Source organism: Drosophila tropicalis, unplaced genomic scaffold, assembly GCF_018151085.1.
Source record: "Drosophila tropicalis isolate 14030-0801.00 unplaced genomic scaffold, ASM1815108v1 contig_859, whole genome shotgun sequence".
Taxonomy (NCBI): Eukaryota; Metazoa; Arthropoda; class Insecta; order Diptera; family Drosophilidae; genus Drosophila; species Drosophila tropicalis.
In genome coordinates this window covers 7676608-7778539 of record NW_027173353.1, presented here as the reverse complement: position 1 = coordinate 7778539, position 101932 = coordinate 7676608, and the positions used below count along the sequence as shown (strand labels likewise).

The 101932-nt window shown below is 35.7% G+C and overlaps 8 protein-coding genes across 34 annotated transcripts; 2 read left to right on the top strand and 6 right to left on the bottom strand.

The window, feature by feature from the left end:
* Nucleotides 1-12394: 12394 nt before the first annotated feature.
* Nucleotides 12395-31500, bottom strand: myd (mayday). Of its 2 annotated transcripts, none has more exons than XM_068297237.1 (4): nucleotides 31337-31500; nucleotides 19317-20599; nucleotides 12684-13368; nucleotides 12395-12612 (listed from the first exon to the last, which is right to left on the bottom strand). In XM_068297237.1, the coding sequence occupies exons 2-4, from the start codon at nucleotides 19835-19837 to the stop codon at nucleotides 12538-12540; spliced, it is 1281 nt and encodes a 426-aa protein (XP_068153338.1). In that variant the 5' UTR covers nucleotides 19838-20599; nucleotides 31337-31500; the 3' UTR covers nucleotides 12395-12537. The 2 variants fall into 2 exon arrangements, with proteins under 2 accessions (XP_068153338.1, XP_068153339.1); XM_068297238.1 differs by lacking the exon at nucleotides 31337-31500 and adding an exon at nucleotides 22193-22228.
* A 687-nt stretch (nucleotides 31501-32187) lies between these two features.
* Nucleotides 32188-34622, top strand: LOC137581920 (BRCA1-associated protein). Its single transcript, XM_068296323.1, has 5 exons — nucleotides 32188-32496; nucleotides 32606-32942; nucleotides 33003-33173; nucleotides 33231-34022; nucleotides 34087-34622. The coding sequence occupies exons 1-5, from the start codon at nucleotides 32436-32438 to the stop codon at nucleotides 34388-34390; spliced, it is 1665 nt and encodes a 554-aa protein (XP_068152424.1). The 5' UTR covers nucleotides 32188-32435; the 3' UTR covers nucleotides 34391-34622.
* LOC137581921 (uncharacterized) lies at nucleotides 34502-35705 on the bottom strand. Its single transcript, XM_068296324.1, has one exon. It carries the CDS (start codon nucleotides 35611-35613, stop codon nucleotides 34723-34725), a length of 891 nt encoding a protein of 296 aa, XP_068152425.1. The 5' UTR covers nucleotides 35614-35705; the 3' UTR covers nucleotides 34502-34722.
* Nucleotides 35706-48596: 12891 nt separating this feature from the next.
* Nucleotides 48597-56569, bottom strand: sqz (squeeze). 4 transcript variants are annotated; one of them, XM_068297803.1, is made up of 4 exons: nucleotides 56443-56569; nucleotides 55200-55444; nucleotides 50866-51537; nucleotides 48597-50644 (listed from the first exon to the last, which is right to left on the bottom strand). In XM_068297803.1, the coding sequence occupies exons 3-4, from the start codon at nucleotides 51238-51240 to the stop codon at nucleotides 49313-49315; spliced, it is 1707 nt and encodes a 568-aa protein (XP_068153904.1). In that variant the 5' UTR covers nucleotides 51241-51537; nucleotides 55200-55444; nucleotides 56443-56569; the 3' UTR covers nucleotides 48597-49312. The 4 variants fall into 4 exon arrangements, with proteins under 4 accessions (XP_068153904.1, XP_068153903.1, XP_068153902.1 ...); XM_068297802.1 differs by having other exon boundaries at nucleotides 56260-56551; XM_068297801.1 differs by lacking the exon at nucleotides 56443-56569 and having other exon boundaries at nucleotides 55200-56198.
* A 223-nt stretch (nucleotides 56570-56792) lies between these two features.
* Nucleotides 56793-58543, top strand: LOC137582973 (uncharacterized). Its single transcript, XM_068297810.1, has one exon. The coding sequence runs from the start codon at nucleotides 56916-56918 to the stop codon at nucleotides 58338-58340; it is 1425 nt and encodes a 474-aa protein (XP_068153911.1). The 5' UTR covers nucleotides 56793-56915; the 3' UTR covers nucleotides 58341-58543.
* Nucleotides 58544-58625: 82 nt separating this feature from the next.
* On the bottom strand, nucleotides 58626-60098 carry LOC137582976 (uncharacterized). The gene is made up of 3 exons (XM_068297812.1): nucleotides 60009-60098; nucleotides 59432-59943; nucleotides 58626-59275 (listed from the first exon to the last, which is right to left on the bottom strand). The coding sequence occupies exons 2-3, from the start codon at nucleotides 59901-59903 to the stop codon at nucleotides 58626-58628; spliced, it is 1122 nt and encodes a 373-aa protein (XP_068153913.1). The 5' UTR covers nucleotides 59904-59943; nucleotides 60009-60098.
* Nucleotides 60099-62332: 2234 nt separating this feature from the next.
* Nucleotides 62333-68702, bottom strand: Tm2 (tropomyosin 2). Of its 2 annotated transcripts, none has more exons than XM_068297819.1 (4): nucleotides 68624-68702; nucleotides 65804-66450; nucleotides 65549-65726; nucleotides 62333-62726 (listed from the first exon to the last, which is right to left on the bottom strand). In XM_068297819.1, exons 2-4 carry the CDS (start codon nucleotides 66395-66397, stop codon nucleotides 62644-62646), a joined length of 855 nt encoding a protein of 284 aa, XP_068153920.1. In that variant the 5' UTR covers nucleotides 66398-66450; nucleotides 68624-68702; the 3' UTR covers nucleotides 62333-62643. The 2 variants fall into 2 exon arrangements, with proteins under 2 accessions (XP_068153920.1, XP_068153921.1); XM_068297820.1 differs by lacking the exon at nucleotides 62333-62726 and adding an exon at nucleotides 65119-65348.
* Nucleotides 68703-72013: 3311 nt separating this feature from the next.
* On the bottom strand, nucleotides 72014-101568 carry Tm1 (tropomyosin 1). Of its 22 annotated transcripts, none has more exons than XM_068297787.1 (10): nucleotides 101444-101565; nucleotides 98308-98465; nucleotides 97970-98095; nucleotides 87227-87360; nucleotides 86939-87056; nucleotides 81186-81256; nucleotides 80703-80778; nucleotides 78762-78824; nucleotides 77331-77400; nucleotides 72014-72268 (listed from the first exon to the last, which is right to left on the bottom strand). In XM_068297787.1, exons 2-10 carry the CDS (start codon nucleotides 98419-98421, stop codon nucleotides 72192-72194), a joined length of 849 nt encoding a protein of 282 aa, XP_068153888.1. In that variant the 5' UTR covers nucleotides 98422-98465; nucleotides 101444-101565; the 3' UTR covers nucleotides 72014-72191. The 22 variants fall into 22 exon arrangements, with proteins under 22 accessions (XP_068153888.1, XP_068153882.1, XP_068153881.1 ...); XM_068297785.1 differs by lacking the exons at nucleotides 72014-72268; nucleotides 78762-78824 and adding exons at nucleotides 72314-72799; nucleotides 80504-80566 and having other exon boundaries at nucleotides 101444-101562; XM_068297783.1 differs by lacking the exons at nucleotides 72014-72268; nucleotides 78762-78824; nucleotides 81186-81256; nucleotides 86939-87056 and adding exons at nucleotides 72314-72799; nucleotides 80504-80566; nucleotides 81816-81886; nucleotides 85546-85663 and having other exon boundaries at nucleotides 101444-101562.
* Nucleotides 101569-101932: the final 364 nt, after the last annotated feature.

Genomic DNA, 101932 nt, shown 5'->3' with positions numbered 1-101932 from the left:
TTTTTATAATGGTGTCTTCCTGGTGTCGGCTATAGCTATAACAGGTCGATGAAGGCGTGGTTAGACCCATTTGCTTAAAGAACTGTCAAAAATTATTAAAATAATTAAGGTCAAATAAAGACAGTAACGAGTTATTTTAAATTTGTAGTTCTTTCTCTTCAGAACTCATTTGTTTTAGTAGTAGTAGTAGGTATAAGTAATTAGTTTCGTGTTATAAAAATTGTTTGGAATTTGTAATTAATTTGTTTATATTTTTTATTTAAATCATTTAAACTTGTATTTCGCCACAATCACATTGGGCTGGTATTTAATTCATATTTTAAAACAAACTAACTTTAAACTAGTTAAAATTTATGGTTTGTTGATGGCAAACCAAATGCTAAAGGAGCCATACTCTAATGTGTCTATGTCATTGATGTTAGGGTACTTTTTTGTGATAGTCTAAATTGCTATATTGTGTTGGTTTTTATCGTGACTGGCAACTGAACTAGCCATTGGCATGGTAACCCAAAGCCGAGGATAAACTGTCGCCCAGCTTTGAATAAGCCTGGCCACATAATTTTCCCTCGTCCAGTTTGAAAGCGTGTGCATCAAAAACTGCAGCTTTGTGTAGTATGCTGTTGTCCAGGTAACAGAACAACAGGAGGCAACAAAACTATGCAACGTGCGTAACACAACGTCAACTGCAGAGTTCTGATCCCCACGTGTCCACACAAAGCCTGGCAGGATGCCATTGCCATTGCTTGATGATGATGACAAGCTGTGTGTGTGTTTGTGTGTGTGTATGTGGTTTACAACAACAAAAGGTCGAAGGACATACATACCTACGATAGTCGATGTGAATGAAATTTGTTGACAATGGAGTAGCAACAGTAGGAATAGCTGTAGGAAGCGGAAGTGGACGCGGAGAATGGCAGGCTAAAGCCGACATCATCACTCTCATGCTTATCCCTATTGACAGGGCAAAAGATTGTGACAAAAGAATCTCTTTGACTAGCTTTTATGTAACTAATTTATGCATGAAGATATTTAGTTGACAATAGCAAGCAAAATTACAAAATGTGGTTCGTTTCGCATTGATTAGCTTTATGACAGGTGACAAAGACTCCGATGCTTCCTAATTGGACATGTATCCTATATAAGAATTGACAGTGTGACAAAAAGATTGAAGATAAGAGGTTAAGCAGGTGTACATTGGGCCTCAAGGTCTCTCAACAGAAACATTTCCCTCAATATTTATGATAATTCCATCAAAATGGAGACTGTCTTCTATTATATTGCATATCTTGCATATCCATTAAATAGTTCATTATTTTAGACTTAAAGATTTATGATTCTGCATTGATTAGCCTTTAATATGTACTTGCTAAAGACTGTTCACATTAACTATGCAAAATAAACTATTCAAATCTTTGCAAAATTCCTACACTCTTAAGCAATGCAAAGGTATTTCCCAGATAAATCTGAGAATGATTTTCTTTAAAGTTCTCCTTGAGGATTTCTCACACAGGATGCCTCTTACACACCTATATCATTCCACTGTTTTATTGTTGGCTTACTCACTCAATGGCAGCTCAGGTGCAAGGAGTCTTTTGGGCTCAACTCTAGTCTAACTGCCAAGCTGTTGGCATCGTTTCCTTTTGGTTTTTTTTCGCATTCTTTTGCTCAACACGTCACCAAGGACTTGACGGGCATCCTTTGTGCAATCAGGACATACACACACAGCCCTTACTCGTGTTTCTTTCTTCCTCTCTATATGCTCTCTTTCTATTTGTGTGGGTGCTTCGTTACATTACATCATTGTAAATTGCAGCTTGTTAGAGAAGATTGTAAAAGAAAATTTGCTCCTTTTATTTTATATAATTTCACTTTTGTGTATTGTTTATGCTGATGTTGTAAGGTTTAGTTATTGCCTGTCCCATCCGTCAGTGAATGAAATATGTATGTAAGCTATTCTGTTCGCTGTCAAGTCAAATTTGTAAGTTTATTTACTTATGCATACATTAAAGTATGTACATACAGACAGAACGAGAAGAAGAAGATGCCCCATAAGTCAGACAATATAAGCAGACGATCAATCAAAATCAGTGAGATAGAACTTTGAACAATGTCTTGCCACATTAGAATATGGGACTAAGTGACTTGGAAATTAAATGTAGGGTACTGCAAATTGTTTAATGGATAAAAACAAAACAACATTTAACTGAATTGTTATTATTTTTACTAGAATTACACTTATGGGCATTTAGTATGTCAGGCACAGCAGGAGCATTGTCAATCTGTGTGTGTGTGTGTCTGTCTCAGGACTCGATCTCTGTCGTCGTCCTGGGCTGACTTTGCTAATACAAGTTAAACAAACCAATATGTCAATCATACGCACCATTGGCTCTTTTGTATTTGTGTGTGTGTGTGTGTGCTACATGGTAAACCACTAACACAATTGCAAAATGAAAAGGGATACATGCACACACTTATACATATTGTATGTGTATGCTTAGCCATATTTAATGTTATTGTTCTTTCGTTATTACTTTTATACCCTTTCAAATAAAAGGGTTACAACTACAAACAATTCAATTTACATACCTTAAAGTCTGCTCGTTGTGTATGTTTGTTTATGAATATATATCAACTTTATAATTGATGCAAATTAATGCTGAAACTTGAACTATCGATTTTAATGAAACATTTAGTCGATTTTTTGGAAGAAGAACTTCCATAAGGATATCGATGAGGATAAAAACTATAAAAACAACAACAAGAGGACAGTATTTCCATTAAAGTTAACTTCTTGCTAAGAATACGCCTTGTGATTAAATGTTAATTACAAACATATCCACTAAATGGTGTATAAGATTAAGGATAAAATTGGCCATCAAGTTCACTTCTCTCACAACAAGATCATAAGGTGGAAATGGAAAGTTAAGAAGTTGATTCCAGGGAAATCACTCGAAAACGTAATCGGGGATGTTATCAATTCCCTTTGCCATCCTTGGCTTAACTCAGTTTCAGGCTTAACTAACAATTTGAGTCCTTAAAACGTTTGAAGGCTAATATTAAATAATTTCAAAGAATTAAGGGGGAAAATTTTTCTTGGGCAACGGAGAGTTAAAATTGTTAAATGGTTTTTTGTATAATTTTTAGACAAGTTTTATAAGTGATATGAGAGTTTTCAAGTGAAGTTAAATAGCTAAAGTACTATTTGCTTATTTTTATGACCCCATATATGTACATATACATATATATATTATATATATGTATACATAGGTATGGTCTATGTGTCGGTGTGTGTGTTTGTTAGTTGCTGTTATTGCTTTTTCTTTTGACTATTGTTTATTTTTAGTCAAAATGCCAGAAGCACGCACTCATATGGCGAAGTGACGGGTTGCGTGTCTCTGTGTGTGATGGCGTGTGGCTGTCAACGGCAGGCGCCTGTGAACAACCAACAACAACCGGCAAGCGGCAAGCGGCAAACGGCAACAAGGACCAGCAGCAGCAACATCAGCGTCGAGGTCCATGTTTATCCACCTGCGGGTTATCACACACAGGACAAGTAGGAGGAAGCATTCAAGCAGACATGCTACTACTACCCTTTCCGATAGGTATACTTTTTTTGGGTACAGTGAAGTCTGCCTTATAAGCAACCAACTGACATCAATTTGCTTGAATTGAGCCAATCGAATTAATTCGTTACATACCTTTTTGCGAATTGTAAATATTGTTTCGTGTCTGATTGATAGCTTTGGCCCTATGGCATACAAGCATATACTATGTATGCTGTGTATATGCACATAGCTCTGTTTGTATAGCATGGGCATATATGCCGACAAATTAACTCGCATAAATATTTATGTAAAGCCCAAAGAACCCTAGTGAAAGTCACCAAGGAAATGAAAGGAGCTGTGAAAACCAACCGGCCCCACAGGAGCCACCAGGCCCCACCAGAAGCTTCCAACAGTCAGCCGCATCCTTGTTCCTTGCAAAGTAGGTCGTTGATTGAATGGTCAGCATACAGCAATAAGCAAAGAGAACAGGCAGATACAGGGTGGAGCGAGAGAGTGGAAAAAGGGAAGGCAGGAGCATTATCGGAGGAAAGGTGCAATAAAGTTGTTTTACTTCATTGAACTAAGAATGCATTCAGCGCAATGGCTAATTAATTGGAATGAGGGGGACTGTGGTAAGTGCAAATCTGAAATGCTTGATTAGCCCGAAATGGTTTTCTCTCCCTTTTCTCATTCGTTCTTCCTCTCCATCGGTAGTTTTTCCACTCCTAATTGAAAGCATAACTTTGGGGCTTTTCCATTCATAGACATTGACTTTAGTTCAAAAATGTCACAGCCGAGTCTTTTAAATGGTGAAATTTTGCATTAAATCTCCACAATTTAGTAAAATTCCAAAGAACTAACTTGTCGATGCTTAAACTAATATAATATTGGGATTTTTCTTTTAACAAACCTAAAGTTTAAGTACACTTAAAGACATAACGTTTTAAAGGACAGGTGGCAAAGGTCTCTGCAAGTTGAATTCCAGCCAAAACCACGAAAAGTGCTGTGAATTAATTTCCGGTTCCTTAAGTGGTTTTCCCAAGATAACGTTAACTAAGGTGATATTAAGGACGTCCTTTTTAGTTTGCGTAAGCATTGTTGTAAAACTTTTTGTTATGTTGGCCAAATACAAAGACTTGACTCTACATTTTGGTTTCATCTCTAAATTCATATTAAGTTGAAAGTTATTTTTCTTTAATATGCTTAACATAACACAGACAGACTCACACAGATGGACAAACACAGACTTTTACACACATACATACATACACAGGAAACTGGTGTAGCCTATAACAACTCCGTTTTCAGTCGTTTTTGGCCTGTCAAAGCCGCTTTATCCCTTCTCGTTTATGGCTGGCCATAACTTTTACCTCATTCTCGCAGTAGAATGAAAGCACAAGAACAAGTGAGCTACAGAGGATTGGATGGGTGGGCAGGGGTGGATGCTCAGAATTTAACCGCATTATATTTTATGCCTTGACAAAGTCATTTGTCCAAGCAGCTTAGTCCAAGATGACCGTAGAGCGACCAAAGTCTTGGCTTTCATTTGAGGATTTGTGTTTTGTGACCCCTTTTAAGGCTAATATCCTTTGATATCCTTGATATACATGCCGCATAAATCTTTCGCCGAGAATTGGCAAAAGGCTATTAATAATAATGCAAAAAGTGAAAGAACGAAAATCGTAAGTATTAATCATTTCAACTAGATGAGATAAACTTTCCTGATGCAGATTTCCCCTCTATCGGACTTTCTGCCTTTCTGTCTCTTCCTTTGCCTGTCATTGGGGACCGTTTTAATGAAAATGCGGCTGGCAACGGTTTTTCTCGGCAACAACAACAACAACAAAAAAACGAAAACAAAAGCGTAAACAAAAATTAATCACTCTTAATGAATTTTATGTCATACAACTTTTTAACGCTGACAGATATAGTTAAAGGAATTTTCCCTTCCCCTTCCGCCACCAGTCACTGGTTACCATATCAGAGGAAACGAGTGAGACGAGGGTAGAGGGGGGCAACATGCAACAAGGAGTAAGGAGTGAGGAGTCAGGAGTCAGTTGTTCCCTGGACATTCATAAAAGTAAATTATGTAAAAGAAACCGTTTTATACCATTTTTCCATTTCATTTTTCTACTATTTGCCAGGAATACGAGGAAAAAGTTTCATTCTCATCAAAGTCCAACATCGTATCCCATCGTCTCTGTCTCTCTGTCTCTTTCTACGTCTCTTATCCAAGCGAAAAGTTTAAATAATTGTTTTGACCTGAACTCAGTGGCGGATGGATCTAGAAAAAACAGATTGTAAGGGGCGAAATCGATAGAAGATAAAAGGAATTATTTCCCTATAAAATCTCTTTGCAATGACGTCGACAACTGAACGGACCAAGACGACCCCCAGCAACTGATTAGCTGAGAGAGGAAGTATCGCTTTCTAACTGTCATATTCTCTAAATTGGAATTACGGTAGGAAGTGTAAGCATTGCTTCATCGCTTAAATAGTGGCGCTCTTTGGCATTAGCTAACACATGAGAGAGTGAGTGGGAGTAAAACAGTTGTTCTGATCAGATGAGTGAATGGCAATTCAACCAGTATAGTAGAGGCTCGTGGAAAAGAGACAGGATCATGCTCTCCCTTTCTCTAAATTGGAATTACGGTAGGAAGTGTAAGCATTGCTTCATCGCTCTTTGACATATGAGAGCGTGTATGTGGGTAACAGAAAAACAGTTGTTCTGATCAGAGAGCAGGAATTGCATATATGTACATACATAGACAGATCAACCAGTTTAGTGGAAGCTCGTGGAAAAGAGACAGCATCTTTCAGCTAATTCTATTCCTGTGAATGAGTTGCGAGTAATGGGAAGAGTGAGAGTGAGGAAGTTACAGCGGCAGATGCGTTAATGATTTGTCTCTGACGGAACTTTCTTTTATATATGCACCCCTTACCGTCTTATTTCATCCGCCTCTGCCTGAAAACAGAAATGAACTAATTTCTGTTTGGCTCAACGAGAAAATTTAACTTTTTTTTTTGCCATGGCTTCTCATTCGTTTTCTGTTCTTTTCTTTACTATTGCACGAAGCATAGAGAAAATAATATAATAAACATAGAATGCAAACAAAGCAATAAGCAGTCTACCTCATTAACAAAAACAAAGAAATTAAATGCGAAAATAAGGAATTTAATAATTTCAAAGGGAGTTAAAGAAATTTTCACCCGATAAATGTTAAAGAAAATTGATACAAAATAATCTTAAAGATGTTATTGATTAGTTTTTAGTTAACATTCTTGGGTTTTACGGCAAATGACATTTTCGTTTGTGGCATAAAAAAACGAAAGAGGATTAGGAATATTCCACTTGAATGACTTGCATAAAGTTGCACTTCAAGTTGCATTCTCATTGCCTTTGGGTAACTTTAAACTGACTTTAAGAGCCAAAAGAAATAATATCCACCTACATGAGCACACACAGAAACACAGCGAAAGGAGAGGGGGGAGGAGGGGGAGATTGAGAAAGTGAAAGGCAAAGGCAAGTCTTTAGTCCCATTGTGCAAATTCTTTTTTAGCTTCCTTTTTTTTTTTTTTTTTTTTTTGGCCCCTGCTGGCCGACCTAAAGACAGCTTAATCTTTATGCTTAGATCGGGATTGAAAAATGTCGCTTGATGCGGCGTTAAAAAGATTTTGTCGCATTAAAAGCTGTCGTTTATCTCAGACCAAACAGAGGAAAGGGTGGGTAGGGTAACACACAGAAAATTGCGTGTGCCTGCGGCTGTCCTTGTGTGTGTGTTTTAATACTCTTCAACTTCTTTGCCCAAAAGCCAAAACGCAGACGTCGTGCACACAAACACAAACACACACACATAAAAGGAGATGGCCAGGGGCCAAGGGGAACACGGTGGAGGGAGGTCAACCAACATCGGCTTGTCAAAGGCACGTGCAATTCAACATAAACAATTTTACACACACGCAGACACACACTCACATCTGCAAGTGTTTTTATGCCTCTGTGTGTGTTCCCTATCCCCCTTCCACCCTCTCAATTTGATGCTACTGTTCCAGCCTTCATCTTGTACCATATATTCTCATTTTCCATGTTGTTGTTGGTTTGCTTTCCTTCCTCTTTTTCCCATTTTTTTGCACTGTATGCCGAAAGCCGCCGCAGGGGTGCGCCACTATACACAAACCGCTGTGCTAGGCTGCGAATACGTAATACCAAAACTATCGATGGCGAAATTTACGCCACGTTGTGAACATTTTAGCATTGTTGTTGCCACGTTAGTTGTTGCATTCAGACACACACACACACACACACCTATTCCTCACATATACTAAGGCTTATTTGTGTGAGGAGCTTTGCTTTGTGCCTCTTAGTTATGAGGCATATTAGACATAACTCTATAAAAATTAAGGTTTCTACTTACAGTAGACCATTTATTTGATCTTTTACTGACATTTGACATGCTTAAGAGGGTTGTCCATCTAGCTGGGACACAATTTTAACGAGAAATAAAAAATTGAGCGGCGTCAGCTTTCTCTGGCTAATTAAGGAGTATCCTTAACATCTAATTGGTTCAAGGCAGTCTTTATTTTACTCATCAAAACAAACAAGGCTATAACATAGTTTTTATTTAGAGTATATCTCTTTTTCTTGGTTTTCCTGCCAAAGAGCCAAATTCAATCATCTCTTACTGGACACTTCGTACAAATTTGTCCTTAGTAAACCAGGATATTTACCAAGTTCATCATTTAAAGTTAACGTTTTTTTTTTTGTACTTTTTCTACCTATAGCCCAGTGGGAAAGGTCGTAGTTTCTATCGCATATTTCAGTACATTTTCATTTTAGCGTGCTAACACACACACACACATACGCCCTATCCACACACACACACACACACTATATCGCACGCATACACAATGGTCGCACTTCCTGTTTCCGCTTGTAACAACGTCGCCATCAAGTTGCTTGTCGAGAGGACAGAGGGTAGATGAAGAGGTTGGTAGGTCAAGGGGAAATTTGCATAAATTTTACTATACGTACATTTCGCACAGAAGGCAAATTGCATTTTCAGCATAACACGTACTCCATTCTACTTTCACACACACACACACACATTCACACACACCCACATCCATAGAGACTGTAGTTTTTCCTTGTATCTAACTGAGAGGAAAAGGTAGGCCGTTGTGTCCTTGTCCTCCTACTGTCGGCTATCGTCTGCCTTCTGCCTCCTGTTCAGTGTTCTGTGCTCATGCTGGCTGGCTGCTTTTCCTTTTGTCTGTGTTAGTTTAAGGCATGCAAATGTTACGAAAATTGCTTTTTACTCTTCATGTATGTGAATGAGATGGCTCTCTTCTTGCCCTCTTACCCCCGCACACTCGATGGAGGATACCCATTTTATCACACACACACACCCACAAAGTTAGTTAAGTGTTTGCCTTCAAGTTGTTACTACAAAATTACCTTTTATTGTTATTTTTTTCTTGTTCTTCTTCATACAATGGGTGCAAAACCTTAAATATGTATTTAGTTTTTGCAGATCATGATTTATATGCATATTCATACATATTTCTTTGCTCCACTTTTAATGTGAATAAATTTCATAAAAACAACAATTTATGAAAATAAAATGTAGATTTTTATCCATTTTAGCATACTATATAAATAAAAATGTATACATTTTATTGAAATTTTCAACTGCAGACACATTTGCACATATTCAATCAGAAAGTGGATGAGTTTTTTGTTTTCTATCAAATAGAATTTAAAATGTGTAAATTAACAGAAACCCAACAAAAATCTTTAAAGGAAAATCTTGCTGACATATATAAAAAGGAAGTTGTTATACTTTAAGGAGAGTTTCCTTTCCAGTTTTGATCTAGAAATGTCTCTTCACCTCAACCAATTTGGAGAGTACTTAGCTAAGGATATTTGGCACACTATTTAAAATAGTTCGTAATGGTAACAAGAAACAAACTTTATGTTTGAACTATCAGAGCTATCTGTAATTAAATTTTTGGGTTTTATTTTTTAGAAATTATTAGTAAATATATCTTGAAAGAAAACAAATGGATTTATGTTTCTCTTGATCATATTTCTGATCTAGTGAAATTATACTTTGCTTTAATTTATCAGTTTGAAGCCAAACATTATTTAATTCTCATTTTTTGGCCTGAAAGAGAAACGAGTTTCTTTACAATTTTCCACTCAAAGAGTTACCAATGGCAACAAGACATTCTTTATAAACGTTCAACTTTTCTATTTTTGGCCACAACATTCCATTTTTAACCACAGTGCTTTGAAGTCCCCGCAGTGTCTCACCTTCGAGGAGCTCTTTCTCTCCCTCTCTCAGAGTGTGTGTGTCTGTTTGCATTATCCTGGCAGCCTGTTAAATGATGTGTTGTTGGCCAATTTAAGCAAAGCTCTGCTCTCGTATTACGTATTTTATTTGCACACGCACACAGAGACAGATTTCATTTAAAACAGATTTATGCATAAAATGTTTAAAAATGCTACAAAAAAAAAAAAAAAAGGAAGAGGAGACATTTAATTGCTTTGATGTAGTCCTGGCCACATAGCTGCCCTCTCTTTCTGTCTCTGCCAATGTCCCTTGAGTATTTAACCCTTGATGTTTGTTATGGCTTTAGCTTGTGGCTTTTGGTCTTATGTCGCATAAAATGTTAAATGCATTTGTCCCCCACCCACGTTGTGTCCCCTTCCACCTTTTCATTTTTGCCACCCAAACAAAACGTGCTCAAATAATATTCTGCATACAAAATAACTTGGTTTTCTCTAATGGCTGAAAATTTTAAAATGCATGAGTTCTTAGACCAAGCAACACGAAAACAAACCCCCCTAATCCTCACCTCAATTCACCACACCGCACTACAACACAATTCACCTCTCTCTCTCTCTCTCTTCCTATCTGTATCATCTTGTATTTTGTGTGTTTTTGTGAACTGTTGAAGTTTATTTTCCGAGATTTTAATATGTATGAGTTTAAAGATGAAGCATTTATGGCATACAGTTGCAGATATAGAATACTTGCTTTCTCCTATTTCTTTTACTTTCTCTTTACTTTCTGCATACCCCCACCCTCACCCTCCCTCTCTCTTGCCCTATCTTTGTGTGTATGTGTTTGGCATATTTATGACGGGTTTTGGTTTGGAAGGCCACACTTCTCTAATAGCATTTTCCCAGTCTAAAAAGTATTTGGCATGCTCAGCGTATTTTCTACTGGCAAGTGAGTGACTAATGTAACTTACGTGTACAATACAGGAACAAGAGCTACTTCCCTCCCCCTGCACCAATAATGCAAAACATTTGTACTAGATATGTACTGGGGGAATATCATGTAACATCTTTTTTGCGGCTCGTTAAATAAGGCCTGATGCCATTTGTTTTATGTTGTTAACTCAATTTATGAATCCCATACATGAATCATGTGTCTTTTTTGGGCTTTATTATATGACTTGGGTAAAAAAGAACTGGCTTTAAGGGACAACGGCTTAAAAGGATTCTGACCAATTCTACTTCACTTCACTGGTGGCTTAAACAAGCTGCGAATTACAATTCAATGAACTCTACCTCTGACCAACATCCTTGTTGCCATTCAAATTTATAAGTTAGTGTTATTTTGCTGTAGCCTTAAATTGTCACCTGTCATGAGACTGTTTGTATTATCCTCTCTTGTTAGTGCCTTCATTTTCTTTGGCTCGCATGTCCTTTAGTGGTAATAGCATCTTTCTCTCTGCTTTGTATCTTATTAACTCAATTGATGTGTTTGCTTATTTTCTTTATGGCTAAGCGTTTCAGTTTGTTGCTTCCGTTTGGTATACTCACAAACTCACACAGAAGTCCTTTGCGTTTTACGTGCTCATTATGTGAGCTTCCGAATAATTAGATTCAATTACCCGTCTTTGCGAGTTGGTCCTGTCCCTGTCCCTGGCCCTGGCCCGCATATTGTTCACCAGTCAGAGAACACTCCCAATCTCTCGCTCTGCATTTTTGCTTGGCTGATTCTGATATCATCAGCTGGCAACTAGAACCCTCCGGGCTCTTTTTACGATTAATATGCTCGTTACGTAATCCTTGGCAAGCAACACACACAAACACATACACACATACATAGATACACATACTTCAAATGGAATTTGATTATTTTGCTCACTAATCCATCAATATTTGCCATTCCGCGTTCATTTTTCCGTTTTCCCTTTTGAAATTCAGTCATGTGTAGTGGCCTCGATTGATAAGTATCCAATGGATTAAAGAAGTATTAACACCCATCAGAAAGTCAATTGTCTGTTAAATTTTTCTCAAGGATTTTCATCACCAGGGCAGAGAGGAAAGGCGATAAAAGAGGCAGAATAAAGTAAGAGGTAGACAGCAGACATGAGACAGGTTTTTCTCTTTTTATTCAGCCAAGTGACACTTATTTATCATTTCTCTCACTCCCACGTCCTTCGTCTTGGAATTTATCTTCTCAGGCAAAAGACGAAGAGAGAAAATGCTGTAGGAAAAAAACAAATTGAACATGGCCTTATGGTTAATGGCGACCGATTTGTCAGCAGAACTCGCAGGAAGTTGAACTTAAGAGGATTCAAAGAAAAACGTTTTAAATCTCCTGAGAAAAACAACGAAGCAAAGACACACAAAAACTCTTATAAATTTCTTACATAAAATTACATATACATCTTGTGTCTTTATTCATATGATTATTAATAATAATGCTAGATATTTGCTTTGCAGTTTCTTAAAAACAAATAAATTGTATTAGTGGGCAAAAATCACACATTAAAGGATGCACAAAAAAAATCAACAACAATTTTCGTGTATAAAGTTAAAAATTATGCCGTTCTATTAATTATTATGATTACGCATTTCTAGTTAAACTAATTCCACAAGTGCCATAACTTACAAATTAATATCACTATAAATGCACATCGATTATATTATATATAGTAATTCTCTCTGATTCCCTCTGATTGGGCTGAATGTCTAAAATTCTGTGTGAAAACTATTTGCCGTATCGATCATTTTGGATTGCAAAAATATCTCAGCATTGTCAGTCATCTGAAAAAATATTAAGGAAAATAAATAAATATTCAGAGAAAAAGTCCTGCCAAAAGTAGACTCTAACTAACCTCTTTCAATGTCAGCATTTCGTCCTTGTTCTCATCGCAGAGGCTGAACAATGTGGCCGCTTCTTGGAGAGCATATCTGGGCGTCTTTGGATTCACATAGTTCAGGAGCTCTCCACGATCCGCCTTGCCATCATGATTTTTATCGATTATCCTTTTGAACTCCTCACGCCGCTCCACCAAAGTTTTGCTTATCAATGATTTGCGCAACAAATCATCATCGTCATCGACATTCAGCTCAGAGAACTCCTCCATGGTCAATTGCTCATCGCCATCCTGATCGAACTGCCTCAGTAGATCATCGACCAGTTCCAATAGATTCGAGACACTCGATTCGGGATGTCTAAAACTTAAAAACTCATCGATTGTCAGGGTAAAAAGATCCGTGCGTGCCGCCTCCGACCATCTGGCCTTATCTCGCATCATATCTTCGCGTGCCTTGCGATTGAGGGCCGTATGTCTAATCTCATCATGCTCATCGATATCGGCATCCGACATTCCATGATCATGCAGAAAGAAGCGATGATATTCATCCCAAGTAATAAGACCATCAGCTGGACCAATATCCACACGACGAAATTCACGGGCATTGTTCATAATGGCCTCCTCAATGTGGTCCACAATGCGTCGATTGATATATTGGGCCAACTCTTGAATAGACAGACGACCATCACGATTTTGATCGGCCCTGCAGATGAGAGGAAAAACAATTTTAGGCATACCATGTCTAAATTTCCCTCATGTTAAATGCTTTTCCCTCATAACGAACATTCTGCATATGACAGCTGTCTAATGATTTCAAGCCCTCTGGCTTCCGCCACACGCCCCATGTCAATGAAGTGTGAATGGTCACCAAACCCCTGAAATAGGTGTCAGATGTTAAAGGTAGGTATATCACGTTTGGGACCTTTAAGCGACATCCCTGCCACCCACGCCCAATTCAAGTTATGGCAACCAAATGGAAAATACGTTACGCAGTTTCAGCTAAAACCAAAAGGGAAGCCTAATTTTTGGTCAAGCCGAAGTTGATGTACCCTTTGCTTATGCTCTACGACACCAGTGTCGTATCCAGATATAATTAATCTATTCTGATCTCATTTTTCTGGATCTGAGAATGAATTTTCAAATGATTTGACTTTTAGGAGGTATAAGAGTCAAGAATATATATATATCATGTCTGCAGTGTTTACTTAGAGGCTTCATAGAAGCCGTAATAGCTATGTGAATAAATTCACATGATTCTAGAAGGTCCAACGAAAAGACATAACTATATGAGCTCGTTTGTATGTCCATGAATTGTCCACTTTTATCAACAAATGAATATATTCCTATTTCCAGTAAGAGTATAAAAACGCAAAAGCTAACTTACCAGCAGTATAATCAGTGTATGGGGCTACTGGGATAAGGCTGGCATTTGTTTTAGGGATTCTCTGGGTGGGTGAACGGGCTGGCAGACAAAAGTCGCGGGCACATTGTTGTTATGTGCGCTTTGGCTTTGTGCAAAGGGAAACACAGGGGAAAGTGTTTCCCCTCATAACCACCGCCTGGCGGTTTCATTAGCATATAGTTGGAGCATTAGTAGCTAAATAAATAAACTTGCTACTTGCAACTTGCAACTAAAACGATTTTAAGTTTCGTTTCCTCTTTTAGCCAAAAACAAAATAAAAAAGGAAAAAACAACTTTTTCTCTCCCTCTTCTTGGTTTCTTTTCTTCTTCTTTTTTTTTTTTTTTTGCTGGTGGTCACGTTTCTGCTCCCCATTTTTTGTTGTACTTTTTGAACTTGTTTTTTGGTGTTGTTGTTTTTCTTTTTTTCCTTTTTTGCAGTTTTTTGAAATATATGCCAAACGTTTGCGGTCTTTGTGAAGTTGATTTTCTCTTTCCGGCTTTTTTTGTGTTTTTTTTTTTTGAAGAAAAATCCTTTATAACTTCTGCCATCTCCCAACTACGTGCAGTTTGGTGAAGTTTTTCATTTGTCGTTGGCATTTTGCATTTCATTCGAGGCAGAGTGACAGGGAAAGTGCCAGCTCAGCGAATCAAGGAGGGGGGTTGCGGTGTACAAGGGTTAGGGATGAGTTACAAAGCAAAAGTGCATTTTGCATAAGCCTGTATATCTGCCTCCCCTGCTCCCTGCTCCAATTCCTTACATGGAAAATTCAGATTTCTGCTTAAAAAGAAATGTCCCTTGACCAGGGAAAAATAGATTTCACTGTTTACTTTTGGGAGGCAAAATAGACAAATCTCTTGCTGACGAATCTCTGACTCTCTTGAAATAGATGAAATTGTGTTTTTGGAAATAAAAGACACTTCTCTTGTGTTTTCTCACGACTTTTTTTCATTACTTTGATAAGCAAAAACGATAACCTGTTCCAAAAGTTTTAAAATAAATCATTTTGAAATTTACTCGTGACAGAAAATGATTTTGCCATTGAACACATAAAAGTTTTTGGCGCTTCTTTAGACTCTAGATAGTTTATTTTTTTATTCCAAGTTGTTTCTAGCAAAGTTTTGTTCGCCCTCGTCGCTTGTGAATTGGCATTGGGAAAGTTTTTTTTGAGGGCAAGATTCCTTTCGCTTAACGTAGCATACTTTTATGGGCCAATATCGCGGCATAAGAGAGAGAGAGAGAGAGAGTGGAAACGGAAATTGGTGGCTCGCCATTTTTTGCGCAGTGCTAAATCAATGCGAGCCAAGGGACACCGAATAAAGGCAAAAGCAATACGAAAACGAAAACGAGTGCAACAAGGCCCTTGCAATTCGCAGGCCTAATTGGTGCCAAAAAGAAGTCTGAACTGGTTTGCAGGACATTAACGCGTCGTCTCTGTGTGTGTGTGTGTGCGTGTGAAACAGTTTGAATTGGATTTGGCCTGGATTGGGCGAGCGAAGCAAAGTACACAATTAAAATTTATAACAATGTCAACCCCCCCGTCGGCAACTGTTTTTCGACAGTTGCCATGACAGTTGCCAGATAAAATTTAATTGCTTCTAAAAATGGCAGAAACAACTGCCACAATGACGCTGACGCTGGCGATGGCCCTGCAACCGCATTATTAAAACGACATTTACATGCAAAGTGGAAGAAGGTGGGGTAGATGGAATCATGAAGGGAAACCACTAAATGATGGCTATTAATTTCAGGCTTTACAATTATCACAACATTTTCTGGTCACTTTTAATTGCAATTTAATGTCGATGCGACAAGTGTGGAAATCCCCCCCAAATACACAAACACACACAGAGATACACGCTCTCTTGCTCTCTTTCTCTTAGATAAAGAAATTTGCATAGACTAAAGTAAAGTTTATGCCAAAATTTTATTTCATTCCTTCTCGGTCTAATGCCTTTTGAAAAATTTATTGCCATCTAACAAAATACATTTATCTAACATTTGTCTATTTCATATCTAAATGCCGTTATCATCATCAATTTAAATTAATTTTATGCGAACAAATTTATTGGCGTAATTCAATAAGTTTACTTTCTACTTACACACACATACATCTACATACTTGGTACATATATTTTTGTCTCTTTGCCTTTTTTGTATGTAAAATATGCGTAGAATGTGAATACGAACTCCCTCGAGTGCTATGGTTTTAAATTTTATCCTTCATCAAATATTAATAAAGGCTTTGCAAATACTCACACACACGCACACACACACACTCTCTTACACACATACATTTGCATAGATTTACGCATACAAATGCAAATAAATGGAAACACAAATAGCAACTGTGTCCACGCTTAGTTACACATTGAAATTTCAAATGGAATTTGAATACCCTCCAAAATGAAAGGCAAAGTGTATGAAATTGGCCTGATTCTCTGCATAGATTACAATAGAGCAAATATAACTTCTTGGAATCGCTCAGCAATTCAAATATTATAATTTGAATTGTGAAAGAGCAATCGACAATAGAAAAAAGACTGAAATTTCAGCTGTTTTGCTTTGAAGATCATGGCCTAGATACAATAGATTAGATATGTAAACAAAAACAAATGAAAAAACTAACAAAAAAAAGCTAACTTATCTTTAATAAGTTTTGTGTTTTTTTAAGATTTTTCTACACTTTTAGAAATTTATCATTAACTAATAAGCCAAAACTCATTTTCCCATGTTTCTGGTGAGATGTTCTTCAATTAAGTAGCCTTTTTGATCGCTGGTTTCTAGTATGGCTATAAATTATAGTGGTTATTAGGGTTAAGGTGGTCCGATCCCATGAATTGTCAAAAAAAAGTTTAAATACCAAGTTAATTCTTACTCGACTCGGATTTTTGTGCTTATATAGAAAATAAATACTTTATAGAATCGGAAACGGCTCCTTTTCTGCGTAACGAACACCTCACTAGTTTTATACAAGGATATAAATAGAGGAAACCTGTCTTTAAAATATTAAAGGGTTAACTTTTTTTTTTAAATTTTTCAAACTCTAAATAGTAAATTGTCTCTCATCACATTTACCTAACTAAAAGGCTTTATATAGTTAGTTATAGAATTTAAAACTATAGAAAACTCCAACTGAAACTTATTCCAAATACAAGTTTACAATTTCATGTTATGATATTATCAGAAGAGTATATGCTTAGGCCTGCCCAAAGTAACCCCTAACCGGCTAGGTCCCGAAGTTTTCTTAGTTAAGGGTCCAAAATATTGTACGGTAATCAAATTATCATTATCATATCATCATTATTTTAAGAATAAGCCTTTAATTATCATTTTCATATCATATCATTATTTCACGGCTTTGCCTTCAATACAAATCTCTACTAAGTACTTTTAAAATATTTTGAGCAATACTCTACGACTTCCTTTGTACCTCCAAGTCTTAGCCATTTCGTTAAGTTAGATTGTAATACTCATTTAAGAGAGTATCCAGGAGTTTGTGATGCAATCTTTGAAACTATCAACTTTATTTAGCATAAAATCAAATTGAACTCGAACAATATTCTCATTAATCTGAAATGTCAATATCAAATTGCAACTAAATGTGATAAGATGCAAGAGATAAACAACTTTTGTCGTCTCTTAGTTGGTAATTTGCAATTGCTTCATCATTCTGTTGAGCAATCAGAATAGTTTCATCAGCATCTTTTGGTGGAGAACTGACTCAGTTCACAAACTATTTTATTATTTATTGAATAGAAATGAGATTTTCGGGCACAAAAGATATTTAAAGTTTTTTGCCTTTGCTTAAGTTTTTTTGCTTGGTTTTCTTTTTTGTAGGAGGTAAAAACTTTTCGTCTGTCAAATGGGGGAAAAAACAGAAATTCAAATAAATATGAAATTGCAATGACATTTTGATTTTGTTTCTTCGTCTCTCTCGGTCTCTCTCTCTCTTGTCTATCTGTTTCTGTGCCTCGCTGTCTCTTGCACAAATTCGTTTTCGCACTTAAAGTTTTCATTTTTATTTGCCCAAAGGAATTTCCAGGCATTTATTCAGTTGATTGCCCAACCAGCAGCATCAAATTGCAATTTTTCCTATGTAGTTTTCAATAGCCAGTTGGGGGTAGCTTGGGTGGAGGGGGGTTAAGTGTCATGGATGGTAGAATGACTGGAAACTTTTCAAGTTTATGTTTTTGCTGGTCAACAAAAAAGTAAAAAAAAAAAAAAAAGGAAAAATCTAAGAAGTTCTTCGTCTAGGGCCAGCCAAGTAATTGCCTAATCGCTTGGGCAAGTGATGAGACCATTTTGTGATTTAGTTGAAAGTAATTAGAAGAATTCTGCAAAGTCACAAGGATAGAAATTTGCCCCAAGAGATGTTCTTGTTGTTGTTGATGGTGATGATGATGATGAAAATAAGTTAAAGCCAATTATGAATAACTTTTTAAAGCAGAAACTCTGAATGGTGTGAAATGTGACATCAAAGTTGTTTATTTTCCTTTTGAACTATGTTATAGAAGTCCAAATGTAATCTAATTCTATTAAGACTTAGATCTAACCATCTTTGACTCTCTTTTCCTGTTAAATTCATGTTAAATTTGTCAATATCAACATCCATTCGCCTTCGTTTCCCTTGAATGGATATGCTTTAGTTCCATTATGTCTTATTAAATTAGAAAATTGCGAAATCCTTGAACTTTCTGCTCCAATCAATGTTTATTATCTTCGCTAACTTGTAATTCGATTATCCTGATTGCTATTGCTTGGAACAAATCAAAATCAGAGCAAATAACAAATCTCTCTGCAGGGCCTCCTTATTGTTGGCCCCTTCTGCCAATCCCCAATCTCGTTTGGGCTTACAGACATCTCATCCATCAATTGCGGTATCCTGCCCCTAACCTCTGTGTGCGTACCTCTCTCGCTCTGTCTCTCTATCTAAGCCCCAACCTTTGTCGCCGCTAATTTTACAATTTGTCGTGGTACACACAATTATGGCAGTCAGTGTTATGGCCTTGTTTTGTGCGGATGGATGAATCGGTTTCCTACTCCCATGCCTCGTTTTTCCGCTGTTAACAAAGCCGCAGGCAACATGGTTATGCGTAACAATAAAGCAGCCGCCAAACTAGCGCCAAATTATCAACCAGAACCCAAAAGGATGCCCCAAACAACCCACCAGGACCTATCCGAACATTACACCACCCACTGGGAGGAAGGGAGAGGTCGTGGGTGAGTAGAGCAGCAACAAAAAACTTACCGTTTGAAAGCTTTCGCAAGTATTTGATTCTCATTCACATTGCTCGCCGCTAGAATAACTGTTTCTGGCTGGTTTGGGGATTTGCTGGCATTTTTTGCCAATCCCAAGGCTAAGCCCGGCGCCTTCGGCTGCATTTTTTCGTGGAGTTGGAGATGAAGATGCTTCGCCACCTTCTCGTTAGCCTTCTCCGAATCCAAATCGTTTGTCGTTAGCAGCGACTTTAGTTTCGGTTGCTGGTGCTGTTGCTGCTGCTCCAATTCCTCCGGCGAGTGCTGTTGCTTTCGACTATTATGTGGCTCCACGTTGGGCGCCAATTTGGTTTGGTCGGCATGCTCTTGATTTGGTTGCTGTTGTTGTTGTTGCTGCTGCTGCTGTTGCTGTTGTTGTTGCTGCTGTTGCTGCAGCTTGTGGCTGGTACTGTGCAATATCAGGCCAATGAAAAACATATAAAACAAAATGGCGCACAATGTCGAGCAACGCAGCCAACGGAAGCTTTTGCTCAGCTTGTTAACGAAAGTCATTTTGTTGTAGACGCCTTCGCTGGACAATGGATGGTCTTGGTACTCTTCCTGTTTCTGATGACGAAGATAATGATGATGATGATGATGACGACGCTCTTGGTGATGGTTGAATGCCACTAGCACAACCGTATCTTCCTCTCCCTCGACCACGCCGCCAACCTCTCCGTCTCCTTCTTCCGGCTCGTCGTCCTCCACCGCCCACACAGTTTCCTGCTGCTCCAACTTGTAACGCAGCTTTCGTCTCCTCGTTGCGTGTAATTTGCTGTAATTTTGTGTTCCTCTTTTTCTGCTCTTCGTTTTGCGTGCTTTTATTTCACCCAGATGATGATGATGATGTTGTTGTTGTTGTTGTAATTGTACATTAATTGACTTTTATGTTGCAGCTGGGATGAACCTAAAGATCCAGACGAATCGTAGCTACCACGCCCATATGCCGACACCAAACGCCCATCAGTACGTTCTGCTTAGTTTCCTTTTCTCCTCTCTGAGTGTGTGTGTTTGTGTACAAGCTGCCCTTTTTCTGGGTAATTCTAATACCAATTTGATGTGTTATTGCCTGTAGCATGTTCCATTTCCTCTCGCTTTTGCCTTGGTATTTCTATTTTCCTTTTTTGCACTTCGTTTTTAACGCCAATTTTACATGATTGTTACAGGCGTTTCCATTATGCATTTGAAGTGCTACCACTGCGGCTGCTGTTCGTTCTGGTTCTACTTTTCGTTCTTCTGGTGAACATCATGATGATGACAATGTCGATAATGGGGCTGTTAAGGAGAGGAAATTTAAAAAGAGGAAATGATTTTGATTTAAGCATAAGTTATGGGTGGAATAGTCAATTCTAGCATAAGAAGGGAAAACTAATGGCAAAACGGAAAAGTGTGACTTGTGTAGGATTCGTTTTTCTTATCAAGTTGTGATTCCCAATCAGTTTGTGACACCCAAAGAGTCGAAATATTTCCCTTAAGTAACTTGTATCTAAGCTAAAGCTTTAAGTAATTTAATTGTTATCTAAACTGTACGTTTTATCTACTCTAGTTCAGGCCAGTTAAAGCAATATACTTTATGTCTAAGCTTTTAAAATAATTACATTCAGTATATGGCTATCGTTCCTCATTTTGATCTCTCTTATTGCATCACATTTTATCTGCTTAACGACTTCACTTTTAGTACTTTCTATTATGTAAGTCACTTCGAAAATTTAATGGTTATACTAGGTTCTCTTTGATTCCCATTTCCTAAGTAATGAAAAGCCAAAGGAATTGAATTTATGCCAGGGGTTAATGAGTGGCCCCATCCCGCTTGCTCTTGCTGCCACTCCTACGCCCATTTTATTTTGTATTTGTTCGCACTCCTTTTGTCTCTCCTCTCTGTCTTCTTTGCTATTCCTCTCTGGGGGGTCATTGAAGAGGGGTTAAGCAGCTAATGGACTAATTAATAAGTTTATGTAGTGGACAAGCGGGCTCAATAAATATTTTTGGCAAATGAGAGATGAGTTACAGTTGCCTGGGAAACCACAAGTGAAATTTAATGGCAATCATATTTTATATTTAAAACAATAGCAAATACTTAATTAACCACACAATTTTATGAGCTTCAAATTTGGAAGGCCAATCACAAAGAGGACCTGAGAGAATCAACCATATTAAAAGAAAAAGTCGTCGAATCTTACATAAGTTTAATCTATTATCTAATCAAAAATTGAGTTATCTTTATTAAATCTTGATGGAAAAATAATTGAATTCCCGACAGAGTAAATTGGAGCTTCGAGTTGTATGAAAAATTAAATTTATTTACTCACTACACTTAGTTTTAATTATAAAGCAGAAAATTATAATCTTTATTCATAAGAACTGTTTGCTTAATCTGTCATTTATGAAGTAGTTCCCCTTTAAAAATGTTTTCATGTTGAGTACTCGAAAGACAAATTTTTATTGACTTTATAGATTTGCCCCTATTGGTATGCAATCATTCATAAGACCATTAACACTGCTCTCGACACACACACACGACGTAACGCAATTTACACGAAACCAGAGGAGGAGAGAGAGAGAGAGAAATCTCATGAATTCGATTTGACTTACTGACTCAATTTGTATCTCCCCAATATGTTTTACCCTTTATTTTTTACCACTCTGGGTTAACTCTTTTTTTTCTTATTTTTGTAGCTCTTTTTAACGCTTTTGTTTCGCCTGGTTTACTTTTGTTTCAATTCGTTTCGTTTCGTTGTCTTTTATTAGCTCGTGAACAAGAAGAAGATTACGGGAGGGAGGTGTGGGTTGGGGTTGGGGCTGGGGTTAGGGTAAAGGGAAATGTCTTTGTGAATACATTCATTCAAGCTACGCATTGTAACTACTCACTTGCACTCAACTCATACTCGTTTTTGCTGTTAAGTCGCAGATGTTTCATTGTTTCGTTTGTTGGCCAACATTTTTCCATTTTGGCCATTTGTTGCTTTCGAGCGTTTTCTTTTGCTCTCTCTCCATGTCTCTCTCTGTTTTTATTAACTTGTTTTATTTTGCCGTTGTTTTGAACCTTTGTTGGTTATTAGTTTGTCCGCACTCTGCCAAACAGATGGCAAAAAGCACAGCAAAAACACACAAGAAGAACCAAACAACCAAAAAAAAAAAATATAACAAAAAAAAAGTTAGTAATAAATTTTTAATGAAATTTTCTGTGCAAGCTTAATGAAAAGTGAGCACAAAGCGTGACAGAGTGCAAAAGAGGCGGAATGGGGGGAGGGAGTGAAGGAGAGTGCTTGAGCACACACAAAAAAAAAGGAAAGGAAAATGATTATTTTTCTAATAAATTTTATGTTCATATCTGAAATATGAAATCCAATTAGCAACTTTTTACCGAGTACAAGTACTTTTCCGCTTTCCCCCTATCCCATCCACAGCTGCTCATTAAATGTGTCCCTCGAAATGAGATTATAATGCAAAGATATGCCACATCACGGTCTGCAACACCCCAACCCTCATCCCTTCTTGACATAATGTAGATAGTGTCAATTTCAATAAAAATCGATGATATTACGAAAATGCGTTAAACTTTATGGCAAAACTATTGCCAGACAAAGTCGGTAAGGAAGTATCTCCCCTCTTGATAAGCTGATAGCTTGAACAAGTTTAAAGATTTGATTTGCAAAGCTCTTGCCATTCAAAGATTGCTATTGCTTTTGCTCCTCCTTCTCCTCCTCCTCTCAATCACTTCATGAACGATAAAAATGTAGAGCAGAAAATAAACTAAAGAAAGAAATCCCTTATTCCCTCACAGAACCAATGATGATGATGATGATGAAATGTTTGCTCTGCCATTGATGGATCTCTCTGTGCGGATGTGGATAGCGGATGTGGATGGTGGATGGCAGGACGGAAAGCTTATTGGCCAGTTCAATGGTGAATAGATGTACGAATGATTGTTTTTTCAATGAGAAATACCAGTGAAATGCATCGGCGGACAGCTCAAGTATGTTTGTCCAAAAACGAGAAAAACTCTTCAAGTAGCAATTGCTAAGATGCACATCAAATACTATAACCATTAAGGATTGCAGAGTGCATGATTCAAGTGAATTAATCAAATTTCATTTCATTTTATGAAGCTTTAAAGGCAGAAAACTTATATCGATCTCATTGGGTATATATGCAAATTTGTTTGCCTTAATAATAATTATTGCTTGTATCTATTCTCTATGGCAAAACCTATTTAAGAAATGGGAAACAAGCAAGTTTTAAAGCTAAAAGAGACGAAAAAAAGGACTTTTTCCTTACTCTGCTCTCTTTCCAAGCATCAAGGTCACGCTGAGTAGATACTTTTGAAAAATTATGTAAATTGCGAAATATGCTATCCGTTTCCGCCACTTAATTTGTGATGTAAATTATTCTGATTATGCCGATTAGCCAATTGTTCTATGGGGCATATTAAACAGATGGAATTCGGCATTTAAAAATAAACAATGGTTAGCCTTAATCCCAGAAGGATTAAAGACTTGTTAGTCAATAAACAGTGTAAGCTAAATCCTTATTAAATTTATTTCTATCTGTTTTTAAGCTCGCATAAAAATATTGGCTATCAATCGTATTAAAGACACATATATACACACATACATACATGAATATGTACATGTATGTGTATATAAATCTAACCCAATTCTAAATTGAACATCAAACCAATCCACAACTAGGACTCACCCATAGTACAAACAAAAATTCCATTAAAAATTTATGCATATAAAAAGTCAAAATTTTAATTTTTTTTTTTTTTTTTTTTTGTCATGCCATCAAAAATTGTTCATATCGAAACTCTGGCATTTCAATTAAAACTCTAACAGACAAGCTCCGGATTATGATGTGAAATGACTATGATGAGGGGGTGGAGGGGGCGGGGAAGTTTGGGATAGGCAGCATAATTTCCCTGATAGATTTCATTTAACTTTTTAATGGACTTTGAGCCGAAGTGTAGCCTAAAAATTTAACCCGGCATTTATATCAATTATAAAATAATCAACAAAATATGAAAAAAAATTAGAAATTTATAAAACGCAAACAGCAAATTTAACCCCCTTTTTGTATTTGGCCAAAGAAAAAAAGGTTTACCCAATTTCATATTAAATATTTACATAATATTTTATATTGTTTTTAAACAAATTCTCAATGCATGCGAGATTTAAATGAATTTTAGGTTGGGGCCAAAAGGTTGTGTGGGCCAATCAAATCTGGGTAAACAACCAACAGCAACAAAAAACATTAGAAGGCCCCCCCCAACACCCACGGCCCCCTCCACATTCATCATTCACCACTTAAAACTAAAAAATTTATACTAAAAACAAAAGGAAACTAAAAACTGGCGAAACACAGACGAACAAATAAGTTGATTTGTTTGTTGTTTGTAAAGAATGAAAATGCCAAAAACTAAAAGAGCACTAAAAATGCAAATGACCAGCAGAAAGAGCGATAAATAGAGAGAGAGGCAGAGAGAGAGAGAGAGGGTGAGAGGAAAGTGAAAGAGTATATGAGAGACTAAACAAACAACGAAATACACTAACTCAAAACCGTTTTGAGTTTTTTAGGAGTTTTAAGGATGTTTGTAGGTCAATTTTAAGTTTCGTTTGAATCACTTTAACTAATACTTACTTTAACTAACATTCTTTAGCTTACGAAATCTTTAAAGTTTTTGTATCTACTATTTGAATTTAGACTTACATTCTAATTTCACACTCAAGACACTCTGTCTAAGTTTACTTAGCAGAAAGCAATAAAGTAGTTGCCGCAAGTTTGAAATGCTTAAAATAAACTCAATATTAGTTGAACAAACAATGTGAGATTTGTGCAAACTTTAAACAGTATTAAATGTTTCTTAATTTGTTTAAATTTAAAACTGGATTATCAAATATGAGTTTGAACATAAGAAAGTTTTATGTTAGATTCGGTTATTGTTATAAGTAAAAAAAATTGTTTGAATGTGTTACAAGATTTGAAAGTTACTCGAAGTCAATCAAACCATATTGTGGGACACATGGCAAAGGATTGATTTGGAACAAAGGTTAATGATAACTTAAAACCTAACTCTGTACTCTCGAAAACATTTTCTTACACTAATATGTAACTTAAAGTAATATTTGTTACAAATAAATGTAAAACTTAAAAAGAATTCAAAGTATCCTCCCATTTTGGATTCTGATTCCACGTCTTCTATGCCAAAATGTAACCTCATAATTGAGGTCATTAAATGCTGGTAACTCAAATTAATAAATCCAACATCATACAAATATGAGACACGATTGCAGCAGATTAAACTGTTTAGGAAATATAATAATTACTTTCGGAATACAACTATAGAAATCAACATCAACATTCCGAAAAGGAACAGATCCTTCACGTTACAACAAACAAAAAGGCAATTAAAGATCGAAAGTATTTGATGGGAAAAAAAAATCACTGAAAATTGTGAGAAATTGAAAATTTAGTTTTAAAGCAGCAAAATTAAAAGAGTTATGTTTAAAAACAATATTTAAAACAGAAAAAATAACCTAAAGGGGAACTTGCGAGTGAAAACGGCCTATGAAAGACCTCAAGTCAAAGCAAATTATCAGGCAAATGGATATAATAATAAAAGTCAAATCGAAAACTTAAAATTTTTCAAGTTTCATCTATTCGAAAACAATTTTATGTATTTCAGACTCAGTTAATTAATAAAAATAGTTTGCTTCAAAACAATTGTCTACAACTGAACAAATATGAGAAAATTTAATCGACTGCAAGGAAAGATTACCCAAATCCAGTTCACGATGGACTCGATCTACTTTTTGTTTTTTGCAATGGAGATATAGAAGATGGCGTTTAGTTGGTTATTTATAACGGCAGCGAGAAGTTTCATAGAACTTGGCATAAGTATCGTTTATAATGAAGTATTATTAAGAGGGGAAATTCCTATCATTTGATCAAAATAATGGTTTAAGGGAATTACATTATGCCAAAGATTTTAATCCCTCATGGTACACTGAAGACTGTGAAGACGATGCATCGGACAGTAAGCACTGGAATTTTAAGATCCAAATGCTAATCCGGCCATAAACGGATCCGAGACGGACTGATTCTTCCCTCAAGTTATATAAGCCTTTCTTATTATTTGCTTATTGTCCATTTAGAATAGTTTACAAACAAAAAATATATGTATAAAGGCAAATATATGAACTGAATCTAATTAAAATTGAGTACAATAATTAACTGTTTATTAATTAACTAATATAAATACCCGATTATTGTAAAGAGTAGAAATATCTCTTAATTTCACGCATCTCACTGTAATAAATGCACGAGCTGCATCTCGGCAAGAATGAAAATAAAACAGATAACGTATACGCAACGTTAACGTTTCAAGTGAAAATTTCCATGGTCATGCATTTGAAGTAACAGTTGTGTAGCAGCAGGTGGCAGTCCACAGAGCAACACTAGATTTGATAATATTTAACTTCGGATGCAAGGGCAGAATGCACCACAACAACAACAACAAGAAACTCTAGGAATGGTAATGCAAATGCGAAAGGGGATTCCTAGCCTGAATCAACCGACATCAACAACAGACTATTGCGTTGGTTTTGGAGAACATTTGCACTTGTCAAGCCGCCTTTGTTTGCATTATAGTTGGTGTTGCAATGCTCCTGCCCCTCCACCCTTTTTCAGCCACTATTCCTGCCCTGCTTGTGTGCTCCAGCAAATGGACAGATACTGTCAGCTGACAGTTACTTGTTGTACCTTTTCAAGCAGCTCACCCACAATTCTTTGGCCTGACATTTTTACATCATTTACACACTGGAAAATTCTCTATCCCCTCTCTCTCTCTCTCTCTCTGCCCCTTTTTCGCCATGTAAATAAGAATGCTGAAAGGGTGATGAAGGGAATACAAAAAGGAGACTGAGATATACATAAGAAATGATGCTGAACGTGAGAACATTTATGGACAAGTGGCCAGGATAATGCGAAAAGATGCAAAATGGAAAATGGAGTTTCGTACTAAAGAGGATTGGTTGAATATGAAAAGAGGAGAATGTAGAGAAAAGTGTTTGTGCGTGTGTGTGAGAAAGAGGAAGATATCTGTGCCAATATGTATAGTTATGGATTCAATACGGATTTCTCATCAATCAAATTGCTTGAAAACATAAAATTACATACTAAATCTTTATGTGATAACTTTACAAGTAACCCACAAGAAAATATATAAATCTCGTTATTAGCACACCTCAGAAAACATGGCATGTCTAACAATAAGTGTTACAAGGAAGGAAGTCTTAAAAACACAAAGTAATAAAGGTGAGCACTTAAAAAAGACATAAGAAAATGCATAAAAGAAAAAACGTATTTACCAACATAGACCTGAATTCATATACTTATCGTCTAATTGAGTTGAATCTCTACTTTAAATGTTGCCTACACTTTTTTAAGCTTATAAGTTCTTGATCACAAATTTCTCCAATCCCATATGGATGACACTGATAGATGAATTCTATCCATCAAGCAAAGCTTTTTGTGTTGAATTACTTCACATGGAATCGCAAGTTAGCCTAGAGAGTCAGACTCCAACAATTCACAAGGATTATCAATCATTCTTTTGGACACTTGTGCAAATGAAGTGAAATTCTCGTTAAAGGACTAGAAATGAGGACTAATTCATTAAGTTAATTATCTAAGTTTAGTTGAATGAAGTAAGGCAACTGACTAACCACAAAATTTTCAGCAAATTCAAGAGACTAGACTTTTTAGTTAGCCTGTAGCCTGTATGGGAATTTGTCGTATTAAAATTACTCATACGACACGTTGGCACAAAATTATATCAATTTATTCGACAAAAACGAAGTATTAACTAGAAATGTCCTTCTTGACATTAATTATATGGTGAAAGCTGAACATTTTATAGTCCTTCTTAGTTTGGAATACTAAAAATAATTCGTTTTTATCTTTCGATTCCAAAAATTCGACAGTTTTACCTTTTCTTTAATTGATCTGGCTTTTTGAAGAAGAAAAAACGTTATAAGAGCTACAACCAGTCCATATTTTTAGAGATTAGAAAGGAGAATAGGAAAGATAGAATACTTTTAATGGGCTGTTATTATAACTTATCTGATCACCCGCTTTTGTGGTACACTGTAGGCAATGAGAATTTTATTAGGTTTAGCATTGATTTTCTATTTGTGGCACACAAATTATTATTATCGATCGATCTGACTGCATATGGGATTATAATTGACTAAAGCCTGTAGGCACATACATGCGGATGTAATCCATGCTCTGTATAGATTGACTTTCATCCTATTCCTCATTCACTTTCCTGTATGTCTATCTGTTTGTCTCTTTCATTTTGTCAGACTGTAATTATGTTAGTTTGGTTGGAAATTGAACGAAATTGGGTAAAAGGTAAATTGCAACCGGTTGCAGGCCCCCTTAAGCCCCCCGCTCCCTCTCTCTGTTGCTCTTTCTCCCTTGGCCTGTTCCACATTTGGCAATTAAATAATTTTGTTAAGCCAGAGATAGAGTAAAGTAACAGATGGATAGTAAAAGAGAGGGCAAGAGAGAGAGAGAGAGAGGACGCAAGCGAGAGTATAAATGATGGAGAGTGAAAAGGAAAGAAATACATGCTGGCTCATGATTGTCGTTTTGCCAGTTTTTGTTTCTAGCAGCAACGGGACTTGATCGGGTCGGAGAAGGAGGAGAGCATAAAAAGTGAAAGTGCACACACACACACACACATGTTTACTCGTATACTTATGTGTGTGGAGGTAGGCACACATATATGTATACATATTTATATGTGTTGGAGCCAACATTTAAACGTAACAGACACTTCAGCTCTCTGCCAACAACATAGAAATGTCACTCCGACAGGCAAGTCCCCTTTGCAACGTAAGGGGAGAGGGGAGGAGAAAGGAAGAGCCCTTCATGAATGGTTGCATGTGGGTGAGTGAGTAAATGAATGAGTATATGTATTTGTGAGTGTGTGTGTGTATGCGTGTGTGTGTTAGTCTAACAATAAAGCGTAGAGAGAAGTGCAACAAATGCATGAATAAACAACAACTCAATTTGAATAAAGCAACAGCAGCTCAGCTCACTGCAGCGACGCCAGCAGCGACTGCGACGCTAACAGAGAGCTGTTGCTGTTCCTCCTGCACTTTTATATGTTCTTTTCCTTACGATTTTTTTCAGGGTTGTCCCTTAAAAGGCCAAAAAACTGATTTTTATTGTCAATTCAATTTAAACTGGAGAAAAAATTCACTTTTTACAACAATTTTTAGATGAAATATAAATGTAGTGAAATATTCAATGCAAAAATCAAAAATTTATTAAGACACATTGAGGTTAGGTTAGACTTGACTTGCATTCCTTCGATTTGGTAATAAGTAATGATCTAAGATCTTTAATGCTGTCCATATGAAATCTGAGATTAGAATCATTTTCTCAACAATCCATTGATAAATGTAAAAGACAATCGTGTAACTATAAAAATATTGAGCCCCATCCAAAAATCTTTCAATACTAATAACTGCTGACATCTTCAATTATTTAATATGATTAACTTAATTTTTACAGGAAAAACTACCAAAGAAAATCTACGAACACGGATATGGACAGACACTTCTTTTTGTATTCAATTTTCTTTTCAAACTTCTGAGAGAAATTTTTGGCATCATTTTCCATGTCAAAAATAGTTGCAACATCTATCATAACAAATGTTTCAAAACTAAATTTTCACACAATAAATTATTGTTGTTAACCATGAAATCCAGTTATTCGCTGGGGTTTTTTTTTTGGTTTTGGTTGGTTGCCAACAACAACAAAAAACAAAAAACAAAAACAACTTCCCCAAAAAAAAAATGTTTATACAGAATTCCATCATTCCATTTTGTATACATTATTGTTTTAGTTTAGTTTTTCCTTCGCGTTAGCTTTATTACATACAACACAATTGATTTTCGCTATGCAAATGTAAAATGCCAAAGTGCTCAGCTCCAGAGATAGTGGGAGCATTAGCGAGGGGAAGTGGGCAGACGAAGGTGAGGCGGTCTAACAATATAGTTTCAAACAAACTTCAAATTGGCAACATACGAAGAGCCAGTCACACGCACACACACACAAACACGGAGAAAAAGAAAGAGAGAGCTTGAGCAAACGAGACAGAGAAAACTGGGTGACTGGGTTGAAGATACGGCTGCAAGTTGGTGGGGGGCCAGACGGCACAGGGGCATGGGATTGCAACAAAAATGACAAACGTGCTTTTGATAGACTTGTTGACGACAAGCTCCTGGCACTTGGCAGCTGTCAGTTACAGAGAGACCCACCAATTCCTCTCCCTTGGCCACACACCCAAAACAAAAAAAAAAAAAGAAAAATAGAAAACGAAGCGGGGTGATGTGTGTGTGTGTTTGTGTGCTTATACCCTGTAGCCAAGTGGTTATATTGAATTCTCTGCGAAGTTAGTTAAAAAGATCTTTAGGGATTTCCAATGAGTTTAGCGACAATCTATGTAAAGGACCAGGCCCTCGGTCCTGTAAGTTGTAAGTTTTTATCTAAACAAAATTCATTACAGGGTATCCTAAAGGTTCAAATCACTTGCAAAGTCCACATTTTAAAGGAGTAAGAGAACGGTAGAAATAAAGGGTCATGCGAGACGATGAGGTTTTTGGCGGTTTGAGGCTGGGCAAACAGTTTTTGTAAGCAATTTTTGTTCGGTTTGTTGTTGTTGTTGCGTTTACATTAATATATAATGCCGAAAATCAATATCATGATTTCTGGCGATTGCCATTTTTACCGCAAAGCGATTCATATTCACATATGTATGTATGCTGCATATAAGCCATGCCATAAAAAATTGTATTTTGTGGTTCAATCTTGATAATTGCAATTACAATTCACACACACACACACACAACCTGTAACACACACATCCACAGATATATAGTAAATGTTGGCCAAGACAAGTTTCGGCTAATACAGCAACAAAACAAAAAAACTAACCTTTATTGCATTTACTTTGTTTTGGTTTTACTTCTTTTCTGCTTTTTTTTTTTTTTTGGTTAGCGCGCGCCCGAGATGACTACGTAATTTTTGGCCAGATTGAACGTGTTTTTGGGTTTCGACTGTAAATCTGCCCTCTAAGCGTGTCATGCAACCGTTTCGTAGCAGTTATGCCCACGTACTAACTGCTTTTAAGCGTGTTTTGGCCAAAAGAAAAACTTGCCAACGAACGTAGACCACGAAGTTGCTGTTAAGCCGCACGAATCGAAATATGTCGAAACGAAATAAGTTCGGCCGACTATTTAAAATTCAAAATGTAACGGACGGTTGGACAAATTTTTGAATATCGAGAATGTTACAAAGGTTTTTTGACAAAAAATACAGTTTTGAATAAATTTTCTAGAATATGTCAGACCAGAAAAACCGAATTCATATTCGGCTAGCTATAGAATATTTTATAGTTGTATAACTTTACAGTTAGAGCTGAGTGATATAGTCAAACTTTGTCACATAACTTTCAATTATATTTTTTAAGAAAAACAAATGGTAGGTAAATTTTAAATTTAAATTTTAAATCCTTGTCTTATACAAGACGACACCTTTTCTTATACAACCTGTCTTATACACATTTTACTCGCACCCTTAGCACTATTACTCGCACCCTTAGGAGTGTTACTCGCACCCTTAGCACTATTACTCGCACCCTTAGGACTATTACTCGCACCTTTAGAACTTTACTCTCACCCTTAGGACTGTTTACTCGCACCCTTAGGAGTGTTACTCGCACTCGTGAGTAAATGTAACAAAAGAGTCGAGCTCGAACATTAGAGTCGAACGAAAGAGCATGATCGAACATGTTCGAGTTCGAAAATAATGTTGTGTTTATGTCGTGGAAAATAAATTTTCTTCCAATTTATTTATAAAAAAAACACAAAAATACGGATAAACAATAACAATACACTGTTGAACCTCCAGTGAAACAATTCTAGCGACCTTTTTCAACAAGCACACAAAATATCATTGTCAATCTCAATTTCGTAAATTCTATTTGCACCTTAAAATAAATAAATAATTATTACTTAATATAAATTATGCTGTAATGCTAGAAAATATATCATTGTGTGTTATCAAAATCGAGATCGATTTGGAGAACCTTGGAGGTGAGTGCAAGAAACTTCTAGAACGAGTCAACTGGCAAAAGTGACTCCTTCTTTGTTTGGTTCTTAGTCATCAGTAATTTGGTTTACTTTTCTATTTATAATTTTACAGACGAGGGTGCCGTCTCAACAGAACATCCAACCAATCCGCGAGTCCAGAAGGAGCGGGAACGAGATCGTGGCCTGCGCCAACCCAAAGACATTACCATTGAGACATATACGAATCAACGTTGGACCAAAGAATTGGAGCAGGTGGAGAGCACTAAAATGAACTGGGCCGCTGTACTCCAGCAGCACACTAATAGCCCATCGGCGGGAAGCTCTAGGGAGACAACCCCACGAACTGGCGACGAGGCGCATGCTTCAAAGTTTCCACAGGAGATTCTTTACTTTTCGGGAAATCCCATAGTCGAGGTCACCAAGGGATTGATTCATCTCTACAAGAAGAAGTAAGTAGACGAAAAGAATCCATTCAGAAACCTTACTAATTTGGGCTCTTTTTTTTTCAGTGAACGAAAGGCCATCAAGGAGGCTCCTTCAAATAAACTTTGCCTTTTGGCTGTTCCAGCCACATTGAACTGCCATGATTTGCTGAATTTTATAGCTCCATGCCATGCCGAGATTAGGCATGTGCAAATTGTCAGAGACGGCAGTCCCAATCAGTTTATGGTGCTATTGGAGTAAGTGAAGCTTAGAATCACTCCGAAATGGATAACCACATTATATATTCTTTACAGATTCCGTTCGAACGATTCCGCTTTAGAGTTTTATAAGTCTTACAATGGCATTGCCTATAACTCTTTGGAGCCGGACTCTTTGTGCCATGCCGTTTGGGTATCTGCTGTGGAGCGGAGTGAGAACGGTTTGCCCCCCTTGGGACACACTGAACTGCCCACTTGTCCCGTTTGTTTGGAACGCATGGACGAGAGTGTCGATGGAGTGCTGACCATACTTTGCAATCATGCTTTCCATGCCAGTTGCCTGATGAAATGGGGCGATTCCACTTGCCCGGTGTGTCGACATGTTCAGACACCGGAGCTGGTCGAGGATTCGGTTTGCATGGAATGCGAGGGAACTGATTCTCTGTGGATTTGCTTGATTTGTGGTCATGTCGGTTGCGGTCGTTATCAGGGTGGACATGCAGCAGCTCACTTTCGGGCCACCAATCATACATTCGCCATGCAATTGGGCACCTCCAGTGTCTGGGACTATGCGGGCGATAATTTTGTGCATCGTCTCTTTCAAAATAAATCGGATGGCAAGCTAGTCGCTTCGCAGACCGAGAAGGATGAAAACGAAGACAAGATCGACTCTATGCAAATGGAGTTTACATATTTACTAACCTCCCAGCTGGACACCCAAAGGAAATTCTATGAGGATCGCATGGAGAGGCTTGAGCAAGAGTGGCAAAATTTCAAGGCCAGCGCCAATGAGGCAAAGACAGAGATCACCGAGTTGCAGCAACAGCAACAGGGCATGCAAAAGGAGAAGCAAAATCTGGAGAGAAAACTAACTCAGCATTCCGCCAAGTAATAATAATTTTCGATACCCCTTTAATTTTCAATCCCTTCAATATATTCTCTCCACTTCCAGACTGAAAGAGGTCCAAAAACAACTCGTCGAGGAGCGCGAACTCTCCAAGGCATTTCAGAACAATCAAATATCTTGGCATGGCAAATACAAAGCTTTGGAATTGCAGTATAATGAATTCAAATTAAATCACGACAAAGAAGTCACCGAACTCAAGGAGCAGGTCCGTGATGTTATGTTCTTTTTGGACAATCAAGAAAAGATGGCCAACTCTGAACTAGCTGGCGCCTCGATAACCGGAGTCAGTGAGAAGGAAAAGACCGAGACCAATGGACGTCGTGGTAATCGTCGCAAGAAGAAGGAATAGACTTGAATTATCCTTTCGAAAACTTACAAAATTGAGCTATGCAGCATTGATGGGATATCGGAATGAATCTGCAGCCTGCAACTCAAAAAATGTGATTTCCTTTTGTGAAAATTTAAAGCTTACACATAAATATATATTTATTCTGTCATTATAGTTAATTTTTAATTGGCCCAGTTTACTTATATTTCTTTTGAATTGGGAAAAAAGGCAAATTAAATTGAATTTGATTAAATGTTTCTTCTTTTTTTGTGATTTATGATTTAAGTATCCGTATAATTAAGTTGATTAACCAATTCATTTACAATTTAAACTCTCAATGATACACAACGATATCAAATATCCTCCTTGGCTGAAGCAGGACATGCATTCTCGCATTGGAATGTAGGATCAGCCATCTCTTTGCTCATTTCGCTGGCTTGGAATATATCCAATTTCTCCTTCATCTCCTGCTCATTGCGATCAACATTCATCAAATAGCCGGCAATGAAACTGCGTGGATCCTGCGGCATATGCATATGCAACTGGGCAAAGGCGCGTATGAGGACCTTGCCCATTTGATCTTTCATATCCGTAGCCGCAGCATTCACGCTCTCCAGATTCTTGCCCTGCGGCACCCAGTCATAGTCCTTTAAGGAGCATTCACATATCGTAGCCGCATCCGTTTGTTTGATCAACTGAAAGAAGGGCAAAAGCACCGATTCACTACGTTTAATGTTGGCCACCTCGGCAGTGAATCGTTTCTGCATTTGACAAATATCCTTCTCGCATCGAGCTATAACCTCGGGGTCATGGGACAAGGTGGCAGTTCTCTTAATGTAGTCAATGGTGTTCTCGTGGAAGCCCTTGAACTTGCACTTCTCCTCGTTGTAGGCACGAAGGCATTGCCTTGCATAGACTATGATGTTATGCCGACGCTTGCGCAGCTCCTCGCTCCGTTCACTGTAGTGGAACTTGACCTCATCCAAGCTGGCAATGCGCTTGGCGAATGTTTCCAGCTTCTCGTCACTCTCACAGAGTTTCGACGTTTGCGTCTTCTTCTTCTCGTGGCCACATTTCAAATTCGCCTTGTTCAGTTCGGATTTCAATTCAAGTTGCAAGTTCCTTAGCTCCGTATTCAGACGCTTCACATCGTTGTCATTGCAGATCAGAGTATTCAGCATATCCTTAATGCAATTCCTATAAGGATTGGGCAATTCATCGGGGCAACCAACCAATTTCATCATTTTGGTTATTAGTTATTTTTTCAAAATTTTTGTATATTTATGTAGAATGAAATATATTTATATTGGTTTTTGGAAACGAGACAAATTTATCTCAGCAATGACAAGGATTTAGTTATTTAAAAGTTAAACAAATTATAAAATGAAAATAAAATAAATGACTCAAAACAGAAAAGTTCCCTATGGCAGGACGAAATATCTTTAAGCCATTTTAAAGAACCATAAAAAAAATATACAAGTTAAAATAAAAGAGATAACTTAATCAGCAAAAATAAGTTTAACTTTAATTCAATTCTATTTAAAGGACAATCTTGTCGATCCTAGAATCAGAATGATGCAGCAACAAAAAAAGAATCTCAAGAATTTATTCGACTCCTAGAAAAACTCCAAGAAATAGAGATCTATTCTAATTCTATAAGGCTTATGATATTCCTCAAATATTTTCTGAAAGTATCCGGAAATCATTTCTAGAATCTATAGATCCAAAAACAAGGAAGGGCATATAAATAAGTCAAGGTTGAAGTTCACTCGACAAAACTCTATTTAAGGCTTAACAATAATTTTAAAAAAATTGATATAAAATTTAATATTCTCTACGCAAATTATCTTTATGTTTCCTTTATAAAGACTCTATAAATATATCTAGGAAAATAAACTAAGATCAGTGCCGGATTTGCCATATATCAGGAGCAGCATTTGCTATGGGCTCCTCGAGATAAATTAATTGACAAAAATTAAATTTTATAAATTTTTGAAAACTTCTAACTTTGCAGAACTTTTAAACAAATTAAAACTAAGTTTGCAAAGAGTTATCTTTTATTAAGACTTTTTAATACTAAATTTAGTCAGTCAGCTGGAATTAGTCAAGTTAATTATCAATGCAAGCGCTCTTAAAAGGCCCATGAACAGCAAATTAATTCTAATTAAACTTTATATTACGAATTTAGTCAATTCTTGGAGTAGTTGGAAAATAAATATCATAATTTTTTACGTCGAATGATTTCTGTGAATCTTAATCTTTTTTTCAATCAATAAAAGTTTAATGTTATTTAAAATAGGCGAAATTACGATTTAATAAAGTTATAGCTTCCTCAAATTGTTAAAAAATTGGATCTACAGTCTGTAAAATGGGAGATTGACCGATTTTTCAATCTTGAAATTGGTAGATTGACGGATTGACAGACTTATAATGTTTAAAATATACTGCAAAATCGTTATCTTTTATTCTATTACCCGGTTTACATTTTTGTCCTAACTTTCACACTGAAAGGATAACTTTAGCGCTGGCTTAGTGACAGCACTGGCCAGAGTCCTACTGCCCTACAAAAGACTAGTCCTTATGTAAAACATCTAACTATCAAAATCTATTTTGAAAATCTTCTACTAATACACATTCTCAGAAATTCCCAGGAAATCCATTCCAAACCATTCTAATCAGTCTTCTAAGTTCTGGATCAAATTTGAATAGAAACTCAATTCATTTGAAGATGAATTTCACATCAAAGTTCTGATCCTTTATATTAAAGAAACATTGCCTTTAAAGATTAAAATATCTACGACTTATACAAGATCTAATCTCTCAGACATCTGTAAGAGAAATGTCTGAGATCGTCCCAAACAAAATGTCGACCGGTTTAACTAGAAATCAAATCTTCAATCACAAACCATAAAAGAATCTAGATTCTGACAACAACAACAACAACAACTACAAAGACAAAACTATGGATATATGTATCTTGAAATAAGAATTTTGAAATGATTCACCCCACAACCCCTTGCCTTGCCCTTCGTCATCGCCAAACTGGAGTTCAATCAATCAATTGAGCGGGGCTCAAGTCAACCAGTTTTCTGTGATTTTTGGGTAGCTCCCATCTTGTACCTGTAATTAAGTAAATTAATTAATTTTAATCAAAAAAAAAAAAAAAAAAAGAAACGCCAAAAATTCGCATATTTCCTCCTACTTCTTTATCTTATGCAAAAATTGTTTTGCAAAATATTTTAGCAAACATTTTTGACTATCAAATGATTGCATAATTAATTTCATCTTTTATCTTAGTTTTTTTTTTTTATTTTCTTTCATTTTAATTGATTATATATCGCAATTTGATGGATTTGTGAAATTTAACGGATAAGAATTTGATAAATTTGAATCTTTCATGAGGTGGGAACCCATTCGTATGGGGTTTCTGATGTCTCCAAAATATTGACACTTTGTTTTTAAAGAATTTCTAACGGTTGTTAGAAACTGTGATAGACGACTTTTCGAAAGACTTGCATCACTTTATGTGGTTGAAAGGTTCATTAATGCCTTGCTGTTGACTTTAAGCCTTAAAAATTTGTGGATTTGGCAAAAAAAGGACTTTTGATACATATACCTAAAGAGCAACACAATCCAGTCGACTTGTCATGAGATTCAACAGCATGAATTGAAAAGTGGCAAGTGTCTTAGGATAGCATTTGGATAAATAATTTAGACCATGTTCTAATCTAGTTAATATTTTTGAGGGTGTTCGATCAATAAATTTACATTTTCGCCTTCGAAGAGACCTTCCAGTTATAGATTTATTGATTTTTTTATATTTTGCATTTACATTTATTGATATTAGAGAGACCCCTACACCTACTCCCTGTATCGGTATGGTTTAGACGTACATATGCTAAATTCTAAAAGGACAATAAGCAAATATTGTCAAAGGTTATTATGAGTATGGCGGTAGAATTACCAGTCCTTCTATGGTCTTAATGGCAGGTCAAGTGGGTGACTTCTTTTCAGACGTCTAATCTGAATGCTGTTGTCCAGCAATTTGAGTGCCAGTGCATTATCAATGGCTTCTAGCCTGGAGAGGTACCGAATGCCATACCTCAGGATCTCGCACTTAACTAATGAAATGTTAAGGTCTCTGTGGATTACTGAGTAAGGAGGCGCATTGACAATTCTGCGTTGAAGCTTGTTCTGGAATCGCTGCAGAAATCAACTTTTACCCCCTAAAAAGGTTTGAAAAACATGTTGTGGTGGTGTAAAATATCTCACTAGGATGCAGGTGTTATCCTGCCCTAGTGATTAAAATCATAGCTATAGTCAAATAAAACTTTAGTACATAAAACATATAATTAATAACTAGAATAAGCCAAAAAACAAACGTCTGATGTTTATTTTTCAACTTTGTCCCATTTATTTTGACCACGTTAGTTTTTGAAATGTGTGAGAAACCTAACGGTACAAAAAAACTTACATATATGTACATAAGTGTACCAGAAATGAATTTTCTTTTTATTAAAACCTATTTCGTACTATTTTTTAACTATTTCGTTCTAGATTATGTTCGTTATAGTACGTCCTTAAAAAGATTCAGCAAAGCAAAAAGGTTCAAGGTGTATAACCAAGTCAGTCCTTAGCTTTATTTGAGTGATTAGGCTAAGATAATAGATAATAGAATATAAATGTTCTCGAAAATCAAGAATATATATTGTTAATATTCACATTTAAGCTTTGTTTTTCAACTAAATACTTTATTACAATTATTTATTTTCGAAAAATTACTCCAAAAGTCTCAAAAACATTTCAAGAAGTTCATAAATATAGAATAAAGTTTTACATATAAACACTCCAAATCCCAAACACAATTGAATGTTATTCTTAAATATATAATATCAGAGGATTGACCCAATGTTTTCCTTTTTTTTCATTCCAGGTTTTTTTTTAAGTTTTCCATTTCCATTACGATTCTTTCATTAACTGCTTTCAATTTAAATCCTGTCACATGATTCCTTTTGCCCATTGCCCAGGGTCATGAGCTGTAAAAACTACCAAAAATCCAACTGCGTAATTGGAACAACATGAATATCAATTGTTATCCCCCTTACTACCATCCAAAAAAAAAAAAAAAATGACGCAATAACATAAATTTAATTAACATTTTCACGCCAAAAAAAAGTTCTTTAAAAAAGGCAACAAGACGACAAAAAAAAAAAAAACTACAGTAACAAAAATTACTAAAAAAAAAAATGGGTAAAAAAAACTTGCCTCACAGGATTTCAACATAAAAAAGAAAGGATAGAAAAAAATGCCCGCCAAAAAAAAAAACGACATGAAAACGAACCCAACTCGGCCCAATTATAAACGACTTTTTGCTGTAGTCAAGCATAAAAAATGCTGCATTAAAAAAAATGGGTTAAAAAAATTGATGTCGAACAAAAGGGTCAGGATGCGCTCGCATCCTCATGCAAAACATAAAAAACATCCCAAAAAAGTATGCAATGGGCGAGTTTTTTTTTCTTTCCTCGTCGAGCTCATTTGAATATTTCGAACTGGAAATTTTCTCACGATTTTTTTTTTTGTTTCTTTGGTGTCTCTCAGACTACCCACAGAGGCTGAGGGTGACGATCAAGGATAATGGAGAAGAAAGAGAAGACACACACACACACACACATTCGAGTAAGTTGAAGAAGTAAAGAAAAAAAAATCCGGATTTTTTTTGCCTCATTTCCATGCGGAAGCGTTTCCTTTCTTAGCAAAGGGTGAACACAATGGAAATGAAAGGATTCTCTCGTTCTTAATTTATGCACAACACGTTCGCGGATCGGACCATCTAAAGGGTTGATCCTGCTGCGGGATATCTTTTGGGCATTTGCATATTTGATCAAGTCCTGTATACACACACATATGTATGTACATAGATATATGGGTGTGTCAAGGGTGCCAAGCCAAAGCCCCGGCTTGGTTGAGGGTCAAACATCATTTTTCATTATATCTTAAGGAAGCAAACGGGGAAAAAAAATTATGCTCTTTCGAATAGAAAAATGCGCAAATTATTTAAATTCCATCTGATGTGAGTCCTCAATGGTCTTCGTCGTCATCTCTTGGCCTCAGACTCCTTCAGTGGGCCAGCCCGAGGGCTACCAAGCCACCACCCGGCCAGCCTGCTTAAGGAATGTATCTCAGCCATCTGTCCTCCATTTGTTTATCTATTTTATATTCAGGCTTTTGCCGTCCTCTATCTCTCGATGTCCCTGTGAAAAGTTTTAAATCAATATTTGCTCATTAGTCACGTTCAATAATTTTAATTATTCTAATTTATTTCCTGCTTTCAAAAGGACAAGCCTTAAGCAAGAGACAGCAGATGTCTGAAATTCTCTTAGATCTGACAGAATATTCGAAAGTAACAAAGTTTCTGATTCTCTTTTAATATTTACATTTTGAATAGTCTACTTTAGTTTTGTTGCTAATTTTAAGTAATTAGAAGTAAAACTTTGTCTAAATAACTGACTTAAATAAGACTGTGCCTTAAGCTCATTATATCTGCATTAAATTTGAGCTGACAAAGGTTCTGATACATCTTCTTGTTGATCTTGGATGTTTTTGTCACTTAACAATGTTGTCCTCGGAAGGACATATCGAAAGACTATTGGTAACAAGAGCAGTTTCTTACAATTCTTTTTTAGACCTCTTACCTAAGCCATTAGAGGAATGTCGAGAATGAGTTGCTGCTACTGATAAATGAATACATTTCTTCCTTCATTTTGCATTATTTTGCTTAATTTTCTTCCGAAATGTCGCAATATCCGGTTGAATTGTAAAAAATATAATCGCTATTAACGAAGACGTACTAAGAGGAGGCCCTTTCATACATATATTCAACCAAGTCATTGAATTTTCGTCACTATAACCGAACGGAGGCTATCAGAGGAGTCCTTATAGCTGGATTCTACTGTAAATAAAAAGTCGCAATGAATTAAGTGTATTAGTTGTGTAAACACTTTCTTGACAGTTGATTTTCGTAACTCTTTTTTAATATTTAATATTTTCTTTCTTTAACGAAACATTATTTATTTTTTCTACTTATTAACTTACCTATTTTCATAAATAAAAAAATTGTTGAGTAATCGTATTCTTAGTGTTTTTATTTGGCTATAAAGCAAAAAACTAAAATGCGTGTAAACACTTTCTTGACAAACTGTATATACATAAATATATTAAAGGAACTGCTCATCATCTAAGCATAAACATTAAAAAAGTTTTTCAAAAAAGTGTATGTTATTCTTTTGATAATTTAATTCAAAAATGATAATTACGGTTGCAAAGTACCATTAGATCTACTTACTTATTTAACCTTGTAATTCTTCGTTGTTTTTCAAAAAAAGATTAGAAAAAAGTTGCTGAATTTAAAACGAACAACTAAACAAAAGACCTTAGAATAGTCTAAACATGGTCTGAGTCTCCAGTTTAAGCCTAAGCCCAGTCAAATTGATTATCTACTAGAAGAAGATGATATGCTAATCTCCTTTACCTTTCTCCAACATCTGTCAAATTGAAAAGATAAATGTTATATGTGGTTGTATCAACCTAGGAACCTGTTTCTTGAAAGAATTAGTTAATTGACCTACTTAGAATGGTTTATAATAAATAAGTTTAGATTTGAAATCGATCTTGAGATAAGACCATAAAATATATCAATTCACATCTAAATATTTAATTAAGAAAACAAACCACAAAAATTCGCAATATGCCAATAAATCGTTAAGTATCAATTACATAACAATTTGAATGTGAAAGATCAATAGAATCTATTGAATGCGAAACCTCAACAAAGGATTCAAGAGTGTGCCCATTCTATATGTGTGTGTGTGTGCGTGCGCAAAAAATAGCACAGAAGGAAGAAGGATTCTGCTGCCTGTCGAAAGGGTGCAGAAAATCGCATCAAATTTCACAATATCGCACCTTATTAGAATCGCAGACAATGGGAAGACAAAGCGAATCAATATGCCGAAATTGCCAAAAAAGAGAGAAACGAAGAAGAAAAGAATCGGTTGAAAAAGGGAATGCAAATTTTGTTGGAAAACTCAATAGGAGAATAGGCCACAACAAAAAAGGCAAACAAGAAGTTATGGGAAAAACATACACACCTCTACATGCTCCTCTCCCATCCACACTCATGGCAGGGCTAATCGTGGCCCATTGTGTAATAATTTCATAAATAGTTTATCCAAAAGAATTGCCTGAATGGCGACTAAATGGTTTTTGCGAATACCAAACGGGTTACACACACACACACACACACACACACAAACGCACAAAAAGGATCCTCGAATCCTTTTCTTATGCTAAGTTAAATATATCGCCCTGGGTTCGATTCGCATCTGATTACGGCCTGAATCTAAGTGACGATGCCAAGCCAACCAACCCCCTGGCGGTTGATTGAGAGGGTCCCTGTCCCTGACCCTGTTCCTGTAATTTTGTGTGTTTTGATTTTGTCTAGAGTTTAGAAACCATAAATCTATTGATGGCATTGATGCCGCCTTTCTGCAGCATTCCAAATTACTTATCTATCTTCTGCCCCTCTCACTTCTTGGCATTCACAACAACAAAATGAAAAAAAAAGTTAGGGAAGAAAGGGAACACACAAAATAAACGACCCCTCAAATTCAAAATTGAAAGCAGTTTTGCATAATGCCACGACCTGAGGCTTGATTTTCTGCTAGAAAGGGTTAAGATGGAAAATCTTATGGAAATTACCAAATCAATATTAAAGTTTAAGTTTATAGTTTATTACTATTTTATTAAAATAATCTATAAATAACGTAATCTACTTATTATTTAAATGTTGGCAACTAAAAATCAAATTCCAAGTTCTGTTTTATTTTGTTTTTCAACAACTTTTTTTAGTTTATATATTTTCAAAAGGTTTTTAGTGTTAATTTGCTGTAATCTCACTGAAATTTGGCAACTATATTGCACTTTAGCCGGATCGAATCCCTATATCCCTTAAATTCCATATAAACTAGCATTTTTGATCATTAACTCTGTTATTTTTCCAGCGATTTATATAAAATTTATGATACATTAGGTAAATATACCACTTATTAATGACACCAACTTTTATAGTCGGATGACTATATCCCAACAGTTCGAATAGAATCTTGCAAGAGATTCTTTTAATATTTTACATTGGGTAGCTTGGTTAACACAGTTAAGGCTGTGGCCAAGTTTCATCAAGATCAGAAGACATATTTTTGATTGCAGTTGCATTCTATAACCGAAAATTCCGACTATAGATACATATATATTTCGCTTCAGTATGTAGAATCTTAATATCTATCTATCACTATGTCCTAAGGCTATTCCATTTTTTTGTCGAAAACTTTTCTCATCTAACTCTCAGCCGATGAGATGATTATCTGCCCTCAGGCCCTGCATTCTAATTATCATATCCATCAAAGGAAAAAAATCGTTCCCTAAAAACAAGAAAAAAAAACAGAAAGTTGACAGTCACCTCTGTACCTAGGCAGGACGACTCCAGGATCATTTTTTTTCTCATAGTTAGCATAACAATGCACTGATGATGCACAGGACAACGACAACAGCTTCGTGATGATGTCAGCACCCAGAAAAAGACAAGACAGAGCAGAAGACAAGACTGGGACAAGGAGCAGAGAATAGGGAGAGAAAGCCACCCCAAAAGGAACGAACAAAACAATCCCATGATCATTAGTTGAATCTATAATATGTATTCGGGTTATTGATATGCTAATCAATGACTAGGTAGACAACGACTCGAGTCTCTATCTATGTATAAGATGCTGCTGCTGCCTTTATGATCGATGCGAATTCTTCTTTCCAAAATCAAATCATTTATCAATTAAATTATTGGCAAACATTGCGTTGTGTTCCATGAGAAAGAGAGAGGGTTGAGGAAACTGCCAAAAGATCGATTATCGATTGTTATCCTTTATGGCTATTGTCATCCTTGTGGTAATGTTTGCCAATTCCTCTTCATTGTCAAGGGGTGTCGTTCCTTTCTTTCTTTCATTCTTTTTGCACAAAAAAAAGGATCATGCCAAACATTTTCGCACAATTCTTTTATATTCTATCGTCGCTGACAAAAGAGACAATTGTCTAAGCCCCTTTTCTTAATGTCTTTATATATACTTAGCAAGCTGATGTTTGTTTGCCACCGAATCGTTTTGTGGGCGTTGAGACTTTACTACATGAAAAGATACATTCACTTTGACTAGAAGTTGGTCATTCTGAGAGGGAAGTATTTCTGCTTAAAGAATTAAGTTCCTCTGTTCAATAGATGCCTCTACAGGAGCTGTAGAAAAGAAAAGGATGCAGATTATAAGTAACTAATCATCCATGGCAAACTCTTTTGTTGGACACCAATCCCAAATTCATAATTTCTGGAGGTATATTTTGGTTAAAGCCCATCTAGTATCTCCTCATAAACATAGTTGCCCCTGAAATCTAATTTACATTCTATTTCTATCTCTGAAACAATCGAATCTTGAATCCCTAAGCAATTTAGCTGGAACCCAAAATCTTACAAAATTCGTACATATTCTTACAATTTCTAACTTTTTGAAATCTGCAAACTAAAAATTAGTTGACTTAACCTTTAGTTGAAGTTCCCGCTTGGTCGCTGACTGGCTAAGAACAGGCACAGATTCAAGGAACTGATCGAGAGGGTCCAGAATCCTCCCAAAATTCACAAATTTAGTCCCGATCTTTTAGACTAAATCGTATATTAGACATAATTTCTTAGTTCCGTCTTAATTATAAAATACGTATCTATATTGCACTCGTTTTATGGCCAAAATCTTTATTGCAAGTTCTATCTTTCGATTAGATGCTTTTTTTGAAATATCTCGTACTTATCCTTTCCCAATATTTGCAATTTTTTTGGATTTTTTGAAAGTTTTGAAGGTTTTTTGTTGAAATACTTAAATCTCATAAATCTTAAACCTTGTAAATCTTATAATTTCTTTATCATATATACCTACATAAGGTTGACCTTAAAGCAAACTCAAAAAAAAGTTATAACTCTTGAGAAATTTCAAATACTGTGAAGTTGTTTATAAGCCTTTAAAAGAAAATGTTTTGAATTGCAGTTCAGGAAGTATCCAAAACCAAAAATTTAATAACTTTTAATAATTTGATTAGGAAAACCTTTTCTAAAATCAGTATTCAAATGATCATCAAATTGAATCTGATCAGTTAGAGTATAGAAACTTCACGATTAGATTTTTGTAAGCATTTAGCCAATTTTTATGAGCTCTTAACTACAATTTTATTTGCCTCATAAAAAAAAAAAAAAAGAGAAGCATAAAAAGTGTTTAACCATTTGTTTGTTCTTCTCATTGTGTTTTTGTTCATTTTAGTTTTTTTTTTTCTTTTTTTCTGTACATACATTTATAACACAATTTGCTGTTATTAATAATTCCATTCAAAATGCTTCAACGAGCAGAGACACAAAAAGAGTGCAAAAACCACAAAAAAAAAAAAAAAAAAACACCTGTTAAGAATTGAAACTGGTTTTTGAAGTGGAGGGAGTCCAAGAGGAGGGGAGAATCGCCGTTTTGCTTTTCGTATTTTTTTTTTTCTTTTTTTCTTCATTTATTAATTTAGCATGAAATTAATTTTATTAATTCTTTTTATTCTGATGAAAATGCTTATTTTTAGCCGTAATTGAGCAACCAAAAACCATCAAAAAACTTAGTTTTTAGTCTCCAAAGGCTTTTCAATCTCGATCTCAAGTGGAAAATCGTGTGCTACTGAGGACGAGAGAAGAATTTAACTTTAATTGTTGTGCAAATAGACTTTAAAAAAAATAATGCACATGGTCTTTAAATTAGAATGTAGTCGAAATTAAATTTGAATTTTCTTAAATTTTTGTAATCGAAACTTGAAAGGAAACGGACGGGAAACAGCCGGATCTTATAACTAAAACCAGTCGTCTATAAATACACTTTAATTAAGTGACGTGGCGCAAAAAATTGAGATTCGCTTAATTTGTTTTTTTTTTTTAGAAACTGGAGCAAAAGCTCTATGTTAAAATTAGCAATTAACATATAATTTAAAGGCTTACAAACACAAAAACTGCAATTCTAGTTAACAATTTCAAAAAATTAAAGTAAATAAAATGTTAGAGAAATCAGTTTTATTTACAAATTCTAATAAAAATATATAAAAAATATGTAGAACCGCCATAAAATAAAAGACTATGAAGTAAAAGTCTTCTATATCAGAAAATTGAAGTTATTCCTGGCATATACAGTGGGCGAAACAACATTAGTACAGGTTTGCAAGTCAATAGAGTAAAATGGTTTAGAAGACGAAGTTCCCTCTCAGCACAAGGATAATAAATTATATGCTAATGTATGTATGTCATTTAAAAATATATCAATTGTTGGACCTTCATTTACCTAGCCCCCAAAAGTATACCAGCTATTACAAACAAACGTCTTCCGACATTTAACACTCAAAAAAATGGGATATATCGACGAAAAACTCATAAACTATTAATGGTTAAAAAAACGATGATTTGGTCAAAACTGACAACGGTTTAACTGAAACATGTGCAACCATTTTCAAAGCCAAAGCCCTTTTCTTGTGGTTTTTAAGAATTTTCGGTCAAAATGTATGATTTTCCGATGGTTCATGCTAGTTAGGGTAGGTCTTTAAGGTTTCTGTCCTTAGCGAATTCAAATTTCTTTGGCACAAAGTCAAAGAAAATGGAAAATTTTACTAAAACCCATGAAATTGCTTGATTTGGGGCAACGGTGACTTACAACGTTAGATGTTCAATCAATTCTCTATCAACATTGTCTGAAATTATTACTCAAATTTGTCATCTTTGCCATCTCAAATCTGAATCTTTGTCGACGAAATGGAAAATAAAGGTCAATATATATTTTAAATATATTCACGTTTAATTATTTCAAATTGTAGTTATGGATGGTCTTTTTGAAGCCAGACAAGCGTTCTTAATGTTCATTCCATTTAAGTCAATTTTTAGTTAAGAAATTCTGTCCTATTGCATGTTTGGTTTAATCGAAATGAAAAAGCAATTGTTGACTGGATTGTTGGCAAAATGCATTCAATTAATGCTTGAACTAACTTTTAAGCTAAAATTTTAAAGAAAATATATTTTTATACAAATCAATTTTTAAAATATTTTAAAAGAGAAAAAATTGAGCTTGAATGAAGGCAAAATTTCATGGTTTTTAAGAATTTGGGATAAAATTGTGATTCGATTGCAAAAACAAAAAAAAAATCAAAATTATATATTAATAATAATTTGAAACCTCTAGCATTTGTAGTTATGTTCAATCTATGCTTATTTGTTCACATAAGTGTAAGAAGTATAAAGGAAAATATTGTTTCATTGGCTTTTGGAATTGAAACTTCTGCGTCATATCCAGTTAGAGACTTCTTAACATCTCATACTCACTTTTTCTCTCTAGTCTATAAAAGACGAGTCTATGAACTACACAAGGATGTTACAACGGCGGCCCCGTTGATTACATAAGATCTTTATACATGGGTACATCCCTATCGAGTTAAAATTGAATGCTCTTTAGCCACACAATCAATCATTCGAAAGAAACGACAGCTGAAGAGCGAGCGTATGTGATTATTGTCTTTTTCTTTTTGAAGATTATCTTACAGAATGGCGATGGTTTGGTTGGGATTTGCTAAGCGGATTAGTTACAGTTATTCCACTTGGATGGTTTTACTCTTAACTTCCAAAAATTTGTTGTATTAAATACATTTTGAATTATTTTTCATAAATATTTTCCAAATTTATTAATTTAATTTCACATTTGTTTGTTTTTGTTTGTTTGAATAGATTTTTCATTCCAGCTTGCCTTACAAGTGTTTGTTTGTTTGTGTTTGTAGAAAATATGTTTAAAATTCTAAATTCTAAATCATAATTATATATTTATATAGATTAATTATTGATACTTTCGACATATGTATATAAAGATATATATTATTTACATATATATAGTTAAATATTTATTACTAATATTTAATTATTAAAAGATTATCGCAGTACTTGGTACGGCACCTAAAGAGAAAATTACAACAAGGTGCAAAAACTGTAATTCACTTGAATTCGTGTTGAGTTTCACAGAAATCTTTACTCATTCAAGTTAATTAGAGTTTTTGTTTTCTTTATTTTACAATTATTTGTGTTGTTTGTTGGTTTTGTTTTTTTTTTTTTGTATAAATATTGCTTATCGTTTGTTACAGTTAGAGGCGGAGGATTGTTCTCTGCTCATTTGTTTGGAAAAGGGTGAAGCGAATTAGAAAGGACGGTTAGGATTTGGGATAGTTTTTGTGTGAGTTGAGTCAATTGTTTCATAAATAATATATATGTATATAAAACACATTCTAATGTGACATATCCTGAGTTGATCTATAACAAAAAATATTCAAAAATTTCATGCAAATCAATGGCAGAAGAAAGAAGAATAGAAAATGATAAACGATTTCTTGTTTGTTTGTTGTTTTTTGGCAGTGGTGAAATGGAAAGTAAGGAAGGAAAAGAAAACACTATCAAATTGATGATGAGAATTTCAAAAACGTTGATTGCGTTTTCTTTTGACAAAAGAGAGAACTGTTCGTCTATAGGCAGGAGGCGAAAAACGTCCATCATTTTCTTACTTAAAGCTTCTTACTTCCGCTTAGATTTCAGCCTAACTAAAACTATTGTTCTTACAATTAGAATGAAATATGGTAAAAGAAAGATTTAAATTCTTTACTTTTCTAATACATGCACACAACTCTTCGTTCTAGATTTTGTTCCGATTTGTTTTGTTATATTTTTACAATCTAATGTCATCGTTGCTGCCTCTTCTGGCCACCACTACCACCTCCTGCTGCTGCTCCTCCTCCTCCTCCTCCGACGTTTCGCCTGTACTATTGAGCTTTCTCTTTCACCGCCGAAACGGCGCTAAGACCCAACGAGGTTAGATGATCGAGACCAGCGGCCGCTGCTGCAACAGCTGATCCTGGCGGATGGGCATAATTTCGTATTTGATGCAGTGATATCAGTTGTGTGGGAAAACTAGAGGCAGCTGCAGCTGCTGCGGCAGCGGCATTCTGTTGATAAAGGTAGGCCGCTGTCGCTGCTGCTCCTGGCGGTGGGGCGGCCGAGCGATGCTGTTGCAGATGCGAGGTTGGAGGCGGGGGCTGGGCAGTCGTTAGAGGCGTAAAGGCCGATGCGCCACCCGTTGCTGGTGAGGATTGCTGCTGTTGTTGCTGCAGATGCGATGATTGACGCAAGACAAGATCTTCACCCACTGCATTGGCCGCATCCGCATCGTGCGGACTGTGCGAATGTCCTGGGGTATCGGCTAATCGGTGATGCTGCAGCAATTCCTGCTGTTGTTGCTGCTGATGTTGTTGCTGTTGTTGTTGCTGCTGCTGCTGCAATGAGGCAAAATTGGCATATGTTTGTCCATTGGCCTGAGGTAATTGCTGCTGTATAGCCTCCGCCAGGGAGGCAGCGGCACTATCTGCCCCCATTTTGGCCCAATACGCTGCATTCACATCATTCATTGCCGCTTGTCGCTGCAGATTCAAGCCAATTCCACCAGCTGGAACATGTTGATGCTGAAGGCCACCGATTCCGGAGCCACCAACCAATTGACTGGCTGCCGTATGACGCTGCTGTTGATGTTTCTCCGCCTTCTCCGCATGCTTCTGCAAATGCTTGGCCAGATAAGTCTCCTGTGTGTAAGACTTTCCACACAAATTACATATGTGCGTTTTCAGGTGTTTGGAGTCCTTGTGCTTGGGTATATGCTCCAGCAGCGTCATCTCATCGGCAAAGCATTTATAGCAAGAATTGCATTTGAATGGTTTGTCCGTCTGATGGCAGCGGGAGTGCGATTGCAGATTGGATAATTGAGAGAAGGCCTTGGGACAGCCGGCATGTCGACATTTATATGGCTTATCACCCGTATGCGTTCGTATGTGCTGTTGCAGGTGCGATAGTTGGGTAAATTTACGTTGACAGATCTCACAGCGATAGGGTTTGATGCCCAAATGGATTCGTGTATGCTGCGACAGATATGATGAGTTGGCAAACGATTTGGTGCACGAAGCGCATTTATATGGTTTTGTTTGATCGTCACCGCCGCCAGCACCACCAGATGCTCCACCTCCGCTTCCTCGTCGCTGATCTTCCGGTGATGATTCATTACTGCCACTGCCCAAATGTCGTGTTGGCGAACGGCTGGGATCATACTAAAAAGGAATAGAAGAAATATATGGAGAATAAATTTAGCAACAAAAACTAATGTAAGCGTAGAAGCATGGTTACATAGACTTTCGTCAATGAGCAATCCTCTAAATATTAAAGGACATAAATATTTCCAACTTGAGAGTGGAAGAAAGGATTTTGATTGAACCTCAGCTTTCATTCATGGTTTAGAGACAGCTAAAATTTTTGAATTTGGGTTTCTTACCTTCTGCTCTTCCTGTGTGGGCGTAGGCGGAGAACTTGGAGCACTATAACTTGAACCCTTCAGTTGCTGTTGCTGCTGTTGCTGATGAAGCAATTGTTGTTGCTGCTGCTGTTGTTGCTGCTGTTGCTGTTGCTGCTGATGCTGCTGTTCGACATGCTGTTGATGTTGCTGTTGAAGATGTTGCTGATCGACCATTAGACCATTTTTCAGCGAATAATCCAAACGTTCGACATTCTGACGAAATTCACTAATGTTGAATGGTTTGTAATCGTGAACCAATTGGGCTGTACGCAAATCCGCCGAAGTTAGATGACTTAGGGACCGCAGATAATCGCCCGTTGTGACGCCATTCGGCGTCGTTGGCAATTCGGCCATAAGAGGCGGCTGATGGCCGCCAAGATTTAGCGGTCGATACGGAATGGTGCGTGCGTCCAGTTTGGATTAGTAATGAAAATGGGTCTCGTCAGTGGGTTTTGTGACGCTCTCTCCCTCTCCTCTCTTTCTCAACCGGACAGGTCAATTGAAGCAAATGAAATAAATCAGCGGTCAGCGGAGAAGAAAATGTCGTCGTTGTCACTTATCAGTTGACCAAGTTATCGTCTTGTCTCTTCTCTTCTCTCCTATACCCCTCGCTCTCGCTTTATCTCTATCTGTGGCCAATGGAGTTTTATGCTGAAAATACAAAAATGCAATTTACCTTTCAGTTAGATTTCTGTTTACTATGCAGAACTACATTATATTTAAAGTTTTTTTTTCTCGATTTCAGTTGATTTTTGCTTTCTTTACGTTTTTTGCTGCAATTCCCCTCTTGTTGTGTGTGTGTTTATTAATTTTTCAGCACATTAACATAAAATGTGCATGAATTAATTAATTGTTTATGAATTAAACGTGCAATGCCAACACGAATATAACCATCAAGTAAAAAAAAATGAAGAAAACCAAAGCGGGCGCTTCTGGCAAACCCAAGCAAAAACAGAAAGTTCTAAACACTCTTTAAGTTGTCATATGTTTAATACCCTTGCCAAATTCATCCAAACGAAACTTATACTGTATAGTACACGCCTATGACAATCTCCTTGCCATAGTAAATATACCTTTTATGCCTTACTAAGAGTATTATTAAAAATTTTGGTAGGTAAATTAAAATAAAAATTATTCTTATTTTAAACTGGAGCGAAAAAGAGATGGATGAATGGGCATTTATGTATGTATGTATATATATGTTTTTATACATATATACACATTCAAAAGTCAGAGGCGCCAACTGGACAACGTGTCAATAACCTCGAGAAATGATTTTGGAATGCAATGCACAAATTTATAAATTATATTCTGTTTGGCAATCTTGCATAGGAAAGTTTAGACTGAAAGTATTAATAGCGGGGATTAAATGTGGGGATTAACATGGGTAAATTATATGAATTTTACTTAGAATGAACATTCATAACACTAAACACAGTAGTTGTCGGCTATAAGGATACTGTAAAGACTGACGATATTGCTTCGTTGTAACCGATATTGAAGAAAGAACAATTCTTTTATTTTATTTCATTTGCTTGGTAATCTGTAATTTTTGATTTCGTCCGAGATTGCGATTAACCAACTTATACATCATTGTGCTAAAATTATCAACTCACTTACAGTCTGTTTGATTCTGTGTCTATGTTATAAAAATGAAACTTTTGTTGTGAGTTAGATAATTTAAACATTTTTTCTGTGCCAATACTCGTTGGGCTCACTGTGAATAGGCCGATATCAATACGAAGTAAATTTGATAGCGTCTAAACCAAATTACTTTTTCACAAGTGTATTAACTTTTATTTCACTCTTATTGTTTCAAACGCTGCTCTATTTTTTGACTTTCTTCTTACTTTTTGTCTTTGTGAGCGATTTTTGTGTCTAAAACTTTTTTGTTATAAGCAGTTAATAGTTATAATCATATATGTAAGTTTATTTGAAGACCAACCAAACCTTTCTGAGTGTATTGTTACAAGTGGCGTCTACTAGAAAACGTTTAATTACACTTTAGGTTGAAACGAATCCAATCCAAAGAAACAAATAAAAAATAATTTGTTTACCTTTTACAAGAATATTAAATTACTCGTCGGTCATTTGTTAAGTGTCATGTATCTGTCATTATTGTATCTATGATCTAAATATTATTAATTGGAAAGAATACAGATGTATGTACATACATACATACATACATACATACATACATACATACATACATATTTGGAAACATTTTAATTATCAGTCCATAGAATAATTTAATGAATTTGGCTCAAATTACTATTACTATGGACCTACACAGTCCTGTATGTATAAAGATTTAATCCAAATGAATTAAGTAAGATTTTAACATTAAAGACTAACAAACTCTTAATTCCTTAACTCTAGTCCGACATGCACAAACCTCTGACCCGAACACACACACACACACATATGTATATATGTACATGTGCATATATGTATGAATTAAAGACAATTTGTAAACAAGAATTCCACTTTCCAAACACAATTCCCACAAACTCCTCCCACAACTCTCGCCTATTATTGTGCAAATCTTTTTTTATTATCAGAGGGAAAAACCTACACAAAAAAAAAAAAAAGAATCAATAAAATAAAGGAAAGAAAAAAAAACAATCAGAAATTGGCGCGCGTCGCACCAAAATTGAGTTATTTAAAACACACAAAAAAAAAAAGAAAGGAACAACAGAGACAGCACCAAAGGCAAAGTGAGGGAGTAAGGGGCAACACGAACATAATTACACACACACACACAAAGACCTGGAGAGACGCACCAAAACACTCAAACATTGCGTAGTTCTGTTGACGTCAGAGTCCAACTTTGTTTTCTCTTGATTTTATTTCGTCTTATACCCTTTACTTATAATATAGAAGGGCATACTAAAGTGTCTTTTACTTGTGGCCATAGAACTGCAAACTCAACGCAAATAACACTAAGGAAGTTCTTAGGAAACATATGGAATCGAACCGCAGAACCAACTCAAGGAGATTTAATTGCAAACAAATAATTATTTGCTATTATTTACAATTTCTTTTGTATATTTGTTTAATGTTACACTCTTATGTACGTCGGATAAAGAGTATTGTTAGGCCGGTTTGGCTTGTGAAAAATGTTTAAATTTGGTTCCTTCTTTTCGGTTGTTGTACTTGCTGACCAAAAGAACCGGTTACCGTTGTTGCCTTTGTTGTTGTTGTTGCTGACGTTGCGTACACCAAATTTTCGGCAGAAGTTGGTGGAGCGCGGTGGGGGATTTGAGAAATCAGCGGTTAAAGGACACGTTTTATCTGTGCTTGTTGCGCGTGACAAAATAGGGTCAACTGTCATTTGTGTTTTATTTGTCGTTTTTTTTACTTATTCGTCTTTTTTTCGTTTTTTTTGATAAAACTACAAATTGTCAAAAAAAAAAAAAAGAAAAAAAAAATGGTATACATAAAAAAAACCAACGCACACATACTTATGTACATGCTTACATACACACACACGAATCAACGATATTTAATTGAGCGCAAGAACAAAAGAGAGCCAAAGAGCGAGGGAGAGCGCAACATAAACAAACGAATACCGCAAAAAACGGACGAACAAAAAAGTCTCTCCTCTTCTTTCTCTCTCTCACACTATTTCTCACTCTCGTGCTCTCCGATGATTGGGGGTGGGGGTGGAGGCGAAATGCGAAAATTTGATGAATAAAAAAAAAAAAAGAAGAAACGAGATAATAAGAAAAAAACGACACGACGACACACACTCACACAAACACAAAACGCCACCGAATGAATGGGAGAAGAACAACGAGTATAAAAAAGTCAAACAAGCGACAAATGGACAAAACGGACAGCCGTAATAATGGCACAGTGGGACAACAATTCTGCTCGAGTGGTCAACATAGGAGTGGGAGTGATATATAAATATGAGTAATGCATTTCTGTATCACACAATGGAATCTTCATAAAATTGGGACTTATATTTAAGATATTTTAAAGTAAATGCTTATCTCTATAAAAATATAAACCATCAAATAGAAAATACTATTGGCAATGTATACATCATGTAATACCGCCGGAAACTGTTAAAACAAACATTGAAAAGGTAAATATTTTCATAGCTTAATTAAGAATTTTTAAGTCCAAACACAAATTTATGGTCAAATTATACATTATATTGTGACTTCTTACCACTGTGCCTTGGGCGCGGGAAAGAAAAACAGACACACACACATACAAAGGCAAAACAATAACATGTGTGTTTATCTAATACGGCCCAAAAAATAAAATAAAATGATTTATATGAAAACACAAAAAATACTTACCAATATCAGAATAAAAGTTGCAGATACTTTAAATAAATTGTGATATTTTTTCTATTCACTGTTTTAATGTGGAGCACGTGTTAAATGATCTTTTTATTTTTCTTTTCAATTCTTTTTTTTCCCGTATTTTTTTCACAACTTTGGCAATTTTTTTGTATTTCTGATTGGCATTTTTCTCTTCTTTTTTTTTCGTTTTGCTTTAATTGTGCAAATTTTCGTCTATTTGCGTTTTCTCTTTCATACACCTTTTAGATAGAATGAGATGGAAGATGCAATGGCCGCGCACGCCAAAAATATACACGCACACACACTGAACACACACACTCCCACAAGTTTTTTTATGACTTGCACTTGCTTTTTTGGCCCCCTTTTGCGTTTGGCGTTTCTTTTTTTCGCTTAATATTCGGCAATTAATTGCATTTGGCCGGGGGGCTCGTGTATGAGGAGTTGGTGGGTGGTTGTTTACTATGGGGAGCACAACAGAGCCAACACAAAAAACGGTACGAATCGCAAAGGCAAAGGCAAAACGACCAAAAAAAAGAACCGTTCTTCTCTCGTGCTTGTGTGCGCGCGTTCGTAGCAAAAACTGAACTGAAAAAAAATCACAACACAAGCAAGTTTTTTTTTGCGAGTCTCATCGCGGTCTCTCTCCCTCAGCGGCTCCCTCCCTCAACAGCTCATTCCATCCCTCTCGCACGCTCGCTCATGGTGAAAAAAGGCTTGTTTATGTTTTTTATATGTGTACTTTTTACAGCTTGTTGTCTCACTCTTTCTTGCTCTCCCTCTTTTTGTAAATTTCTCTTTGATTCTCTGGGACTGGGAGAGATTCCGGTTTTTTATAGGTTGAATTGCGGGAGGGTATGTACAGCGGGCAATGAAAGTTTCACTACACTTTGTGACGAAATCCCATCAAACATTTCTATATTATATATGCAATAAATTGAACTAAATTAATTAAATATTTTGTGTTATGCAAATCGTGGTGCACTTACGTACATATGTACATATGTACGTTTGCATAGTCAATTTCTAAAACCGTAAGTTGACTTATTTTGCTCACTGTGTATGTATGTTGTTTGCCAAGGGGAGCGGGGGAACACTTTAAATGGGCCACAAAAAGTTTGGAAAAGTTTAACAAAAAGTAAGAAAAAAAATTTGTTTGATTTTCCATTTTTGTTTTTATATCGTTGTCCGCAGTTTGAGCGATGCTTTCGGTTAGACATTCTTTGTTTGCACTATTTACTTGTAGAGGCTTGGTTTTGTGTCAAATTTTGATATTATTCACATTAAATTTATATTCTTTATATTCTCGCTCTTTATATGTTCGTTGCTTTTCCATTTTAGCGCCAAATTTAAGGGCTGAAAACTCAACGTAGGATCGGAAATAGTGTGACCAAACTATTACTGAATGTCTCAGTATTGCCATATTTCACAAATTGGTGTTTATCGATGGCAATGCCATCTCTAGAGAGAAGAACGCGTGAGTAAAACGCGCGAAGCGTTTTAAAACGCGTGAGTAAACCGCTCGAACACTCGATATTTTCTCGCGCTATGGAAAAAACCATCGATATTATCGATGGTGCCATCGATGGTTTTCCCAGCTCTAGCGAGTAATGTTGTTTTGCAAAAAATTAATTTGCAATTTGTGATTTTTATTTAAAAGATACAAATGTAACGCACAATTGTGGTCTAGCCCGCCCACACACATTGTGCATAATGTCGGGTGAATTCAGCGCTAGTCAGTTTGTATCGAGCAATGGCAATCTGAGTGCTAGTGCCAGTTGCTCATCCCGATGGCTAACCGAGGAGGTATTCAAGTTGATTGACATTGTCCAGCGAGATGAGGCCATCTACAATCCACGGCACAAATACTACTTCTGTCGCCCATATGTGGAGAATTTTTGGCGGGAGGTGGATATAAAGCTGGAAAAGAATCCCGGTGCAAGCCTGGCGAAGTGGACAAATTTGCGTATCTCATTTCGACGCGAGTACACCAACTATTTGGAAGAGAAGGTGCCACCATGTTGGTCTTATTTTGATCGTATGTTCTTTCTGCATCCGTATCTACGTAAGAAGCATCAGCAACCCAAATCACTGGATACTCAGGTGCAAGATGCCCTGGCCCATCTCTCCAGTCTATCCAACCGCATGCAGCGAGAGCGCACAGTGGCCATAAGCACCTCCTCGAACTCTAATCCCGGGCATCCAAATACAGCGACCCAACTATCGCCCCAGCCGCAGCAAATGGACAATTATTTGGACTATTTCGATGAAGCTGAACCCAATCAGTCTGAGCTCGATGAAATGATGGACGAAGAGCAGCGAGCACGCTTTCACAATCAGTTGGACAACAATGACATCAAATCAGAATGCGAAGAGCCCGTCGATGATTACGAACAGGATCACGTTCACGATCATGACGAGGATGAAGTGCCGGATCCCGATGATCATCATGACCAAATGCACAAGATGGCAGCCACATCCAGTTCTGCTGCCAGTTCATCAGTATCGGAAATGCAGCGGCGCTATCATCAGCACCAGCATACTCATTCCTCTAATCGCCAGTTGCATGTAAATCGCCTACAGGTCCGAGCATATCAAGAAGAAATGCGCATTCATGGCCGTCCACGGTCACAGGAGCAGCAGAGTAGCTCGGGAACGGTTCCAACGCCCGCACAGGCCCATTCGAACATCTCTTTTGTGCGTCCAACGTTTAGCAAACCCGTGGATATGGTCAGCACAACAACTCACAGTGCCGGAGTTTCTTTACTGGCAGCCTCCTCAGCCTCACACGACTTGGAATTGCCAACGCCATCGAGTGTTGCCGGGAGCATAGCGCCTCCAGCTGGCCTTCAACAACATCGTCATGCTGGACATCATCCAACGCCACAGCAGCAGCAGCAGCCGTTGCTGCGACTGGAGGCAAACAATTCAAGCGCATCAATGCCTAGTTCTGGTGGCAGTGGCGTTGGAGGTGGAGGCGTTGGCAATGTGGTGGAGTTGTGTGACTGCAAAACCGATTCCGATGCCATGTTCCTAATGAGCCTGCTGCCCGATATACAAAAACTAAACGGTCGTGATCGTGGCAAAATAAAAATTGCTTTCCAAAACATCTTGCAGGATTATCTATATCCCGACTAGGCCTGGCCAATAAGCTAACTGAGATCATGATCTCCACCAGCATTCAGATCTGTGTATACATTTTGAACTCATTGAATGAGTTCCAAACTGGATTCCTTTTTACTATTGTTTTGTGTTTTTATTTCACTCCATTTTTTAAAAATGTTTGGAACAATTATTATGTTTATTTATAAATATTGCAATAAATATTTAACAAGAATAAATTCACATGAAAATTTTCGTTATATGGCTAAAAGTTTATATATATTTATATAGAGTTTCTGCCGATCTATCACATGGCATACTCTAATCGAATAGCTTTAGCTCTCGAGTTATTTTCTTGATCTTATTGTCCAGTGTCTTGTCCTCATGCTCACATATATAATAGTGCCTCGAGGTACATTCCTGTCCATAGTAGGCATAGCTATGCTTGCCAGCATTGTAGGATAGGCGGAGGCAGCGACCCTTGCCCTCAATCTGTACTGTGTTGTTGAGTACGTCGCCCGTCTCTTCCTCCTTATGCTCCTCATCGTCACTGTCCACCAGATTGGTTGCTGTGGCATTGTCACCCTTCTCCTTCTGTGACATGGCTATCGATGTGAGATTTGTATTGGGATTCACTGGCTTAGCCGAATTCGACCATATCCACAGGAGACCAGGATTCAGGCCGCCCAACCAATAATCCCGTCCCCTGTGGGCCGGTTGATTTAGCAAATAGGCCATAATCTCCTCATTCTCCGATACCTTCTCGAACTCGGCCAAATGGGCATTGACTGCTTTGCAAGCCGTATTCGCTGTCTTCCAGTTCACCTGCTGATGACTGTTGATGTAATAGCAATTGTCACTTATCCTGGTGAAATTCGTAGGACATGGATCCTTGACTTCCTTCTGATTGTTGCCCGCCATCAAGTAATAGATCAATTGCTCCGTTCGACGTACACGACTTTCCAAATAATCTAAGAAAAGTAGAGAAAAATTGTTAAGCAAATACTTTATCTTGATCATTTGGCCAAAAAGAGTTCAAAAGGATTTATAAGATGGATCCAGACCCCTGGGGCTACTCTCTAGCAGTAATCCTTAGTACTTCATGTGAAGTTACATTCTTGACTCACCAACACGATAGACCAGCTTTTCGATGGCTCCTAGTAGGTATAAATCATTCTCGGAAACAGCTCGGAATGTGGTCGGTTGAGCACCTCCGCCTGGTGTATGCGGATGCGCTGGAGGCTGCAACTGTTGCTGCTGCTGCTGCTGCAGGGGGACAGGACGCAAATGGGATTGGGATTGTGGGGGATTACTAGAGCTAGAACTACCGCCACCAAAACCAAATAATTGCTGCAGGAAACCAGGTTGCTGACGTTGTTGCAACTGTTGTTGTTGTTGCTGCTGCTGCTGGTGCAACATTTGATTGGTCATGGGTCGAAATTGTGGATTCACAATTGGACTTTCTATTGGTTTACGTAAATGTGGCTCCAATTCAACAGCTTCACCTATGCGTCGTGTGATATAAATATTATTGCCAGGTCTCTTATAGGCAGATGAATGATAATTGAGGGGTCCTCCGCCCATCATATCATTGCCCATATAGGGCAAATCTTTAGAGGTCCGTTGACTGCTGCTTTGGCTGTGCGAAAAGGAATTAATTACACTTTACACGGACGATTGATCCCATTTTTGGTGTGCACCCACCTCAAGACATAATCTTCGAGAAATTGCGACCAAATCGGCGTTTCCGTTGATAATGATTCATTGACGTATGATGGCGATGATGACAATGGCTTTTGCATATTTTCACCATCGTTCGCATTGCATAATCCAACAAAAGCCTGGCCCAATAAAACAAAATAAACAATTTGTAGACTCAGGTTTAGCGTCATCGTCGTTGTAGTTGTTGATTTTTTGGCCGGCAACATGACGGCAACAACAACATGAATGTGGGTAATTGTAATTGTTTGCTTGGTTGCACCTTTCCCCCAAAAAAAATAAACGAACTTCAAGTCGAAAATTTGATGCGTTACTTGTTCGTTGTGATCGCAACGAGTTGAAAACTAAAACTGATGTTCAAAACTTTGCGGACCGGGTTGGGCCCGGCTTAAAGACAAAGTTAACGCTGTCATTGCCAATGGCAATGGCCAGAGCTCGATGTGATTGTTGTTGGGGCCGTTGCTGCTGTTAAATTTCTTACGAGAAATGCAAAATTTCACTTTCTCCTTCGACGCTTCGTCGGCGGCTCTTTATACAAAATGTAAGTCATTGGGCTTTGGCTTTTATTTTGCTTGGGTTATTTGTCTATTTGTCTGTCTGCTGGGGCTGCCCACAATTGTTATTGTTAAAACACCTCATCAGGAATCATTAAAAGTGATTTAATTGCTAAAGGGCCTATTGAAATGTGGTAACTACAGTTGTAACTGCCTATAAACATCTTTGATCACAAAGAAATCTCTCGCCAAGTACTATAAAAAAGATTCTTATAATGCAACCAACAAGCTGTGACTTTGGAGAAGTTCATTATAGGAAGGTTCAACTGTTTTTAACAATTTTAACCATAATGTGTTACTTCTTAAGGGAAAAACAAACGCGGATATCTAAAGCTCTGTTTATTCAGACTGTTAAGTTGATATATATTTTCGTTGTACTTTTAAGTAATTCCAAAACACAAATTATCTTTTTAGATGAATGAATTCTCAAATACGTAAAACACGTTAATTCTCTATTAAAAATGAAGTATGTAAGTTGTTGCATCGACAAACAGTCAAGTAGTCAACTTTGGCCTCTTGATACTCTTAACTTATATCCATAAGCTGGCTTTTGTTTTAGCCGATTTTCATAAAAATTGGTGGGCCGATAGATACTGATAAACATGACTAGTGTACCAACTTTGATAACGATACTTCATATATCTTGGGAGAAAACTTTGCTCAAAAGTGGAAGTTGCGAAAGTTATAATAAAACTTAACCTTCCCAGATGCTTTAGGAGTCTACATACTAAATTTAGTAGCACTGGCTTCTATATTCTGCAAGATCTAGTTGTTTGTATATAGATGGATGGCTATTTTAAATCCCCTGTTGATGCTGATCAAGAGTATATGCTTTATGAAGTCGCCAACACTTATTTTTGTTATGAATAAAATGACTATATACTTCTTTTAGTTAAGGTATTTGGAACAACTTATGTAAAACAAATAGAAATGTTAACATTTAATGCATTTCACTTTTCTTTAATCCAAAAAACCAGAAAAAAAAGAAAGGTCCACCAGCATTTTGGCAGATCCCCCTCCCCCATCTTCGCCACACCAGTTAAATGAATCAATTTTCACACTGGGCGGTCTGAGACCGATTGATGATGGCCAAAAACTCGCTGCCCACATTAACCACATGGCTTTGATTGAGTTTGGTTACCCTGAAGAAATATTGATATTTGACTTTCATTTCATTTCATTGAAGATGTTGCAATGAAGGTCTCGATCTCTCTCTCTCTCTCTCTCTCTCGCTCTTTCTGTGGTTATGACGCACTTCAAGTTTGGGCTTTTCGATCTTTGATTTTTGGGGGTTTCCCCAAAGGTCAACACTGCAAACCTGATAATAAGCAAATGACCCTGGGGCCAAATGGAAATGAGTAAATTTTGTGTATTTTCAGCATGAACTCATCTAAAACCAAATATCAAATATCAATATAACATAACATTTTGTTTGTTTTTGTTTTTTTTTTTTTTTTTTTTAAATTTTTTTTATAAATTATTTTATACTTTTTTTTTTTTTTTTGTTGGTGTTGAGGTTTTTCATGTTTTTTACTTTTGTAAATTTATATAGAAATTTATGCAACCATCATTCTTAAGTTTATAATTCAAAGCAATTTTTGTTCTTGTTTCTCTCTCTCTATAACTCTCTCGCTCTCTTTACTCGAAAATTTTTGAAATTTCTTAATATTTTTAAACATGACTTTAAAAATAGAAAAATGTGTGTTTGTTTGTTTCCTTTCTTGTTTGTTGTTGTTGTTTTTTAGGTAGTTCTGCTTTGTTGTTGTTGCTGTTGTTGATCTTGTTGTTGGTGTTATTTATTTATTAGAAATTTATATATTTAAATATAGATAATAAGCTGTTGTTGTTGTTGTTGTATATATACACAATGGATGTTATTCTTGGCATATAGTTTCATATTTCTTTTCATTATTATTATTAATTTTTTTTTTTTGGGTTTGCTTTCAAAATCATTTGTTGTGAGATAATCGTTTACAATAACGTCGAGTTTTAGTTCCACTCCAAAATAAAGGACACCAAGAGATGGAAAGGATGGATCTTCTTGGTCAGATCTGGATCGGATGAACTTAATAGCCAGCCAATTCGGCGAATGTGGAGTCCATCTCGTCGGCCAGAGACTTGTATCTGTCCTTGTTGATGCCCAATTCGTCTAAGGGAAACAAAAAGAAAGAAATTAATATTAATATATTATCGAAATACTTGAAAATGGGGGGCGTGGTTTTGGGGAGGCAAATACAAAAATTAATTCAAAGTGCAATAGAAGTATAAATTATACACTGAAAAATAAAAAATTAAATGTTATTTTGATTAGTTTTAACGCATTTTGGTGTGCAGGCGTAAGGACTCGGGATATTGAATGTAAGCGATCACAATATGGATCATACGAAAATGAAAGAAAGAGACAACTAGAGAGACTACACATGATGATGACGTAAGAGAGCATTTAGAGCAATATTTGTGTGGGAGTAAGAATGACAACAGGATAGCTAGTGAAATCTATCACAATATAGATCATACGAGCATGAAAGAGACAACTAGAGAGCCTGCACGAATAAGGGATAGATAGATAGATATGTATATTGTATTGTTGGGGGATAAGGCAAGATAACAAATTTATTCTTTCATCATGCCACACACACACAGAAAATAAGAAATAAACTCAAATAATTTCAAAATCACCTGTGTTGAAAGCCTATATATATGCTTATATATACAGTGCCGCTCAACTGAATAGGTTTGAAAAATATATCTTCTATTTTTTCTTCTCTCTTTGTTCCTATGGCAGTTTTTCCTTCTCTCTTTTTTGTTTTGAACTCTCATTTGGTTACCCATAATATGACAAAAAAATGTAACGGGTTCTATGCAACGGTAATTCAGAATTTTGCTTTCATCGTGAAATTCGCTGAATGTGTGGTCTATTTTTAGCTCATCTGATTAGGTTTGACAACTTTGACTTCACTTTTTGACTCACTGCGTGATTGAAAACACATAATTTCTTTGGTGTACTTAAATTTAAAGTAATTGCTACCATTTTTTATAAATATGGGTCGCGGAAAATCTTTAACCGATTTTGAAAAAGGTCAAATTAAAGGCTATATTGAATCTGGCCTAAAACATAATGAAATAGGAAAGAAAATTGGTCGAAGCCAAAACGTGGTAAGCAATTTTCTTCGTAATGAAGCAAATTACGGGAAAAAAATGAAAGGAGGAAAAAAATATGCTACAACGGCATCAGAGAGGCGTCTAATCCTTCGAACTGCTTCGAATTCCCACCTCTCTGCCAGTAAAATCAGGGATGAATGCGGTGTAAATGCTAGTTTGGCAACGGTAAAAAGAGTTATTCGGAATGCTAAACACTTAAAGAGATTAAAAATAAAAAAAAAAACCTCCTCTTAATGATGTACGAAAGGAAGCACGACTTCGATTTGCCCGGGATCACATGACTTGGAACAAGGAGTGGAAGGCTGTGGTCTTCTCCGACGAAAAAAAGTTCAATCTCGACGGACCGGACGGCTATAACTATTATTTTCACGATATGAGAAAAGAGGAATGCTTTTTGAGTCGTCATCACTCCTGTAAAGGAGGCGTAATGGTTTGGGGAGCCATATCGTTCTATGGAACTTGTGAGCTGCAGTTTGTTTCATCAAAGATGAATGCGAATGTCTACAAGACTGTGCTCCAAAAGGCTTTTCCCCAGTTTTCCGAAATTTTTGGACCTATTCAATGGACATACCAACAAGACAACGCCCCTATCCATACAGCCCGGGTGACAAAACAGTGGATTAAGGACCAGAATGTCAACTTGCTCGAGTGGCCGCCATACTCCCCAGACATAAATATTATAGAAAACATTTGGGGACTTTTATCCAGGAGAGTGTATGAAGGGGGAAGACAATTTCAAGACTCGGCGACCCTGGTTGAAGCGATCAAAAAAGCCTGGTCAACTATTTCACTGAGTGAAATTGAAAAATATTACGATTCCTTATCAACTCGAATGTTTGAAATAATTATGAATAAGGGTGGTCATACCAAATATTAAATAATGCAGAAATAGTGTCTTTTATTATTTAAGTTAGCAAGTGCCATGAAATATTGCTGTGAATAATTTTTTTTTATGGTTTTGTTGGTCAAACCTATTCACTTGAGCCAAAAAAAGTGTAGATTTTCAGTTATGTTTTTGAAAATATAATAAAAAAAATTTAAAAACCGAACCCAAAAGAAAAAAAAACGTTTGTATTTTATAAATAATTAATTGTTTCACTTAACAAAAATTATTTGGTTCAAATCCGAGTCCTCGTTATAAAGATATTAAGTTCTAAGTTTAAAAATTAAGTCAAACCTATTCAGTTGAGCGGCACTGTAACTACAGTTGGCTCTTTTACTCAATTTGTTTTTCTTTTTACAGCGTTGCAATTGTTGGCATGGACTAAACAAATTATTTACAGTGTAGAAATTTGTTTCAAAGGGGAATTACATTTTGAGTCGACTGTATAAGTGTGTGTGTGTTTGCGTGTGCATGTGTGTGTGTGTGTGAGTTGGGCTTTGGGGTTAGAGCAATTTTATATACGGCAGGATATATATATATACATATATATATGGTAAGTAAGTGTAGTAAATTTTGTTGTAGTTTTTCGAATTTTTTTGTTTGTTTTTTTTTTGGTAGTTTTTTTTTTGGTTTTTTTTTAGTTTTAATATCCAGTAAGTTCAGCAAATGTCTGGTCCAAATCATCGCAGATTGCTTTGTATTTTTCTTTCTCATGGAAGAGACGGTCTGCAAGAAGCATTATTGTTTATATTACATTTGGTTTAATTGAAAAAAGCAGAGAATAAAAAATAATTATATGTCTAATACTGCAACATTGGCATTAGTTGAAGCTGGTTTTTTTGATTGGATCTTATATACAATATCTGAACACACGATTCAGAATACGATAAAGATAGAGAGAGATATAGTTGGGTAGTTAGTCTCACCTTCTAGCCTGTCGACCTCCTTCTGCAGACGCTTCACTTGCTTCTCGGCATGTTCGGCGCGCTGTTCGGCTTCCTTCAACTTGATGGACAAGGTCTTCATTTCACGCTTGAATTCCTCAACACGCTGGTTGGCCTTCTCCTCGGACACTTCCAGGGATTTCAGAGAGTTACCGACAACCTTAATAATGTGGGGGGATAAATTTCCAATTATTATCAATTTCATTTGATTCAATTTGCATTTTCAATCTGGCGCACCTTCAATTCTTCTTCCAGCTCCATGATCTTGGACTCGCCCGAACGGACACGATCCTCAGCAACTTCGAGCTCATCTTCAACGAAGGCCAGCTTGCGGGACACTTCATCGGATTTGGTATCGGCATCCTCAGCCAGCATGCGAGCTTCCTTCAATTGGTTGGTCAACTGATCCATACGCTCCTCATCCTGTTGGGAACGGTTCTCCAATACTTTGCACATACGGTTGTTCTCATCAGCCGATTGTGTGGCCTCCAACAGCTTCTGTTGTGCGGTGGTTGAGCGTTCCTCCGACTTTTCCAAATCCTCTTCAATCTGTTGCACCTTACGGTTCAAGGTGGCGACCTCGGATTCCGTGGCGGTCAACAATTTCTCCTTCTCCTCCAGCTCGGTGTTGGCCTTCTCCAATTGTTCCTTGGATGTTACCAAATCGACCTCAACCTGGACCAATTTCTTTTCCAGATCGCGCACCTCCTCATTGAGTTTATCGGCGCGGGAGTTGGCATCCTTGGCTTGATTTTCACAGGTATCTGCCTTATCAATGGCATTATCCTTCTCAAGCTTCATCGCTTGCATCTTCTTCTTGATGGCGTCCATGGTGTTTGTGTTTGTTCTTTAAGCTTAGAAGGGAAGAAAACTGGAAAAAAGCACTGCAATTAAAAAAAAAAAGGATGGTTTAAAAAACTTTGAAAACTATCAAAAACATATTTAAGGGGTATTTTAGTAACCTTAAGATATTAATGCTTAAAACACTTTCGATAAACTAATATACGAATTCTTCTTCAGTTTTTCTTTATTGAATTAGAATTTATAATTGAAGACAAAAGAAAACTGCTTAAGTATTAAGTATTTAAGTAAGTAAAAGTAATTTGAATTTCAATTACTTTCCCCTCACTTTGATATTAACCTAGTTTCTCTTAGCTGTTAGTGATATTTCATTTGACACCTTCAATGGCTTTGGACCACTTTGTAGACTTTGTCAGCTCATAAAAAATGCAATTGAAATTTGTTTACTTCAAGCAATTTCCTCCCCCGTCAAACACAAGTATCTATATACCTCTATACGATAGATATATACATATGTATCTCGGGCAACGATATATATCTGTCTATATATATGCTATATGTATCTCTTGAACGAAATCCAAAAAGCTAAATGTAAACATGAGAATTTTGACGCCCACTGTGAATGAGTTCAAAACGAACTAGACTCTCTCCATAAGAATTTTTTTTGTGTTCTTCTTGTTGAAAAAAGTTTAAAAATACATTTTGAATGTGAAAAATATCCAGTCCACAAACACACACCTACGCACACACATTTATATAGATGTATATATATATGTTGTCCATTGGGGTCGATTTATGGACATTTTTGCTAAATGTAATTCTAGAATTCACATTCACATTTGATCATGTATCATATCTATATAGATAACATATATGTATGTAGATTGCAATTTCAAAAGTTTTCAATACTTTTTCTTTTGGGGTCACTTATATGTAAGTATTGGTATATATGTATATGTAAAAGGTATGTGTGTTTGTGGAAGGGGGAAAGGTGGGTGGTTTATTATAATCTTAAATGTGGGACAAAGTCATTTAGTATCTTTACTGTATCTTTGATATATGAATTAAAGAGAAAGTCCTACATGTTTCCTCATTGATTTTAATCAAGATCTTTTGGAATTCCTTCTTCTTCAGTGCCTATATATGTATGTATATATTCAAAATGAACTTTTCATTATTAGAAGCAAGATCATATACTGTAAATTATATATATTTTCTCATTCCCTCAATATATCTTTGTCTTTTATAAGGGGGGGGGCAGGAAATATTCAAAGATAAATATATATGTATATAGAAGTACATTCCATTTGGCCTTCGCACATCATTCATAAATGGCAAGAAAATACGATTTCAAAATGTTGGCCATTTGGCTGTGTCTGTGTGTGGGTGTTAGCCATATATATATATATATATATCTGTTAGATACATACACAAGTCTGCTCTCTATATGATTGCTCAATCTCAATAATATTTTCCAAAAACAAAATATATATCCAAGGATAAATTTGCCCATGGCGACGTCAGAAAAAGATCATGAAAGCTAAAGAAAGCTTTTTCGTCTAAGTTTTCAAATAAAGTTAAAAATAAAATGCCTTCACACACACACACACATACATCTATATGTATGTGTGCGAGAGATGGGCAGGTGTCTGTCTATAGTTAATTTTATATAGAACAAAAATATTTGAGAAAAAGCCAATGAGAAATGCTGTGAAAATTGTGCGTGAGTATGCATATGTGTGTGTGTGAGTGAGTATAGAGCTTTTCATATATATATATATATGTACGTGCAAATTTTCCGACACACACACACACAGCTAGATTATTTGATTTGGTATTAGTAGCCCGTCAGATTTAGTTACAAAATTCCTTATAAGCAAATTTTGTATTTCTTTTTTTTTTTTAACACTGAATAAAGTTATTTATCATTTTCAAAAGATTTTCTTTTCCAAGATTTTTTGGAACACTTTTGTATCTCACATTCTAGACTTTTTGAAAAAGAATTTCAAAAATTATTTTAAGCACTGAATAGAACTTATGGGACACAGTTTTATTTTGTAATTTTCTCTTTTTTGTTTTTGGAAAATTTTACCCCATGCATTTTGCATGCACTTTTTGCACTTTATCAGTTCATATATTTGATTACTCTGCTTTTGATATGAAAATTTCAAATATTTTTTTTTGATTTTTGAAATTTTCTTTTCAGTTTTTAGTTAGAAGGAAATCCTGGGCAGCAGCCGTTGGCCGTAGACTAACCTTAGCGTTTCAAACACACTATACGCTGTCGAAACCCCGAGAACACTGATGCTGACCGAATCGTCTATCCCAGAAAAAAGCGACCCCAACGCGCAGACACACACACACACGCACACCTATGAGATCATGTATATATATGTATATCTGAAAGCAACACCAACGCAAGATTGAATAATTTTTGAAAAACAAAAGAAACAAAAACAAAAATTTCCCATTAATATTATCAAGTGGAAAAGCGCTTTCGCAATTTTCCCCAAGAGAGATCAACATATTTCCCTAAGAAAATTTCCCCCAAGAAATTGTGTCTGTGTATGTGTGTGTGGATCCTCTCACCAAATCATATCCACCTATACATATGTATCTCTTAGCTTCTTAATGTATCTCAATCTGTGTCTATAGATTTTCTTGGTTTTTTTTTTTTTTTTTGCTGCCTGCATTTTTCTTTTTATGCTTGTCTCATTTTTTTAACTCGCACATAATTTTCATTGTGTGTTTGGCTTGCGTATCTGTATCCATTAGATATGCAACTAAAAATAGCACATAAATGTAAGATACGCCAGATACACGTATCTACAAGATGAAAATCTATTTTCATTTAGGCAAATATTGAGAAATATATTGTGAAGAAGAGTTCCTCTTGGTGTTTTCTTCTGTTGCCAAAAGGTGAAGGCGTATTTCCTCGAGATCAGCTAAAGATTCAACCGATTCTTATGGATCATTAATATATGTATTCGATTCGGTGCATAAATTAAAGCAAACTTTAATGGAGGAAAAACTTAAATAGCAATTATTTAGTATAGATAGATCAGCATCTGCACCTGCAATGAAAGGGAAACATCTGCTTATCCTTACCACGCCCATTAGAAAACGTTATACTTAAATTAAGAAGGGAATACAATGGAATATAAAGAAAATATAAGAAGTACCTACATACATATGTATATCAGAAAAGATCTTTCTTTTTTCTGGCATTGGTATTGATTATATTCCCGACTGTCCGGCTGTGGGCCGGTTCTCCAAAGGCCAAATCGTCATAGCCAATTATTTTTTTACAGCTAAAAATGGGGTTACATAAAAGACATTTGGTGACATGTGTGAAAATCTGTGGCCCAGCTTTTGGGCCATATATTGTATTGGTTTAAACATGCAAACTCTTATTAAACATTCTATTCAATCCAATTTCCAAATGACTGGACCACTTATTGTTAAACAATTAATGTTCCGCGGACTGCATGATGCTAAAATTAATATGCTTTATTTGGAAAGAAGTTGGGAAAGGAATCTAGCTTTCCAATGACATATTACATCACTTATTTGATACTCCTGATACTCTTCCTTAACAACCTTAAGACCCAGAAGTTTACTTTTATCAAGCCGAAATGTCCCTGTCAATAAATGTATACGGATATGACACACATCTTTAAAGCGAAAGTGGAACACCTTTGGAAATTCGAAATGATCGGTCATGCATTTGTAACTTTTATTCAAAATATTTTCAAGGCTATTGCTGAATTTTAAATGTCCTAGCTAAATTTGATTGCTTATATTTTTAATTGAAATCAAAAACATAAAAGTGTAAACCAAAAAAGATTGGACTTAGTTTTTGGCATAAAAATTAAGTGGCAACAATTTTTATGCCAGTAGAGGTTCTAAGAGAAAATAATGACTTGACTTTTTTCAAGTGGCCAAAATAAGTAAGTCTAAGGATCTAAGGGTTTTAGGGAACTTAACTCCTAAAGTTTGAAGTAGTCACATTCATTATTTCACACAATACTCAATGGAGGAACACGGCTTCTTTTTCATATGCGAGATCCATTAAACTAGAGGACACTTTGGATATTTGGAGTTTTCGATAATAATTCTTTAATAATTTACATCGAAGGCTTTCCAAAGTCTCTTAAATGGATTGATTTGTTCTTGGATATAACAAAATTTGAGGATCACTCAATTACATATCGTATATTGCAATAGAAGCTAATTACCATCTCACAATACTTAATGTATTCGTTTTTTTGTTGCATACTTCAAGGAATTCTTGACTTTATAATTCCTTGGATATTAAGAAACTACTTAATATCCTGATCTAAACATTTTTATAAGTATATTGTGCAAATTTGGTCAATCTTTTGTATAAAACCATATCTTTAGGTTCCTGAATAATCTTCAATATAAGATCCCAACCACTAAAATCGGATTGAAGTTTACTTTTAAAGTACAATCTTTTGAAATTCATCTGGCATTTCGCTTCTATCTCAAGGCCACTGATCGAACTTGTAAAAAAAGACAATTTGGATTGCAGAAACGCATTGCTAAGAATATTTGTAAATTGATCCCTTGCTAAAATACAATATAAATAAAGAATCAAATATGAAATTTGATTTAGAGGAACTTTACTCCCCTAAAAGTAGGCAATAATCATAACCTATACACAAAAATGTGGATTTTGGTATTGTAGGCATCGCCAATCTTTTTATATAAGTATATAAAAGGTATAATAATTTTGATCAAAGGTGTGCCATGTCCGTCCGTTCTTTTGGATCGAAGCGATCTCCTCCTAGAGCGTAAGAGCTATAGAGCTAAAATTTGGTTTCGCTTCTTTTAGTTCCAATTCCCAACTAGTTTTAGCGTTCCAGACATGGCTTTAGCATAGTCTTCTGATGATAAAACTAGATGGTTCTGCTCAACTTTTTTGGTGTTGCCTTTAAAATAGTTTTTTTTTTTTAAGAGTTGTGACCCAAATATAAGGATTTAATGATTCTTATTTAATTCCTGTAACCGTTAAATCAAGAAAAATTAAAGACAATTGTTTGTTCAAATGTTATATGCAAAAGAGTTTTCAGTTTTATTTGTTTTATCATAAAAATATATGTATATTATTAAATAATCGCGCAATGATTGAGAAAATGAATGCTTTACATACATTATAAAAATTTGCTTGTATTTTTTGGTTTTGTTTTTTTTTTTTTTTTACAAAAGCTATTCCCTTTTTTTCAACATTAATATAATATTTGAATCTCATACAAAGGCCATAGAGAAAGTTCTATACTAGATCAAACTTGCAAGCGAATATCAATTAACAAAATGAATTGAGTGAAAATCAAATTAGGGATCAAGCGATTTATATTTAAGTTATATTGACTGGTGGGTTTAGAAATTCTTATTGTGCATACTGAGCTATGTAAATGGAATGTTACAATTAGGTATATATATTTTAGATTTACTTTCTATTTGAAGCCGGAATTAATATGATTTCGAAATAAAGATTAGGCAGTTTTATGTTTTCATTTAACATTTACACACAACTTGAATTAATGCTTCAGTTTTCATTCATTTACATAGATTGCTAATAAAAAATTTACTTTAATTTAACAATATTTTCTTGTGTCTCTGTGTGTGTGTGTGTGTGTGTGTGTGTGTGTGGAATGTTTGTGTTTTTACTAAGAAGAGTTGTTAAAATTATTCACTTTGGACATATAAATGACTTCCTGCAGACTTCCTTCTTTCATCATCTATCCATGTCCCGTCATGGTCATCATCTTCATGATCTTCCCGTGCATCGCAGAACTCCTTAGTAATTGTTTAGATCGGCATATTCCAGCTCCTGGGCAATTGTTTTGTACTTTTCCTTACCTTTGCTAACCTCATCTATGGATTGGCAGTGAAATGGAATTTAAAGAGATTTAAAAAAGGTATTTTTTTAGACATTTTTTTACTTTATTGCAAATATTTAGTTAGGATTTTCTTTTTTTCTTTCAATTAAATAAAATCGTTGAGTTAAACAAATACACAATGCGATTGTCACATGACTTTAATGCTGCGGTCAAAATCAAATCAACTCAAAATCAAAATCACAAAAAAAAAAAAATATAAATCTACACACAAAAAAAAATATCGAATGATATATCTCAAAAGGCTACAGATACAATACGCCTACAGGAAAGAATATATCTAAGTTTATATACGATATATAAAGTTGTGCAGTAAATTTTTTGTTGTGTTCGATGGGTGTTGGGGTGAAGAGTGAGGGGGGTGAGAGATTCTCTGTTGACCGAGCTTGTAGGCGCGCGGGATACCAGTGGGGCGGCAAAGCTTATTCCTTGAGAATGAGCTCCACGAAGGCAGTATCGAGATCGTCGCCAATATCCTTGTAACGCTCCTTCTCCAGAACAAGGTCGTCTGAGGTTGTGAAGTAAAAGAAAATCATAAAACACAAAGGAAAAATTAATAAAAATGAAAATCAAATGAAAGAATACATAAACAAATAACAAGACCTTTCCCAAGGACATAGACACACACAAGATCCTAGACATAATCACTTTGTATACTCATAATAATTACCTCACTTTGAAAAGGATTAGCAAAAGGACAGCAGCAAAGGCCACAGGACGCTTCAGTGGCTCTAGCTATTAAATGCAAAAATCATAAAACTTAAAAAGAAAAAAAAAACAGTAGAAACAAAGCGCATTTTGGTTTTTTGCAATGCTTTATAGTTAATATTTTTTTATCCGATTTTAGAACGTGCATTTAAAAAATTAAATCATTATAAAAAGCGGGGCAGCATTTGATAGCAATTGTTGTGTCTCTTATTTGGCGCAGCAGAAATGAGAAAATGATGGAAAAGTGGGTCCGGGCGGCCCAGGCTTAGGCCGGTGGGGCTTCGGCCTCAGCTGGAGCAGCCTCAGCAGGAGCAGCCTCTGCAGGTGGTGCCTCAGCAGCGGGTGGTGCAGTTTCTCCTTCAGCTGAAGGGACAGGTTCAGCAGCAGCGGCTGGTGGAGCTTCTGCTTCAGCTGCAGGGGCAGGTTCAGCAGCAGCGGCTGGCGCTTCCCCTTCGACTGGTGGGGGAGCAGCTCCCTCAGCTGGTGGAGGAGCAGCTCCATCAGCTGGTGGTGGAGCAGCTCCCTCGGCCGCCGGAGCAGCACCCTCAGCTGCCGGAGCCGCTTCTCCTTCAACAACTGGAGCTGGCTCTGGCTCAGAGCCGGGTGGTGGTGGCTCATAGTTCTTAACATATGGCACTTCAGCGCCCTCTGGTGGCAAATCGATCGAGTACTCGAATGGTGGTGGCGGTGGTGGTGGTGGTGTTGGCTCCTTTGGTGGTGGTGTCGGTTCCTTTTCAGCACCCGGTGCACCTGGCTCTCCGGGAGCACCTTCAGCACCCTCCGCACCTTCTCCACCCTCGCCGGCAGCAGCTGCCGCTGCAGCAGCCTCGGCAGCGGCCGCTTCGGCCTCGGCTCTCGCCGCTTCCATGGCTGCCAATTCCTCGGGCGTTGGTGTTGGCAATTTGGGCGTCGGTGGTTTGGGATTACGCGGATTCCAGAATGGTTCCAGGCCCACAATCAAGTCCACAAAGGCCTCGTCGAGACTGTCGCTGACAAGGCAGTAGCGTTCTTTTTCAACAATTAGATCGTCTGATAGTCGATCGGATCGAAACAAATATTGGGTAAAAAGCAATAAAAGTGATGGAGCGAAGGAGCGAGCGAGCGATAGAGAGAAAAGAAGATAGCATGTGTGAAAAATAAAAAGATATTAAAGAAATAAAGCGTGTAAAAGAAACGAAAAAATCATACTAAAAATGTGAAACTAAAGTTTAAGAAGATAAAGCCGGAGCAGGGCATTTATTTTGAGTGGAACGAACAAATGTTAGTGAGGAGAGTGGAGACGGGGCGAAACACATGGAGCGAAAGATCGACGGCCACAAAATGAAGTTCAAATTTTAGGCCTGAGGGGCAGCCTCAGCGGCTGGCGGAGCCTCAGCGGCTGGTGGAGCCTCAGCGTTTGGCGCAGCCTCTGCGGTTGCAGGAGCCGCCTCTTCTGTGTTTGCTGGTGGAGCATCAGCAGCAACAGCTTCAGCTGGAGGAGCCTCTCCGGTTGGAGGTACTGCAGCATCGGCAGGAGTTTCAGTTGTGGGAGCGGCTGCCACCGCTTCTCCTCCCTCAGTTGCAGCGGCTGGAGCACTCTCTGGTGGCGGCTCTTCACCCTCAGGCACAGTTGGCAAGGATGCTAGCACATCGGCCGGGTCACAATTCTTCACATATGGCACTTCAGCGCCCTCTGGTGGCAAATCGATGGCATATTCAAATGGTGGTGGTGGCGGTGGTGTTGGTTCTTTAACGGGCTCAGCAGGTATAACCTCTTCGGCAGGTGCCACCGCTTCGCCGTCCACTACGGGGGCGGCACCTTCTACACCATCTGCGGCAACATCGCCACCGGACAAGGCAGCTTCTTCCGCTGCCGCTTGAGCTGCAGCCTTGGCGGCTTCAGCAGCTGCAATTCTGGCCAGATCCTCTTCGGTTGGCTCTGGTGTTGGTGGCTTTGGATTGCGATCGTTATAGAATGGTTCTATGCCCATCAAATCGACAAAGGTAAAGTCCAAACTGTCCTCAACGAGGGCATAACGTTCTTTCTCGTTGATCAGTTCGTCTATCATTGGCAGGGGGCAGGCAGATAGGCAGGGTGGTGGTGGTAGTGGTGGTGGGTGGTAATTATTGTGGCAAAAAAGTTTACATTAAAGCATTTTGGGTAAAGTGAAGAAGAAGAGAAATAAACAGTGCACCTGCTCCTAAGTAAAAGTAAGGTTAAGTGGGACAAACGACAAAAAACACTGGGGAACACTGGAATTGAAACGGAAACGCAACAGATCGACAAGGTTGCCGCCTTTTGTGGGTGAGTGTTCTCAGTTGTTGTTGTTGTTCGTGCAATTGCCGCAGCTTGTTTGTATAGTTCATAAATATAAATAATGAATTTATATAAATTGTAAATAAATCAATTTACATGCCATTTGTTTTTGTCTTTAGGTGTTTTTTTTGTTTCGTTTACTTTTATTCAACTGTTTAAAAATGTTTGGAATGATGGAATGGAACGCTTTTTGTGTGAATTTGGCATGAAATTGTGTTGTTGTTATCTTCTGGGGCATTTATAGAATGTGTGTTTGTGTGTGTGTGTGTGTGTGTAGAGAGAGGAGTGGGTGGGCGTGGCAACTTAAAAGTAGGCAAATTTTATTACACAACGTTTTGCAAACATTTGTTGTTGTTGTTGTCGTTTGTTTATAGTTACATGTATGTATATAAAACAATTGTAAAACATTAGCATTATTAATACAGTTAAGCTGGCGACAAATACAAATTACAATAAAAAAGTATTCAAATTACACAAAAGCAAAAAGCAAAGCCACAAAAAGTTCTTTTTAATTTGCTTTTGTGTTTAAAATAAAAATCGACTTTAAATAGTTACACATATGTATCTCTCTCATATATAAATAACAGCGATTGTCTTTCTATATAACTTTCAATGTTTTTTCTTTTGTTTTTGTTTTCTTTATTATCATATTATTATTAATATATATTATTACACATAAACTAGAAGGCGGCAAATACGATTTTTTGTTTCTTTTTGTTTGTCATCATCATCATCATCATCATCGTAATCAAATTAAATTAAAATAATAAAAATATATATATATAAAAAAAATAAAAATCGAAACAAAACAACAAAAGAGTAGCAAAAGCAAATCATATAAATCAATGGAAATAAAGTTCTAAAGATATATCAAAGAGAGATATATATAGGAGATATTTATATTTGTATAAATAAAGATGTCTTTTTGTATATATGTAAGTAGTAATTATATAAATATATAAGTATATTGCAACAGTTTTATTTGTTTATGTTAAAAGGCAACAAGGTTTCTCTTTTTTTTGTCTAAGAATGCAAAATGGAATCTCTCAAGGATTAGAATTTGCTCCAAGCAGCTGCCAGGAGAAAATTTATGGAAAGTTTTTGTTTTGTCTTTTTGGAATGCGCTTGCTTGCTACACGAATGTATTGTTTTGTTTAAACTTTTTATCATTTTTAATATAGTTGATTTAACTTCATCGTCATCATCTTGGTTTTCTTCATCGTCATCGTCATCTTCGTCTTCGTCTACTAATTGTTTTGCTTAACTGCTTCTCTTTGAGTTAATGCAGAATTTTCTGCCTCAGAATGTGTGTGTGTTTTGAATGTAAATGTAGAATGTTTGTGTGTGTGTGTTTGTTTTTCTAGTATCTTAGATTTTCATATGGTAAGCGCCAGTTGTGGGTGTGGGTGTGTGTGTGTTTGACGTCCGTCTCAAAGCAGGCAGTTTTTCATTTTAGTGTAATTCACATAAAGCAAATCTCTTTACATGTTTTGAATGTCATGTAAGGTGGCTTCCATTTCCTCCTGCAGCAGTTTATTCTTGCCCCGCTCATTCAGCAAATCATCTGAGTGTCAGTGTGTGTGTGTGTGAGTTTGTGTGTTTGGGGCATAGATCGGCAGCATGCAACATAATTTTGTTTTATTTAATAAACAATTTGGGGGACGAGTGGGCGAGCGAGCGAGCGAGCGTTTTTTTTGGCGTTCGGTGGGTTAAGCACAACAACAAATTATTGATATATGAAAAAACAAATAAAAAGTTTAAACAATAAATCAAATGAAAAATAATAACAATAAATTACTTATATGTACATCAAAGTGGGAATCAAGATAGGTAAAAACAAACAAATTATTATCTTTTTTCTTGCCCTAAATGGAAAAAAATCTACTTAAACTAGATAAATTCAATAAAAATTTACTTTTTTTTAACTATTTGTATTTACTGCTACATTTTGGTCTAATTAAAATGAAAATCTAAATTTCTTTTTCTTTTTGTCATATTCTGTTTAATATCTGGCAAAATTCTTTAAGCGACATACCTTCGAGCCTGTCCACTTCCTTCTGCAATTTCTGAACGGAACGTTCAGCGAATTCAGCACGTGCCTCAGCCTAGATGAATGAAGATAAAAATATATATTAATTACACATATTTGCAATTAAGTTTAAGGCAACAAAATGTGGCTACAACAAAGTCATTGACAAAGCAAAGTAATGGAAAATTGATTACTTTGCTTTCCAAGACTTTTTGTTCAAGTTACTAAAAGAAAAAAAGAAAAGCTTCCCAAAATTTACTACCAAAACCAGCAGATGATGGATTGAAAATGGTTTATTTCAATTGTTTAATGGCGAATACGAGTATATACTTATGGGTTAATAATAAACAAACATTAACTTTAATTATACATTTATAAAAGAAAACATTCAAACGGCATTTTTCAAATCTGCTTACAAAATGTACGATTGACGAGATAACAACAAAACCTAAATTGGACAAATTAGGTAGAAAACAACAAGAAAATTATGTGTATTTAAATATTTACTAACAAAAGGGGGAGGGGCTCAAATAGTAAAGTTCTAATAAAGGGTCAAGTGGGTGGGGTAGGGGCTTAGGAGATGGTAATGGAAGACGAATCCAATATACTGTGTATATGTATGTGTGTAGAACATCATATATAGATGCGGCCGACTTACAGTATCAACATTTAATTTGAACTGTATGAGCTCCTGTTCATAATACTTTTGATTTTCGCGTGCCTAAACAAAAAACAAATAAAACACAAACAACAATAACGTACATAATGTTTGTAAAAGAAAGTATATAATAGACATTATATATAAGTAAATTGTTTAAGTAACTGGAGTGTAATTTGTTTATGGTTTTGTGTGTGTGTGTGTGCGCTTTATTGGATATATATAAAATATCTACCGAACTTTGATTTTGTGTCATTAATTTTTGGTATTAAAACATTTTTGCTCTACAAGAAAAAGTAACACACAAATTTAAGGAGTATTGCAATCCAATGCACAAAAAGTTGTTTTCAATTTTGAACAGAAATGTACACAACACACAACACAAGATGTCTCTTCTTCTTCTTCATTCTAATTGATTTGACCCCCAAAACATAAATGTACGTTATTTATTATAAATTATTATATTTAGTTTATACAACTCTTAGTCCAAATGAAGTTTGTGTTTTATTTGATTTTTTCTTCTTTATGAGAGAGAGATAGAGAGAGAAAAAAAGAAAATATTAATTGTCAATCTGTTTATTTTTTTTTTTTTTGCGACTATGTACAATTAATTTAAAATTGAGAATAACGTTTTTGTGCAATTCAATATTTTCTTTTCTTTTCAAGGGGCTTTTTGTATTTTTAGTAACAATTTAGCAATAAGCGTTTAAATTTACCAACACCAACAGAGACCATTATCATTTATGTATATATCTTTCGATATCTCTCGATTTGTTTACCTCTTTCAAAGAATGATCCAAAACCTTGATTTGCGTTTCAAAGGTTTCCTCTTTTTGTGTGGCCTAAGTTTGGTTCGTTTTTGGTGTGGGCAGGCAACAAAAAATTCGTGTGGTTAAATTAGCGCAACAAAAACACACACAAAATTGAAATTAAATAATTAGGATATTTTCAAAAATCATGCAGGCAGCAGTTGGTCAAGGATAATTCGGTTCATCCAGTTGGCAATTTAGCAAGCGAACACAGCAATTAACAAAAAATAAAAAAGGTTTATATGAAAGTAAAATAGAAAAATTTGTATTAATTAGTATAATTATGTTTCAAATATAATTCAATGTCAATATGTTCTTTATTGTCGGTAGACATTTTATAAATATAAAACTTTGCACTTAGTTAGTAAACAAAAAAAAAAAAAACAGTGAACTTCTTCAAATCAGTTTCACATATTTTTTTTTGTGTTCTGATAACAGGAATGCAATCATATTTTTGATAAATCGAATTAAAGTTTGCGAATATATTTAGAATTAGTCAATAGATCGAAATCTAGGAAATTATTGTCGAATTCGGAATTAGCGAGTTAAAATATTCGATTATTCGGATTCATCTTAAACTTATGAACTTTCTAAGACTTTCTTAAGACTTTTCTATTTTAACACGTTCCAAACTTCAATCTTACAGAATGAATATATATTAAATGGTTTTCGATTTCGTGAAATTGTTTTGCATTAGCTCCTCAAAAGGCAATCGAGTAAATTTTAAGATTATAATATACTACCATCTGTTCATTTAGTTACAGGTGAATTATTCAAAGATAGAACAATCAAAGACGGAATCGATTTTTTTGGAAGATCTATGCTGGATTCAACGACAACTTATTATAAGAATTTGAGTACAAATTCACGATCCATTCAATATTCCGTGGTACTTATGAAATTGATCACAATTAAAACAGCTTAAAATCATCTGTAGTTCTGTAAAAACTTTTTCTTTAAGATTTCGTGGTCGATTACAAATGTTTTTCGAATCTTCTTTTTAAATCAAATAGTCATACATTAGACTATATTCTGAACATAAATGTAGGGAGGAAATGTCCCCGTAGACATACTACCTCTTGATGAGTGAAAAGTGATAAGTTTTGACTCAATATCCTTAAATTTACTTATTTTACTTTACTAAATTCGGGTTTTAACCCTATAAAAGTTATTTATGAGCGTTCTTTTAAACAATTATTATTAGTTAATAAACAAGAGCTCTCAAAAATGATTCATCATCTTCCAAATGTTACTTTAAACACCTAAATATAGATTCCATTTCAAAATCTTTGATTATCTGTATTTAGGTATTCTTGATTCTAAATGATTCGCAAACAGTCTAAAGCCTGAATCTTTTAGTGTACTTTTTAAGGATCAAATCATTTAATTATCTTTAAAGTTTCATCATCATTTGTTTGCATTCGTGTTAATCAAAACGTCTTTTTCGTCAATCAGTGGGCGGTCTTGTGCGCCTAGTGAAATTCGAAATTGTTGATGAAAAAAACAGGTTAACAAAAACAACAACAACATTTGAAAAAGAAAGGAAAAAAACAACGCATATATGTATATATATATTTGTTTTTTTTTTTTTTTTTTTTGAAGTAGAATAATCGCTGGCTTGGTTTCTGGAACTGGGAAATTTCTTTTTTTTTTTTTTTTTTTTGCCACATTTTTTGGTATATTTTTTTTTGCTTTGTCTTTTTGTGATCTACCTCCTTTAGACGAGTGTTGAGGGTCTTGATTTGGTTCTTGTATTCTTCCTCACGTTGGTTGGCCTATATTTATTGTTGTTGTTTTTTGTTTTTTTTTTATTATTTGGGGTTGGGAATTCATTTAGATATAGAAATTAATATTGTAATGGTTTATTTGTAACTGTAATTAATGGGTTTTAGTTTAATACTGAATACTGACCTTCTCCTCAGACACTTCCAGGGACTTCAAGTTGTTACCAACAACACGGAGTTCTTCCTCAAGCTCCACAATTTTGCTAAAGAGTTGAAAAAATATTCATTATTAGTGAATGAAAAATATTTATTTTAATAACAAAATTTTTGTAAACGCTTCTCATGCAATTGTCGAATATATACAATTTTGTTTATACGCAATTTCATTTTTTGGTTTTTTTCTTCTTTTCGTTACTGTCAACACTTGAGAGGCAAAGTCTCAAACATGACTTGACCAAAAAAAAATCGAAAAAAACAATTTATTATGAAGGTCTTGTCTTTGCTCAAGTGAGATTTCACTTTTTATGGATATTTATAAACCTTAGAAAATTATAAATAAATATGGTAAATTTGTTGTTGTTTGCGTATGAAAACAAAATAGATATATGATTCAACATTTAGTTAGTATTTGAAACAATGTGCAGAGAAGGGCGCGCCGCTTTGAACAAACCTTTCGCTGAGCTCAACTTTTTCCTCGGAACGTTCCAGATCCTGTTCCATGAGTACTAGTTTTCTGGCAACCTTCAGAGTGAGTGAGTGTCAGGATCGAACGCAGGAGCATGGTTAGATTAGCATTTTGGGTTTTTTGTTTTAGAGCACACAGAGATAGCAAAAAACGCACACACAAAAAAAACGCAACGGGCAAATGGGGCAGCAATATGGAAAAATGTTAAATTTTGTTTTAGTTAAAGAGAGCATTTAATTTTCAATTAAGAGAGGTTCAAAAAACAAAAATGTGAATTTCTGTGCACATGATTTGTTGATCAAATGTGAATGAACTTGAGGAGTTCTAAACTAGTTAGACACACATGCTCTACTCATATTATTTATAGTATTCACATTTTTCTTTTTTGTTTTTAACCAAATTTGATAAATGCAAAAAAGCTAGCTAGCTGGAACAAGAACTATGTATGTATGTATATAAGGAACAAAAGAAAATTTTGTCTTGAGGTTAGGTTATTTTTAACATAACTTATTAACTATTTAAGAACAATTTCGTAGGCAACGGGGCGCGGGGCGGCGGGTGAGCAACAATTAGCTTTAACACAACAATTTATAATTTAATTTTCTTTAAACGTACTTTTCACCCTGTTCGGCACGTTCTTCGGCACGCTCCAAATCAGCTTCAACCATGGCCAATTTACGGGCAACCTTTTAGATGTTTATCGTTCGTATTTTGGTATTGTAATTGTACAGTATTTTATACATTTATGTGTACAGAGAGAGATAGACAGATTGGAAAATACAGTCATCACACATCATCACATCGGTTTTTGGTTTTTTTGTATAGAAAACATAGAAAATGAGTTAATATTGTTTGATTTTTGGTATTTTTGTTTGCTGAACACATCAAAGTTAAACAAAAAGCCAAAGAACGTAGCAAATTAGGGATTAGGTTTATTTAATTTTTGATTTATGAGTGGCTCAGTTTGTAAAGCCCTTAATATCTATACTCTTGCAGTGGGTATAACCAAATGATTGTAGGTTAGAGATTTTGAATTTTCAAGTTTTAAGTTCCGAATTGAAACTTTTAAATAGAGATCCTCAGATCCTATGGCAATCTGGCAAAATGTATACAGATGTTGCAAAAGAACAACTTCTGAAGTCTTTCTATGTTTTAATGTTGTAAGAGCTTTCAAGTCACATTAAACTGCAAGAGTATTTAAAAGTCGGCATGCCGAAATTAAATAACAATCTTAGTACATATATTGTGATTTCTTTAGTATAAACAAATGAATGAATTGTTAAATTTTTGTTTTGATGTATTTTTATTGTATTTTAAAAGTGTTTTGTCTTTGTTTCCTAAAAATTTGTGCTTATACGCGGAATGTGTCTTATGAATACATTTGAATAATCAACCTAAAGGAAGCAAAAAACATATCGCAATTTCCACAACAAAATCTTGTAAAAGTTTATAAATATATTTATGTAAAGCAGATTGTTTCTTTAATCATTCGATTGTTGTGCATTCTCCTAAACTGTTTCATCTATTTTGGAAAACGGAAATAAACTTACAAAATCAACAAAGTTTTCAAGAGGAAATCATAAAGCATATTACCAAATATTGACCAGGCCAAATGACAAAACATTTATGGCTCTTAATTACAATAAAATGTAGAGAATTAATTTCCTGTCTTTATGTCTTTCTACACATATGCAAATATCGGTTAAAAATTTCAACTGGAAGCGTCTCGGCTAATGAGTCACGAAAAGTAAATGCAATGCCAATCTTCCTCCATAACTTGGAAAGTAGACATCGTCATCACAAATATATGTATATATTTTTTAAGAAAAAAAGTGCCTAAAAAAGAGAGTCAAGCTGAGTCATTTTGTATGCTTTATTTGATTCATTCGGATTCATTTCAATTATCCAACGACGAATTGGCAAACAGTTTTTTAGCTGCTTATGTCATGAGGAGGAGGAAGAGTAGGAAATAGGCATATTGGGTCTTGGACTCTCCCCATTAGGCTAAATGAAATGTATGACGTTCCAGTTTAAAGCTTTTTTTTTTTTTTGTTCTCTTCCTTATCGAACAAGAATAATGCTAAACAAACTTTTCTACAATTCTTTTTGCTGCTTCTTGGCTTCTACTTCTCTTTCTATCAATTTCTTTTTCCTTTTTTTGGTTTTGGCTTGTCATTTTCCAGTGAAAAGATAACACACAAAACACAACCTGGTTAGGATTGGGTCAGGGGAGGGGGAGAAGGTGCAGGCGCAGGGCGAACTGCTTCTTATCTATTTGTGGCCAACAATTGCAGTTTATCAATTGCTTTAGCTTTTGCTTCCCCCCTCGATTTGATTGACATGCGAAACACGTAAGCATTATAAGAACTGTTCAGAAAGGCGCAGATGGGCATAAAAAAAGTTTCAAATCAATGAGATTCTCTATGCTCAAATCAAATCGGTGAGAACTTTGTCGAATCCATTAACAGTTTCAATATATGTATGTATTCATATGTTATATAAATGAAAAATTGATCCATTCTTTAGATGACAGAACTTTGTAGTTCTCAAAGGAGCTTTATATTTATAGTTAACTTGGTTAGGTTAGGTAGAGGCGGTGAACCCCCGGTGGTAGGGGTCCCTTATTGACCTGGCTTGGTTCGAAATGAAGCCGGAAATTTAGAGTATCTAACGGTCTCATTTCTGTAGGGATAAGCCAGCAGCCAGTCTAAAAGGTAAGAACCCTCTTCTGGGTTCTCAATCGAGAGTCCAGAGACTCCTTGGCTTTTCCTGCATAACATTTGATAAAGTTTCAACTCTATGTACTTTAAAGTAAATTGTAAGAATCTTAATATTATTCAAAGGTCTTCCTCGTTTTTGAATACTGAATAAGATCTGTTTGTCCTAATAATAAATCCGCAACTTAAATAAAGGATCAACTATTTACTTTTAGATAGAAAGACTTGTTTGACGCAAATAATCAAATCCAACTAATCGAATTTTATGTATCTGTCTATCTATATACCTGGAAGTATCTCTTAAACTGTATCCATCTACCATCTATCTATCTATCATCTAATCCAACTAATTTCAATGCACAACAATCCAAAATATTTAAGAATCCAAAGAAAAATGTATCTCATTTGTTATGCTGCGAATCATTTGTTATACATATATAATTAAATATATATGTACATATTTTTATAAACTTTATTGCAAAAATTAATTGATATATATATTGTATATTAAGTGTTTTGCTTTTTGTTTTTTGTGGGAGGGTTAATTATATGCGATATTTATATATTTATAATTACATTATCGACCAATCGACTTGTCAATTGGAAGAGTTTTTTTATAGTTTTTTTTTTTTTTTTTTAGAATTTGTTTACGCTTTACACATTTGTTTATTATATATAATGAACAAATAGAAAAACGAAAAATGAAAAGAAAAGTAAGCCAAAATAACCAATTGATTAAACATAATTATATATATATAAATATATATAGAGCATTGGATTACATATAATAAAAATTTTTAGATAGAATTTTGCGATATGTTCAAATATTTATAATATTTTATGTGTTGGTTGTTTGTTTTTCTTTTGCTCCCTTTGGGCGTTTTACGTAAGACACATTTTGTTTTTGTTTTTGTTGTTGTTGTTAACAATTATATCGAGAATTTGGATATACAATTTGATAGCATTTTCATATTATTGGTATATAGTAAAGATATATACATAAATACAATAAATCGACTAATACAGCAGTTAATTTCCATATTTATATATTGCATCATTAAAACAGGCGACATGCCAAGTGTTTCTTTTTTTTTTTTTTTTGTTTTTTGCTAAGTTTCTAAATCTATAGCAAGCTGCCGAGCATCACTATTAACATCATCATCATCATCGTGGTAATCATCATCAATATCAACGACTTTAAGCACAAATTTCTAAACTTTTTTCAGATCTGTGTTGTTTTTTGGGGGAGGGAAGGAAGGAGGCACTTAAAGTGATTCCTGTGCCAAGTTTACTTCATTTTAGGAAGAATTTCAATTCGTTTACTCTTTCTTTTGTTCATTATTCATTCATTTGGCATAGAAATCAGATCAAGTGTCGTTAGTCTGACCATTATTGTTGTGTTCGGTTGATTTTGGATTTGTGGAAGATAAAGTTGACGTTTCTTCACCAACAGCAGCAGCAGCAATAGTACTAGTTGCGTTATTGTTGTTGTTGTTGGTGGTTGTTGTTGTTGTCGATTGATTAATATTAGATGAATTTTTACTATTGTTGCTGTTATTGTTGTTGTTGTTGTTATTAATATTATTGTTGTTGCTTAAATTAATATTTAAATTGGTTTTTAGCTGCACCTCATCGTATTTCTTGTCAGCCTCCTCAGCAAGGAAACGTGCTTCCTTCAATTGATTCTCAAGAGCGTCCATGCGTTCTTCATCGGCAAGGGCGCGATTCTCAAGAATCTTACGAGCACTATATATGTATATATGGATCACAAGGATCACACAATGTTGAGACCAAGCCCATAGAAGACAGTGACCAAGTGGTTAATCCGATGATATTGTCATATAAGTTGGCATTTTGGTACAGCCCAAAAGTTTGAGTAAGTTGTGTGAATCATTCGACGTCATCATCCACATAGTAAGTTGTTGTTGTTATTGTTGAGAGTGTAGAGTTGTTGGTGGATTGATTGGTGGTTGTTGTTGTTGTTGTTATGACACACACACACGCATACGCACAGTGAGATAGATATAGAATTATACATAGATATTTTGTTGTTGTTGTCGTGTGTGTATATATTGTTTGTTGAGATAGAAAGAGAAACAGGAATATTGTTTGTTGCTTCTTTAGTTAAATTTCGCAGTTGAATATTTCTTTTTTTTGTTGTTTTCGTAGGCAATAAATTATACAAATAGTATTACAAAATGGTATGAATAGAGGGGGAAAAAGGAGAGGCGGGGCCAGAAAAAGAGATGAATCAATGCTTATTGAAAATGATTGAGTATCGATTGATTAAAGTTGAAATATTTTAATCAAGATTTGAAGGCATTAATTATATGCTATTTTTAACTATTGTCATATGAATTTTAAATACTTTTAAACCAAAATGGATAGATAGCAGAAATCTTTAATAGATATTTAGAAATTTAAAAGACATTTTTAAATATTTGAAGAATATGTAAGTCTCTTTTAAGAGACTTCATGAAAGTTTAAAGAAATTTTTAAGTATTTTACAAGACAATTTGAGCATATTAAAAGTTGTATAACTTTTGGCGAATCTTATTTTACTTAATGCCGCATTGAATTCAACTTTTCTTCCATACAACAATGGGTGATAGAGTCGAGAGACATAATTGGAACAGCCACTAAGTTAAATGCCTATTTTAAGCACATTTATCTATACATATTCATATAATACATATTTTGTACAATTTCTTTGGTTTATCTCCAGAGATCCGTAACGTTGCTGCGGTCGACCATCTTGATGACACTTACAAACTATGAAGAGCTGTTTTACAATAATTATAAATTAGAAACTTACGACTAAAAATACATATATTTGATTCGAACGTAGTTTCGACGAAAAAGAGAGTTCACGCATATTTATACCCACAACCTGAATTAGTATTCTCATATCAGTATGTACCAACCTAACCTCAAATATTGAACAAGAACAAAAATAATAAAACCTATTAACCCTAAAGCCCTGACATAGTTTCATTTAGAAATTTGTTGTGATAATTATACCTCTTCGTATTTCTTATCGGCTTCTTCTGCAATTAATTTTGCTTGCGCTAATTGATTCTCCAATAGAGCTACTTTGTCATCTTCCATATTTGTGCGATTTTCAAGAGCTTTTCGTATCCTAAATTCGTTGGGCAAAAGCATTTTAATGTATATAAATAATAAATGAACTTAAGAGGGAATGTTTGATATCTTTAAGCTGTATAGACTTAAGGTTAAAAATATATATGTATATAGATAAACAAGGGAAAAATTGTTTCAAGAAACATAAAAAGAAAAACAAATACTAACCGTTCGCTCTCATCGGCGGCTTGAGAAGCTTCCGACAGCTTGGCTGTGGCGGAACCCAAACGCTCCTCAGAACGTTCCAAGTCTTCTTCGAGCAATTGAATGCGACGGTTCAAGGCAGCGACCTCAGATTCAGCCTAAAAGTTAGAAAATATGGCATATGGCATATACGAATATAGATATATATAGATAATAATAATGATTATGCTTAAAAGACTTAAACTTAATATATAAACTTAGTGATTTATTCTATGTCAAGAAATTTGCTACGTTTTTTTTTTTTTTTTTGTTTTCTTTCTGTTTTTGTATGGAAATCTTTCTAACTCTCTAACTAAGCGTTTTCTCTCTTTTTCGTTTTTGCCCTAAATTTCCTAAAGTCGACCACAGTTTCGGATGCCATCTGAAATTATATATAAATAAAGGTCTTCCGTGTGTTCCATTTGGTTGTTATTGTTGTTTGCCTAAACGAAGCCAATTGAGAGTTTCCCCTAGCAATTAAAAAGCGGAAAATATTTGACATTGACGCCGCCGCTAATGAAAAGCGAAAATGAAAACGCCCAAAAATGGTTGTCAAATTATATTGAATAAAATGAAACTAAAAATTCAAACCCAAAAATGGTCGCAAGGTAGTCCACCCAGTCCAATGACTGATATGGGGATATCAACTTGACCAATTTTGCACCGACAACGACAAAGACGACAACGAGCCTAGAATAGAACGAGTCATAAAAGTATCGTGTGATAATGAACTGAGCGCGCTTGTTGGCTTACGTCATCGACCAACCGACCAACTAACCAACCAACAGACCATCAGAAGCAGAAGCGTACGATAAACGTTAAAAAGCATTTCGAATTGCGGGAGCTTTCCAAAATAAGAGTTGAAGTTGGAGTTGAGTTTCGTTTCGTTTCGTTTACGTTTTATGGCCAAAAAAAAAAAAAGAAGGTGGTAGAAGGCATAGACACAATGTTTTTGTGAGGGTGTGAGGGTGAGGGTCGGATCGGTTTGGATCGTTGCGAACAAGTTATATTGTGTGGCACTGTATGCGCCGTTTCCTTCCCCTCTCTTTCTCTCTCTCTCTCTCTCTGAGTATTTGAACTCATTAACCAAAATAAATGTATGCGAAAGAAAGGCCACAAAAGAAAAACAAGTTCCAGAGTCAAAAATTTTGGAATTTGTGTGTGGTGTGTGTTATGTTGAGTATGTGTATGAAAAATGACCGGCAAACTGCAAGAGACAACCCAAAAAAATACTAAAGATATTTTTGTACATATGTGGATACCAATTCGGATATATCCGAAAAGTCATGAACATGCAAAAGTTAAACCAAAAAAAAATTGTTGACGGCTTAGTCACGCACACCTTGAATATTTTTTTTCTTCTCCCTCTCTCTCACTCTGTGATCAAATTGCCGTGGCAACGAAATAAAACTAACGACAACCATAAAGAAGAAAAAATATATAAACCATAGTCCCAATCCCAGACCTAATAGGGCGTGTTTACACTGGGCAAAACAAATGTTTTACTAAAAATTATGACGTCAAAATATTGTATGAGCTTTAGTCTCTTTACTTATCACCTGAAAAACAATGACGTTTAAGATACAACCTAACTTCAAATTAAAGTTTTTACCTTACCATTTTTTAAGTGTTTTTTATGCATTTTTAATTACAAACCACCCGAAAATTTCAAGCTATGAAAATGTTTTCCCTATGTAAATTAAGTTGTAAAACAGTAAAAAGATGTTCTACCAAGCGGAAAATATAGTTTTATTTGACTGAAAATGGGGAAAACTTGGACTGAGAGTGAGAGAGAGGAGAGTAAGTGAATGTTGAAGCAAATGGCGTCATGTGTGGTAATCTTTAAATTACGACACACTGTCATCAATCGTCTGGTACAAAATAAAAAAAAAGAAATCAAAACCAATTTGTCACAATGCGCGCATTGAAATTATCAATGTTCAATTGCATGATTGGAGAAGCAGGAGAGAAGGGGGAGGAAGCGACTACGAAAGGAAATGACAGAGGGTGAGGGTGGACTTCAAATGACATTGAAAGCAGCAACAATAAAAACAGCTACATATATTATGTTGCTTTGTTTAGAATTAACTAAAAAGAGCTCAAAAACACAAACAACAAAAACGAGGGGAAACACTTAAAACACGTCAATCATTTTGACAAAAGCAAAATACTGCTGATGCCTAACAAATACAGGGTTATTTACGTTTTCCAAAACTTTTGAAAATATTGAATTAAATTTAACGGAGAGCTATTAATGACGGTTACGCAACAATGCTTAGAAAAGATTTAGAATCTGCCTGGAAACATAATCGTAAAGTATTTTCTCCTAGTAACGGTAAACTAATAAAAAAAAACTTCCTTTAAGCTACAAAATGACGTCATAATGCTGTCATTGGCGGGGGCCAAACTGTGATTTCATACATTCTCTCTCACACACACACGCATATGTATGTATATCGCAAGAGCCCTACAACTGGCTCGCACTCAATTGTCTAATTAGAATCGAATTAAGCACAAATAAAAGCCCAAGGGGCAAGCATTTTGTGCCAAAAGAAGGGGAAAAAAACCATTTATAGTTGGCCATGGCGTAAAAATCATAATTAATCGAATTTAGAACACCGCTAGCCAAAAGATATTCCAGTGACGGTTTTTTTGAAGACTTCTTTACTGCTTCTTTTTTTTCCTTTTGATATGCTAATGTTTGCGTTTAACAGAAGATAAAATTCAAAAGAAAGAGAAAAACAACCTTAAAGGTGAATGAATTTCGACAAAGATAACAAAAATTAACGACACCCTGTAGTTGAACATAAAAAACCACTGCAAGAACAAAACAACAACAGAAATACAGGGAGAGGCAATGGATGACAAACAGACAGAGAGAGAAAGAAAGAGAATGAGAGGCTAGAACCTCAGAGAGGAAGAGAGTGGACAGTATTTGTTGTTGTCTCGCTTACACACACACGCTTGCATATAGCAAAGCCAAAATTTAAACCTTTAAACTTTTGGGAGAGCATCAGAAGAAATGGTTGACTTCAGTTTTTCTTCTTTGTTTTTCCAATTTCTTTTTCCATACCACAAAACGACAAAAAAAAAAAAAACGTAGCAAATTTTTTTTTGTAAATTCTATGAGTGGGTGTGAAAGATCTGTCTAGCTTACTTCTTCACGTCGAACAACTTCAAGCTGCAAACGCTTGTGATATTCCTCACATTCATCTTTATACTTTTCCATTTCTTCTTTGGTCTGACGCATTTTCTTCTTGAGTACATCCAAGAGTGTACCTTGTGGAATGCTGGTCGTCATTTTTGTTGCTTTTTCTTTCTTTCTTTTTGTTGTGGCAAGTAGATGTGGGTGTTGTTAAAGTGTTTTGCACTTGTTTTTTATTTTTTTTTTTTTTTTTTTTAAATGGAGCACACTTATGGCAAATTTCTTTTTCTATATAGATATAGATAAATATATTTATATGTATAAATAGTGGGCTGTGGCAGGCACCAAAAATATTTGAAAATTTGTACAAATTGAACACCAACACGCACGCAAAACGAGCGAGGAACGTACGACAAACGAACACACAGACAAGAAGAGAGCGAACGAAAAAAACCACCGGTTTTTTCTTTACTTTTTCCTCTCTGTATCTCTCTCTCTTCTTTTATTAATCTTTTTCTCTGGAGGTTAGAGGGTTTTTATTTGTTGTTTAACTTTGGGTTGTGTGTGGGGATGTGCACAGAAAATTTAATTGAAGTTGTATTGAATTTATAATCAAATATTTAATTTTTGCTATTTACTAGCAAAACGCACACACGGACACACACGCACGGGGATAAATGAAGAGACAGCGACAACGACTACGATGCGACTCCGACGAGTACGTAACTGGAAATGATACTGGAAAAAACCGTTGAGACACTTGGCAGCCATACGAAGCGGCGCACAGTGTCTCTCATTCACAGAAAACTCGTTTTTAAAAGTTATACTCCTAATCGATTAAAGATAAGTGACTTTGGCAGTCCAAAATATGTACAGAAATATAAGGTGATATTTTCATCTAATAGCAGTCTTAATAAGGAGTCGTCGTAATGTTATGGAAAGTGAAATTCACAAACTTGTAGCTTATTTATTTGTTAAGCAAAAAGATTGAATTTGCAAGTTTAAAAAAATCGGACAAATTAATTTACTTTTTACTTGCCAACGGAGAAATAATGTTAAAGAGTTACAGTATATCAAGTGCTTTTTGAAAAACCTGCATTTTTAAGCCCACTTTTCGCAAACGGTTCACTGTGCAGCGGTGGTGGATTATTATGCTAACAACAGGTGGGAAAGAGACAACTACTGTTGTCTGCCTCGCCTCAAAAGTATGTGTATGTATGGGAAAGCACTGTGAGTGCGTCTCTCTTTCTCTCTATGTGTGTGTGTGTGCCGCTGGAAAACCTGTTAAAAGCCGCTAAAATTTGAGTTAACTTGTTGTTGTTATTTTTGGCATTAATTAGTGAAGAAATATTTAAGATTTTTCTGTTATGCAAAAATTTAAATATGTAAATTGTACACAGATATATGTGTGTGTATGTAAAACATGTGAGACGGGGTTTGGGTTCAGGTCAATTGCCCATTTGGATTGGCAGTGGCAATGGAAATGGAAATGAGTAAGCGCAGGTAGAGTCACACTCAACACATATAAAACTAAGTATGTATGTGTATTTGTGTGAGTGTGTCACCACCCCCTCCTCCCTACAACACGGTTCGCACAATCGGCTGAAGTGTATTTTTGCCGGTTTCGACGATATGTTGTTTGTGTTGTACACTCAAATCTTATTCGTAAAAAATATCATCCCTATTTGGCAAATTTGTGGCGATGGCGTAATTGTTGATAATACTTAAACTATGAGCAATGTCTCCCGCCGGCAACCCCTAACCCCCCAGCACCACCTCCTCAGCGACAGCATAAAAACACCAGCCGCAGCACCAACCGCCGCCTGCTTGTCCATTTTTAGCCAAGCCGACATTGAAAAGAAATTAAAAGTAAATGCCGCACAACAAAGTGCTGCAACTAAAATGATCAGCGAGGGGTGTTAAGGGGGGTTGTTGACGAAGGTCGTTGTGGCTGTAGTTGTTGAGAACACGTAGAAAGAGACGTGTGCAATTTCCATTATTTAATAATTCAATTGTGAGGCCGAAATTGGTAAGCCAAGCTTGATTTTCTGTTGTTAATGTTTTTTTTTCTGTTTTTGGGGCCATAAATGGTGGCGTTTTCTTTTAAGTCAGTGACTTGACTTTTTATAGAAATGACCAAGAAAAACTAAGCACAAAATGCTAGAGAACAGCTGTGGGGGTGGCAGGCATGGGAACCTGCCAACACTAATACCAATTTAGTTTTTTTGGGGTTTATCTATTTGGCCCACGCCCACAACACGCAGAGAGAGAGAGAGAGAGGGAGAGATGAACAAGAAACCAAAAAAGAGAGCGTCTATATGAGAGAAAACGCGAGACAGCGAGCAACAGGTGACCGGCATAATACCGTTAATTTTTAGCAATTGCGTAACTAATTAAACAATTGCCTGCAATTAAAGTAAATATGTTTAAGAAATTGTTGAAATTTTTCTATTCGAAAGAAGAGTAGACATAGGCGTAGCAAAGATTAAAAATTCCAGTGGGAAAAATGTATTTAAGAGGAAAAATCTATTTTTTTTCTATTGGAACGCCACTGATCGTGTGTGAATAACCTTCGTCTGTCAACTGGGAGGTAAGCAAACTCAAATGGGTCAAGATTTGCATACTGAGAATTTCATTTTATGAAGAGAATACAAACAAATGAACGAATGAAAGAAGAATGGCTCAAGACATAAGAGAACAGAAAGAATACATGTCTAAATATTTCCTCAAAACCAAAACAAAATTTAACAAAATTCAAATATAAAGATAAGCGAAAGAAATTACCTTTTGGCAAGGCCACACAGACACATACAAAATGAAAAACTAGAAATCCGCCCTCAATGGCAGTCCCCTCTCCAATTGTGAGGTGGAGGGCAAGAATGGGTTAAGGCAGAAATAGAATTTGCGCGAAAAGAAGAAAGCAAAGGCTATGAAGTCGATTGCGGCGACGACGACGACGACGTAATCACTTCGCAATGTGCAAAAACCGAAAAAAAGTACTAAACAAAATTGAAAATTGGAGCAATCTTAGATAGAAATGACGACGACGGCAAAGACCTAACCACACATTCTTAAATTAAAGAGCAACAACAACCAAATGAAACGGAACGTATGACACTCGGGCTTGAATTAAAAAAATAGAAAATTTGATTAGTAGAGATCGATTAATCAATCATCCTGTCTAATTACCCGCTTCAGTTGTGTGTTCATGATGTTGTGAAGTTCATTTCGTATTATGTTGAACTTCATCATGGTATCGGAGCTGAATATGGAACGTCCAAAAGCTAGGCCAGGATAATCAGCACACCGTCCTTTGTTCCGTCTTGCTTCACGCTCGGCCACAACTTCGGCAGACTCGCTAGTGCAACGTAATTTGGACCACTCGGCCGCCTGAGTATCATCATCTTCTGTTAAGGCAATGCCCTCATCAATTGCAGCACCACCGCCATCGGTGGCCAAACTATCGCTGCTGGCCTCCATGATGTTGGCTCCATTTGGACGTTTGTTATTCCGGTCTCGCTTTGAGCTGGATTTCTTTTTCTTTTCAGATTTCTCACCCTTTTCCTTGTCCTTGTCTGTTTTATCACCTTTCTCTCGTTTCTTCTTCTTTGTGGTCTTTTCGACTAGAGGCTTTGTTGTGGTTGTGGTTGCTATTGCGGGCGTAGCAGTGCTCTCATCTTGAACACTACTCTCGTCCGTGGGTGTGGGGCTGTTACTGCCCAAGGAATTCGTCACAGAATCGCTCAATGGAAGACTCAAAGTACTACGGCTAATTAATATTGAATCGGCTGCTGGCAAGGATTCAGTGGCATGCTCTGTTGACGGTGGCGGCGATGAGGATGACGTCTCGCCACGCAAATTCGAAAGAACACCTTTGGAATCACCACGATAGAGTGCAGCCAGTATCTCTTGAACATTGGGCACTTGCGGTTTCCTTGTGCCTGAAAAGCGAGGATGATGCTGATGTCCACGACGCCTCAATGAGCTGGGCACCAGTGGAGAGGAAGCGCTGGCTGTGCTATTTGTGCCAGCTCCACTGCTGCTGGAAACAGCATCGTCATCCAAACTTTGATGCGACATGTTGTCCTCGACCTCCACGTCGCAATCACTCCAAAACTCGTCGTCCTGTTCCTGCTCCTCTGAACCTGACTCGTATTCGCTGCAGGTTAATTGCTGGTATCTTTCGTAAAGTTGAGCTATGTACAATTCGGCCTCCTCATCGCAATAGTAGAGAAGATCTTCCAGCACATTTATGGAGCATTCGATGGAGCTCCAACGTGATGACAAACCCGATTGGGGATCTTGATCTGAACTGCCAGTGACGCAGGGACGGGAACAGTTGCGATTAGCCTTATGTGGCCGGTGGTGACTGTTTTTAGTCTTGTGTTTTTGTTGCTTATCACTATTTTTCAACAAATGTTTTGTGTGGTGGTGCTGCTGTTTTCTGGACTTGTTTGTTGTTGTTGCTGCAAATGATAATCGATATGTCGATAAGAGTTATTTCTGCAAACGGGTTTATCGATAGTTTTCGATAACCTCTCAGAGTTGCCTACACGCGCACAGAGTTTATTGGACTCCCGCTATTTTGTAAGAATTCGGAAAATTTTAAACTTTGGGCGCGTGTAGGCAGAAAAGAAAAATTGTTTATATATTGTTTACGCTTTGGTTGTTGTTGTTGTAAAGTGGGTAGCTTATCATTGCCAGTTAGCAAATGACGATGAGCTCGCTTTATTTGATGGGCCAATGTTTGGCGACGGGACGCGTATCCAGAGAATTTGAATTTCAATTTGGCGGATGCCGGCGGAGTTGAGACCGTAACAACTGCTGCCGGTGCTGTGGGTTTTGTTGTTTTTGTTGCTTTTGTTGTATTTATGCTTTTATTTATATTTGGTTTTTGCTTCTGTTGCTGTTGTTGTTGTTGATTTTTGTTATAACTCACTTTTTGCCATTCATATGCATTATTAACTTTTGCAGTTCCTATTGTTAAAGTTTTCTCGTACATATTAATTATATTGTTGTTGTAGTTTTTGTTGTTTGTTGCTGTGTGATTTGGTGCGTGTTGCGTTTGCTCTTTTTTTTTTGCTATTCAAACAACTGTGCTCATAATATACTGTTAGCTGAGTCTTTTTTTTTTTCTTGCTATTTTTATTGATGATTTAATACGAAGCTTTCGTCTCTTTCGAACAATTTTCATTAGCGCGTTGAAAATTGCTAGAGATTTTTGCTGCCGCTTTTAGCCAATTTCCGCCTGTTCTTGTTGTTGGTATTATTGCAGCGGCTGCTTTTCGTTTTTTAATTTATATAATTGAAAACCACTAAAATTTTATTTAATGCGTATTAAATAAAAATAGTGCATTCAAATATAGTTTGATTTACAAAAAACAACAAAAAAGAAACGATTTAAATGTTACAATTTAAGTAAATTTTGTGCAACATAGTTTTTGGTTTATTTATATTGGTTTTATTTATTTATCTTGATTTTTTATTTTGATATTTTTTGCGGCTTGCGGCGGATCTTCTTCAGCCCCTTGCTGCTTGCTTCGGCGTTGTACTTGAAAGTGCTGTGTGGCAAACAATTTTGGGGCCATGCGCTCCACCATAGAGGATCGTTGCTCTCTATCTATTTCTCATATATTTCTCTTTCTCTTCCTGAGTTTCGCTCTCTCTCTCTCTCTCTCTCTGTCTCTATACCACATCTGACTCTCACTCTGTGTGTCATTATCTCTTCAACGCGTTTATTTCTTGGTGGGGGGAGTGGGGTGCACCCCCTACCAAGCGGCACAGTCCGCCATGTGGCATATGATGCACTTCATCATAGGCATGGTGTGGGAGCCGACGAAAGAGAGCCACAGCCCCAAACTACACCCACTCACCACTGTGTGTGTGTGTGTTTGTGTGAGAGTAAGCTTTTAATTTTTTGTTTGAATTAATTATCTTTATCTTTTTCACATATTACTCACAATCAGTCTGTCATAGTCATAGTTAATTTAAGTTTAATATAACAAAACTACTGATAGTGGGCCTTAGGAAGGTTCTGTTGTGTTTTATTAAGTTCTTTTGATTTATGTTCTCTGATATGAGTTTTTCCAACAATTTTGTAGATCAGTTACCTGCAGGCCAAGAAGTTTATAAGTTTTTTGAAACGCTGCCAAATGTCCTTGAGATAGTTTTTGCCCCAAACCAAATCAAATGAGAAATATTTTATTTAATTTCTATTTCTTTTTTGGAGGAGCAGCAGCACAAATAGCGCTAGAAAAATCTACGAAATAATCTGTCTATGTTTGTGTGCGAAATTTGTTTTTTTTTTTTTTGGCAACAAAAACACAAAATTCATTTGCCTTTGCGTTATTTGATATTTCCTCCCTCATGCACACCTATTGGCTCCTCTCTCTTTCGATATAAGGAAAAGCTATTTTCAACAAATTTAAAAATAGCGCTCAAAAAGGCGTTGCCAACAGTCAAAACAACAGAAAAAAAAAAATACCAAAAACATACCAAAAATTACGTATACATACACCGATGTCAGTTTTTGTTGAAATTTCCATTTGAAATTTATGGAATTTTCGGGGAACAAACATTAGCCTCCTCCCCGTTGTCATTTTGTCTAGAATTTAAAACTTAATTGTTGCCCCACTTCCATTTTCTATATAATGCTGTCAACAAAGTGGACAAATCTTTTTTGTTTCTTGACATAGAATAAAACAATAAACTTAACATAACTTACATATATAACTATATATATATATTCATGTATCTTTATATTCCTTAAATAAAAAGTCTAAGGTCTAAAACATTTGCTTTTAATGAGGGCAAACTAGATCTTGTCAAGTTAAATGTTATTAATGATCTTCTAGACTAGAAATTTAATTTTTAAAATTGTATGCATCTGTATTCGAAAATATGTATGTATACATATACATATGTGTATGTAGGTGAATTTTTTCATTTCGATTTCTATATAGTTCGAAAATTATGCACAGATGGCACGAGCTAAAGATAGGTAGAGAAATTTGTCAGATCGTAAATGCCACTCGATATGTTTAAGGCATTTATCATGAGCATGAGTAAAAAATATGGAATTTGAGATTCGAAATTTTAACTTTGAAAGTTTCTTGATTTTAGAGAACTTTTTAAAATTATAAAAAAAATCTACGATTAAATGTGTGAAAATGTGTTTTTTTTTTCAAGAGTTTGTTCATAAAGGTTTCGATTTGGTTATTTTTGCTTTTAAAACAAATGGAAAATTGTCATTCACAGTGTTGGATTTCTAAAACTCTAATAAATTCTTCTAAGATTGACTAAATTTAACAATTTATGTGTGTATTGGTTTACAAAAACATCTTCATCTAGCTATTTTAATGAAGTCCTTTATAAATATCTTTAAAAATGCTTTTAAATGCTGATAAACAAAATTTTTAAGACTTGTTCTGTAATTTCTATAATTTAGTGTATGAAAGAAATAGTCTCTATTAAAAATGGTGTAATATATATATAACTGCCTCATATTTCATATAATTTTCAACTTAAATCTAATCTAAACTTAAAAACTAAATCAAAATCAGAAAAATAAATTTTGCACTTACATTCTGCAAAGCCTTGTTCTTCTCCTCCAGTTTGCCAGTGACAAGGGTGAGGGCCTCCTGTGTCTGATCCAATTCGTTTTCAACGGTCTGGATTTTCTTTTGCAGCTGGCGAGCCTCCTCCTCGGCCTGTACAACAACAAATGAAAATGGAAAATGAGAAAATGCATAATCAATTTGCAATTGCAATTTCAATGGCGAATGTGTTAACAAGTTTGCATTGAACCATTAATTATGTTTTTTGTAACAATTAAATGAGCATTATGCGTATATTTATTACTATTATATGTATGTATTTGAATGCGTTTGGATGGGGAGAGATCATGCTTGGATTGACTCACCTTTTCGGCGCGGGTGTTGGCATCGCGTGCCTCCTGTTCGCAGACGAGAGCGCGTTCCAGAGCTCCATCTTTGTCGACTTTCATCGCTTGCATCTTCTTCTTGATGGCATCCATGGTGGTTGGCTTTGTTTTGTTTTACTTGCTACACTTGAAAGAAACTGCTGAAATCGAAATGCCAAAACAAAAACGATTGTAAAACAACATCCAATTCAACATATTTAACAATCTAATAAAGTAATTAAATAATTTATGTTATAATCCCATATGAAAGTGAAATTTACTGTTGATAATTTTCATCATTTCTGATCTAAGACTAAGATCATTGTTCCCATTTTTGTGAACTAAAAAGATTCCATTTCTCACTTGACACAAATACTCTACTTGAGAATTCTCACAGCTTCGTTGGTTCTGACTATGTGAGATGCATAACTAAAGAGGTTTTTATATATTGATTTCCCTGAACCATTTCAGGTCGTATCCGTCACTCTTTCTTTCCTTCTCTCTCTCTTTATTTCGGTTAACAAACGTGCATTAAATGATTTACGGTGAGATGATTGACCAGAAAAGTGGGTAAACAAATGCCAGTTAAATATTCAAATCAGGCTGCCATAAGCTGGAACAATGGAACATCACATTGACATTGGCGACAAACATAATTTGCTCAGCGCCTTTTGCCTTAAAAGGCAAACCAATAATTTCAAAAATTTTAAGTATCTAAGATATTTAGGTACTCTAAATGAAATATTTGATGAAATTTTTATAGCCACTTGCCAATAGGCAATGGGTAGTATATATATTTTGAATTCAGCAGATTCTCCTTTCTCAAAGACGTAAGTAAGACTTAGGCACTTGTCATATTCTTTAATAAGATCTATTTCTATATACGGGTTTTTGAATTCTGGGTAAGAGCTTTTATTCTACTTGGGGCTTACTTATTTTACATCATCTTTGAGAATCAGTTCTCTGATCGTAGAACTTGCTTGATATTTTTCGTTTATCAAATCCTTACGCTCCTTACGCCCTATATCATTTAGAAGATTGTTCCCAACCAGGCTTTCTAACAGAAGACCCCTTGATAAGTCTATTTTGAGTCTTCTTAACTGATAAAAATTACTTTAAAATGAAACTAAAACGTCTTACTCATGGTTAATTGATAAAACTAGTTGCTTATAGAAAACATAACTCAAAAAGAAGTCTAAAATTATTAAAAGAAGCGTTCAAAACCAACTCATCAATAAAAATCATGATTGGGGTAACATTTTATACCTAAAAAGTAGTCACTTAAGATCAAAAATTGAGCTCATTTATGAAATTAAATATTAAGATTCGAATGTGGTCAGAAATTTTATAAAATACTGGATGGTTGGAAAGATTAACCGATTTCGAATAGTCGATTCCGCCCAAACTAAGAGAGCTAGAATTTTTTTGACCAGAGATTTGGTGTTCTTAAAATTCTAATCAACCCAAGTTGAAAATAGGTTAACAGAGTAGAAATCTTCTCTCTTTATTAAAAATTAATATTGATGAGTAAAAAGAAGGATTCCAGGACTAACAGGTTTTTTGTCACCTCATTTGTGCCATATATAAATCTTTCTTCAAATAATGATTCATGCTTAACACTTGAAGGCCAAAAAGTAAACTCAGCTGGTCAGGTACTTGACCAATATTTGTGGATTTTGTCATGACTGGCTGGAACTGGCAGGAATTTTGTGATATTGGAATGCCAATGTGATTCTCTTAATTGAATTGAGTTTATAATATTCCTCGAATGTATTTTTAAACCTTTTTTTTTTTGAGCATTTGTTTTTGTTTACTCCTTCTGGGGTCGGGATCTTCCCGGTCTTTTTGGGGGAGGGGTTGGCAAGGGGTTTGGGCAAACAGAAATAAGTATAAATTGAATATAAATAAAATTGCAATCGAGGCACATTTCAGTTGAAGTTGTTGCTTCATTTTTTGTTTTCTTTTTTTTTTTTTTGGTTTTGTTTTTATGTTGTTGTTGTTATAATGGGGTGTAAGAATTGGAGAACGGACAGCAGTTGGAGTTGTTATTTTTTTTTTTTTTTGGGCTTAAAATATCGAACGAGGTGACACACAATGAGTTATGTATGTTTGTTTATTCAGCAGAAAATCAGATGGAATTTTATAAATGACAATGACATACATATAATGTATATACATATATATTATATATATCTGCATATTTGGAGATCCATTTGAAAAGAAAGTATCCAAGTAATTCTAGCCTTAGAACAATATTGAAATTATCCATGAAATACATGCAGATATTCGGAAATTTTTCATTTCTATTTATACTATAATTATGTGGGTCTAACTTTGTATATATATACATAGAAATAGCTTTTCAAAAGCTCTAGGAATTAATTTCTAAAAATAATTCTCAGGCAAAAGGCATCTGTTGAATTGTTTGGATTAAGTAATACCCAAAAAGAAAGAAAGCTTTTTCGCCAACGTAAAGAAATATTTCAATCTTTTTGGTTTTTCAAATGCTTTTCGATACTGGCACGTTGAGGTTGTGTATCGAATTACAAAATGACTATCTAAATATAGCTAGAATTTCAAAATCAAAAAAGTACAAGATTCACTTTTCTATATAGAGAATATGCAATTTGTTATAAGGATAATATCTACGATTTCTAGGCGTAAAGGGAGAAGGCATCACTTGGATTTTCAATTTATTTTTCTGCTTCCTCTATGAATTAATTTTGCTAGTTGGTTGTTTTTTTTTATTTCACATGTTGCAGTTGTTGTTCTTGTAGTTGTTGGTGGGCCAAAAAAAAAAAACGATATTTAATCGGTTAACTTGTGGTTAGGCTATTAAACTTGAATCTGGTCAAAGACATTTGAATTTGCCCATATTGTTAACTGTCTTTAATGGTTTCTCTGTTATTATTTGAATACTTGCTGTGCTTATTTTTCACTTTTGAAACACTTTTCTATTAGACGATTTTGTTATGCAATTTTTGGCGAAATCCTTTGATTATTTTATATATTTTTGCACTAGTTAAGTTTTTCTTGGGATTATATTTTTTCTATGGAATTTAATTTGTTCATTCCTTTTTCATATTTTTGTTGAATATTTTTTTCCTTTTTCTTTATTTTTTTTTTTTTTACTTACAAAACTTTTATTCGGAGTTATCCGCGACTTGAACGGATTGTGATGTTCAACTGAAAATATTTATTCAATATGTTGACGTTCGATGCTGCCTCGCTATTTTTCGATTTCCCATGACTTTGTATGGGTGAGCATTGTATCTGTGTGTCTGTACTTCTCTCTCTGTCTATCTGTGTGTGTGGTGAGGGAGAGAGATACTTTTGGGCAATGCCATTTGTTGTTGGTCTCATAAATTTTGCTTTTTTTGGAACTGCAGTTAGCCGTATCTCTCTCTATCTTTCTCTTGTTCTTATGCTCTTTCTTTCTCCTTTTCTCTCATTTCACCTGTTGTGGCATGATGTCTTTGTATTGGTATTATTTTGTATTATTTTTGAAAAAATGGAAATTTCCCTATATTTTTGAAAAAGCTTCTCTCAGACCAGTATTTTTGAAAATCATATATGTATATATGTATGTATATATTTGATTTTTATTTTCTTCTTTTTTTTAGTC

Bases quoted from the DNA above. Each gene is read 5' to 3' on its own strand.
- myd (XM_068297237.1), bottom strand. From the start codon at position 19,837: ATGACTTTCGTTAACAAGCTGAGCAAAAGCTTCCGTTGGCTGCGTTGC. The intron at 13,369-19,316 runs GTAAGTTTTTTG...TCTCATCTGCAG, and splicing joins CTTGCGAAAGCTTTCAAACG to GGCCGATCAAAATCGTGATG. The intron at 12,613-12,683 runs GTTAGTTAGAGT...ATATTTTTTCAG, and splicing joins AAATGCTGACATTGAAAGAG to ATGACTGACAATGCTGAGAT.
- LOC137581920 (XM_068296323.1), top strand. From the start codon at position 32,436: ATGCTAGAAAATATATCATTGTGTGTTATCAAAATCGAGATCGATTTG. The intron at 32,943-33,002 runs GTAAGTAGACGA...TTTTTTTTTCAG, and splicing joins ATTCATCTCTACAAGAAGAA to TGAACGAAAGGCCATCAAGG. The intron at 33,174-33,230 runs GTAAGTGAAGCT...TATTCTTTACAG, and splicing joins CAGTTTATGGTGCTATTGGA to ATTCCGTTCGAACGATTCCG.
- LOC137581921 (XM_068296324.1), bottom strand. From the start codon at position 35,613: ATGATGAAATTGGTTGGTTGCCCCGATGAATTGCCCAATCCTTATAGG.
- sqz (XM_068297803.1), bottom strand. From the start codon at position 51,240: ATGGCCGAATTGCCAACGACGCCGAATGGCGTCACAACGGGCGATTAT. The intron at 50,645-50,865 runs GTAAGAAACCCA...ATTCCTTTTTAG, and splicing joins CCACACAGGAAGAGCAGAAG to TATGATCCCAGCCGTTCGCC.
- LOC137582973 (XM_068297810.1), top strand. From the start codon at position 56,916: ATGTCGGGTGAATTCAGCGCTAGTCAGTTTGTATCGAGCAATGGCAAT.
- LOC137582976 (XM_068297812.1), bottom strand. From the start codon at position 59,903: ATGGGCAATGATATGATGGGCGGAGGACCCCTCAATTATCATTCATCT. The intron at 59,276-59,431 runs GTGAGTCAAGAA...TACTTTTCTTAG, and splicing joins AAAGCTGGTCTATCGTGTTG to ATTATTTGGAAAGTCGTGTA.
- Tm2 (XM_068297819.1), bottom strand. From the start codon at position 66,397: ATGGACGCCATCAAGAAGAAGATGCAAGCGATGAAGCTTGAGAAGGAT. The intron at 65,727-65,803 runs GTGCGCCAGATT...CACATTATTAAG, and splicing joins AGCTGGAAGAAGAATTGAAG to GTTGTCGGTAACTCTCTGAA. The intron at 62,727-65,548 runs GTGAGACTAACT...TGTTTCCCTTAG, and splicing joins GGAGGTCGACAGGCTAGAAG to ACGAATTGGGCATCAACAAG.
- Tm1 (XM_068297775.1), bottom strand. From the start codon at position 95,388: ATGTACGAGAAAACTTTAACAATAGGAACTGCAAAAGTTAATAATGCA. The intron at 94,853-95,045 runs GTAAACAATATA...TATCATTTGCAG, and splicing joins ACAACAACAACAACCAAAGC to CAACAACAACAAACAAGTCC. The intron at 85,664-87,226 runs GTTAGTATTTGT...ATACATATATAG, and splicing joins GCCGCCGATGAGAGCGAACG to TGCTCGTAAGATTCTTGAGA.